The sequence below is a fragment of the Ricinus communis genome, chromosome 8 (genome assembly GCF_019578655.1).
Source record: "Ricinus communis isolate WT05 ecotype wild-type chromosome 8, ASM1957865v1, whole genome shotgun sequence".
NCBI classification, from domain to species: Eukaryota; Viridiplantae; Streptophyta; class Magnoliopsida; order Malpighiales; family Euphorbiaceae; genus Ricinus; species Ricinus communis.
In genome coordinates, this window is record NC_063263.1 from 6,394,922 (window position 1) to 6,510,767 (window position 115,846).

At 28.1% G+C, this 115,846-nt stretch overlaps 13 protein-coding genes and 1 pseudogene across 16 annotated transcripts; 12 read left to right on the forward strand and 2 right to left on the reverse strand.

Annotated features, from left to right (window-relative positions):
- The first annotated feature begins 1,729 nt into the window (after positions 1 to 1,729).
- LOC8270723 (NDR1/HIN1-like protein 13) lies at positions 1,730 to 4,084 on the forward strand. The gene is made up of 3 exons (XM_015727828.3): positions 1,730 to 3,637; positions 3,742 to 3,834; positions 3,913 to 4,084. The coding sequence occupies exons 1-3, from the start codon at positions 3,080 to 3,082 to the stop codon at positions 3,973 to 3,975; spliced, it is 714 nt and encodes a 237-aa protein (XP_015583314.1). The 5' UTR covers positions 1,730 to 3,079; the 3' UTR covers positions 3,976 to 4,084.
- A 3,694-nt stretch (positions 4,085 to 7,778) lies between these two features.
- Positions 7,779 to 11,868, forward strand: LOC8270724 (GDSL esterase/lipase 5). Of its 2 annotated transcripts, XM_025159802.2 has the most exons (6): positions 7,779 to 8,218; positions 8,369 to 8,490; positions 9,354 to 9,587; positions 9,706 to 9,961; positions 10,310 to 10,557; positions 11,733 to 11,868. In XM_025159802.2, the coding sequence occupies exons 1-5, from the start codon at positions 7,948 to 7,950 to the stop codon at positions 10,549 to 10,551; spliced, it is 1,125 nt and encodes a 374-aa protein (XP_025015570.1). In that variant the 5' UTR covers positions 7,779 to 7,947; the 3' UTR covers positions 10,552 to 10,557; positions 11,733 to 11,868. The 2 variants fall into 2 exon arrangements, 1 of the variants encoding a protein (XP_025015570.1); XR_001536251.3 differs by lacking the exon at positions 11,733 to 11,868 and having other exon boundaries at positions 9,706 to 10,165; positions 10,310 to 10,375.
- LOC8270725 (GDSL esterase/lipase 1) lies at positions 11,592 to 13,502 on the forward strand. Of its 2 annotated transcripts, none has more exons than XM_025159803.2 (5): positions 11,592 to 12,043; positions 12,167 to 12,288; positions 12,496 to 12,714; positions 12,805 to 12,844; positions 13,164 to 13,502. In XM_025159803.2, exons 1-5 carry the CDS (start codon positions 11,776 to 11,778, stop codon positions 13,391 to 13,393), a joined length of 879 nt encoding a protein of 292 aa, XP_025015571.1. In that variant the 5' UTR covers positions 11,592 to 11,775; the 3' UTR covers positions 13,394 to 13,502. The 2 variants fall into 2 exon arrangements, with proteins under 2 accessions (XP_025015571.1, XP_002533242.1); XM_002533196.4 differs by having other exon boundaries at positions 11,621 to 12,043; positions 12,805 to 13,057.
- Positions 13,503 to 14,681: 1,179 nt separating this feature from the next.
- On the reverse strand, positions 14,682 to 16,600 carry LOC107262380. Its single transcript, XM_015727830.3, has 3 exons — positions 15,958 to 16,600; positions 15,496 to 15,560; positions 14,682 to 14,733 (listed from the first exon to the last, which is right to left on the reverse strand). Exons 1-3 carry the CDS (start codon positions 16,285 to 16,287, stop codon positions 14,697 to 14,699), a joined length of 432 nt encoding a protein of 143 aa, XP_015583316.1. The 5' UTR covers positions 16,288 to 16,600; the 3' UTR covers positions 14,682 to 14,696.
- A 10,813-nt stretch (positions 16,601 to 27,413) lies between these two features.
- Positions 27,414 to 29,952, forward strand: LOC8270726 (GDSL esterase/lipase 2). Its single transcript, XM_048378039.1, has 5 exons — positions 27,414 to 27,813; positions 27,917 to 28,047; positions 28,906 to 29,124; positions 29,227 to 29,479; positions 29,630 to 29,952. The coding sequence occupies exons 1-5, from the start codon at positions 27,549 to 27,551 to the stop codon at positions 29,854 to 29,856; spliced, it is 1,095 nt and encodes a 364-aa protein (XP_048233996.1). The 5' UTR covers positions 27,414 to 27,548; the 3' UTR covers positions 29,857 to 29,952.
- A 2,085-nt stretch (positions 29,953 to 32,037) lies between these two features.
- LOC8270727 (GDSL esterase/lipase 2) lies at positions 32,038 to 33,718 on the forward strand. The gene is made up of 5 exons (XM_002533198.4): positions 32,038 to 32,450; positions 32,536 to 32,657; positions 32,736 to 32,960; positions 33,051 to 33,312; positions 33,402 to 33,718. The coding sequence occupies exons 1-5, from the start codon at positions 32,165 to 32,167 to the stop codon at positions 33,635 to 33,637; spliced, it is 1,131 nt and encodes a 376-aa protein (XP_002533244.2). The 5' UTR covers positions 32,038 to 32,164; the 3' UTR covers positions 33,638 to 33,718.
- Positions 33,719 to 39,073: 5,355 nt separating this feature from the next.
- LOC8270728 (GDSL esterase/lipase 1) lies at positions 39,074 to 41,005 on the forward strand. The gene is made up of 5 exons (XM_002533199.3): positions 39,074 to 39,334; positions 39,456 to 39,577; positions 39,688 to 39,918; positions 40,007 to 40,256; positions 40,648 to 41,005. Exons 1-5 carry the CDS (start codon positions 39,076 to 39,078, stop codon positions 40,881 to 40,883), a joined length of 1,098 nt encoding a protein of 365 aa, XP_002533245.1. The 5' UTR covers positions 39,074 to 39,075; the 3' UTR covers positions 40,884 to 41,005.
- A 5,231-nt stretch (positions 41,006 to 46,236) lies between these two features.
- LOC8263580 lies at positions 46,237 to 48,314 on the forward strand (annotated as a pseudogene).
- Positions 48,315 to 53,593: 5,279 nt separating this feature from the next.
- LOC8263574 (GDSL esterase/lipase 1) lies at positions 53,594 to 55,414 on the forward strand. Of its 2 annotated transcripts, none has more exons than XM_048378038.1 (5): positions 53,594 to 53,973; positions 54,102 to 54,223; positions 54,375 to 54,605; positions 54,706 to 54,802; positions 55,047 to 55,414. In XM_048378038.1, exons 1-5 carry the CDS (start codon positions 53,715 to 53,717, stop codon positions 55,301 to 55,303), a joined length of 966 nt encoding a protein of 321 aa, XP_048233995.1. In that variant the 5' UTR covers positions 53,594 to 53,714; the 3' UTR covers positions 55,304 to 55,414. The 2 variants fall into 2 exon arrangements, with proteins under 2 accessions (XP_048233995.1, XP_002533919.1); XM_002533873.3 differs by having other exon boundaries at positions 53,616 to 53,973; positions 54,706 to 54,961.
- A 1,642-nt stretch (positions 55,415 to 57,056) lies between these two features.
- Positions 57,057 to 69,954, forward strand: LOC8263575 (GDSL esterase/lipase 1). Its single transcript, XM_048378341.1, has 11 exons — positions 57,057 to 57,331; positions 62,370 to 62,581; positions 62,728 to 62,852; positions 63,256 to 63,480; positions 65,021 to 65,276; positions 65,410 to 65,659; positions 67,658 to 68,043; positions 68,171 to 68,295; positions 68,640 to 68,864; positions 69,068 to 69,323; positions 69,446 to 69,954. The coding sequence occupies exons 3-11, from the start codon at positions 62,730 to 62,732 to the stop codon at positions 69,715 to 69,717; spliced, it is 2,118 nt and encodes a 705-aa protein (XP_048234298.1). The 5' UTR covers positions 57,057 to 57,331; positions 62,370 to 62,581; positions 62,728 to 62,729; the 3' UTR covers positions 69,718 to 69,954.
- A 1,720-nt stretch (positions 69,955 to 71,674) lies between these two features.
- On the forward strand, positions 71,675 to 74,898 carry LOC8263576 (GDSL lipase). Its single transcript, XM_002533876.4, has 5 exons — positions 71,675 to 72,005; positions 72,129 to 72,250; positions 73,831 to 74,055; positions 74,162 to 74,417; positions 74,514 to 74,898. The coding sequence occupies exons 1-5, from the start codon at positions 71,741 to 71,743 to the stop codon at positions 74,777 to 74,779; spliced, it is 1,134 nt and encodes a 377-aa protein (XP_002533922.2). The 5' UTR covers positions 71,675 to 71,740; the 3' UTR covers positions 74,780 to 74,898.
- Positions 74,899 to 77,329: 2,431 nt separating this feature from the next.
- LOC8263577 (GDSL lipase) lies at positions 77,330 to 79,995 on the forward strand. Its single transcript, XM_015728214.3, has 5 exons — positions 77,330 to 77,679; positions 77,799 to 77,923; positions 78,201 to 78,425; positions 78,537 to 78,792; positions 79,502 to 79,995. The coding sequence occupies exons 1-5, from the start codon at positions 77,415 to 77,417 to the stop codon at positions 79,765 to 79,767; spliced, it is 1,137 nt and encodes a 378-aa protein (XP_015583700.1). The 5' UTR covers positions 77,330 to 77,414; the 3' UTR covers positions 79,768 to 79,995.
- A 12,001-nt stretch (positions 79,996 to 91,996) lies between these two features.
- On the reverse strand, positions 91,997 to 94,111 carry LOC8263578 (reticuline oxidase). The gene has a single exon (XM_002533878.3). It carries the CDS (start codon positions 93,825 to 93,827, stop codon positions 92,187 to 92,189), a length of 1,641 nt encoding a protein of 546 aa, XP_002533924.1. The 5' UTR covers positions 93,828 to 94,111; the 3' UTR covers positions 91,997 to 92,186.
- An 11,693-nt stretch (positions 94,112 to 105,804) lies between these two features.
- LOC8280849 (GDSL esterase/lipase 1) lies at positions 105,805 to 108,274 on the forward strand. The gene is made up of 6 exons (XM_048378689.1): positions 105,805 to 106,201; positions 106,481 to 106,686; positions 106,821 to 106,936; positions 107,110 to 107,334; positions 107,569 to 107,824; positions 107,937 to 108,274. Exons 1-6 carry the CDS (start codon positions 106,104 to 106,106, stop codon positions 108,158 to 108,160), a joined length of 1,125 nt encoding a protein of 374 aa, XP_048234646.1. The 5' UTR covers positions 105,805 to 106,103; the 3' UTR covers positions 108,161 to 108,274.
- Positions 108,275 to 115,846: the final 7,572 nt, after the last annotated feature.

A 115,846-nucleotide genomic window follows, 5' to 3' on the forward strand; every position in this document is an offset into this window, starting at 1 on the left:
GACTCGGATGACACCGAGATCCCAATCTTGATGATTAGTCTCTCTTTAAGGGAAGAAAAAGAAGAAGATATCTTGAGAGATGTAATGCAGTACCCTTTCTCTCCATATCCACTCCTTCAGTTATCCCAGCTTGCTACCAAAATTCCTCCAATCCCCTATGTTCCTATACAAGTTTTTCCCTCAAAATATGCAAAACTTGTTCCGGTTATAGCTTTCTTTGACACTGGAGCTCAAAGAAGCATGATGAATCCCGAAGTCCTTCCATCTAAATACTGGAAGCCTCATGATCAGTTTTTCAGAGCAGCAAATGGTCAAACCTTCAAGACTACTCTGATCACAAAGCAGAAAATTGGGATACAGTTTTTTCCTGATTGTGTGGTATGGATGCACATCATTGGCTCAAATCTTCCAAGCAAAGACATCCTGATAGGGTTTGATATTTATCATCAGGCTCAGAAGCTCCAGATTCTTCGCAATGGTATAAAATTCAAGAGACAATTTCGACCATACACAACGACCTCCAATCTGTTCACTATAGCAGATACAGGTCCACCATTCTTACAATACATAGAAAAATTCCTTCTCTTTTGTCCAGAATCCCATTCACATTTCCAACACCCTCTTCCCCTATGAAAAAGTCCCCAGTTCTATATCAGCCTCCCTTTCAAGCTCAATGAAGATATTAACCCAACAAAGGCCACACATCTGGGAATGTCTCCTACAGATCTAGCCCTTGCCAGATCAGAATGCTTAACCCTGTTACAGCAAGGCCTCATTGAGCATACAACCTCACAATGGGCCTGTCAAGCCTTTTATGTGGAGAAAAGGTCTGAAAAGATACGAGAAAAAAAGAGACTTGTTATAGACTACAAACCCTTAAACCATTTCTTGCAAGATAACAAATTTCCTCTCCCTCGAAGCTTGAACCTTAAAGTCCATATCCAAAAGGCCCAGTTCTATTCCAAATTTGACCTCAAGGCGAGTTTTTGGCAGTTGGGTATCCAGCCCTCAGAAAGATACAAAACAACCTTTTGTATCCCAAATGCCCGGTATCAATGGACAGTCATGCCTTTTGGGCTCAAAACTGCTCCTTCACAATTTCAAAAGACCATGATAAAAATCTTTGGGCCTATCCTTTACTCCTCCTTGATCTATATTGATGACATTCTCCTATTTTCGGAAACAGCTGAAGAACACCACCAACTCCTAAAACAGTTCCTCGCTATTATTCAAAAATATGGCATCATACTGTCAGAGAAAAAGAGTCTTATTGGCCGACAAGAGATAGAGTTTCTTGGTATGCATTTCAAAAACGGCCAATACACGTATGGTCCGCATCTGACAAAGGAACTTGATCACTTTCCAGAAGAGAATCTCTCAGTAAGACAAATTCAACAGTTTCTTGGAATTCTCAATTATGTCAGAGAAGCCATACCATACCTGTCCAGCTACACATACCATCTTTCTAAGATGCTAAAAAAGGACCCTCCTCCTTGGGGAACAGAGCAGACTACAGCTCTCCGAAAACTAAAAGAGTTGGCTCACAATCCTCCACCTCTCCATATCCCATCCATAGGAGATCTTATTCTTCAGACAGATGCGTCTGATTATGCGTGGGGGGCCATCCTCCTTGAGAAGCTCAACGGCAAAGAACAACTGTGTGGTTACGCATCAGGACAATTTTCTTCTTCAGAAAAATATTACCACACAACCTACAAGGAGATTTTGGCAGTCAAAAACGGGATAAAAAAGTTCGAGTTTTTCCTGATTGGACAGCACTTCCTGGTTCGGATGGATAATTCTTCTTTCCCAAAAATCCTTGAATCCAACCAAAAGGCCTTACCAGAACCTCAATTATTGAGGTTAAAATCATGGTTCAGCAGGTATGATTTTGAAGTCCAGCATATAAAAGGGACGAGAAATCTCATCCCAGATTTCTTATCCAGACTCTCAAAACCACAAAATCAACCTAGTCCTCCTCACCTCCACAGTCAATCTCCCTATAATCTTCATGGCCTCTTCGTCTTCAAAAACCACTCTGCAACCTCCCTCACCACCAGATCTTTCCACCAACCTCACAACCAAACAAGTCACTGATTTTGCTAGAAATATGATGTTTCATTATTTGACAACTTTCCAACAAACTTTCTCAATGCCCATTCAACCCAACTTCTTTTTTCCAGATTACCCTTGGTATATGATTTATCACCTTTCTCCTACCCATCCTCAGATTGAAAGTGAATTATGGTTCTTATGGTGTCTTTCTACAATTTGCTATGATGCTCCGAAGTGTTTGAGGAAGAATCAGAATCATAAGGACTGATGAGTGATTGTTCTAGTAGTTTGGAAAGAGACCAGTGGAGGAGTTTGAGTTATGCTAAAAGCCAAATGAATATGTGTCTTGGGATTCTTTTCATCTACGTGAAATGGCTTACAAAAAATTGGCAGATGAAATGTGGAGTGGGCTTAGCCACTTCCTTAATATTGTTGCCCCTTACCAGTCAAAGCAACTCTGGACTTTCAGCCTGATAAAGAAAAATGCCTGATATGTTTTCATTTATTAATATTATCATTGTAAAACTAACAGGGTCATTCTGGTACCCTGCTATTTAATAAACCTGATTGGACTGATATGCATAATAATAAGGGATTTTTATACAAGTAAGGGAAAGCGGCGGCCATATTTTATTCTTGACTAGTGTTTATGAAGTTGTGAGTGACCCTGCAACAAGTCCTTTTTAACAGGGATTATGGATGAAGAAAGTTAAGTTTCTCTATATAAATGAATAAATGATAACAAGGCAAGGGAATGAGATGTTGGAATTGTTGAACCTCCAAGAACTAAGGTTGAAGAATAAAGAACTCAAGAAAAGTATGATCCTTTGGCTTCGGAGATACATTATGAAAATTAAATAAAGTATCCCTTAAGGAAAGAATAAAAGAAATGGTATCACTTGAAGAAGTAAAAACATCAAATTCCTCCTTTGGAATCAGAACCAATAAACTACCTCAAAATCACATAACAGTTCAATCTATTTTTCCTTACTTTAGCTGAACTCACCAGAATGCAAAAATCCAAATGAACTTTCCCATAGAAAATTCAACGTCTCATGAGTGTTGCCATCACCTTTACAATGCTTATTCTTTCAAGGGTTGCTGTTTGTTTTCCATCATTTTCTGTCTCTTCATAGTCATAGTCATTGGAATCCTTGCCTTGGCTTTTTTCTTGATCTTAAAGCCTCAAGAACCCAAATTCTCTCTATCAACAATAGAGGTTGATTCCTACAGGCTAAGTGTCTATTCAGGTTCAAGCCTGTTTATTTCCTCTAATGTTTCTTTAATCCTGAATGCAATAAATCACAACAAAGTCGGCATCAGATACAGTCCTTCATGCCTTAATCTTTATTACCATGGAATTCAAATAGGAGTGGTTAAAATTCCAGGTTTTTATCAACCAGCTAACAGTGACAATGTCGGAGTTATTACAAAGATTTCTCTCCATTGTATCAATGTGAGCCAGATTATTAATGAAGGGTTTTTACAAAAAAAAGCAAGCAAGAAGGTTGTTCAAATGAAATTAATAGGTGACATTAGAGTACAACTGCGACTACTTCACCTAACCATGCCAAAAATGAAGGTTTGTTCTGCATTAAACATTATCAACTATGACATAAACATGCTCTTTGATGACCAATTGTATGTTAAAGACTTGGAAAATTTTAATTTCATCCTACGTTGTAGGTTGCATTGGAATGTGACATAGGCATCAATTATGCAGAACTACCGTTCGAGAATTATGAACTCTTCAATAAGGAAGTTGTTCAAGAACATCTCGTAAGTATAATTTTACTTCTTTTACTTTCATCTTTTTGTCACCATTTTCCCTGATTTTCTTGATTTCTTGATTTTCAGGCATCTCTTCCTGTTAACTCTGGTTCCTTCTCCAAGAATTGTACATTAGCTTTGTATATATGAAGAATACCCACTCCAAATATATTTGTCTTATCAATGTAAAAATTCAATTTTCAATTCATCATAATTCCACTTCACACTAAGATCAAAAGAATATATTTATAATCTTTCATATTCAAGTACATATATTGTTTGTTTCTATTCCAATCCATCCAAAATGCAAACCTGATGATGAAACAGAAGACTTAAAATCTTACCAATCTTCTCTTACTGCACATGGAAGAGAGAAAAGAAAAGGTGATGTGAATGAGGACAAGGGTAATTGGTCAAATCATCGACAAGCTCATAATGCTGAATGTTCATATCTGATATGAAAGATGTGCGCACTTGCTTGCTCAGGCACACAACAAGACAGCGGCGAAAAAGTCAGTGGGATTAGACGGTCTCTGATAAAGATACTTGGTTAGTAAAATTAATCCTTATGATAATATTAGGGCGATGTAGAGAATGGATTTCTAATTTGGAGATGTAATTAGTATAAACGTCCTGATATAATTAATCTGAAAGGGAAAAGTCATGTTTCAGGAATTTTTTGGGCTGTCCTGCTATAATCAGTGCTAGTTAGAGGTATCCTGTGGACAGGATGGTTTAAGGAAATCTCAGCAATGAAAACCTGTAATTTCTTTAATAGGTTTATCAGGTTTGTATCTGGTAATAGATTTATGCAGGCCCTATGTCAACGCGGTCGTGATAATTGGGCAATGGCAATGATAGCACGTTTACTTGGCTCATTGAAATTGTTCCTTAGCATAATAGCAATTACTATGCCCGACAAGGCATATTATAAACCACTTGTAAATTGTTCCTCTGAGATCCAACATGAGAGAATTAAAATAATAGTTATGCAATAAAATGTTTGTCGAGCTTTAAACAAGAAATTTAGAAGAAAGTTTGTCTTGCTCATGTTATATGATGCAGAATTCATCATGATTTCAGGCCCTATGATATCTATATTGGTATGCTAATCCAAAAACTTAAAGCTGTCGGGCAGTGAGGATTTCACCAATAAAATCTAACACTTCTTTTTATTATGTACCAAACTCATTCACTACTACGTGATATATAAAAGAAAGTAAACTGATTCAGGTAACAAGATGTAGAGTTGGCTTCAATATTGAATATGATTCTTTTTTTTCTTTTTATCAATTTAAAAGCTTAAACTGTTAAATATAATATAAAGTTTTGATTTTTTGTTTTAAAAACAGAAAACCAAGTTGGAATCTTTTAACAAACAAATATAAAAACTCATACTGTTTGGTAGAATTACACTTTGGTCGGCCGAGAAATTTGACATCCATTTGCGCCTATCTTAGCCTACTTTTGTGGCATATTCAAAGATAAATATGATGGCTGTGGGGCGAATGAAAATAACCCAAATGGATATGTGCGCACCTTTGCTGAGATATACGACATGCCTAAATCTGTATTTGACTTATGCATGTATTGAAGACAGAAAAACAAAAGGAAAAAGAAATACTGCACTATTGATTCAATACCATTTTAACATTTTTGGTTAAGTATAATGGCTCTAAATTAACTACTGAATTATAATTAATAATTTCTTTTATTAAATGTTGCCCCTTTGAAATTGGATATGAGATTAGTCGTGTCTAGATTATACTTGTAAATAGTAAAAAAATTTCAATAAATTCAACTCAAAAGATTCAAATTGATTAGTTTATAATCTACCTATTATGTGGCTGAACCTATATCACTTTTTCTTTTCTTAAATTTTCTTTCCCTCTAAGTCAATACTCCCTTTTCTTTTTTCTACAAACTTAAGTCAATATGGAATAGCTGATGTGTTTGTGTTCATAATTCATCCGGCCAATGTCAGATGCCAAATTCAATATTTAATTAGTGGTTTCTCAATCGTTATGTGGTTGTTTTTATTCTAAATATTTTTAATTCAAAAAAATTTAAATTAAACTTTTTTAAAAAATATTTCTATAAATGAAACTTAACTAATACTAAATTAAATATATATAAACATAATAATTCAATGAAAATCATAATTGTCAATATATAGTATATGATATAAAAATTGTTATTAATATATTAATATTATCTATATAAATTAATATTAATATAATTAATATTTTATAGAATTAAGAATTATTATCTAATTAGAAACATAATTTATTTGATGTTATATTTTTAGGATAAAATTATTAATTAATCAAAAAATAACATATTAGTTATTTTATAATATAATAATTCAAATAAGAAAATACTAATTCAAAAGAATGTATAAATTATTTATGGATATAATGTCTATGTTCTAAAAGTAAATACACATATTAATATTTCTTTTTTATTTATCAAAACTTCTTTGTCTATGTATATATGGATCAATCACAATACATATTTTTTTTTTTTCTTTCTAAGTAAATAAATTTGATGTTATAATATTTAATTATGTTTGATTGAGGGATTTTGATAGGAAATATTATAATTATTTTGATATAATTTATCGTTAAGTAAGAAAATAAAATGATGAAATTTATAAATTCTTTTGTTAAAAATATTTAACATCTAAATTTCATCAAAATGATGAATTTTAAAAATCCACCGTTCTTAGAATTCACCAAAAAGTAGAAGATGAGTTTTCGTTAAATTCTTATGAATTAAAGTTTCTTTCTAATTTTGAAGATTTTACACATCTTGTATGCATAGTAAATAGATTAAAATCCGAAATTCATCAATTCAATAATTTCACTAAAACATATTTTTTTTTTATATTTACAAATTTTGATAAATACATACATCGTAAAATCTTAATTAAAATAAGATCACAGAGGAGACCGAAGACTTAAAAAACTAAAAAAAAAAAATAAAAAAAAAGAATACACGTGTTTATTAATTTAATATAAGACTGCACAGCATGTTTACATATATAACTATTTAAAAATTGCTGTTCCTTTCTTGAGAAAGATATTTTAAAATTGCTGTTGATGTCAAAGAAATCTTTTACTTTTCTATAAAATGCTTTCTGAAAATAATATTTACCTGATTTGCTTGAAAGATAATTTCCAAATTCTCTATTCTTTTTCCTTTTGAAATAAGTTGAACGGTCGCAGTCCCAAATGGAACTTAGTTTTATCCTGCAAAATAAAAGCCAATTATATGCAGTCACGATTTCCTTTTTCCGGTCACATTTAAATTTTTATTTTCATGTATCTAAAATTTATTTAAAAATTTCAGATGAAAAAATACTATTTTAAAAATTTTAACACAGTTATATATTTAAAATTTTATTCTAAAATTTTAATTAAATTAAAAAAAACCCATATACGTGCTTTTAAATTTTTAATTTGCTTCTTTCAAACTTGAATAAAATATGGTTGATTTTAGGAAGAATATCGATGCATAGACTTTGTCTATCCTTGAAGCCAATAAATACGACTTGTGAAACTTTACTTTCTCGATTAATTATTTTATGTTTGCGTTTTCATCATGCAAGTTTTATAAACAAAGGATTAGAAGTGCTAACATTTAAATAATAATTTTTTTACTTTGCATATAAATATTTAATGATACAAACGTTAAATATTTTCCACTGCAACTTTTTCAGATTTTTTTTAAAATTATTGTCAGTAAGTTCTACATTATTGTTGAATGAACAATAAATATATAATAATTAAAGAATTTAAATTACGTATCATTTTACAGTCTAAATACGAGACAACATTTCATCCAATGATTGAGTATAATACACCATGAAAGTGCCAATAGTTTTTCAATTTTCTTTTCTGTCAAAACTTCAAAAGAGACCAAATTTATTTACATTCAAATATCATGACCTCTTTAACTCCAAAAAGGGCTTGGCATTGCATTTAACTGAAGTGCATAATCTCTTCATACAAATAGCAAATAATGACATTTACTGATTTATAGTCACACTATATATATATAGTCATGCACTACAAGAAAGAGAGATGTCTGTAACTAATACTTTGAAAGCAAGAGTCAGCCATGGCAAGAAGGGCAAGCTCTCTCTCCTTTTCTTTCTTTCTTCTTATTCTTCATCTACTCCTCATTTCAGCAACTAGCAAAGCAACACCTGAACACCCAATAAAACGTGTTCCCTTCTTCATCTTTGGCGACTCATTTTCAGATGCTGGAAACAACAATTACATCAATACAACAACTCTTGACCAAGCAAATTTCTGGCCTTATGGAGAGACATATTTCAACTTCCCCACCGGACGTTTCTCCGACGGTCGTTTGATGCCAGACTTTATTGGTGAGATACGAAAATCTTTGTCTATGTCTTTCTTGTTTGTACAATTCCCATTTTACCTAACCAAACTAATATTTAAATTTGGTAGATATATGTATATATAATTATCTTGTAATTGTCTAATGAATCTTGGTATGTTAATTATTTTTGTAGCTGAGTATGCAAATCTTCCATTAATCCCACCTTTTCTACAACCTGGAATTGATCAATTCTTCTTGGGAGTGAATTTTGCTTCAGCTGGAGCAGGTGCTCTGGTAGAAACTTTTAAAGGAGATGTAAGTATATACTATATACTAATACAATGACAATATATTTACACACTGCAAGAATTGTTTTTCCTTTTATTTTTTCTTTCTGGGTTCTGGCATACACACTATTCTTAGCATGTTATTTAGGGGAACCTTTTCACTCATAGAATACAAGACTGAGTGCTACTTTATGTATAATCAACTAATTGTCTGATTTTGAACACCTTTGTCTTTTGATCACATCTTTTTATTTTCTCCTTTCCGTTATCTTTACCTTAAACTTATATCTCCCATGTGGGCAAGAAAAAGAACTTTGAAACTCTTCATATATTTGATTGTGAAAAGAACAAAAGTATAAAAAGGTCAATTAAAGATCAGATATCAAGGCATTAATGGTGTATACATGTTATGTTAAAATTTGAAGAGGTACTATTGACCCAATTCTTGAGGATGATGTAAGCTTAGTTGAGACAGTTTTTCTTTTATTGGCTGGATGTACCTACCGTTTTGGGTCCACTTTCTTCTTCCAAGGGGCATAAGTAGCATGCTTGACATGTCAAAATCAGAAGAGGAGAAGGACCCAGAAGCCATTACCGTTCTCCTACTCAAAATTCTCACATTTAAAATCAAAGATAAGAAACGAATTTTGAACGGATGTGCAAATCAATTTTTAAAGCGACCAAGAAAAATTAATAATAGTCAAAGTTGTGCATATTATTATGATAAATGTTCAAATTTTAGTTCCGGTTAGAATTTTTGCATATTAATATTAGAATCGTTTTTCAATAGTATGGAATTAAGTTTTAAAAAAAAGAAAATATTGCATTTAGTATTTTGGAGAATATTGGCACCAAATAGTCATATCATTGCTATTGTTTTTCCTCTTTTAGGTGATTGACCTTAAAACACAATTGAGCAACTACAAGAAGGTGGAGAATTGGTTGAGACATAAGTTAGGGTATAATGAGGCGAAGATGACAATATCTAGAGCTGTTTACTTGTTTAGCATTGGAAGCAATGATTACATGAGCCCTTTCTTGACCAATTCCACTGCTACACTGAAGTCAAATTCCAATTCCAAATATGTTGGGATGGTCATTGGCAACTTGACTACAGTCATTAAAGTAAGTATTTGGTCTTACCTTTTCTTTTTTTTCTTTTTTTCAATCTTTAGCTATGATTACATAAAATGGAGACAAAACTTGCAATCTAAATGCTTTGATTGTTTTTCTAATTTGGCAGGAGATTTATAAGATAGGAGGTCGGAAATTTGCATTTGTTAATTTGCCCGCATTAGGGTGTCTTCCTGCTATAAGAATAATTAAACCAGATAGTAATGGTAGATGCTTAGAAGAAACTTCATTGCTAGCAGCATTGCACAACAAAGCTCTCTCCAAGCTTCTTTTTGTAATGGAGAGGAAATTGCAGGGGTTCAAATATTCACTGTTTAATCTCAGAAGCAGTCTTCAACAAAGAATGAAGCATCCTTCCAAATTTGGTATGTGCTACAGTCCTCCCATCAGGAACTATCATCTCATTCATGTAGGCAATTTTTGGGCTCTAGGCCTGTAAATCTGTGGATTATGAATTCTTCTCTCATGAGGAAAGCTATTCTATGGCTTCATGCTGATCTTTGTTAGTAGAAAGACCCGGCCTATAAGGCATATCTATCACCATTTCTCAGTGGGTCTGGCCCATGGAGGTAAATCTTGATAATATCTAATATTTATTTTTGATGGTACTTGCAAAAGCTGAACACATTTCACATAACCTCTAATCTACACTATAGACAAATTAAATATTCTGGTAATATTTTTTCCTGAAATGGAAATTTTGGGCGGTGAAGGTTTCAAGCAAGGGAACACAGCATGCTGTGGTACAGGAAAGTTTAGAGGAGTTTATAGCTGTGGAGGAAAGAGACCAGTGAAGGAGTTTGAGTTGTGTGAGAACCCAAATGAATATGTGTTCTGGGATTCTTTTCATCTCACAGAAAGGGCTTACAAGCAATTGGCAGACGAAATGTGGAGTGGGCTTAACGGCTCTAAAATTGTTGGACCTTCCAATTTGAAGCAACTATTCCAGAATTGAAGCTAGGTTAGGCTGGATCGATCAATTATCTTCAAGTACATAGCTTCTATCTACTTCTATTTTTGGTAAAATTTAGTGATATAAATTATATAAACTGCTGCTTTGATTCTTTTGTATGTTGAACAAATAGTCTCTTCTTTTTCAAATACTTTATTGACATTATTTGTATAAACAAACTGTTTCTATAATGTAGAAGAAAGCTATTCACAGGAAACATACATATTTTGTTCAACATCTTAATAATTTCGACGTGTAAATTATTATTAATTTAAAATTATTGAAAGACCAAAGAGCAACTCTTATTGCGTAATAAGAAAAAAAAAATGGAATTAAAAATTCATTAAGACTATCTTATAAAGATTTCTAGATGAAATAAACAAAAGAATTATATATGAAAAGAAAATCCCCAATCATAGTAGTAGTTGTGATAGTATCGGCATTGCTGTCATGGATAGGAAGGAGTCCAGATGATAACTGTACAAGGGACAACAGCATCCAGAACTAAAGTTATGGCAACTTGACTAAAATAATGGTGAATGAGAGATTGAGACCATAGACTTTATTTGTTTGTTTCTTGTTTTTATATCCTTTTATTGATGAGATCTTGCTTTTCATTCATTCAATAATTGTGTGCTGGGCCTCGCAATCTAAATTCAGGAAAAACGACCTCAATTATGAGCATATCTTATGCTTGTATTTCAAGTATTAACAAATATTACCAAAAAAAAAAAAGAAATTACAGTTTGAAACAGTTGAAATACTGTTAATTATAAGGTGATCTTGACTTAATGATAAATAAACTAAACCATGATTCCAAGAAGGATCAAATCTTTTTCTCATTAATGGTCTTTTTCTTTGTTTATTTTTTAATTTCCTTTTATATTCATAGAGTTTGTTATTTAGTTAGTTTCAATTGGGATTCAAACTCTAAACTTTTAAGTTCTAGAAATTACTGAAGTACCAATTGAATGACACCCGATTTCTATATTAGTGATATTCAATTATTAATCAAGGGTATTTGGTATGAAATATTTATTTTGTTGTTTACTCTATTCAGTTACTCTGATTTTGTGCAGGTTTTGTGTAGAATATGCAAAAAAATATATGATTTTTTTTTTTTTTGTATTGTTTTTGTTTTGATCTCTGCCACCATATAACACCAAGAACCTTATAAATAACAGAGGCCAAAATGGATAGTAACGGGGTAGAGAGCTAGAAGAAGACATGTCAAGTATAAGATTCCAAGTTTATTTTTTGTTGGCTCTGTGTGCCGTACTCGTCATCCCAAAGAGCACCAAGGCTCATCCTCATCCAGAAGAGTTTCAGAATCATGTTGCCTTATTTGTGTTTGGGGATTCACTGTTTGATGTTGGCAACAATAACTACCTCAAAAACCCAATTGGTCTGGCTAATTTCTGGCCTTATGGTGAAACATTCTTCAACCATCCTACTGGCAGGTTTTGTGATGGTAGACTAATTTCAGATTTTCTAGGTAAATTTTTCTTTTTTATCTTTATTCTCTTTAATTTCCTTTTCTTTATTCTTTTTTGATTAATTTGTGCCTAACTTTATTGACTTACTGTAACATTTTATTCCCTTCTGTTTTATCTTGTAGCCGAGTATTTAAAGTTGCCGTTGATTCTACCATATCTTCAGCCTGGTGTTCATCAATTTACAAATGGAGTGAACTTTGCTTCAGGAGGAGCTGGTGCTTTAGTTGAAACTCATGAAGGAAGGGTATGCGATTTTTTCAATCCTTAGGCTTTTTTTTATTCTTATAAAGCTGATCACAGCATTTATGTATAAAAAGAGTGAAACACACTGCATTTAATTCCCTAATTTTGTTCAAGATTGAACCTTTTGGATTTGCTGATCATTTTTCTATTAAAACTTCCATATGATTTGATAAACTGCTTACTCTGACTCCATCCTTCATTCATATAGGTGGTAGACCTTAAAACTCAAGTTCTATATTTGAAGAATGTGAAGAAACAGATAAGCAAGCAAATAGGTGATGAAGAAACTAAGACATTATTGTCCAAAGCAATTTACTTAATTAGCATTGGAGGCAATGAATATTTAGCACCTTCACATGTGTTTAAATCCTTCTCCAGAGAAGACTATGTAAGGATGGTAATTGGCAACCTGACATCTGTTATCAAAGTAAGGTGTACTAGTTGAGCTTATTTAATTATTTCTTGTTGTCCCTTCATATGTCATCATATAGCTAATGTTTATAACTTGTTGTTTCAGGATATCTACAAAATTGGTGGAAGGAAATTTGTATTTGTAGGTATGGGATCTTTTGATTGTTCACCAAACATAAAATTACTTAATCAGGAAAAAGGCAGTTGCAATAAAGAAATGACAGCTCTGCTAAAAATACACAACACAGAGCTTCCTAATACCCTGGAAGAGATACAGGATCAACTGAAGGAGTTTCAATATGTATTTTTCGATTTCTACAATACATTACTTGAAAGAATTAATAACCCTTCAAAATTTGGTATGCACATAAACTTGTGATAGCTTTTCTTTTACTAATTAGGTTGACGAATTTCTTTCTTCTCCTGAAGTGGATTGACATTCATGTTTGTGATCAACTTGTGAAGGTTTCAAGGAGGCAAATGTAGCATGTTGTGGAGCTGGTTTATATAGAGGAATTCTATCAAGCTGTGGATTGGTAAAAGGGTATGAAGTATGTGATGATGTGAGTGATTATGTCTTCTTTGATTCTGTTCACTCTACTGAGAAGACATATAAACAACTTGCTAAGCTAATATGGACTGGAGGTCATAATGTCAGCAAGCCTTGCAATCTTAAAACAATGGTTGAGGCATAGTTGAAACTAGCTTTTGTAAACCAATGGGTAGTATTCCAATTTGTAAGTATACAACAAGTGGAAGCTTATACGCTATAATGATAACATAAATGATCATTGAGTTCTGCAATTCATTTTGTTTTGGTTACAAAGATTTTGTTTCATTTGGATCATTTAATTTTAATTTTAGTTATATTTTGATCACCTTACCAATAAGATATTGACATGTCATGTTTCTTTTTTATTAATTGTTCTTTTTTCATTGGTTGTTTTTGCCATGTGTAATCTTTATTAAAAATTTACTAAGTTAAAATAAAATAAAAGTAGAATGATTAAAATAAAATAAATTAAGGAGGAGTTTGGTTTAGCTATTAGCTGATTTATACCCAACAACTGAACAAAACTCGTTCAGTGAAATTTTAATATCAGCTACTAGTAGTTAATTTAAACTCAAACAACAGCTGAATGGATCAGCTCCTCTTAAGAGCTTTTCACTTACGGATGATGATATACTTTTACACAAGACAAAATTACCTATCCTATTTAAATTTTATACTTCAGGCTGCCTTTGTTTTTATTCATATTACACTAAAATTCCCTTTCAAATCTCTCTCAAGGTCTGATATCTCTTGCAATTTCTTTGTCTCAGTATGTAATATCTCAAACCTTTCATTGATTGATTCTTCTATCTATAGTCTATGCTTATATGATTAAGATCATCATGTGTTTAATTTGCATTTTTTGTTATAATTAACAAAAGATAATTAGTGTTTGTCATGAATTAAAAATTATCAATAAATAAAAATATATACTTATATGTGATTGTGTTAATGATTTTCTACATGGGTTAGAGTCATTCACACTAATGCAGTTTTTGTGTATCAAATATCTCCTTAGACATAGAGTTTTGGTATAAAGGAAGCAAATGCTTAGAATGCTCGGCTTGCGGAAATTTTACCGGTAGCTAGTTTACTTTTACTCTAAATATTAACTATCATTGACTTTCTAATGTTTTATGTTACGACCTGATCTGTGGATCCGTGACCGGCACTAGAGAATGGGTAGGCGTAAGGCCACCGATTTCCGTAGTAAGCCTGACATTCATTAACTTAATTAAATCTCATATGATATTACTGATGTCAGAATTTATCTTAACTATTATATTCTACATGATTAATTCGATCTGCCAAAAGAATTAGGCGAGACCCGAAACTACATAAAATTACAACTAACAAGTCTATTATTTCTACTGCAGAGAATCTAAGATTTTATAATTTAATCTACCAAATCAATTACATCACCTGATGATGAAGGAGTCGGGTTGTTAGATAAGAGCCGCAGGAAGACTAACAATCAGGGATCTGAAAAACAGTAAAATTGAGACTATCAGTCTCGAGAGTGAGTTAAAATCATATATCCAAAAATATTTACAACACTTCCATAACACATTTATTTAATTTGAAATAACTAATAAATCATGCAGAAATCAATTATCATATCTTGCTTAAATAAAATAATTTTCACACAGTACGGAACGGAGTAACTCAGTAGAACCTTAATCCCAACACTGAACATCTCGACTCTCTCTCTTATTTTAACAGAACTGGCGCCCAGAGAGCGAGGCTCGACCAGGGTCCTTAAATCCAGTTCAGACACTTAATTATCACTAACACTCTTAGCCTTTCGACTCTCTTACTCCAATAAGACCGGCGCCCAGAGAGCGAAGCTCGACCAGGATCCTTAACTCTAGTCCGGTCACTTAGGTTTCCAAATAAGTCGGCGCCCAGAGAGGAATGCTCGACTAGGGACCTTTACTCCGGCAACACACTCTACTAAGCCCAGAGAGCGATGCTCGACCAGGGCAAGTCCTAAACTTTCCTTTTTAAATTTACCATTTTACCATTTTTCAATCACTCACAAATTTATACCAGTGCACTCATCAAAATACATGTTTATTGTCGTCCTGTCCCGAGTCAACACAAAATCAATAAAATCGTAATGCGGAGAAATGAAACATATATAAACAGTATATACTAAATAATCAAAATATTAATCATTTAATCAGAGATATCGCGTAAAATATTAGCATGACACACGTAAGCAGATATATGACTTTAACTTACAGCTTTGACGACCTCCTAACTCTGCTCCGATGCCTCGAGTGGAGCAAGCCGAACTGACATATTATCTAATCACGGAAAATAATTAATCAATAACACTGAAACAGTTGACAAGTAACCCTAGGTCTAGATCCCTAGGACTGACTGTCAAAAAGATCTCGACTCGTGTAAATTCTACCGGAAATTCGGCAAAACCTCCTCTAGAATACGGACATTTACCCCCCGTAAAATGGGTCCAGGACCTCCCAGAAAACACTTCAAATAATTAATATTTTATTTTATCGGGAGTCGGGTCCCAAGTCTTCACTATTTTCCCGACTCTGCCACACATCATAAAACACGACCCAAGGCAGGCAGTCCGATAAATAATTATTTTGACTCACAAAATTTTCTAATATTCAACACAATTCAATAAACATATAATTTACTAAAGAATTCTAAAATTAACAAGCCAGAGAAAATTACCGAGACGCTTGATCGCTTGGTCAACTCGCCTCCAGCCGCCGGAGTCCGATCGACGATCCGAATATACCAAGGGACTCGAAACGATGCGCTGATGACGATCTCAGCCTCCGATTTTTCAATCCGACCCTCGATCATCCGGAGGGATTTACGAACGATCTCAGTCGTCGATTTGTAAACGGAGTCCGATCGCCACGAAACCGGTGCCATTGCGAAGCTTGAACTTAGAAGAGTCTGGATATGTCCTCCAATATCCAAAGCTCGTCGGAGCTCGCCGGAAAATCCTGAAAACACGGCCGCCACCCACTTGCTCTCTCCACTGCGAACTTCCATCTCCGGACACCATTCGCGTCGCCGCTGCCGCCAAAAGAAAGCTCACGCCGAGGGGAGTCGATCGCCACCAGAATTAGTGGCTACCGAAGCCGGCAACGCCACGATCGGCGTCCAAAAAGGCTGCAACTTTCCTTCCACTTCGCCGCCTACCGACACCGTCCACTGCCGCCGCCGCCGCCACTAGTTTCCTCGCTGATGCCAGCAGCTCCTTCAGCCGGCTCAAGCCCCAGACGGACGCCTCCCCCGCCAGCTCCAGAAGCCCGATGCCTTCTCATTCTCCTTCTCCTTCTTCTTCCTTCTTTCTTTTCTTCTATATCGACAATTGGTCCCCAAACTTTCTTCCTTACCATTTGATCCCTCAACTTTTTTAATTACAACAATTTCATTCTAAAAAATTTCTAATTAACCCTTAAACTTTTCTTTACCTTTTCAATTAAACCCCCAACTATTTAATTTTGGGCAAATTAGAATTATTGAAAATATACAATTTCATATTTACCCTTACTTTTAAATGTAAAATTACTAAAAAGTCATTGCCGACATATTTAATTACAAAAACACCAAACATACAAATTTCCATTAAAACCCCATATTAATAAAATTATACTTTTAATCCTTATCCCAAAATAAATTTCCAATTTAATCCTAGCACACAATTAATTTAATTAATCAATTTGCTAAATATTTCCAACTTAAAATTTAATATCACTAGCTAATTAAAATGCATTTTTTCCCAATAACTCTTTTATAGAATATCCATTAAAAATTCTTCCATAATTCTCAAATATAGAATTTAATTTATATATATTCATTTAGGGAAAAAATTTGAATAACCAAAAATATTATTTATTTTTCAAGTAATTTACTTAATTAACTCCTTAAAAATCAAACTAATTGGATATAGCCATTTAAATCATTCCAATTTAAACTAAATAAAAATAAGGTAAATTTAATTTAAATAAAAACTCATTGATTAATTATTATTAATATTATCTTTATTAAAGAAAAAAATTCCGGGTATTACATTCTCCACCCCTTAAGAAAAATTTGTCCTCGAATTTAAAAGAAAAAAGGGTTCACACTAAGACAGAAAACTAATATGAGAATAGAAACCTCTCATCTCTAGCTCGGCTTCTTGGGTACTTTCCTCGGCAGAAATATTCAACCACAAGACCCATTGATAAAACTCTTGAGCAAAACTGGCGAACCTGAGAATCTGCGATCCTGACTTACTGCTCCTCAGAAGTCGAATCTTCACTTACTTCTATACATTGAGGGTCCAACACGAGCAAAAGATCGAAAATACACTTCCTCAACATAGTAATGCGGAGAAATGAAACATATATAAATAGTATATAACTAAATAATCAAAATATTAATCATTATATTCCCATTACTACCTAGTTATTGCTTGTATACTTGAACATAAAGTATATATTCCCACTTTTATTTGTTTTATAATTTTGTATTGAGTACTCTCATAATGATGATTTGTAATGTTCTTATGCGTTTCATAAGAGTTTTATCATTCATGTGATTAAAATACATTGGTTAAAACTGAAAGAGACTAGTTTGTTATTTCATTGATAATATACATATATTATCTTATATCTATATCTATATATATGAAAGCAATGTTCTAAACATGCTTTCTCTTTCTTACTTGGCAACCTATATTGATTTTGATTTCAATACTATTTTTCTCAATTGTTAGAGTTTTAGTCTTTTAATGCATTTTATTTTATGAGAAAAATATTCTCACCTACTTGATGATAAGTGTATTAAAAGTATCATTAAGGTAGTAAGGTGGTGTATTAAGAAGATTTATTTATTTATTTTTTAATTTTTTGTGTCATTACCTATTCCTCTTTCCATCAAATATATCAAGGATAAGGCTTGTGACTTCATTCTCAATTGAGCTATGACTATTCATCTTCTTTACAAATATAAGGAATGCATACGATTGATAAGTTGTCTTTGCTCTACTTGAACTATATTGTTACACTATTGATATCAAATTAATTAATCAGGTTCTTCCCTTTTAAAATTCTTTGATATGTTCATAGCAAACAATTTGAAAAATAAACAAGATTTGCCATTCAATTCCTCAACTCTTGCGCTGCAACTAACACCGGTTGCTAAGGTAGTATCCAAATTTATAAATATTCTAGTTGTTAATTTGAGTTAAGTCATGTTCGTAAACTCTGATTATTGCTTTTTGACTTCCTTAAAATGCAAATCATTTTCATATTTTTTCCTCTTATTTTCAGGTTATTCTTTGAATTTGGTAGCCCTTACATCTATAGTTGAGTATGATCCCTGTAATAATTAATAACCTATTAGTGCTTCCATTTTGAGGACATATTTATATCACATTCAATTATAAGCATATTAAGTAAAGTATATTCTTCATATTTTCTATGGCTTTGTTTGTTACATATTCTCTATGTTTGTATAATTACGTCTATCTTATTTCTTTATTTATTCTTTTCTTTCTCGATCTCTTTTGCTGCTCACGTGGAATGTGACTTTCCACCAGATATACGATTTTACAAATTAGAATGATGCTAAAGCATTATAGTAACTAGATGTTTCTATTGTCACCATTCGTATACTTAACCAACCATGGAGTATCGATCTCTTTTATTCTTGAAAAATCAATTAGTATGACTAGAATGAATGAATATGAGTTCATATCTGCGAGAGAAAAGTAATATTGAATTGTGAGAAAAATATATAACAGAATATGCATAAAGTGAAAAGTTCAGACTCAACATTAGAGGCATGTCTGCTTTGAAAACTTCCTTACATGTTCATCTCTATAAGCTGTTAACGTGTATTAATATATTGTAATTGAAAGGACTCGATTGATGGAATCTTAAATTGAAAAATAATATCACTAAGTTTTCAATCTAGATCTTTTTGTTTTGAATTTTATCAGTATTTTAACATTTAATTTATTTTCAATGCTAGAATATGGATGAGACTAGACATGGGATGTAGTAATAAGTCTGGAAGGCCTACAACGTTCCTTTCTTTATAGTTTCCTTAATATTCAGTAGTAAAATATTTGATAAAACTCAATTAATCAATGGAAATATTTAACATCTTGAACTCATTTTATGACATTTAATATATATAGTGATTTTTTTTCTATAACTCAGAATAAAACATATTATAGGGTTAGGATTGGAAATATTTTAGATTAGCAATTTGAGGAACATTAAATTGTTGGTTTCATTTTTATATTGATAAAGCCTCTTGTACCATCATAAGAGCAACAATGGAATAACTTGATTCTTAAATTTGTTTCAATAGTTTATTATCGATTACTTTTTGCATATAAACTAAGATAATAAAAGTTATCTTGATTGCAACATTATACTAGAAGATATCTTTAAGAATTATTATGGTAAGTGAGTTTTATTTATCAGTTAGTTTTTAATGTTTTGTGAATGCATAGATTATATTTTCTTTGATTACTTTTTTGTAATACTTGTGATGTGTGTGTTGGTCCCTTTTTTTCTTCAATTTTATTAGAATTATACTTAAATGATAATTTTCATGATTTGATTAAATGCTCTATAGGTAAAAGTGGGAACATAAGCATTTTTTTATTTCATATTCTATTACATGTAAATTATCTTTATTTATTTTTTACTATTACGATCTAGAGATGAGATTAATTACAAAGAGGTCATATAAATAAAAAGGTATATATATGATTTAGTAGATTACATTTTCTTATTACAAATTATGAACAATTACATAGTCAATTTTAATTAAAAACTCTCTAATTTTTTAGGCTCTTGGTTGTCTATTCTATAGCGTGTTATTTTAAAAATAAATATGATGGATAATCACAACTACATATATTAAATGGGATTTTAATTATTACATGTTCAACTAGCCTACATATAGTTTTCCATAAATAAAAATAATAAGGGACCTGCTTTGTATTTTACTAGAAATTGTAATACCTATAGCAAGGTTAGGCACACAAGATTAATTTTTCTATTTTTTTTAAATTGATATCGGAATTTTCTATTTTCTAAATTTTACATTTAAGTTTTTAATAAAATTTCAATCATTTGATTAAAATTAAAGATAGAGATTACAAACATAATTATCTTTTTTATCAAAAAAAAAAATTCCATAATTATCTTTTAGTATACTCTCTTTTTATATAAGTTTCAAAATTCTAAATTCACGATTGATCATATTTTGTATCGTTAATTTTTATATAAGAAAAAAACTCTTTCAAAACAGTTCATTATATAGTGATTGTTGTCACCTTTTGTGATTAAAATAATTGACAGTTTTATAATGTTAGTCTCAATGACATGAAAAGTATCTCCAATTTTAGGTAGGATATATTCACCTATATGTCTTAGAGTAAAAGTATGCTACAAAGAGAATCATATAGTTCACATTGTTTTATTTACATTGATGATTAACTTATTATAAAGTCACTAAAAATTGTCATAACATAACTTATTACTGAACAATCTTTGGGATTATTAATTGTGCCATTAACAAGACTTTTGAAACTTAGATTTTGAGAATTTATAAAATTATTAAAGTGAATATTATATTGTTATAGTGATAGAGCGAGCAATCGGAAAATTAAGACAATAAACACTAAGCAGTTCAAGTAAAAAATATCACTCAAATAAGAAGATATCATTGGCAGAAATAAAAATATTCTTGCAATTTTAAACAATTTTATGCTTTATTAGAAGTATTAAAATATAATAAAAATGCATATACTTTTCTATTTATATTTTAGTTATATTTGACTGTCAAGTTTATTTTACAAATAAATATTTACAATCACTTTATTAAAAGTATTATCATAAGAGTGTAAATAGTACAAATTTGTAAAGAAATAACAAATGAGAATTAGATTAGACATAGAATGATAATTTCAAAATATTAATATAATAGTTTTTATTAAAAATCTTTTGATTCTATAAAATAATAAAATATTATTTATTTTAATTTTAAATATTGTCTAATTTAAAAGTTAGATATTCCCGCCTATGAGAGAGGCAAACATCTAATTTATATATATATATATAAGGGAGACAATAATATAGTGGCTCAACTCCGAATAAATTAGAAAACAAAAGAAATAAATAGGATATCAATAACGTAACAATATTAGCCTTATACCGAATGAACAGTACTTTTTCAATTGATTCTTTCTTTTGTAGGATGTTTTCAATTGATTTTGGAAAGTTGATTTACCTATTCATCTCCCTCGCCAGTCCCTAGCTTACGAAAACGACGCCGGTTTGGTGGTGTTTCTGTCATTTGTAATAGAGATGGATAGCAAAGTGCAGCTGTAGTGGGACCTGGTGAGCAGGCCGAAATGACTTATATGACCCTAATTTACACGCACGGTAAAGTTAATTAAGAAGGACGATGGTGTCTTCTTACACTTCTCAAGAATAAAAACTACTATGGAACCCACTGCTCTCATATGGAAATTATTGACCAATGCTTTGGCTTCTCGTTTTAAAATCTGATAGCTGCAATTCGATTATTTATAAATTATGGTATTATAATAAATTTTGATTTTTTAAAGTTTAGAATAGAAATACTATACTAAATATAAATAACACTATACCGTATTGAACTAATTTTTTTAATTTAATATTATTTGATTTGACGTTATTTTCAATTTTAACATTTAAAAAAATATAACTAATTTAATATATAATTTAATACTAAGATATAAACTATTAAAATATATACTATTAAAATAAAAAATTACAAATTTTATATAGCATTAAAATATAAGTCTAAATTTAAGTGCGACATATACGGTTGGCAGAGGGTTTATAAATCGAGAATTTAAGTGTGAGAGAGTAAGCCTATAAAATTGAGATTTGAGAAATGCAACTGGCTGTTGTAGTAAATAGTATTAATGAAAAAAATTAAAGCTTAAATATATATTAAATTAGTAATGTAGTCTAAAGTATATAACAAATATTATATATATGTCATATATTTTTATAAAATACAAAGTATATTGTAATATAGTTAAGGTATTATTTATATAATATAAATAATTATTAATAAATATATATAAAAAATACAATTCGGTTTTGATCTGGATCAATACAAAATAGTTCAGTTCTGGTACGGTAATTATTAAAGAACCAGTACCATACTGTAATAGTAAAATATTTTCAAATCAGTTCAGTTCAATTATAAAAACTTTTAGTTATTTTGATTCTAGTACTTTTCGATACACTCATTCAATTCAGGCGAGAATCACCAATATCCATGCTCCACCTAGCTTCAACAAAACTTCCGAGTCCTTTTCTATAACAACATGCAGAAAAAGAAAACGTTGATCTCATTATAATTTCTATAGACTTTATATCACATGGCTTTTAGATGAAAAGACCATTAAGCCGTAAAATTAGATCGTTACTTATATATTTTTTCACTTATGAAGTCTCGTATAATAGTAATGAATGTGCATTCAAGTTCTTAGTTTACAACTTTCTAAAGCAGAAGTTTTTATTTTACAAAGAGACTCTAATCGTTTTTAAATAAATATTTATATTTAATATTTAAAAAGTGAATAAAATTATTCATTCACAAAAAATAAATAAGTTAGAATTTGATTTACGATCTTTAGAATTTGATTTACAAAAGATTGCTTTTATAAATTTAAGAATATCAAATTTCAATATACTTTTAATAATGTGTTTGATATAAATAAACTCTTAATTTTTTTTGAAGTTAGTTTTAAATTCAGATTTAGTATATTTAGTATTACTAAAATTTCATATTCGTCTCATTAAATTTATAGAATTAATTAGTTATAATTATACCAAATTTTCTCAAATTTGACGAAAGAAATTTTCAAAGGGTTTTACATTTATGATCTTCTTTTTCCTTATTATGACAAAAATACACCTAATTCAAATATATTTTTTTGTAGCCTATGAAGATTTTGCTATATAATATTCTATGTATAAACTTTCTTGGAAAAACATTATTTTTGAGAATGTGCTTAATTATTAATTGTTATGATTGTATTATAGTTTTAAGTGTAATTTATTACGTAATCATGTTAATAGATTTATTCCATAGCATCACGTGGGTGATCAATCTAGTCTTGAATAATATAAGATGGACTCCTATTTGATTATATGTTAAAGCAATTTGAAATAAAATAGATTGAAATTAACCAATTTTTTTTGTCTTAACTTAGTAATTTAAATTAATTATAATCTAGATAAATATTTGTATAATTTAATTTAATTATATCTATATTGGTGATTTTATATATTAACATCTACAATTAAAATATAGTTACTAAACACTTATATGAATCAACTACTTAATATTAGTTATTCACAAACATGCTCTAAAATTTTGTAATTAACCTGAAACTAAAAACAAACTTTAATGACCATTACTATATTCTTATATATTCATATCCAAATCTTAAATGACTTGAACAGGATGCATAATCAATCTAATAAAATGCAAGTCAGAGACGATTGAAAATAAAATTATACATACATTTATTTACATATTATGAAGTCTAGCAAAATTTAAATCCTAACATTAGAAAAGTAACATTAATTAATTAATTAATTTATTTATTTTTTGTTTGGTGAAGATTTTAGCATAGCTATTCTGGATTATCAAGTTAAAATAATTGTGAAAGAACGTGTCAAAAGCCAAAATTATATGATTATCATTTCTATAATGGAGGCCTTGTATAGATGTTGAGGCTGAGCCTGATAGAAAGTCCATCGATATCATTCCTATAAATAAGAAAAAAAAAAAATAAGACTGATATTTTAGATGTTGTTAGTATTAAGTGTTAATTGGACATTTTATAAAATTTAATCGGTTTAATTAAGCTAAATAAAAAAGATAGGAACTTAATTGGACCTTTTATAAAAGTTAATGGGTTTAATGAGCAAAAAAGAAGAAGATGAGAACTTAATTAGATTTTTCTAATAAGTACAAGGGCGTTTTTATATCTCTTGCCATAAATAAAAAGATCTAAGAAGTATTTTTCTAATTTAAAGATTTAGAAACATATTGGAAATATCAATATTTAAAAAATTAGATAAATTGTTACAAGATAAAAAAGATACATGTTCAGTATATATTAAAAAAAAAATGTCTGGTATAGTTTTGACGTAAATAATAGCAAAAATTACATATTTAACTTAAAATAGTATATATTAAGTATCTCAATCTTTTCCAAATAAAATAAAATACAAACTTAAAAAGAATTAAATGAAAAAAGATGTATGTTCATCAAATAATAATATATTTTGAGTATTTAAAACTTTTTAAAATAAAATAAAATTCAACTCAAATGTTCAACATAAAATACTATACGTTTACTAAAATATGGTATACGTTAGATATCTTTAAAGTATTTAAAACTAATTTTTTTTAAAAAGTGAAGAATTAGTATTTCTAAAATCAACATGAGGTATTTTTGGAAAAAATGGGAGTATTTTTGTAATTATTTAAGAAGAAGTGTAAATGGTGAGATTTCTTAAAAAAAAATATAACATTATCAGGATTTGGGTTTTTGGACCTAATTTGTACTTCTTCTTTTTTATTTGGTTTTAGACCCCTTTTTTTTTCTCATAAGTTTTTTCTTTTTGTTCTTTGTGTTTTTATTTTGCTAATTGAACAATTATTAAAATAGATTAAAGAAATTTCGAGATTAGTCTAAATTATTTAAACTAATCCACTTATACTAAATTAATTGAGTTTTTTTAAATTATGATATAATTAAATAAGTTGGTAAATGTAAAATAAAATAAAATAGAGTAGGTTTAGGATGATTTATTTTAAAACTAATGTTCATCGCTGCTATTATTTATGTTTGTCATATGTATACTTAATTTACGTATAATGTTGTGCATCAATTAATTAATTAAAATTTTTAAGAATCTATATATATAATATTATTTTATTCATTATTAGTTAAATGTTTTATTATAATTTTATATTCATCTCCTATAGTTGTAATATTCATTTACATGTACGTTGAATATCAAGTAATGTCGTTATAATATTCATCATTTGTGGCTATAATGTTCATTATGCATATGTTTAATGTTAATGTAATGTCGTTATAATGTTTATTACTTGTAGTTGTAATATTCATCACATATATATTTAATGTACATATAATGTCGTTATAATATTTATTACGTTTATTTTAATGTTAATTATTTGTACAATTTGATTGTCATGTAATATCAATTATAATATTCATTACTTTTATTTTTTAACAATTAATTCTCAAAATTGTTCTTTTATTTATTTAGAATTGTTTATGAAATCTGTTAATGAATTTTATGGTCTGTATAATAATTTTATATTATATTTATTAGTTTGTTAATGAATATTTATTAATTGCTTTAAATGGATATATATAACATAGACATAACCTAAATCATTTTTAAAGTTAGTAAAAGAAAAATATCAAATTAAAGTTATACTAAAAATATTTATATTATGATATAAATATTTTTTTTAATAAAATTAAACTAGGAAATAATGAATATTTAATATTTAAATAATAAATATTTAATGTATATTTAATGAATATATATTAATATATATAGTAAAAATATAATAAATATAAACTTTTTCAAAAAGAAAAAAACCGTGCATCAATGTATGATGCACATTAGCATTCGGTGCATGTGTAATACCCAAACCGGACCAGGTGATCGGGGTCTATAATATCAGAATTGAATGATAAAGTGAAAGGCCATTAGCTTGGGAAACTAGATGGTAAAAGGGTGAGTCCGAGCTTAATCCCAAAGCTGATTAGAGCCGAACTAGTTAAATATGAAAATTGCTCTTAGTTAGTGGTATGGTTTATGAGTTGGTCTAAAACTTTAAGGGCGCTGGCCCGTTAAAGTTCTAACATCTTATTAAACTTGAATTGATTTTATATTAAAACGGTCCGTCTCGACTGTTTTAATTTTTAATATAATAAATAAATAATATATTATTTTAGAGAATTGGATTTTCATATTTAATTTTATTTTATTTTACTAATAATATATATATATATATATATATATATATTACTTGATATTGTTTAAATATTTAATTAAGTGCTTGAAAATATAACTAGATTCAATCGTGATTCTAAAAAGTCATGATACAATTTATTATTAATAATAAATATTATAAAAATATAAAATTAAAAAATAAAGCTATAATGAATTTAATTTCTGATTTTAAAAAATATAGTTTTCATAATTTTTTTTAATTTAAAATTATTATTATTTTTTTGCTATCTAACCAAAACCAAATTAGAACAAAACAGAACTTATACTGTAATAAATTTAAATTAGATATTGATTTTAAACTGTTCGACCTCTAACTATGAATGTAACTTTTTATATGCCGGTCGGTTCAGTTCAAGACTGAATTTCTAAATGAAGCATGAAATATCGGATGAGAGGCCACTTTAAGCCTTTGGACAAGTTCGACCTATGGTTCTATTTCTAGCAGCATAGGTAAAGAATTTACCAAGAGAAACAAGTTTAGGAGAATTCCATCACTCTCCCTTAAAGGAATGGGAAATAAACTTGCATCATTGAAGAGGTCATGTACTTTGTATACTTTTTCAATTTTCATCCTTAAAAAGGCTTCCACAACAAAATTAATCTCCTTTAATGACAACAATCCTGTCACTGGAACATCTCGCGAAGACGTCTCCCTTGATAGTTTCGTCGCTAAAACTGCAATTAGTGTCTATTGGTAAATAGTGAGAACTATCTCAAAAGGAATCTCCAACTACTTAAGCGGATTTGGACAAAAACATGCCTAACAAAAAGAACTTAAGGAAATAGAAAAAGCCAAAGAATATGAAAGTCGAGGTGGTAACGCATAAACTTTGTACATAAAGGGTATAAGTGAAATTACTTTTGATGTAAACTTGTCCTGGTTAGTAGACTTTCCATAGTTGCTTGTTAGTTTCTTTATTTGGTATTCTTACTTGGTGCAAGTTATTCAATTATAACGGCAAATAAAGAATATTTTTATCCGGATATTTCCATGTCTTATTCAATATTGTCATCCCTATAAATGTAACAATTGTTTATAAAATTTTAAATATATGTAGCTCTCTCAATCTTCACATTTAAAACATTCATGTTAGGTTTCATGTCAATGTATATCTGCCACCATAACAAAGGATAGTGATAGTAAAATATAAGTGAGCAAGAAACAACACAATGGCAAATTCAAGATTCCATAACTACTTGTTGGTTTTGTGGGCAAGCCTTCTTCTTCACCCAAGCAGCCAATCTCAACCTAATTTACACTCTCATAGGAACCATGTTGCCTTATTTATTTTTGGGGATTCACTATTTGATGTTGGCAACAATAACTACCTCAAAAGCCCAATTGGCTCGGCCAATTTCTGGCCATATGGCGAGACATTCTTTAAGCATCCTACTGGCAGGGTTTCTGATGGTCGACTAATCATTGATTTTATTGGTAACTTTCTTTCCTGTAATTATCCTTTAATCCTTTAATTTTTGTCTTCTTGCCAACTGCAAATTCACGTCTTGTTAACTCTAAATTTTTTTCTTTTTGCTAGCTGAATATTTAAAGTTGCCATTAATTTTTCCATATCTCCAGCCCGGAAATCATCAATTTACAGATGGGGTGAACTTTGCTTCAGGTGGGGCTGGTGCTTTAGTCGAAACCCATCAGGGAGATGAAGGAAGAGTATGATTCTCTTTTATGCGATATTTGGATCATAAAAAGAAAAAAATAAAGTTTTCCAAACTCGTATATTTTATCTAAATCAATCGAATTTATCAAAATCTAAAGTTTCTATTCTAATTCCATAGATTTGTCGATCCCCTCTTATTTAGTATCATATTAAATCCATAAAAGTGTGCATTCCTGAAAACAAATTAATTGCAATGATGTTCTGTGATTTGTTTACTTTTATGTAGGGACTTTAGTTCTCAAGGATATTATTTAAATAGTATTTTACTAAACCCCGTAACTGTGTTTACAATCTAACAATTTCAGAAAAATAATTTAACTTTCATTTTATTTAATCAACTAGTAAAATTTTCCAATCCCATAATTGAAACTCCTTTGACCAAAAATTTCATTTTATTTAAATTTATTGGTACTTGTCATATTAAAGAAAAATTAATAACTGCATGTAATTTTTTCAATGGATTTTGTTTGGTTATTTTTCTCTATATTACATTCACTCATTGGTTAAAATAATTATAAAATTTAAATTCTGTCACTATGTATTCTTAGAGTACATATTACTTATCCAACGACTAGATGCAATACAATAGATTTTTCTAGTTTTGATTGTTCAAAAACTACATGTAGAAACAATGGTATTCATCAAACAATTGGATGCAATACACCAGGCTGTACCATCTTTAATTATTTAAGAACTGCCATGCAAAAACATGATCTTTGCTTATAAAGTTGATTTTTCGCAAATGTGCTAATTCTTTTTGGATATGTTAATCATCGATATTTTTAATTCTCACGTCACATTTTTCTTTCAAATATTATTTAGTCTTTTTACCATTTTCCCTCGTATAATAGGTGATAGACCTTAAAAAACAAGTTAGTTACTTGAAGAATGTGAAGCACCAGATAAAGAAGCAAATAGGTGGTGAAGAAACTAAGACATTGTTGTCCAAAGCAATTTACATAATTAGCATTGGAGGCAACGATTATGCAGCACCTTCTATCGAGTTTGAATCCTTCCCTAAGGAAGATTATGTGGAGATGGTCATCGGCAACCTGACCTCTGTGATCAAAGTTATGTGTACTAATTGGGCTAATCCTGTGTGACCAGTTTAATTTAATTATTTCACCTTTTATAAGTGATCATATAGCTAACTTTAGAAATTGGTGTTTCAGGATATTTATAAAATTGGTGGAAGGAAATTTGTGTTTGTAGGTGTGGGATCATTTGATTGTGCACCAATCATGAGATCACTTGAAGAACACAGAGGCAGTTGCAACAAAGAAATTAAAGCTATGATAGAGCTACATAATTTAAAGCTTTCTAATACACTTAAAGAGATTCAGGGTCGCCTCAAGGAGTTTCATTATGTGTTTTTTGATTTCTATACAACTTTAAGTGAAAGAATAAGTAACCCTTCAAAATTTGGTATGTGCATTTTTCTTTTTCGATTCAGGCAAACTTCTTTCTTAAGCTTAGCGAATAGATGTTAACTTTAATTCCGGGCTGCACCCAGCTAGGACTTTAGACCATCGATTTTAATTTTTGTGATACTTATTTGTGATTAACTTGTGAAAGGTTTCAAGGAGGCCAAAGTGGCATGTTGTGGAGCTGGTCCATACAGAGGAGATTCAAACTGTGGATTAGCAAAAGGTTTTGAAGTATGTCATGATGTGAGTGAATATATCTTCTTTGATTCTATTCATCCTACTGAGAAGGTATATAAGCAACTTGCTAATTTAATATGGAATGGAAGTCATAATGTGAGTAGGCCCTGTAATCTTAAGGAAATGCTTGAGGCATAGCTCAGGCTAGCTTTTCTATTAACCAATGGATAGTCAAGGAGAAGGCCAAGTGCTATTGATTATAAATATTATGATACTAAAGAACAAAATGCATTACCAGTGGCTCTTTTATTTAATGCAAATCTTGTTTTGAAGTGGTCAGGTTGCAGACATCGCTCTCACACTCCCGAAAAATGAAAACTTTATAGTCTAATGGCTTAATTATGTTAATTTTCTCACGATTCGATCTATGGGTCCGTCACTGATGCTAGAAAATGGGTAGACATAAGGCCGCTAACACCTGTAGCAAGCCTAATTAATCACTAACTCAATCAAACATTATTTCATTACTAATTTTAACCACCCAAATACTATATATTTAAATTAGTTTGTCAGCACAATTAGGCAATACCTTATCGGTTACTTTAACATATGCCAAAATAAAACTATAAATTTTATAATCACTACTGCGGAGAATCTAGAATTCTAATAATCAAACATACAAATAAAATTAGTTACATTAAATCCAAAAATGAAGAAAGTCGGGCTGCCAAAAGAGAAGAACTGCAGGAAACCTAACAGACACTCGAAAAATAAAATTTGAGACTGTGAACTTGTCAAGAAATGATAATCGAGTGGTTAAATTTTTAAAACTAACAAATGAGTGCGGTAACCTATAAAAGAAAATAAAATAGTATTTTTAGCAAGTAGCTTCTAGATTTCTCTTAAATTTTTACAGGTATAAATGAAAGAGCAAAAATTATTGAATACATCAAAAATTAAAATGAATTCATTAGTGATATAGTCTTAGATAGTGTGTGGTTGAAATCCATAAAGTTTTTATGGAATTTATTTGTGAATTTAAAATTTATATATTTTAAAGTTAATTAAGTATTCTCCATAATTAAATTTTTATGGAATTGGTTATAGCTAAACTAAATTCTAACAAAATATGTAGAATTTCAAAATGAATTCCACGTTAATAAGTAAATATATTTCATAACACTAAAATATCTCTTTCAACTTTATCATTTCTAATTTATCTTCTCTCTCATGTCTTGTTTTTTTTTTTTATTAATGAAATAAATTCTTTTATGGATTTAAACCAAATAAAACTCTAAAATGAATTCTTTTTAACTTAAATAATTCCCTTTCTCTAATATCTATTAATCTTCAATTTAGTAGTCTTAATCCCTTATCTTCAATTTATAAATCCTAATATTTATTGTTCTATATAACTCTAATTACTTGATAAAAGCACGTTTGTATATAATAGATAAATTTATCATTTAACTATTTTTATAATTTTATGACATATTTCTTATTTTTTCATCTCATTTAATATAAAAGAATCCACATTGGTATTTATAATGTATGACTTGCTATTTGTTATCTTTTTATAGGTTATCACATTTAATTATTAATTTTAAAAGTTGAACCACACAATTGTCATTTTTTGACAAATTTGGAAACCAAAAGTATCATTATCCCGGACCTGATAAAATACAAAGACCTATAACTTATTTTCAGGGCATAATCAACCGTAAAGTGAAAATGGAATAATAATATAAATAGTACTGAATTTTATACTTAGTTTTATTTTAGTTACAAAATTTTAATTTATTTCATTTCAGTATCAAATTTTAATTTTATTTCAATTTAGTCACTTTGCAAATAAAAAATTAATATGTGGGAAAAAAAACAATAAAAAAGAGTAATTAAAAAAGAATATGATATCAATTTTCTATTGGTAAAGTGACTAAATTGCAACTAAAATTAAAGTTGAATGGCTGAAACGAAATAAATTAAAGTTTTAAGATTAAAATAAAACTACATACAAAGTTTATTGTAAGAAAGTAAAGTTAAAGCATTTTCTTTCCCTTGTTTTGATCAGCATAAACAAGGACTCGAAAAAATATTTATAAAAGATGTTGATTTTCGAAGATTTTTGTTTCTCAATTCTTGTTGCCCAAGCTTCAAATATATCCCATAGACTGTCCAACTAGCTGCTATAGTCCTTTTCTTATCATAAAAAATCTAAACTAAATAGTTCACGAACCAACTTTCTTTTATTCAAATGTCAATGTCAAATAATTCAGCCGATATAATTACGTCACTGAAGAGATTATTCTGATCACGTATTATCATTCATTCATCCAATAGAAATACTGTAAAAAGTATTCGACTGAATTTTAAAGCCTGCCATATTTGAATAAAAAAATCTATTAATCTAGCATAACACACTGGATTTTTCTCTGGTTCTTACCTTTTTCCTTTAAGCCTCTTCCATCACAAGTTCACTATAAAGGAAGCCATTGAAATTAAGGTGATGCCCAAGTTAAAATTTATTAACATGGCAAGTTTAAGATCTCATTTGTATTTCTTCATTTTCTTTGCAAGTCTTTCCGTTCCATCTAGCAGTACTCAAAGCAATTCCTGGTCTCAAAAGAATCAGGTTGCCTTATTCATCTTTGGAGATTCACTATTTGATGCCGGTAATAATAACGACATCAATAATGCTACTGGCCGAGCAAATTTCTGGCCGTACGGAGAAACATTCTTTAAGTATCCTACAGGGAGGTTCTCCGATGGCAGAATAATTCCAGATTTTATTGGTAGGACACCTTACAATTCTTGTTTTCACATTCTTAGTAATTAATGCATTATGACCAAAGTTGAGTCTTTGCAAATTTCTTATAGCTGAGTACTTGAATTTACCATTCATTTCACCATATCTCCAGCCTAGTAATGATCAGTATACAAATGGAGTAAATTTTGCTTCAGCTGGAGCTGGTGCTCTAGTTGAAACTTATCCTGGAATGGTATATCTTCTTTCTCCTTATGCACTTCTTAACTGTTTAACCTTTTCTGTTCTTTAATTTCCTTTGTACCTTTTTTAGGTGATAAACCTTAAAACTCAGCTTAGTTATTTCAAGAATGTGGAGAAGCAACTAAATCAGGAACTAGGAGATAAAGAGACTAAGAAATTATTGTCCAAAGCCACTTACTTAATCGGCATTGGTAGCAATGATTATATATCAGCTTTCGCTACAAATTCCACTTTGCTTCAACACAGTAAAGAATACGTCGGGATGGTCATCGGTAACTTGACAATTGTGCTCAAAGTAATAACAAACATATATCTTTTCCATTTTCCTTATTTTACTTCTTTAATTAATATTTTTCCAGGTTCATCTAATTAGACTTTTTTTCAGGAAATATATAGAAATGGGGGAAGGAAATTTGGAGTTGTAAGCTTGGGTTCATTGGGTTGTATACCAGCATTGAGAGCAATTAATAAACAGATCAATAACTCAGGTGGATGCATGGAAGAAGTTACGGTTCTAGCGAAATCACACAATAAAGCACTTTCTAAAGCACTTGAGAAGTTAGAAAAAGAGCTAAAAGGATTTAAGTATTCATATTTTGATTTCTATACTTCAACAAATGATAGAGCCAATAACCCTTCAAAATATGGCAAGTATAATCCACTTCTATAACAGATTTTTCCAATCTCAGGCCGAACCCATCTCTGTTCTGAGTTTATGTTTACTTGTTGTAAACAGGCTTTAAGGAAGGGAAAGAGGCATGCTGTGGCAGTGGTCCATATAAAGGAATTCTAAGCTGTGGAAGGAATGCAGCAATAAAAGAGTATGAATTATGTGAAAATCCAAGTGAATATTTGTTCTTTGATAGTAGTCATCCTACTGAGAAATTCAACAATCAACTTGCAAAACTGATGTGGAGTGGAAATCCTGATATCACAATCCCTTGCAATCTTAAAGAACTATGTGAGGCATAAACATATGCAAGTGATAAGGCTATATGTATGATAAATAAGGTCATGTGTTTGGTTTATAATATAAAAATTATGCTTTTTGCATACTGGAACAACTTAGACAAAGTTATCGGTGACAAAAGTTAAGACCCTAATACTGTTATTTTTTTAGCTTAATTGATAATCGAACAAACTATACCGAGCAGATTAGACGATCACGTAATAATAGCCAAGCAAAATATATCGAGCACATAACAGTAGCGAAGCACATAATGATATCGAGCATACAATAATAGCCGATAGTAATAAATTAAATAAAATATATTGAAAATTCAAATTCTATTAGAATTACAAGTCTCGTGAAAGACTTATCATATCTAAATTCTAACTAAATTATCCAAACAAGATATATAAACATTCTAAGATTATGGTAAGGTAAGGAAGATCAATTCTAAAATAATTGAAAGTTCTCTGCATAGATTGTGCTACACCGAATAGGACAAGAAGACCTCAAAACTCTATATTAGGGATTAAGTACAATATATGAGGTGTACAATATATTTATAATTCGAATACACACAACTTTTATAATTTTTTTTACTGATTTAGCCATCAGAGTGAGTGGATGGATGGAATAAAAAATCTTTCTCTGCTAATATTTTTTACAGATAATTAAGAGTTTAAGTCATTCTGGAAATTATGGAAGGGACAATCTCGTTCGATCTCTGCTAATACTTCTTACAGATAATTAAGAGTTTAAGTCATTCTGAAAATTACTGTTGATAGCTGATTTTTGTTAACTAATTATTAATTACAAAAATGAATTTTTCTGTGAGGCACTGTGCTAATATTGTCATGTGCAGGAACATCAATCTTCTTCGTAAGTGTTCGGTCCTTTCAAGGAATTAGCTTTGAGTAAATATTTCTTTCTAGATCTACTATGCTCTCTCGTTCTTCTGCCATAAAAGAGATCAGGCGGGCTTGATGGCCTGTGTGTAATTCCAAACTACAGGGATAGTTGAATTGAATCTATAACACTTATATGCCATTATCAATTTCTTATTTATTACAAATTTTAAGGCTGGTTATTATTAGTCTTAAGGATAGAGTTCTGTTCATTTTGACTCCCAAATCCGTCGACTTCCAATTTAATTACTTTTCTTAAATCAAATTGTCTATTTGAACACGTCTTTGCTTATTTGGCCCCGCACCTTTCTTATTTTTGACAACTCTCTTGCACTTTTATTTATCAATATTGAGTCTTTATATTTTTATTTTTTTAGATATTAGGTACTTTTTGTCAAAAAGTTAGCGACTGTATCACACACCCGCCCTAATGAGAATGCAAATGAGTTTTTAATTTTCTATATTAAATTTTTTTAAACATTTGTCCCCTGTACTTTTATTCTTTTGACATTAAGTCATGGTACGTTTATTTTTAGTAATATATTGAAATTTATTATTTAAAATTTAATAATATATATTGTAAAATAGTTATTATACTCTAATTTAATTTATTATTTTAATTAAGAATATTTTAGAATTAGTCGAACCATAAATCAATTAATAGAATATACAATGCTAATGATAATTATGTTTATTAAAAAATATATTACATATATATTATGGAAGTTGAATATCTATTTAACTATTTCTTTATATAATCTTAATAATTACATAATTTTTGATTATTAGTACTATATTAAGAATAATTATCTATGTACTAATAAAAATTCGGAGGGAAATATCGCTAAACATAAAAGTATAAGAACTTAATTTTAAAATATAGAAGTATAGGGGTAAATGTATAAGAAAATTTAATACATAAAACTCAAATAAGATTATTATTTTATTAATAAAATATGTATTACATGCACTAATTTACCACTACAAAAGGACCAATATTAATAAATAAAAATACAAGGACTAAATGTGTATAAATAAAAATGCAGGAAGTAATTGTTAAAAAATATAAAAATGCAAGAGGCAAAATATGTATTTTTCTTATGAAAAGTTACAAGTTCTGCAAATGCTTACATGAATCAGTAGGAATAACAAAATTGAGTTAGCATTGACTGTAAATATTAATATATACATAAACATGAGTAATCCAAAATAATATATAAATAACATTGTTAACATTCTTTTTGGTCTTTTGAGTGACATATTAGTTTTATTAATTTTTAATACTATAAAAGAATGTGATATTAGTTTTATTAATTTTTGATACTATAAAAGAATGTGCTTTAATTTTCTTATATACAATTCCACAATTGTTTAAGAAAAAAATTACTAAAGGTTTAAGAAAACATTGACGCCAAAAATCTTGTGATTAGAATTAGAAAAATAATAATGAAAATCAAAACTTAAAGAGAACAAATCAAATTAAAAGTTAAGACCAATTACATCGGCTTAAGTATAAAAAAAATGACTTTTACTGTTTTTCTCAAATTAATTACGTCTTTCTAATTATAGATGTTATATATCACTTTTATTGTTTTTTATAATTCGATACACCAAAAAGAATTTTTGTAAAATTAATCGTATAACCCACTTGGGATCCACATAAAAAATTAATGGTGTGTTTCACTATTTACTTTAGGGGTTTTATCAAATAAAATCAGCAAATACATAATGTTCTTATTTTCGGGGTAAGAGTATAAAATTAAACCTAATTGAGAAAAAAGAAAAAGGAGACTTCATTTTGCGTTAATTCTATTGAAGTCTCTTTCTAGTAATGACAAGTCTTTTTATTTCTAAGCTGTTGGTGAAAGCAAGTAGGTATTCATGTGGTCCTGTGCAACGAAATGTGCTGCCTTTTGTATTATTTGTGTAGAAAAACGATCCCAGATACCGGATCTTTGAGCATTTTCGCGAATCTACCATCGCCTTTAAAACTTATCAATTTGGTCCACCATATTTGCATATTATATCATATCTATCCACAAGCGTTTTGACATGTGCCACTCATAACATGACATTCACACGTGGCAAGAAATGTTTGCCTACATGGCTAAGGACTTGAAAAACCTCAAAACTCACCGTTTCTTCCCAATTTTTTTCCAATCTTTTCCCCAATTCTAGTTTCTATAGGGAATTATAACCTAGGGTTTTACAATAGAAAGGAATAGCAAACTGTGGTTGGAATGTGGAGTTGTAGGCTAATGGCAGTTAGGCTCTTCTTTTCCAGTTTTTGTAAATTCAATTTCACTAGAAATCAATGGCTTATAGGTTGTTTTATTGAAGTCATGTTCTATTAAAGTGTCGACCCATATGAGTCTTTCTTAGTGGAGTATAATCGAGTTGATTGGAGTTAGGTTTTTTTTTTATACCAACTCAATATTGCGGTCTTAGAATCATACGAGGAGAACAAAAGGAGGACGCTCCAAAAGAATGATATTGCTGCGATAATTAATTAGAAGGACTGCTATTTTTTATTTTCTAGTTCATATTGTACTAAGGGAGGATTTGAAAGATGAGGTGCTAGCATCAGTCCCAAGTGAGAGTCTTCCAATTGGAGGCGCAGCTGAAGCTATTCCTTTCTATTGTAAAACCCTAGGTTTTAATTCCCCTTAGAAATTAGCATTGGGAAAAAAATGGAAAAAATTTAGGAAGAAACGGTGAGTTTTGAGGTTCTTCAAGTCTTGAGACATGTACGCAAACATTTCTTGTCACGTATGGACGCCATGTCATATAAGTGGCACACGCCAAAATGCTTGTGGGTAGATATGATACAATACGCAAATATGGTGGACCAAATTGATAAGTTTTAAAGGTGAGGGTAGATTCTCGAAAATGCTCAAAGGTCGGAGTATCTGGGATCGTTTTCCCTATTTGTGTGGGGTTGAACATAAATTAGTTTTTAATTTAGGGTTATGATTAGTTCTATTTTTAGTTAGGATTTTCAGTTAAGAATTAATTTTTAGGGGTTTAGGATTTTGTATTAAACATTATTTTATATAGTCAATGATCCAAATAAAATCATGGAAATATAATTTTTTATGTTGTTATTTATGGTTTATATACACATTTTGGTTCATTTTATTGCATACTAAATAGGCTCTTTTTCTATGTACATCAATTATGGTGTTCGATTTGCCTTAGTTGGAAGTAATGTAGTTTATGTAGGAAGGGATATTAAACATAAACATGGTATAGATCCATATAGGATATAGTTTCTATACCTAAAGGATAAAGTTGAGAAACTAGGATTCTCTAGGGCTAAATCGAGCTACAAAGTACTTAATTTAAACTTAAATGATGGTTCGAGAACCATGGTGTTCGCAGTTAATGGAAATGTTGCACTGTATTGGTGACGGGGTTATACAATTATATGTGGATCAACACCTAACACTAGTAAGGGTGATAAAGTCTTAGGTAGTAGGAACATTAATTTAGGCAGAGTGAGTATTATGAGTAAAAACACTAACGTGTATGGAATTAACTTAGTTAGATCTGAATCTGAAAATTAGGGTGATAAATATATGAACAATGTTTTAAGTGTAAGTGTTGAACATAAAATACAAGTACAAAATGTTGTTGTAGATGTTAGTGAGGATGAGGAAGATCTTAACTATCAATTAGTTGATAAGAATGCATTGTTCTTTATATGGATTCCACGTGGGTCCTAAATGTTTAAGTCACTAGTCCTTTGATTGCTGCATAGGATCAATTTTACAAGAATTTTTTTTAGTCGAATTATAAAAATAATAAAAATAGTATATAACATTATTACAATTAAAAAAATATCACTAAATTGAAAAAGCGATAAAAGTTGTATAATTTCTTTTAATTAAGTCAGTTATATCTAATTAATATTATCTTAATTAAAAGTTTAGACGAAATCAAATTAAAGAAACAAGCTATAGACATAAATTTAATCTAATCTAAAGTCTATTATTTAACTCAGCTATTTTGAAACAAAACTAATGGCAATGAGCCATCGAACTAAATTAGTTAAGTCCCTTTTTGTGCATTCGGCAAAATGCTCTTTTAAAAAAGATTAATTTTTTTGAGTATTAAAAAATACTTTCAAGAAAAGCAAAACTAGGTTTAATAAAAGTTATTTATAAAAAATTAAAAGCCATTTTTTCTCAAAAAATAAAAAGAAATTAACAAGAAAATCCCAAATGGACCCTTACTAGAAACATAAAAAGATTTTGAATGCTGGCGGGGCATACCTACCTAGAAACATAAAATATTTTCAATGTTAGCGGGGCATACCGAAATACGGTTAAATTCTTCTCTTTATTTTTTCCTGTCTTTCTTTTAATCACATTATTTAAAGGTTTTGATAGTTTTGGAGGCACTCTAGCTTTTTCTTCTGTTTCACTTTTATTATTATTATTATGGCAATGACAACTTTGTCAAAAGAAAAAAGAAACAAAAGATTAAGTAAAACCAACAACTCTTCTCCTCCATTATAAATAGACATAGAACTCTGATTTTAGTAAAGAAATTAGATGGCAAGTTTGAACTTTCATGTTTGTTTCTTGGTTTTCTTTGCAAGTCTTCTCATTCCAACCAGCAGCCAAAGTCGTCTTTGGTCTGCAAAGAATCATGCTGCCTTATTCATCTTTGGAGATTCATTATTCGATGCTGGCAATAATAATTACCTACAAAATGCTGCTTTTCGGGCATATTTTTGGCCCTATGGTGAAACATTCTTTAAGTTTCCTACTGGGAGATTTTCTGATGGTCGATTAATTCCAGATTTTATTGGTATAATCATACTTGATCTCTTACTGTAATATAGAGTTCCATTTTTTTTCCTCGTCTTGATAATAATTTGCAAATATTTTTTGTTGAAACTAAGGAAGTGTATATTCTAATTAATATGCAGCTGAGAATATAAAATTACCATTTATTCCACCCTATCTCCAGCCTGGTAATCATTATTATACATTTGGAGTGAACTTTGCATCTGCTGGGGCTGGTGCTCTAGTTGAAACGCGTCAAGGAATGGTATGCATGTCATCAGAGTTATCAGTTAGATCAATACATACATACATGTGTAATTCCATGCATGTGTTAATTTATATGCTTAATCTTACTCTGCTTTGCCTGATGTACAGGTGATAGACCTGAAAACTCAGCTTGAATATTTCAAGGATGTGGAGCAGCAGATCAGGCAGAAACTAGGTGATGCTGAAGCCAACACATTAATATCAGAAGCTATTTACTTATTTAGCATTGGAGGCAACGATTACATTGAACTTTTCATCTCAAATTCCAGTGTGTTTCAGTCCTACTCCAGAGAGGAGTACGTTGGGATTGTTATGGGCAACCTGACAACTGTCATCAAAGTAAATATTTGATACTAATCCTTTCATTGTCTTCCTAAATCTGATATGATACGATAGCTTATGCTTATGGTTAATCGGCGTGTTTCAGGAAATTTATAAGAGTGGAGGAAGGAGATTTGGATTTGTAAATATAGGGCCTTATGGTTGTGCACCTTTCTCAAGGACACTAAACGCCAGCGGTGGCTGCCTGGATGAAGCCACAATTCTAATAGAACTACACAATATAGCACTTTCTAATGTCCTTAAAGATCTACAAGAAGAGCTAAAAGGGTTTCAATATTCAATTCTTGATTTCTTTACTACTTTGAGTGAAAGAATGAACAATCCTTTAAAATATGGTATGATTATATATCTGGCTTTACCATTTTTCTTTTCTAGAAATGGAATCAAAGGTCAAATTTATGCAATTTTTTTTATTAATTTTTATTTTTGAAAAAGATTACAGGACACATTCAAAACTTGAATTCTATATTTAGAAATTATCTATCAAGTTATGGTCATGGGAATAGAACATAAAATAATAAATTGAGATCAGATTGCACTATTATTCCAAATGGTTAACGATTGCAAACTCTTTTTAAATTATTGATTTATTTTTTATTAAATAATTTTAAAAAAATATCTAATAATTTTTTTACAAATGATAAACTACTATTTTAAAATTTTTAATTATTAATTTTTATTTGTAACAATATAATTTACTTATCGTGATTAACTTGTGATTTGAAGGATTTAAGGAGGGGAAAGTGGCATGTTGTGGGTCAGGGCCATTCAGAGGAATTCTGAACTGTGGAGGAATGGGAGGGTTACAAGAGTATGAATTGTGTGATAATCCCAACGATTATGTATTCTTTGATGGTGGTCATCTTACTGAGAAGGCCTACAATCAACTTGCAAACTTAATGTGGAGTGGAAGTCCCAATGCTACCCAGCCCTACAATCTCAAGACTATCCTCCAAGCTTAAACATGAATCTAAGGCTTTTATTTTATCCCAAAATGTATAGTCAATAAAAACTGAAGAAAACATATACACTTGATGTGTATTCATCTAAAAAGATAATAATATTATTATCATGTTTAAAAAATATGTATCTCTTCTTATTTGTTTTTGGAGACTCACTGCATTATTTCATGCGGGCAACATTAACTATTGCAATATTTAGATTTATCTATTAGCAGGATTTTAGTCAAACTAATAGTTATTTTCTATAATTATGTATATTTTTATTATTAATTGATAGAGAAAGATTTTAAAATATATATAGGAGGAAAGATTTGACTTTAATATTAGTAATTATGCTATTGATTTGATTTTTATCATTTATATTAAATTTATTATTTATTGAATCTTATTAATATAATTTTTTTAAACAGAGAAATATAATTTATCTTTTAAAATTAATAATTAAAATAATAATACTAATAATTAATAATAATTTAATATCATGTTGCCCAAGCATCAAATGACAGTCTACTCCTTCATATCTAAATGTTAGTACAAAGTCAGCCGAGTAAATAATCCAAGTCTGTCTTCCTTATATTATACAATGCAATTATACAACACAAGTATTGTTGCCTTGTACCTTTCAGCCTTTCAATAATTCAAATTCTTGCAATATTTTGAACACTCTGCATTACGACCAGTTTTTATTTTAATATTTCTTTTTATTTTATTTTGACATTTGTATTTAAATTTTAAATTATAATATTATATTTAAATTTATTAGTTAACATATGAAAAGCCTGTAGTTTATAATTTAATTTTTTTTTATTTTCTACTTGTAAATTTATAATTTTCATATGAATTTCTGAATTAATAAATCTCAAATATAAATAGAAATATATAATTCATAATTTATCAATATATTATCTTTAATTTATGAACCTATAATTTTATGGTTGATGTTTATAATTTTAATTGATAAATTAGTGTTTATAGTTTATATCTGTGTTTTGTAATTTATATTTTTGAATATGGAATTATTAACTTAATGTATTATTATTATTACTATTAAATTTAAAAAATTAATAAAGTATTAAAATTTAAATTTAAAAATATAAGATGTAATGTAATTTAAGATATATATATATATATAATATTGAAGTGTTTTTTATAGAGGAATTAAATAGTTAATAAAGTTTTATTTACACATAAAGTTTGATTTTGGTATCTGTAATTTTATATATAAAAATACTAGCATGTTGTTAAAAGAATTTAGTATTAAAGAGTAAATATAAAATACATTGAAAATATAAAGATTAAACCAAAATAAAGAATAAATTAGTAAAATTAATAAAGATAATGGATAAAAGAAGGATAAGAAAAACATTCAAGAAAAGAATAAGGAAAAGTTAAAAACAAGAAGTTAAAATATAAGGTAAGAGAACACATTGAAATTAGAAGGACAAAGAAGTGTAAAATAACTCAGGTTCTTAATGTTACATGAACCCACATCTGGAATATAACGACTCGTCCCAACATGTCTATAAAACACGTAATACATATTATACGCATATAGAACACGTGTAGGAAACGTGTTCAACAAGAAATATTTTCGTCCTTTAAAAATGTCGGTGCCATCTGGAGCACTTTTTTTCAATAATTTTTATATTCATATTTTGAAGATTTTTTTGTTTAAGTTTAATATATATACTAATTACATGATGATTTTTAAATTATATAATATATATAAACAGAAATAGAAAGAGATAGACGAGAAACAACATCTTTTATAGCAATGACACTAAAAAGATATTAAATAAAAAAATTAAAAAATAGATGAAATATAATAAAATTGAGTCATTTTGAGGTTTCATGTGAAATGAGGCATGAAACAAAAAAGAAGTTCTTGGAATTAAGAAAGAAAACTTTAAATTTATATTATTCATGGGTTGAGAATAGGAATAAAAGCAGTCTAGATCTATGTACAAGGGATGTTGCGCGAATATCTACACGGCCTAAATCATCAATAAGTTCTTCAAGCATGTTGAAAATTAGTCCTAGAATCGTCCTCCCAACTAGAACACTAAAAGGACCTCTCATGTCAATCATTAGACCGTCTTTGGTACTCATATTTAGAGCTTGAAATCGATTATTTCCTAATAATTATGGTACTTCAAAAGTCAAATGTGTAAAAAAATCTATCCATATATATATATATATATATATAGAAAGAGAGAGTGAAATATATATTATACTCACAACTATATTTTTATATATTTTATAATTTTTATAGGACTAATTACAAAAACAATTATGACTTTTAGTGTTTTTATAAATTTAATATAATTTTTATAATTTTTATAAAAAATTTATAATTTTTTTATAATTTAAAATACCAATTAAAAATTTGATATAATTTTACTGGCGTAGAATTGAAATTAACTGAGCTACTCACATATGTAGACGACACATCAAGAATTTATTTTGATTTTTCATGAAATTTTTAATGTAGCACCTATATAAAGTAGTTCAGCCAACTTTGAATTTTCAATTAATACTTTAAATTGTAAAAATATATATTAGAAATTATATAAACTAAAAATCATATGAAATTTACAATAAAAGCTAAAAATTGCAATTATTTTTATAATTAGCCATTTTTATAAAATCAGACATTATTAGTGTGGATTCCACGCCAAAACTCCCAAAGAATTAACTCAGTATTAAAAGGGGAAAGTCCTCACAAATTGCAGCCTCAATGAGTTTCAAGTGCATTCCAATTAAATTAGATGCTTGCCCGCCTTATAGATGCAACTACCCTAACTTTTGAATTAGATAATATTTAAATTAAAATAAATAATACTTATTATTTTATAAAATCAGAAGATCTTAAAAAAAACTATAACACTAGTATTTTGAAATTTAATCTAATTCTCATCTGTTATTTTTTTACAAATTTGCACTAGATGTATTCTTATGACAATAAATTCTAATAAAACAATCATAAATATTTACTTATAAAATAAAGTTTTGGTGGTCAAATATGACTAAAATATAAATAAAAAAGTATATGTATTTTTATCGCGTTTTAATGCTTCTAATGAAGCATATAATTGTTTAAAATTGCAAGAGTATTTTCATTTCTGCCAACTCATATGGGCATGCTTGAAAGTGTGATCGCTTTTACTTGAATCGAAAAAATTGTGAAAGCTTAGCATAGGATCACACATGGGCGTGTTCCAAGTAGTGCAGTAAAATAAAGGACGTGACATGACCATGTTCAAAAACCATTCCTTTCAAAAGAAATTCAAAAATTTAAGGCAATATAAAGTTTCATTTAAATCTAGGATATAAAAAGGAGATAAATAGCTATTTTTTATCATCATCGTTTTAGAGACAAAACTTTAAAAGACACATATAAGGAGATCAAGAAAATTTGTGTAAAGATGCAAGAGTTTAAATTAATTTTTTCTCTAATTTTTTAATGATATTTTTGTGTATTACCGTAAATATGTGCAGGTAAACTCCTTTTAAGATTTGAATTTGTACAGCTAGTCTATTACTTATTTGGATTTTAATTTATTTTTAATAATTTAATTTTCAGTCAATTTTATGAATTGGTTTTAATTATTCTTATATTTAATTTTAGGCCTAATTAAATAAATACTCTTAAGCATATTTCATTAGTTGCATAATTTATTATAGACTTGTAAAACTTAAGAACTTTGATCATGAAAATAAATGTATCCTTCGAAAAGTAATAAATTGCTAAGGAATTTAATAGATCCTAGTTAATTGATGTGAACATAAAAATAGATTATAATTAACTTTGGTATTCTTAAATGAGCTGTAAAGAAACTCTAAGTAATTTGAGTGATTTATCCTTAACTAAGTTAAGAATTTAAATTGTAAAAATATTTTATAATTCGAGTAATAGATAGTGAACAAATACGGCTCTAGTTTTTAATAATTAGATTTTTAAAAGAAATTAGTCTAGTTTTAAATTATCTTTTCTTGTAAGTTATTTATTCAATTTCAATTATTCGATCTCGTTAGATTCTGGAAATATAATTAGGGTTGATACTTGATATCAATCTTCTCATGAGAATGATATTTATATTAACTCTTTATTATTTATTGCGATATGTGTACTTGTTGAATTTATCTACCACAAGACTTTACTTAGAATCTCGATGAAAAATATTTAAAAATATAATTAAAATATTATTTTTAGAATTAAGATTATTATTTAAATAGAAATGTAAACTTATAAATTAATAGATTAATAAAATATTATTAATTATATGTAAATTTAAATTCTATATGTCAAAAATAAATATATATATTATAATAGAAATCTTATATGCCATCAAAATAGTGACACATGTCAAAAGGTGTTTGTCTTATAATTTAATACTCTTTTTATCCAATTTTGATAGGTCATTTTCAATTTGAACAAGAATTAAAAAAATTAGCATTTTTCAATTAATACTATTATTTTTTTATTAAAGTATTTTTAATAGACTTTTTAATGCATGTATAATAATTTAAATATTGGTAGAGTTATCAACCTATTTATAATTTTTGAGATTAAATAAATTTTTTTTTACATTGAACTTAAAAAGTTATATAGTAATTTGTAATTTTAAAGTTAAATAAATAGAAATTAATTATAAGTGTTGATATTTATATTAATTAATAAAAGATATTTTACACATTTTACTATTAAATTAATAACTAAAAAAAAAGTGACCTATATTTTTTGGATAGATTAAAATGAAAAAAATAGTCTATCAAAATTAAGGAAATATATATATAATCAGAATTCAACCAGTGGTTGTCTTTGAACAAATTTAAAGAGGAAAAGGAAAAAAAAATCAAAGCATATAGATATTCAATTCTGAAAAGCATCCGGAATCCGAATAACCGAAAGAAAAATATTACATAGGTAAAAGAATCTCGGGCAGATAAGGTGAATAAGGAGTATGTGATAAATCAATACCCCTTCCATAAAAAATAGATAATTTTCAATTTATATAGGAATTAAAAAATTTAGTATTTTCCTATTAATACCATTATTTTTAACTATTTTCTTATTAATATACTTAGATAGATCTTTTCATGCATATACAATAATCTAAAATCAATGCTTTTTGAGATTTAAATAAAAAAGTTTATATTAGAATTGATTATAATTTTAAAATCATATAAATAGAAATTGATTATAGATATTGATATTTATATCAATTAAAAAAGATATTTTAGACATTTAATTAATAATTAAAAAAGAAAGTGGGTTACACATTTTAACAGATTGAAAAGGAAAAAATGACCTATCAATATTGGTCGGAACGATATATAGATATGGATAAGATTGTCTTTGAACAGACTTAAAGAGGAAAAATAGAAAATCAAACCATATCAATATTCAATTCCGAAGAGCATCCAGAACCTGAATAACCAAAAGAAAAAATATTACATAGGTAGAAGAATCTCCTAAATAAGAGTGGAAGATAAGGTGAATAAAGAGTATGTGATAAACCAACATACAGATGGCAAGTTTATTTTATCTCTTGTTTCTCAGTTCATGTCTTTTTATCACAAGCAGCAGATCACAAAGTCATCTGATCCCATCACCCAACAACCGTTCTGCTGCCTTATTCATCTTCGGTGATTCACTGTTCGATGCCGGAAACAATAACTACCTTAAAAATGCAGCAGGCCGTGCAAATTTCTTCCCCTACGGGGAAACATTCTTTAAGTATCCGACAGGAAGGTTCTCTGATGGTCGAATAATTCCAGATTTTATTGGTTAGTTATCCTGCAATTCTTTGCTTCTATCATTTTACATCATCTTTTAGCTAGTACTGAATTACCAGAGAAAGTACATATAATAATGATAATAATTCTTCCGCAAATTTGCCCCAGCTGAGTATTTGGAACTTCCATTGATTCCGCCTTATCTTCAGCCCGGAAACCATCAGTTCACAAATGGAGTAAATTTTGCATCAGGGGGAGCTGGTGCTCTTGTTGGTACTTACCAAGGAATGGTAAATGACCTGACTCCTTAATTAGGCTTCTTATATGCATTTCTCTTGGCGGTAGCGAATTAAGAATCTTGAGGAGCTATAATTAAAATTTGATGCTTCCCTGCTGCATGCTGTCTAATGCTTTCCACTATTGAGCATTTTATGAGTGAACATGGGTTCCACTCTTGGACTTCGTTTCTTTGGTAGGTGATAGACCTCAATAGTCAGCTCAGTTACTTCAAGAATTTAGAAAAGCAGCTAAAGCAGAAACTAGGCAGTACAAAGACCAAGGCATTATATTCCAAAGCCATTTATATATTCAGCATTGGCAGCAATGATTACGCAGAACCTTTCCTCACAACTCCATTATACTTCAGCACTACACCAGAAAACAGTACGTTGGGATGGTTATTGGTAACCTGACCACTTTAATCAAAGTAATTACATGCTTAGTTCCCTTCTTCCTCTACTCTGTTTTGCCTCCCCGATTTGATCTTATATCTTAATTATGATTTGCAATTACATGTATCAGGAAGTATATAAGATTGGCGGAAGAAAATTTGGAATTTTGAGCTTGCAGGACTTGGGTTTTCTACCTTCATTGAGAGCACTTGAACATACAAATACCTTAATTGGCTTCAGGGAACAAGTTTTAGTTCTAGTAAAATTACACAATAAGGCACTTGCTAAGGTGCTTAGGGAGCTAAAGAAGCAGCTAAAAGGATTTAAGTATTCAAATTTTGATGTCTATAGTTCAGCGAGTGAAAGAGTTAACAACCCTTCAAAGTATGGTAAGTGAGACTAGGATTTTCCAAATTTTGGGACACCATTAACAGACCATGATATTTATTCTAATTTACATGCTTGCATTGCATCTTGAAAGGTTTCAAGGAAGGGAAAGCGGCCTGCTGTGGCTTTGGACCATATAGAGGAGCGGGAGGATGTGGTGGGATGGGAGCGATAAAAGAGTATGAATTATGTGATAATCCAAGTGAATATTTGTTCTTTGATGGTGGTCATCCAACAGAGAAGTTCAATAATCAACTTGCTGAGCTCATGTGGAGTGGAAATCCTAAGATCATAAGTCCTTACAATATTAAAACACTAGTCGATGCATAGGAAGAAATTCATAATTAACTAAGGCTTTTGGTGACCAAATAGTTATCTTTGTGGAGCTTTTCTGTTCAATGTATATGAAGCTTCTCAAGATTTTATGATTATGAATTTCTTTCTTGGCTATGCCTATTGTATGCAGCTAAACAAATAAGTGTAGGGAAAATTCAGGTTTCTGTTACCCTCACTTCACATGATTTGCATCTGTAAAATTAAGTACTTGTAAGGACTCATTTGTTCTGTCATTGAGACAGAAAAATTGCCATCTTGTATTTGTTGCTTAAATAGATCAATTAAGACGATTCTAAGATGAAAGGGGTAAAAGAAGGCAGAAAGAGCTTACACATGCCAGCGATATCATTCAAATAATATCCTTTTAAATCCTCATAATCTTTATAAAATGTCTTTTTGATTCTTCTAAAAGTTTTTAACATTTCAAGATTTGAGTACAATATCTTTTTAGCCCCTATAAATATATTTTTCTTACATTTAATAGAATATCATTTTATCCTTGTTTTTTGAAGAGTATATTAATTTAGATGTATAAATAATATGTGTTTATAATGAAACTGAGACGGACACCTCACGTAACAAATTTATTAGTAATTTTTAGATTAATATGTAGAAAGTATAAAATATTACATCATCAATATTGTCATTATCATCATTATCATAAATTATCATATATTTGTTCTTATCATATAATATTTGAAATATATTGTAAGATAATATATTTATTGTATATATAAGAATTTTTACTATGTATTCTACATTCTCATAAAAATTCAAAAATGAATAGTAAAATAACTAGTAATGTATATATAGGATAAGGATCAAGTTAATTATAAACCTGAATTATCCAACTTTCTACATTTTAAAAAAACATTTTATTTTTCCCCTCAACTTGGAGTCAATGGCCAATTTAGTCAAATTTTAATTTTTTAGCTGGTTTCACCCACTAACTTGGCAAAAACGGCCAATTATAACCAAATTCCCACAAAATTAAGAAATTGAATTCCATTCATCATGCGAATGAAGGACCTAATGAATAAGTAAAGTTTATTTTGAGCCTTAAACTTTATATTATGTATTAAATTTAATAAAATAATTTGTATGATAAATTTTTTTTATTTTAATATAATCTAATAATATTATCTAACAAAAGATAATTAAATTTTTTATTTTTAATAAAAAATTTAAATTAAATAATAAATTTAAACTCATGCAAATTTAAATTTTTACTAAAATTAGAAAAAATTTAGTTTTAAAAAATAATTAATCTTGATTTCTAATAATTTCAGTATAATTTAGTCAAATGGATAAGAAAATTAGTAATTAATTACTGTTATTTAATTTAAATTATTTACTAACTTCATCTTAATTGAGTTTGACATTTAAGGTAAAGTTTTAAGTATTAAATTGAATATTACTTATTTATTAGGTCCTTTAATTAAATTTTTATTTGTTTTTCATGATGCGTGGAATTCAATCTCTTAATTTTGGAGAATTTGGACTGAATTGGCCGTTTTCGCCAAATTGTAGGTGAAATTCCAAAAATTTATATTCCAAGTAAATTGGCCATTGACTCCAAATTGAAGAGGCAAATTGACCTTTAAATCTTTTAGAAAATATAAATTTCAAAAGGTCAAAAAGATACTTTATAATATTTATCAAATACAAAGGCCTAATTGCAAAAATAATTGCGAACTTTAGCGCTCTTGGTGAATTTAACATAGTTTTTTGATTTTGGCAATTTCAACACGAATTTTAAAATTTTTTACAATTCAAAACACCGATTAAAAAATCTGACATAATTTTATTAACATCATGTCGGACTTGGCTGAACTACTCTATGTAGATGTTATGACAAAAATTTCACTTTTGCTTAATTACAAAAAAAATCACGAACTTTTTCTTTTTAATTTTATCATATGACTTTTAAATTTTAAAAAACAATACACAAATATTTATCTCAATTAAAATTAGTAAATAGAAAATTTAATTACAATAGAAGAATTAAAATTAAAATCTTTAGTAATTGAACATACAATTTAATTCCAATAAGAAAGTTGTGCATTTAATTAAAATAAAGTACAAATAAATAAATAAAAAGGATAAAATTGTGATAATTTTTTATAATTTTTAAATTACTAAAATTGTAAAAACAAATCATAAATGTGATTTTAATATTAATATTAATTAATTTTAAATTATAATGCATGAGTAGGTTCTAAAATATTTTTTTATGATTTTTAATAATCAATATTTATGTGAAGATTTTGCATGACCAATACTTAATTGCTATATATAATTTAATTTTTTTTCTCTTTATAAGATATGAGTAAATACTTGTTATAAATTTATCTCAATCTTATTCAAAAATAAGGTTAATGATCGTTACTTATTAGTGTTAATAAGGTATGAATTTTTTTAGATGAGTTCCTATGGGGTTTCACACTTTGTCTAATTAAATACATAACTTTTTTATTGCAATTAAATTTTATATTAACTACTAAATATTTTATTTTTATTTTTCTATTATTTTAATTAAACTTATTAGTTACTTATTCTAATTGAATCAAATTTTAAATATTAAATGTTTAAATTTATATACTAATTTTTTAATATTAAAAAACCGTAATAAAATTATAAAAATAAATAAATTAAAGTTTGTGATTTGATTTGTAATTAGATTCTTGACGTGGCGTCTACGTGGAATAGCTGGACCAATTTTGGCTCCATGTCAACAAGATTATACTGAATTTTCAATCAATTTTTTGAATTGTAAAAAATTATAAAATTCATACTAAAATTGTCAAAATTAGAAAGCCATATTAAATTCGCAAAAAGTACTAAAAGTCATTATTACTTTTGCAATTAGTCCAAATACAAAAAAAAACTATAGGAGTAATTAATATTTTATAAAAAATATAATTTAAAAATAGAAGAAAAGTTATTTTACAAATATTAGGATGATTTAAAAGATTATTTAAAATTAAAAAAAATGACATAGAACTACAATTTCTAGAATTTTTAATAGATATACATTATATGTGTGGCATATAATTAAATAAATATTTATATACAAATAGAGGTGTATGATAGATAAATCATATAAGATGCTACTTGATTACTTTATACAAATATAGATGTCTAATGATTACTCCCAATATCATTTATTTTTTTATCATAATCGAATTTTCGAAAGATTATAACTCATCTATTTATTGATTTCTCGCTATAAAATAACTTATCATAGCAAAAGTAAATTGTCACGTGAGTTTTATTTTTACACTACTCTAGAGTATTCTGAAAAATTCCACACTACTTTAATATTCTCGACAAAAAATTTTGAATTTGAGCTCCACCGCGTGACAAAATGGAAACTCTTGCTAGAGAGAATCTTTATACTCACTGCACTTTTCAACAGTATAAGAAAATCAATTAAGCATGTAGCAGGTAAAGTAAAATCAAGAACTTGCAGATTAATTGAAGCATCTCAAAAATGTTAGAAACAGCTGTCCATTCACTGATGTTACCATCCATCAATTCTGAAGATAATAACTGCACAATCATCCACAGGAACCTTCACGAGTCTAGAGTTAGACCAGTATTGTTAGGAAAAAGACAAGCATAGCTAGAAGCACATTATTTGAATATACAAGGAAAAATCAAAATTCTATAGCTAGGAAGCTTTTGAATATAGTAAGTGCAATCCTGCTCATCTTGGTCACATGTGTCAAACTATTAATACATTTTGAGTATAGGATTTTATAATTATGGCATTTATTGTGATGTAATGACTGGAAGCTATCGTCATATATAAATCAACTTGCTTCTACCTCATAAATTCTCTAATTTGAGAATATCAAATTTGATTCCTTTTGATGATTAAGTCCTTAAGAACTAAAAAAATATAATATAATATATAAAGAATTCTGAGTTTATTTCGCACCTCTTGAACTTATACTTTCATGCTTTAATATAAATTTTATTGGTTTTGGACTATCCTGGCTTACTGGACACAACTTTCAGTTCTAATTAGACTGTTATTTCCTGTTCTTGACATAATATTTACTTCCAGTAAACCTTGTATTCATTCCGATATTAATTAATCCTACGATTTTGGAATCTTTCTTATTCTACTTGAATTCTTGTAATTAATTATAATAAAACACAACTTTATTTAGTTATTCAGTAGTGAGTGCTCGATTATCACTGTTTATCACCACCAAAAACTAAAATTGGATGGATCGGTCAGTTTCTAATGGGCTAGCTAGGTTAATTGTTTCGATGGTTACAGATAAAGAACAAAAGAAAAGGAACAATAGCACCGAAAGCTTGTGAAATAGTCCTGATCGAGTGTTGACAAGAATAGGTAAATGATAAATGTAATCCATCCAATGTGGTAAAAATGAAATGCAATTGAGAATGAAAACGCCCTTTAGACAAAATAATTTATTCCTTTCAATTTGAGGTTTTAAGAATAGAAGGAGCAGACAATGTGGTTGGGGATGAGGTAAATAAGCAGTTCTAGTAGTCAATAACAGTAGGAAGGAAATGAGAATTAGTCATGTGTTTCTATTAGACATCTCATATCACTGAAAAGAATAAGAGATATAAATAATTTGTGAGGATTAAGGTCCAACTAAATCAAGATGCTAGTTCTAATTAATTTAGTATTGGTTGGATATAAATCTAATTCTATTTATTGGGGCCTACACTTTTTTTATTTATTTAAATCCTACCTTAATTAATTGATAAATCTTTTTTTTTTTGAAATGTGACGAACTTTATGTATATGATGACATGTAAGGCAATTAGGATTTGCTAAATACATATATATGTCTTTTAACTTGTATCGATTAGTCAGTTTAATATTTAATATTTTATTTAACCTAACAAACATTCAAGTTTTACTGCTTTTAATATCTAAACATCTTTAACTTTCAATTTAACTTAATATATGCTTGAAGTTTATGCTTTTAGCAATATTTAAATAACTTTATGTAATACATGTAGACGTATTGAATAAATACATATGTTAAAAAGTAATAATAAAATATCATAAAAAAAATAAATTCAGATGTCTATTAGGTTATATCATAAGTTAGAGTATTAAACTAATTAAATGACTAAAATTTAGAGGCATATATATGCATTTAGCCTTTGGAAATAAAATAATTAGTTTCATAACGAATAATGGAAATAGATGAAAGAATCTGATATTGAAAAATTGACATTTTTAGCTTATACTAAGCTACTGCCGTGTTGGCAATCTAAGCTGGCTTGTTACTTATTAGAGAAACAAAGCTGGAAGACTCTGATTCTGAAAGATTGACATTTGCAATTTATACTATACCTTGTACCAAAACAAAGTTTGTTTCAAATGACCCACTTTCTTAATAAGGTATTTCAATTATATCACTTGAAAAGATCAAGTGGTTGGCGTCCCTTTCATCATTTGTTATTATGTTGAAGGATTTAACCCAGGCGGCAAAGCTAACTCCAGCATTTTTAACTTTGATTTCTTCATGCATATTTTACATGAAATTAGAAAGAAAAAAAATACCCTTTTGCTTTTTTTCTTTTGGGTCACTTACAAATTTTGAAGGAAACGACTATGCTAAGAGCGCTTATAAATAATGCGTAGAAATTGTGAATTATATTGAATGATGTGAAATTAAGTACGAGACATTAAGGTTAAAACATGGTGATTTTAAGGTCCCATTTCTATCTTTTGGTTTTCTTTGCAAGTCTTCTCATTTCAACTTGCAGCCAAGGCCATCTCTGTTATCCAGACAGCCATGTTGCCTTATTCATCTTTGGAGATTCGCTTTTTGATGCTGGCAATAATAATTACCTCAAAGATCCTGTTGGCCGAGCAAATTTCTGGCCGTACGGCAAAACATTCTTTAAGCATCCTACAGGGAGGTGCTGTGATGGTCGAATAATTCCAGACTTTATTGGTAACGAAACCTTATAATTAATGCCCTTTGTTTTTACCCCTTTCCCTTCTATTTGATTAACTCTTACAAAATTTGCAAGTATTGGAATTTAAAGATATTTAATGGGTTCCTTACAAATTGTGTTGTAGCTGAGTATCTGAAGTTGCCCTTTATTCGGCCATATCTTGAGCCTGGGAATCATCAATTTACAGATGGAGTGAATTTTGCATCAGGAGGAGCTGGCGTTCTGCTTGAAACTCATCAAGGAAAGGTATATAATCTTTCTCCTTAATTAGGCATCTTATTCACAAGTTAAAATATGACAAAGTTTTGTATTTCTTTCAATGTTGTTCTCCAATTGGACTTTGCATTCTTCTGAACATCTCTGTGCTTGCATTTCTTTTTCTTTTTCTTTCTAGTAGACAATAGACCTCAAAACTCAGCTAAGTTATTTCAAGCACGTGAAGAAGCAGCTAAAGCAGAAAGTTGGTGATACAGAAACCAAAAGACTGTTGTCGACCGCCCTTTACTTAATCAGCATTGGAACCAACGACTACTTATCACCTATTACCGCAAATTCAAGTTTGTTTCATCTCTACTCCAAACAAGAATATGTTGGGATGGTTATCGGCAACCTGACAACTGTGCTTCAAGTAATGGCCTGTAATTTAGGCTTTCTTACATTTTTCTTCTGTAATTCCCTCTCTTTTCTTGTCCTCTCTGAAGCTGATAATGACTGATTTGGTTTGGCAGGAAATATATAAAACTGGTGGAAGGAAATTTGGATTTCTAAGCTTGGGAGCAGTAGATTGTCTACCAGGCATTAGAGCATTAAACATGAAAAACTCAGGTGGCTGTATGAAACAAGTTACAGATCTAATTAAACTACATAATAAAGAACTTTCTGTAGTTCTGAAACAGCTAGAGTCTCAGCTACAGGGATTTAAGTATTCTAATTTTGATTTCTACAAATCGTTTAGTGAAAGAATTAACAATCCAATTAAATATGGTAAGTCACTTTATCTTATTCTCAAAGTTTCACTATCTAATTAGGGCAAAAATCATGGTCTTCATTCTAAAGTTATATGTTTCAGGATTCAAGGAAGCGAAATCAGCATGTTGTGGCACAGGTGCATTCAGAGGAATGGGAAAATGTGGAGGGACGGAAGAAAGAACAGTGTACGAATTGTGTGATAATCCTGATGAATATTTGTTCTTTGATTCTCATCCTTCGGAGAAGGCGAACTATCAATTTGCAAAGCTGCTGTGGAGTGGAAGTACTATGGTTACAAGGCCTTGCAATCTTAAAGAAATATTGAAATTTACAGATGCAGGGGAAATAGAGTTTTAGGTTGATGGGTGATCCTCTTTGTGAAGAGTTTTGACTATGATATAAGAATAAAACTGCATCACATGTTGCTAGTTAAAATCTCAATTCTACATTCAGATTTTTATGTGTCTAGTATGCGATTAATTGTTTAGAAGAGCGAGAGGCTGATTAACTTAAATAATTACTATGGATGCAATAAATATAAAATGTGCCATCATTTGACTTCTAACTTAGACAATTGCATAGGTAATAAAGAAACCTAAATCACCTTGGATTCTTAGCTGATACAGTTTTGTCAAATCAACACGCATAGCTAATTAATGAACTACATATTAAACTAATAATGAGCTAAAGATTAAGCTAATAATGAGCCAAGGATGTAAAATTGAGCCATGAATATGCAAATATGAGCTATGAACATGTAATAAATGAGTTTAAGGAATAAAGCTAAGAGCTAAATTAATGTAAGCTAAGAATGATGATATGAAATGTAAGATAAGGAATTAAATTGCAAAAAATATGACACTAAAACAATAACTAAAAAGCTTCAAGAATTTATTTGCATAAAGTAATCAACTTACAAATGTAATTGAATACTCATAAACACTTAAACATTTTGATCGTACTGTAAACTAAAGCTGAAAATTGCTTGATTATACTAAGGATTATTTTCCTAATCTAAGGATTTTTGTTATAATCTAAGGATAAAAGATAAATTTTGTAGATTTTGAGTCCGTTTTCATTTTGTATTTGATTGTTTGGGGTTTGCTTACTATAGGGTTCTTTCCTATTTATAGACTTCCATGGCTTGAAAGATGCTCTAGCATATTCTTTATCCTTGGTTTGGTCATATTGTTGTTTTTTTTTTTATATTTTGCATATGTTGATGATGATGTAACTTCCTTACTTACTTTTTTACTCTTTTTAACTTCATGTTCTCTTTTCACTCCACTTCTTACTTCTATTCAACTTTTTTGTTCAAATATTATAAATATATTTTTCCTTTTTTGGATATGTTTCACTTCCAACCATTTTGTTGGCTAACACTTGTATTCTTTCGTACTTATGTCACAAGAACGTGCTTTAAGCTTCTAGAAAACTCTAGAACTAACTTTCACCTTATTATTTTCTTATTTTTCACATGGTAATAATCTTTAAAGATTATCAAATAAAACCCTCATCAGTAGGCCAATGATTTACTCAGGTCAGAAATTCAGATATGGGTCAAAATCCATTAGCTTCAGGATTTGGATCAACATTAAATGAGTTTTTTCTATTAAGCTTATACTAGTGCTAAATTTGAATATAAATAATTACCCTTCATATAAAATAAGATTGAAAACTTTATCTATATGGATAGATCCTCCAAAAATATCTTTAGCCTCTATTATGAATAACTTAGGCAAAAAATAATAGAGAAAGAAGTAGTTAATGATGGAATAATGTAATATCTAGAAAAAAAATTAATTTTTAAATTTCAAATATCCTATGAAATATTCTATAAAAAAGTAATTCTAAAACCATCTAATTTTCTTCAAAATATTGAAAGAAAAAATTTTATTCTAATAAAAAAAATCCAATTAAAATAAAAAATTCCTCTATTTTTTAACCAAACACTCCTTATATCTCCTACAAATTAATTTTTATTCAAACTCTCTAAAGAATATATCCTATTTTAATTAGAATTTATTTAAGAAAACAAATCTAATTAAAATAATGATAAAACCCCTTATTTATTTTCTCCCACCAAACACCCCCTTCTCAAATCTTATACTTACGATGATTTTTTCATATTTACAGCTTTGCCACCTTACAAATTTCTTCCTCTCATCATATTTATAAATCTGCCATTTTCTTCTTTTTTGTTTTCTCTTCTTTTCTTAGCAACCAAACACCACTAAAACTCTTCTCTACATCGGCTGCCACCTCATCTCCGACCACCACAGTGCCGCCGGCCACCACCAACGCCGACCAACCATCATCGCCGGCAGTCCAAAAGATCAGCCCCTCCATTGATAATCTTTTGTGCAATTTTCTTGAAGAAAATAGGTATTTTATAAAAAGAAATTCTTTGATTTAAATTTTTATTTTCTTGTATATAAATTTGATGTATTTGATGATAAATATGTGATGAACTTGGTTGATTTTATAGAAATATTTAATTTTAACTTATTTATATTTAGCAATTTATATAATTTTAGCTAAAATAGAGATTTAGGCCAAAATTAAATCACTAAAAATAATTAAAATTGCTGTTATGATGACGGATAAGTGATGCGTTTGTGAAATTTGTGAAATTTTGGAAATAATGGTGAATTGATTTTAATTATTTACTATTTTTGGCAACTTTTGATTTTTAGCTTAGAAGTAAGAATTAGGCCAAAATAAAATAATAAAATAATCAAAATTAACTCAGGAGTTGGTTATTTTGGGATTTCTGAAAATTTTAGAACTTTTTGGAATTTTAGGTGAATCAATTCTAATTAACTTATTATTTCTAGCAATTAATTGTATTTAGCCTAAAAATAGAAATTTAGCCGAAATAAAATTACTAAAAATAATAAAATAATTAAAATCAATATGGAAAATGCTTTTCTTGTAGTTCTTGGGTTTCTTGAGGCTTGGCTGATAGCTTTTAGATACTGTCTAATTTTAACGCTAATATGACAACAAATAAAAAATTAAACAAGAATTTAATTTTAAAATTTTCCAATCATGAAATTAGATTGAATTAGGTAGAATATGAAATGTAAATGGCTAGACTTGATGATTTTGTTGTTTAGAAATGGTTGAAATCAATATCTAACACTTAGAGTTTCAGCCTGAAATTTACTAAGTGATTTTGGCATGTGCTGAAATATTAATTAGAAATGGATTTTGATGAGAATGGTTAAGGAATGGTTCTATAGAATGATTTTTGGTTCAAAAAGTGTCTATGGATGTGCTTGTAGTTGTTAAATTGACTTATTATGCTGGATACTAAAATTTTGGTCAGAACTAACAGTAGGTATGAAATGTGTGTAGAATATGAAAATAGGTATGAAATGTGTTTAGAAAATGTATGGAATGAGTGTTTCTTGGCATGAGTAATATTTTACACTTAAAGAATTATAATTAGTTAATTTATTTCGGCAAGTAGTGATATGTCTAAAATTTCTTAATTGAAAATGAGACTTTAAGAATGTCTAAAATATGAATGACAGACAAGAACTTTGGCAAATTTATATGTACGGAATGAAAATGCCAAAATTAGAAATGGCACCAGACTTTCCTTTCATTGATAAGGCATGTTATCTCAAGCTCCGATCGAGATTTCTTTATGTTTCTGCTCTAGATTCTTTAGGCGCCAGTACTATAAATATGGTAATTCCTTGTTTCTTTCGACTTAATATTTCTATACTACACTTCTTCTTGTCTTGATGTCTTAAAACTCTTCTTTACAAGATAATCCTGGCTTTCATTCCTGAAGCATCAATGTTACTGCCACCACTATCACTACAAGCACTTCTCCTACCGTTTCTATTGCCACATCTTTATATCCTCAAGTAGTATTTTCTACTTTTATGCCTTTGAAATTGTTCTTGAAAGCCAATGACTTATCCATAAATTTCTTTATTTGATCTTGTTTCCTTCTCATTCCTTGTGATTGATCCACTATTGTTTCTTCCCAACCTCTCTACCGAGGAGCTCTTACTAGGTTAGGAATAGAATGCCTAGCAGAACTTATAGAAAATTGGTCCTTAGGCCAACCTTCCTTCATGGATCACAAATAGTTAACTTAGGATACTAAATCTAGTCGTTGAATCGGTCTGCTTAGGATGCCAAATCTAGTGATAGAATCGACATATCACTCCTTCAATACCAAATCATAGCTATTAGTAACTTAATTTCGTGGCCAGGTATCGACCTTCGATCTTAATCTTACTCCTTCCTTTGATCCTCGCTTATAAATCAAATAGGCTCAAAATCCACACTATAGTGATAGACTTTCCTTTCATGATGATTTAAACCCATCCTTTTTATAGTAAGATATATTAATTGACAGTAATGTTAATACTAAAGAAAATACATAGTAAAAACTTACAATCAATTTCGATCTCAATGTGTGGGCTCTCCAAACTTTATTACCTCCTCGTTGAGTACAAAAATTGAATCTTCCATGGAAATAGATTCTTTTGTTGAATTCTCTTATGACATAATTTTCAAAGGCTTGTGAATTCTCACCTTCTTAAGATCACTAAGACTAGCAAATTGATTAGTGAATCCTTAACAAAAATATTTATCTTTTATTGGGGTTTACTCACTAGAGGATTTTTGCCTATTTATATACTTACATGGCTTGAGAGATGCTTTGGCATATTCTTCATCCTTAGCTTGGTCCTCAATTAACTCTCCACCTTGAGAGTATGTACTATTGCTTTTCGTATTCCGTACATATTGATAAGGAAGTATCTCTACTTACTTCCTTACTCTTCTCAACTTCTTGTCCTCATTTCATTCCACTTCCTACTTCTACTCAATTTCCTTGTTCACACATTATAAACGTGTTTTTTCTTTATTGAATATGCTTTATTTCCACATCATCTCTTCACTGGTTGAAACTTATATTCCTTCTTGCTCACTCACAAAAACTTTAACTGACTTTCACTTTCATGCTTTCTCATTTTTCACATATCAATAATCCTTTAGGATTATCAAATCAACTTTTGGCCGGTGGACATATGATTCACTCATGGGTTAGAAATCTAGATATAGGCCAAAACTTATGGGCTTCAAGATTTGAATGAAAAATAAATGAACTTTCTCTATAGACCTGGCCAAATTTACTAGAATTAAGCAAATGTTGAATTTGGGTGTATGATATAAGCATTTATATGAATCTTATCATACTTTTGTTTGAACAATTAGGCATACAATTTTACCACGCACATGCATCCAACATCTTGATGCCCGTTCTATAAATTATGAAACCATATGGCAAATAGGTTGCTCTTTTGGGCTATTGAGTCTCGAAATGAGTAATATAAATTAAAAAAGGTCTGGTCTTTGTTTTCAAACTAATGGCAACATCACCATGTATTGAAAACTGAGAGTTTAATGATTTCGTTAATTTCATATTTTAAATTTTAATTTTAAATTTAATTTAATCACAAAAACATTTAAATTTTATATATTTAATTTTCAATTTAACCTAAAGAATATATGAACTCTGTTTTCTATTATATTTAAACAAGTATTACATGAAGTCACATATAAAAAAATATTTAAATACCATAAAAATAAATTGAAGTGTTTATCATAAAATTATTTACTGTTGCTATCTAGAATATCTTTTTTAATACCTATGTTAACAGACTTCTCAAAAAGTGAATCACCCCCATCTAACACGTCACAGTCACTATCAATTAGTTCTTCATGGGGTGATTCATCTTTTAAGAAGTACATTGACATAAATATGGAGAGAAATATTTTAAATAGCAATAGTAATGGCAAAATAATTTTAAATGAGAGTGTTGAGCAAAATGAGGGACATAATAAATATGAAGAAAATTATGTGAATCGGAAAGTAAAAATCAGGTACCTAATTTTAATGCTGATGAGAACATGAAATAAATTGAAACCCAAACTAAAATGACCATTATACAACTCAAATTAAAATTAAGTGATCACAATATAATTCAAATTAAAAATTAAGTGACTTTTATAAAATAAATTGAAATTAAATGATAAAATTGAAACTAAGTATATAATTAGATGACCATTAATATATTATTTCTACGTCCTTTAAGCAAAGAAAAATAAATATAAATATCCTAATTTCTTATCAAATCATTATTTAGAAATTAATTTTGACGAGTGTAACTTTTCCTTTTTCTTATTAATGGCGTTTAGATAAAAAAAAAAAAAAACAAAAAGCAGTTAATGACAAAACAATTTCACTAACTATTTTTTATATAGCGATTGTTGCCTACTGCTGACCACTAGAATTAATACTCAGCTCATATATATATAAAAGGCTTAAATTTTTTTTAACATATATGCTTAATTTTTGATATATAAAATTTTTGTTTTAACATGTGTACTTATTTGTTTTGACATGTATACTTATTTTAGATATATGGAATTCAAAGTTGTATGTAACTTTATAGTTTTTTCTATTAATTTATAAATTAATAGATTGTATTTTTAATTAAATACTGACTCTAATTTAAAAAAATAATATATTAATTATATTTTAATATTATATTAACTAATAAATAGTTTTCTAATCAAACAATAATACTAATATAATTTTAAAAAATAGCATACTAATTATATGTTAATATTTTATTAACTAATAGATTAATTTTCTAATTATATAATAATTCTAATTCTAGAAAAGAACAATTTAAATTCTATTTTTAATATTATATTCAATAAAATATTAATTTCTAATTATATAATAAATTTCTAATTCTAAAAAATAGTAATATCAATTATATTAATAGTATTAATTTATACAATACTAAAATTAATTAATAAAAATTTTTAAAACAATTTTTATATCATTGCACTAATAATATTTTAAATTTTAAAAAAATTAAAAAAAACATTTAAGTGAATATGCTATTTTTTTAATACTATAAATTAATATTAAATATTAAAAAATTTATTAAATTAAATTTATAATAGTCAAAATAATAATAACGGTCGTACAACGTGCGAGTAAACAATTAGTTATCAATAGTCTTTATAAACCAAAACATTTTCTTTTTATTTATATATATGTAATAGCTGTACATCACATACATTATACAATAGAAGATTGTATTTATAAATTAAGTATAGTCTTTAACAACATTAATTCAACATTTAACAAGTTATTTGCTTATTAAATTATCTATTTGTACACGTCTTTATGCCATCACAAGGAAATGTAGGCGCATTATTCAAACCTAAACCAACATTATTTTTTCTTCTTATTACGAATGTAACTATGATACTTATTTATATAAATATCCACCTAAACACAGATGAGATTCAAAATGGTAATAGCAATGTCTAACTTGATAAGCTTGCGTTTTCCTGTCTTGATTCTTTTGCTCAGCCTTCTTGTAGCTAGCTCCAACGTGGATTATAGACTCTCTAACAAACTCCCTGCCCTATTCGTTTTTGGAGATTCGGTCTTTGATCCAGGAAACAATAACTTCCGCAATGTCACAATTGATTTCAAGGCAGATTTCTGGCCATTTGGTGAGACTTTCTTCAATTTATCTACCGGAAGATTCACTGATGGTCGTATCGTTCCTGATTTCTTATGTGAGTATTTTTCTCAAGTAATCAAGTTACCGATAGCTGCTCTCTCCTTTATATCAATTCTAGTGGAATTTGAACCTAACACTGCTTCATTCGAGACCTATATTTAGTACTCTTTTTTACCAAAATTAGTGGTATGTCTGTTGCAGCCATGTACCTTAACGTACCATTGTGGAAACCATATTTAGCGCCTGGCACGCAAAACCTCCTTCACGGAGCCAACTTTGCTGGCGGAGGTGCAGCTGCGCTTGATGAATATAGCTACTCTGGAACGGTAATTCTTTTTCTTTTAGTTTTCTTATAACGAGCCTTACTATTTTCATAAGGTAATGGAAGGAAAGGTTATTAAATTTTTAAAATTATGATATATACGAAATATCAGAAATACATTAATGGGTTTGAATCCATGCTATGTCAGAAATACTTTATCGAGGAATTAGGATTGTCAGAATTTGAATTTCTTATTCCTTCAGTGGAAATAGAATTTTCTCAGGGTTTGAATACCTAAATATCTAATTTCCTCTATTATGGACCAGACACTCAACTATTGAATGGAGTATTGGCTCCAATAACAAGCTTAGATTTTGGTTATATGACATATTTGTAGATTCCTGTAATGAAATCAATTAAACATTGATGTAGATCGTATATGCTTCATAATTTTCTCGGCCTTCCAGATTCCCTTCAGTGAGCAACTACGATTTTTTGAGGAGGTGGCTAGTTTCCTAAAGCAACAGCTGAGTGATGAGGAGGCAATGAAGATTCTGAAGGAAGCAGTTTATCTATCTAGCCTTGGGGGCATCGACTACTTGACATTTACTGGAACTTACCTTAATGCTACTGAAGCAGAAATAGAAGAATTCATAAATATGGTGGTCGGTAACATCACAGACGGAGTCAAGGTAAAATTATAAGCTACTCTTCTTATCACAACTTGAAGGTTAGTTTTAACTTCTATTTTTCTTTTTTCATCTTTTTGGTTTGACTGTTAGTTTTGATTTCTATATACAACAAGTTGTAACTATGATTTAACTCATCATAATAATATAAAATGGTTATTAAATTTTACAAGTTTTGGCTATAATATTTCAATTTATTTCATTTTAATTATAAAATCTTAATTTTAATTATAATTTAGTTATATTATAAATAAAAAATTAATACGTCACATTTTAAATTTTTAATTACTCTTTTCATGTTAACTATTAATATAGTCAATTTAGTGACTATTCTTTCTCTATCCCTTTAGTTGTATTGATTTTGTTGAGAATTTCTCACATATATAGATTTTATCTCTCACTTAATTCATAAACACATCCGATAAAAGTTAGCCACATCAATTAATGATACAATATCACCTGAGTAATTGATTTTAAGTACTTTTTTTTTCTAAATTAATATCAATAGCTGTGTGTATCCGTAGCGTGTATCATTATTGTTTATTGTGGCCCATTTTTAGTGGGTGCAGATGATATGATAAATAGTTATGATTTTTTTTAGTCAAATATATATTTATATGTTTAAATTTAATTATTTAGTCAGTTTAATATTCTAACTTTTAATGTAATTTAATAAAAAATTTATTTTATTTTTATAATATTTTAATACTTTTTGACATATAGTTTCATTTAACACCTACATGTATATTTTGCATAGGCAGTTAAATATTTTTTCAGAAAAATAAAAATTAAGTCTATATTATATTAAAAGCCTAACTACATTAAGAATCCAAACATTTGTGTTTTTTTACAAATTTGATCTATTTTTCAAATTTTTACTTAAATGGCTTAATTTAACTAATTGATTGAAATTATAGTCAAACTAAAATTTCAGTTAAAATTGGATATTACCCTTTTTAACCCTAGATACTAATCTCTTTTTACTTTAACAATATCATTTACTTTTTAAAAAAAAATGCATAAAAATTACGATAAAAGTGAGAAGAGAAAAGACTTCATTCTTCATTCTTTTTCTTAATTCATTATTTTACTTGTTATTCACTTTCTTGTTCATATGTAACTTCACTTTGGCAACTCATGTGTGATGTGTAAATATATATGACAGTGAATGTAAGTTGTTAATAATAACTAATAACATGTCACCCTATTTGACTAAAATCTTAATTCGGCTATAATTACAATCTATTAGATAAATCAGATCATTTAAATAAAAAATTAAAAGATTGACCATATTTGCAATAGGTCGTAAATATTTAGATTTTTAGTGTCATTAGGTTTAGATTAAATTGAAAATTACAGGTAATTTAAATTTTAATAAAAATTAGTTCTTAAGTATTTATTAGATTAAATTAAAAATTAAAATATTAAATAGACTAATCGATAGAAATTTAGAGACATAAATATGTATTTAGATATTTTATTTATAAGTAGTGCATAAATTGAAGTAATACTAAACAATATCATTTTGATTTTTCAATTACAGAAAATATACGCGATAGGGGGAAGGAAATTTGCATTTCAAAATGTAGGACCGTTGGGTTGCATGCCAATAGTAAGAAAGTTATTTGGGCTAACCAATGATTCGTGCTATGAGGATCTACTGTATATAGCAAGCCTGCACAATGATGCTCTTGCCAACGCCACAAAGGAGTTAGAGAGCCAATTGCCAGGGTTCAAGTACCTAATCTATGATTACTACAGTTTACTTCTTCAAAGGATTGAGAACCCATCAGACTATGGTACTTTCATTAATTAATCAACTATTTAGTTTGACAATGGGCTAGCATCCATTATTTGATCTTCCGAAAAAAAAAAATCACTATTATATTTTGATTATTACTTTGATATTTTGTGATTATATACATTGTGCAGGCTTCATAGAAGGTGTTAGTGCTTGTTGTGGCAATGGGACATATCTCGGATCTGGGTGTGGAATAGAGCCATATGAATTATGTAGTGACCCAAGTGAGTTTGTTTGGTTTGATGGTGGCCATCCTACTGAGCAAACCAATGCCCAGTTAGCCAGGCTGGTTTGGGAGGGAGGTCCGGATGCTTCGACGCCCTATAACTTGAAGCAATTATATGACCTTGAAGTTAGTGACGAGATTTCCTCATCAGAATGATTCGTCCATTGATTGATATATAATAAATATAATTGCTTAAAACTTAAATATCACATATTGCTAGAATAATATATGCTAATACTTTTTCTTTTTACATCTCATACATTTGATACATAAATAAAAAGATATTAATTAGAATTAGTAAATGTTGGTTGCAGATATCCTACCTACTTGTCTATTCGTTGGAGCTTAATTAAAAATGGATTAAGACTAAATAAATTATCCATTTTCTCTTATAAGTTAACAAAATTTATCGAATTTGGTATACATCATCTTCATATACTAAATCCAAACAATATTTGAAATATAATAAACTATTAAGAAGATAAAAGTTGATGTTGAAATACATACGTGACTTTTTGATTTTTTAATAATAGTCATTTCGTCATTTAAATTTTTGTTTGATGTTTATGGCCACACGAACCAATTTTTTTAGGTCATATAAATTTTATCTTGCTGTTATTAAGGACGCGTATAAGGAAAATACTCTAACATGGAATTAATTTGTATAAGTATTAAAAGAATACGACTGAATGCATACGTGGCCCTTAAACTTTTTGATAATAATTACTTGGCCACTTGAATTTTAGTTTTTTAGAATCCTAATCACCATACCTCTTTGTGCCATCGGCTTTCGTTTATATGAATTTAAATATAGTTGATTAAGATCATTGTTTGATGAAATTTCTTAAAGAAATACTGTAACTTGGAGAGTAGATATATTCAAAATAATAGTAAGATTTTATAAATATTATAAAAAAATATAAGTTTATAAAATTTGGGTTAGGATTTTAAAAAATAGTATTTTACTATCCTAGTTTATTTTTCAGTTCTTTTAACACGTGTCAGAGTGGTTGTTTTACATGCATTATTAAAAATAGCAACAGAAGATTATATGGTCCAAAAGAACTAGTTCATGTAGCTATAAGGACCGAACAAAAGCTTAAGTAGCCAAATAACTATTCTCAAAAAATTTAAAAGACCACATATGTATCTGTCTTAAATATTTATATCATACTAATTTACTTCTACTTATCTTTATTTGTATTAATACATATGTATAAATAAGACCGCAAAATATAATTTATGTAATCTAAAAGAACTAGTTTAAGTGGTTATAAAGACCAAACAAAAATTTAAATAGCCAAATGACTATTCTCAAAAAGTTTAAGAGATCAAATATGCATTCCGTCAAAATTGATTATTTCATTATGTATCGAATAGTGATTGATTTCTGTGATAAAGGAACGTACACCAGCACTGTTAGAGATATATAATTATTTTTACAGTCTCATCTAATTGCTTAAGTTTTAAAGTATCATTTTTTTGATATACAATGAGAATTTTTGCGATTGAAATTAGATTATTAAAAAATTTAAAGTTGGGTTTTTCTTTATTACAAAGAGGAAAGACTACAAACTACATGGCCACTTATCAGGGTAAGCCACTCCTGTCTCCTCGTCGAGAGAGGAGGATTGTCAAACTGATGGACTCCCATTTAATTGAAGAGAATCTACAAGATTTGCAAGGCAATCGGCGGCAGAATGCCAGTAAGATTTCTTTCTTGAACAAAAGTTCACTTTTTGATTTATTTCATCTATTCCATTCGTGATAAGCATGCTTGATCAAGACGTTAGGTGGAACGTTCTTTGACAGAAACTAGGCAAGTATTTTCCAACTATAACCGAGATTCAATCATGTTGATGAAAGTTAGGTAATTCACAACCCAATGAAAGCAACAAAATTGCGAACGTCCAAGTGGAAAACAAAAGTCACTAATATATGTATCTTGCAAAATGAAAACTAAATCATTTGAACAATTGGTAGCATTGACAAAGAAAGGACCCGAAGAAAGATAACTGATATTCAACTCATCTCATCTTCCAAATTGGCTGATCCCCTGAAGAGTGTTTTCTTAGAGGAACTGCAAAACGACAAGGGAAAAGAATTTAAAAGACAGATTCGAACTAATTGTATTCTACCTGTATTTCAAGAAGTTATGCTAGGTTGAAATTTTCACCGGAAAGTGGGAAAAAGATGACAAATGACTTTGATATTGTGAACTTTATATTTATGTTCAGACGGTGGAAGAACTATGAAATAAAAGAAACCAACATGTCAAACCTAACAAGCTTTCACTTGAGTTTCTTGTTTATCTTTGCTTGCCTTCTCATGGCAGGAAAGTCTCATGCTGACCATTCTAGGCAGGCTGCAACTAATGTTGTTATGTTTGTTTTTGGAGATTCACTGTTTGATCCAGGCAACAATAACGACCTCAATGTGAGCATTATTGATAAGGCAAATCGTTGGCCATATGGGGAATCCTTCTTCAATGTACCAACTGGGAGATTCTGTGATGGCCGTCTTATCCCTGACTTCATTGGTATAATTACTTGCATTTCCTTTATCACTTACCCTGACCAGTGATATAAATTACCAATTATTTTTAATTCTTTAATTTCCTAGAAATCTGCCAGCCGACTAAGTAAAAGTTCCATTGTTGGTTGCAGCTGAGTATGCAAACATACCCTTGTGGACACCTTATATGCAAACTGAAGGCAGTCAACAATTTATTAATGGAGCCAATTTTGCAGCTGGTGGATCTGGCGTTCTTTCTGAAACTGATCCAGGATCGGTACATCACCGTTCGTCGTGTTTTGGATTATTTATGACCAAGTAGGCCAATAGCAATTAATATCAAACATGCACACCCTTAACCATCCAACTATTTCAAATGATCACCCATATTATTGATACATACTTCAATTCTTTTAATAATAATAGACTTATGTTAATATATCAGTCGATTCCGTGAATAAGCAGAAACATACATATTTTCTTAAGTAGATAAATATTTTTTGTATTAATTCTAGTTGTTCCTCATTTAGACCAGGATGTTATACAAATTCATAAGAATTAAGTAGTTCAAGTAAGAAAGATGAGCTTACATGTTGCTGTGCTTCAAATTTCTTTCCCTAGCTTGACCTCAAAACACAAGTAAAATTCTTCAAGACAGTAGTTAATCAATTGAGGCAAGAGCTAGGCGCAGAAGAGGTAAAGAAGATGTTGACAGAAGCAGTCTACTTATCAAGCACTGGAGGAAATGACTATATTGGCTACACTGAAGACTACCCAAACGCTGCAGAATCAGAGCAAGAAGAATTTGTGAAAATGGTTGTTGGCAACTTAACAGGTGTGATCAAGGTATACAATTAATACTTATCTTTTCAAAATGTGAATAATATATGGATTCTATAATGTGGAAAATTATTTGATACCTCTCGTATATTGTTAGTCCAATTGCTTATAAATATTAACTAGAGAACAATATCTTACAAATTATCCAAGTAACAATTTATAGCATAGAGGGATTGGTTGATAAATTTTATTTTCCTTGTTTATGTCAGGAAATTTATGAAATGGGGGGACGGAAATTTGCTTTCCAGAATGTAGGACCTATTGGCTGCACCCCAATCTCAAAACAAATGAATGGACTCATCGGTGATGAGTGCGATGAAGAATCCTTAGAGCTGGCAAGACTACATAACAATGCTTTACTTGAAGCAATTGTATCGTTACAGAGCCAGTTACAAGGATTCAAATACTTAGTATTTGATTATTACACTTTGCTTTATAATATCACAAGAAACCCTTCAAAATATGGTACGTCGAGGCCATGCTTTCCCTCTATATACACATCTTCATTTGTACTTCAGTTACAGTACTGTTTATGGCCATTTCTCATATACATAATATTTTCGCCCTCAAATGTATTCTGTGCGTAGGTTTTCAAGTAGCGGATGTTGCGTGTTGTGGCAGTGGGACCAATAATGCAATAGATTGTGGAATACCACCTTATGAGTTATGTAGTAATGTAAGTGATTATGTGTTTTTTGATGGTGCCCATCCTTCAGAAAAGGTTAACGAAGAATTGGCCAAGCTACTATGGGACGGGGAACCACCATTTACAAAACCTAGTAACATGAAACACCTACTAAAGCTGGAGACTGAATCTCATCTATTGTCAGAAAATCACAGTTTACTCATTGATGAATAAATTTCTATTGGCTTGAGCTCATGGGGATATATATAAGTAAAACTGTACCTGGTAAATGAGAACAAGAAATATGTAAAAGTGGTGATTAACATGTGTAGAGTTATAGTTTATGATACTTCAATATACTTTTTTATTCTTTAAATATAAAATAGAGAGTTAATTTTGTTCTTTACATATGTAAAGTCAAACTTCACTCTCTATTCTATATCTAATAAATAAACTATAAGTCTCTATACATTTGATTGAGTTGATATTTATTATTCTTATTTTTCTATTAATAAAAAATTTTGAAAAAAGAAAAATAAATTAAGATTATTAATACTATGAAAATAAAAATAGAATAAGTATAGAATCTATTGAACTTAAATATAAAATTTTACTCTTTATATTTGAATATTCTTTAAGATATTCTTTATTATAGATTATATATTATTTAAAATAATGACATTATACTATTTAAAATAAAGAGTGTCATTAAGAATGTTCTAAAAATATAAAGCCACATGAATGCAGTGACTAGTGTGGGTGTGGAGACAATGGTAGAGCTAAAAGTTCAAGAAAAGAGGGGCTGAAAAGTTCCTTTTAGAAATAAGAATTATTAAAATAAATAAATAAAATTCTAAAATTTTTGAGAGATAAACTTTTGACCGAGAGTCCGGTGCTGTAAAAGTTTTTAGGAAGGGCCAACCTAATGTTTGGCCGAATCCTTTATTAATCATTTAAATAATTAGCTTAATTAAATTATTCATAATTTAATTATTACAATAATATTAATAATTTATTAAATACGTATCTAACTGTAGAAATTTAATTCTATTAAAATTTTTAATATTGATTATAAAATAAAATTTTCAAACTAATAAAAGTGTTAAAATTTTGAAAAAAAAATATATGTAGAACATAACCTATTTTGTGGTCCAATTGCAAATTGATTGTGGGTTTTGTTTGTAATACTCATGAACCACGGCTATCTGTGAGATTCTTGATATTTAAGAACTTGTAATTTAGATTTTGTTTTAGAAGCATAAGCAATGTGTATAGATTATTGGTTTGTTTGTGGATGTTTTTACTATTTTGATGACTTTGGTATGTATTATACACAATCCAAAAGAGAGCCAAACTGTACATAAAAACTTAATTCTAAATTATTACTTTTGGTCTAAATAACTACATTAATTGTGTGCTATATCTTAATCAATAAAAGTATTTATTGTTTTAAATTTAATAAGAGTTTCTTTTTCTTATTATGTGAATGTTAGGAGTTTAATTATTAATATTTATGTACAAATTACATAAATAGAAAATTTAGTATATCTAAATGGATGGAGGAAGCCTAATTAGCTGCCTAATTAACCACATGGACCATCAATTGGACAAAAGTTTTGTTATCTTTGGGACGCACCATATTGGATCACCATCAATAAATTAACCCCATTTGTAGATTTGTTGAAAAAACAAAAGCAGATAACTTCCAAAAATGTCAAAACTTGCAGTTAGATAATATTATAAAATTGATATTTGTGACAGACTAATAAAGAATTTATTTCATAGCTTAAGTAGGGGAAGAAAACAGAAACGAAATTGAGTGAATTCATTTTTTCTTACTGTTAAGGATTTATATAAAAGCGATGGTGTTAATAAATTGCCTGTATTCAAGAAGTAGACATTTGGTTTATTTTTTCAGAATTTATCTATCTGGTAGTTGAGCCACGTGCTTAAAAAGGCTGTTAGATTCTATCAAATGATGCTCTTAAAAAAAATTAAAAAAAAAAAAAAACACGAAGAAAGATCAAGATTTTTTTTGTTTGTTTTAAACCTACAACTCCTGATAACACATGTTTTTGGAAATTTTTTGCTAGTTTAACTCAGAATGTCAGGAAAAGAATGTCAAGTAAAAGAAATAAAGAGTTTGGCAATTGCCAACGTAATTGGGGGAATATTAATCTAAATTGCCTGTATATATATATATATACATCAATCTTCAGAAAAGGGTTCGGGGTTGATATTAAATAAAAGAACTATCATGTCAAGTCTAGGATTTCTCTCAGGCTTCTTGGTTGTCGTTGCTTCCCTTCTCTTCCCAGTGAACTCTCATGAAGATAATTCAAAGCAGACCCAAAAACATGCAGCTATGTTTGTTTTTGGTGATTCACTCTACGATCCAGGCAACAATAATTTTATTAATGTAGACATTCATTTTAAGGCAAATCGTTGGCCGTATGGAGAGGCCTACTTCAAGTTTCCAACTGGGAGATTTTGTGATGGTCGCATAATTCCTGACTTCATTGGTAAGATAATTTCCATTTTTAGTTTTGCCATACTTGTGCTAACTATTAAACTCTTTCCTCTCTTTTTATTAATTATATTCTGGACGGCTAATAAGTCTAGTGGCCTTAATTGTTGGTTTGCAGCCATTAAGGCAAACTTACCGTTGTGGACACCTTATCTGGCACCTGGTAAGCATCAGTTCACTAATGGTGCAAATTTTGCATCTGCTGCGTCTGGAGTTCTTTCTGAAACTAATCCTGGAACGGTACGTCTGTTCTGTTTACGAATAGCAAATCAGCTGCATTTCATTCAGCCTCGTCTTGTCTTGAACTAAGTTAAAACATTTTGGTTTACGCTAAGTTTAAATATGTTGATTGGTATAGGATTTGACGTGGTCTAATTGAATACATGCAAAACTTACTTTTGAATACATTCGGTTTTAGCTCTGAAATTCTATAAATTGCTTTTGAAACATATTGTAAATCTGTTATATTCTTATTTTTAATACAGTATTAGAAGGGGACAGGTAATGAAGGTAGTGACAGGATTTCAGCCTAGTGGGTGCAAACCCTGATCTTCCATCTCTTACAAATTCATATTAACAAAAAAACATTTAGAGATATTTATCATGGACATCTACAATAATAATTAAGACTGAGCACGGATTAGTACAATTCGGTTATTTATAAATTATTAGTACCGTACCAAACTTTGATTTTTTAAAATTTAATATATTAGTACTGTACTAAACATAAATGACACCATACCAAATTAAATTAATTTTTTTGATTCGATATAATTCGGTTCGATACTATTTTCGGTTCTAATATTTAGAAAAAACACAACCTTAAATTTTACCTGTAATCAAATACATTATAAAGTACGATTGACATCCGAATGAAACTAGTATGAGAATTAGAATTAGATAGAATTACAATCACATTCTTGAACAATTTGCTTTGCAATTTAGTCCACTTGTAAATATAATAATTTAATGTTTAAATATAAATTATTAAAATATATGTTATTGCTAGCATAATAATATTTTGCAGATAGCTAGCATTAAAATAAAAAATTACAAACTTTATATAGCGATAAAATATAATTCCAATTTTAAGCACTAAAAATGCAACTGGCTTAAGGTCTATAAATAAGAGCTTAAGTGTATGAGAATAAATCTATAAATTGATATTTGAGACATGCAGGTGGCTTTTGTAGTAGATGGTATTAGTGAAAAAGAAATTAAAATTTAAGTATATAGTAAATTATTAATATAGTGGACACTATACAACAAATATTATATATATATATATATATATATATATATATATATATAATGTAAGTATATTAAAATATAGTTAATATTTTATAGGTATTATTTATATAATATATATAATTATTAATAAATATATGTAAAAAAAATTTAGTTCTATGGTTGGTCCAGATCAGTACAAAACGGTTCAGTTTTAGTACAGTTATTACTAAAAAATAGTATTAGTGCAATTCAGTTATAAAAATTTTCGGCTATTTCGATTCTGGTACTTTTCGATATTGTTGTTCAGTTCAAATGGAAATCACCGAGATCCATGCTTAACCCTAAGAGTAATACAAAAATGACCCTCATTGCTTCACTTATTCTACTTCCCAAAAAGAATTACCAATTGCCAAGTTTTATTTCCATCACTATACTTGTTTTTATATTTTTATGGGTCACTTTAATTATAGGTCTTCAAGCAGATAATATTTTTATTCATACACTGTTACAGTTCAAATTATAGCGAAGTTCTTCACTACTCATTTGTATCTTTCTGAATCTAAATCCGTGAGAAAATTTATTGTCCCCAGATTAGCCTGGGAATGCAGGTAAATTACTTCAAAAATGTGACCAGCCAGTTGAGGCAAGAGCTAGGCCAAGAAAAGGCAAAGAAGTTGTTCATGGAAGCAGTCTACTTATATAGCACTGGAGGAAATGACTATCAATGCTTTTATGAAAACAAAACAAGATATCTAGCACCAGATCCAGAAAAATACGCTCAACTAGTGATTGGAAATTTAACAAATATGATCAGGGTAATATCTTTAATTCAACGTGCCGGGATGAATAACTATATATCTGTTAATTTTAGATACAGATTCCTATTTCATTTTATATTTGTTTCATGCTTGTTCATTTCAGGAAATTTATGAAATGGGAGGAAGGAAGTTTGCTTTCCAAAACATAGGACCCATGGGTTGCCTACCATTATTTAAGGGACACTATGGACTCCCTATGAATGAATGTCTTGAAGAACTCTCAGGGTTGGCTACATTACATAATAATGCTTTCCTTAAAGCAATTAAAGAGTTAGAGAGCAAGTTACGAGGATTCAAATATTCAGTTTTTGATTTCTACAATTCATTGCTCAACGTTACAAAAGACCCTTCAAAATACGGTATGCAGTAGCCAGTTTTTTCCTATTGTTTACTGTATCATCGTCTCTATCAATCTCTAATCCTTACTGATCTTTCATCTACGTACTTTTATGTAGGTTTCCTGTTTGCAGATGTTGCTTGTTGTGGTTATGGGAAATACAATGGAGAGAATTGTGGAATAGCACCCTATAACTTGTGTAGAAATGCAAGTGAATATGTTTACTTTGATGGCGCCCATCCTACAGAACGTGCCAATCCACATTTTGCAGAGCTCTTTTGGAGTGGCGAACCACCAATCACAGCACCTCATAACCTTAAAAAACTATTTAAGCTCACTTCTGATTTCTCGTCTGAAAAATATGAACTATTCAATGATGAATGAATAAACTTTGATCCGAGACAACTGGTCGCCTATTTGGTCCATGAAGGCTTTTTTTTTTCCCCTTATAATTAATAAAATAAAAAAAATTACAATTAAAGAAAACAAAATTTCAAGATAAATTGGTGCGCATTTTTTTCTTTTTGTTGAAAGTCCTATTGTGCTCTTATTACCATTCCTTTTAATTTCATTTTTGTTCTTTGCTGTGTTGATTAGCTAATAACATTAATTGTCTTTAACATTGTGCTTAGTTTGATTTCAAAAAGAATTCATTTTATTTATAAATATAAATTCTTAACAGGATTTTACGAATTATTATTTTTTGTTTCGTGTGATATACAATAAATATAGGATTTATTTGAAAATTAATTTAAATTGAATAAGAGAAGCAAAATAAAATTAAATGAGAAATGAATATTAAAGAAATTAAATGAGAGAGAAAGAATATATTTAAAATAATAGTTTTGTTATGACAAAAACTAACCTCATGAGTTTTCGAATTCATTTGTAAACCCTATTAGATTTGATAAAACTTGGTTTAGTTATAATTCATTTCAAGAATTTAATAAAATAAAACTCATGCAAGGAATTATAACATAGTAGTAGAGTAAGGGTGGCAGTTAAAGTGAAATCTAGCCCTTGAATTTGGTCGTAATATTTAATCTGCTCCAACTCTAAACTTCTAGACCAAATTACAGCACAACTTTTATATTGTGTCTAATGAAGTTTAAATCCTAAAATTTAAAATTAATTCCTAAAAGCAAAATGTTCTTACCGCTTTAATTAACTCTCAAGTGTTGCCTTTAAATAGGTGATTAACCATAATATATCTATAGTATAAAATTTATGTACATAGATGGTGGCCTTAGAAATTATTATTCTAAACATTTCGTTAAGTATAAAATTCGAATATGTGTCTTGGGTTTTCTAGGTTATTTCAAAAGCATTACATCTTACTATTGGATAAGTAATATGTATAAATTATAGCAATTAACAATTTAAAAATATAGATTACTTTTTCTTTGTCTAAGCATAAAACATTAGGGCTATGTTAGTCAACGAAATAGCCAAAGAATAGAATAACTATTCTAAAATTAGTTAAAAATTAAACAGTTTCATAAAATTATTATTTCTTCAATTTAAAAAATGTATATTCATGATTAACTGAAAATAATTGTTTACTTAATTACATATCTTAAATACTCACTTCATATCATTTTTTATTATTCACCACCATCTCATCCTTCACCCACCACTATCACCACTCAATATCACATTCCACGATCATATATATACTATTAATGAAAAATATAGATCCATTGAGAATAAAAATTACGTATGTAGGGTTATTGCTATTTTCTCCAATAACGAATTATTGATTTAACTGAATAATTAAATGAATAACTAAATAAAATAAATAGACCCCTCTTTTAGAAATTCTATTATCTTCCATATATATATATATATATATATATATATATATATATATATATATATATATATGACAAAAATTATCAAAAATAATTATTTTTTTTATATAACTGCTTTTTGAATAGAAACTGGTTAAAATATCTTTAGGAATTCTATTTTCTTCCATATATATTTCATGTCATGGATTAATTGTGGCTCAAATATACGTTAATTCATCTAATATATAATTATGCAATGCAACAACCAAGACTTTAAATTTCTGATAGAATGGTAAGTAGTGATGACAAAACAAACTTTTGAGTTAGAAGATTATCAGTCATTTCTTAGGATATGGAAGTGTTCTAAACACAAGAACCCGGCAGGAAGGGAAATATTGCCATTAGGACATTGTTTCTCGTATGAATAAGGCAGCCCATATTCGCGGCAGGAGCTGATCCATTGGGCGTCAACAGGCAAAATGAGGTTCTTTTCCCAAGATTATTCAATGGTCAGTCTTCTTCGAATTGTATTAGGAACGTTAGGAATTTCGTATTTTCAAACCTTTCACTGTGAGCAAAAGAAATATAAATGTAACATATAAGCAAACATCATTGCAGCTGCAAGAAAAATCATTGCAAATGCGTATTTAAAAATAAAATGATAATTAAAACTTATTTAAAGACTATGCTAACCGTTACATGTGAATTAGACTTTAGAACAACATAAAGAAAAATTGAAATAGAACTTATAAGATAAAGCTATAGAAAGGTCTCAGCTCTCATAGTATGTCTGTCCTAATGGCCAATCGTACTTAACATGCCTATGCGCAATTGACCAAGCCTGTCTTGAATGGAGGAGGCTATAGTTTTATTAATGGGAGATTTTATAGTACCCTTTTTATTCTTTTCAAAGTAAATCTTATTTGGCCAAAATCCAAGCTTTCACATTCTGTTTTCCCAAAATAATCCAAGCATTCACTTTCTGTTTCCAATATGGAACTTTCTTTAAAGTCTAACAACAATCGGTTGGTATGACTCAAAATGAGGGCGGATGAATGTCAAGTATGTGACCAGCAAAATTAAGTAAATAAAGGAAAGAATCTAAAAAGTTTTATCCAATTGTCAAAATAACTGGGGAATCACTAGTAAGCCAAATGCCTATGAATATCTCTGCCATCAAACAGAATATGATGACAAAAAAAAAAAAGAAAAACTAAATAAGAAGCATCATGTCAACCCTAAGTTTTCTCTTGAGCTTCATGTATGTCTTTGCATGCATGTTCATCTCAATAAACTCTCACGTAGACCATTCAAGGCAGGATAAGATGAATGTAGCCCTGTTTGTTTTTGGTGATTCACTCTACGATCCTGGCAACAATAACTACATCAATGTGTCTTATCATCTTAAGGCAAATCGCTGGCCCTATGGAGAAACCTTCTTCAAGTTCCCAACTGGGAGATTTTGTGACGGTCGCACTCTCCCTGACTTCATTGGTAAGATTATTTCCATTTTCTTTGCCATCTTCGGCGTGCAATTAAGCTTTTTCTTTTGTATTTGCAAATAAATATCGTTTTTTCGGTCAACTAATAAGTGATATTGTCACCTTTCGCAGCCATGAAGGCAAATTTACCCTTATTGAGACCTTATCTGCAACCTAGTAGTAGTTGGTCTCGATTCACTAATGGAACCAATTTTGCATCTGCCGGGGCTGGTGTGTTTCCTGAAATTCCAGGAGTGGTATGCTGTCCTCTCTCAACAGATTGTATATCGGTTAAAAACTTGAAATTCAGCATTAGTGTTCTCTTTCTTTCCTTTTCTTTCTCCTTAATTATGACAAAATTTAATTTATTTACTTATTCTTTCTAAAATGGATAAAAGTTAATTTATAAGTTTTAGTTGTCTGATCGTCTCCACCGACTGGAAGATTAAACCCGGCTGGAGGCTAATTAACCATTAAAGAAAAAAGAAACAATTAAAAAGAATAGCTAACCTTGCTTCATATTTGGCATTCCAGATTAACCTAAAATTGCAGCTAAGTTACTTTAAAGAAGTGACCCACCTGTTGAGGCAAGAGCTTGGGGAGAAGGAAGCAAAGAAGCTGCTGAGGGAAGCAGTCTATTTATCTAGCATTGGAGGAAATGACTATAATAACTTTTATGATAAGCGCCCAAACGGTACCAAAACAGAGCAAGACATTTATGTTAAAGCAGTGATTGGAAACTTAAAAAATGCGGTCAAGGTGATACTTTTAATTCCAGATACAGTTTTTGAAATCTTCCTGATTTATCTTTCCATTAACTTTCTTCTTTTATTCTGTCGTTAATTACAACTTATATATATGCCATGACAGGAAATCTATGAATTGGGAGGAAGAAAATTTGCCTTCCAAAATGTAGGACCCACGGGTTGCCTACCAGCAATAAGACAAAACCATGAACTGGCTCCCAATGAGTGCGCCGAAGAACTCTTGACGTTGGAAAGACTTCATAACAGTGCATTACTTGAAGCAGCTGAAGAGTTGGAGATCCACTTACAAGGATTCAGATATTCCGTTTTTGATGTCTACACTCCGCTTTATGACATTATTAAAAACCCTTCAAAATATGGTACCTATCGCGGTGGCCCTTTATTTTCTTTAAAAAAAAAAAAAACAATTATAGACGTCCATATATTTTTCAGAAATTCTCTTTTAAAAAATTATGCATCTATTTCAACTTTAAATATTTATTTATTTAAAAAAATTAAATTGACTTACTCTATTACGTTATTTTTTGTATCTTAAATCAATTGCATAATGACATTCTATATTAAATATTATATTTACATTAATTAGTTTATTTATTACTATTAATCTCACAATTAAAAACTAATCATACAACATTTAACAAAGAAATGTGCTATATTATTATGGAATTGATATGGTGTATAGATAATAATTTTCTCTAATTTCAATGTTTTCAACTTCAAATACATGATATTTTTTCTTAACAAATTAGTGGATATGATTCACTTTAGGATGTGTCAAGTATTTCTCTGACATGACATTTTTTTTCCTGATTTGGTATTATTTTTATGACACTTATTTTTTATCATGTAAATACTACATCAGCGAATCAGCAAAGTGACAATGTTGTAGCAATATATCATAATTGTGTTAACGACTTACACTAATTTGTTAAGAAATATCATACATTTACAAGAACTAAACCATAAGAGTGATTTTCTTTTTCTTTTTTTTTGTATTTTTCTTCTATATTTTAGTTATATTATAGTTTTCTTTCATCTCTAAAGGCTTTCAATCTATTTTTTACGTAGGTTATCTGACAGCAAATTTTGCATGTTGTGGTTCTGGGGTATATAATGCATCTGATTGTGGAATAGCACCCTATGAGTTATGCAGAAATCCAAATGAATATGTCTTTTTTGATGGCTCCCATCCTACCGAACGTGTCAACTCACAATTGATAGAGCTCTTTTGGAATGGTGAACCCAAGTTCGCAAAACCTTTGAACCTGAAACAACTATTTGAAGTCGATTCTGATATTACATTAGACAACTACAATCTTGTTGATGATGAATAAAACCTTAAAGCAAGGTTTCAAGATGCGATAAAATATTATATGTCTGGAAGGACAAGTGTTCAATAACTTGTCCACAAACTATTCGTTTGATTAGGTTAATCCCTCCTGTGTAACCAGAAAAAGAAAATAACGTTGTCTAGAAAGGTGATGTGTGAACAATCATATTTCTCTTTCAGTTTTATATTATAGTAATAACACATGACTTATCATGTTGTCTTTAGAAGAAAATGAAATTCAAATCTGACAAAAATCTTATATTATATATGGTACCTCTAACTAGAGTTAGTGGTTACTATTTACTTTTGCACTCTAAGAAAATTAAAGAAACAAGTCTTCAAAAATTTCATCCCTTCTTTCTTTTTCGGTTGAATTTATTCTCATGTTTGTCAATCTTTTCTTCATTACGTAAATATTAATAACTGGATTCGTTATTATTTATATAATAAAAATTAAAATCATTAATAAATTTAGAATCATAAATACTTTCATTATTAAAAAACTTAACCCACACTTTGTTTGTAATTTATTTATTTAGATTTTACTTTTTATAACAAATTTATTTGTCTGCGGGCCATATAGAACAATCATACCGTAATTATATCTCTAATATTATCTATTCAAATCAGGTAGTTTTATTATACTTCTAACATTTCTTAACAGTAAAATTATTTTTATTTTATTTATTTATTTAAAAATTGAACTCATCATTAATTCTCTTAATAATAGAATTATTATTAATTTTTATTTCACTCTTACTTACATAGCGGTTTTTTTATTTTTTTACATAAACTCAATTTATATATCTTATAAAATATATTTTATTTAACGGTTGACCCATTTATAATGTATAATTATCACTAAAAATTGACTCATCTAAGACATTAAAGTTGTATTAACATATACATTCCAAAATCTTTTCTTAGAAGACGAAGATACACATTTCATGAATATAAATATATATTATACTACCAAACAACAGTTTATAAAAAAGAAGTCTATTAGCTAATATTGAAATTCTAAACATGCAAGTGAAATTACTCGAGATGGAACAATTACTTCATAAGCATTGAGAAAAGGAAGGAACATCAACAGCTAATTATGCAATTTTTTTTAAAAAAAGAACTGTATGCAATTTAATTTTATAATACGTTGAGGTAGAATTTGTACAAGAGAATAAGTAATTTTGCTCTTGTAAGTTATAGTTGAGGACTTAATATCAGTACTTCTATGTTGTAACTCAAAATCAACTATCAAAAAATTTCTAAGGACTAAGTTAAGTGATCTAGATTTTTTTTTCGTTCTAAGAAGAAATGTAACATCCGTACCATAATAATAATAATAATAATAAAGTAGAAGTCTTAAAATTTAATATATCTTATTAGAATAAAGAATTATTATCTTAAATGGGATAATTTAAAATATATTATTATTGAGAACCTTATTTTCTAAAGGATTTTTTTTAAGTGCAAGATAAAAATAAAAAGGATCTATTAAACTATATCTAATTGGTTTGATTTTTAAATAATTAATTAAGTGAATTATATAAAGAGTAAATTACTTTTTATAAATACACACTCAGATTTTTTCTCAATGCGAATATATGAGTTAAATATTATAATTAGAAGCTATAAGAATAATAATTAAGGAAATTTATTGGTAAATTATAATTAGCAAATGGAATTGGATATAATTGAAAATAGTAAATAAATTGATTAATTAAGTGAATTAAGTGATAGGATTTATTTGATATTTATTATTTGAGAAAGGGGCTAAATGCAAAGTTGATTTAATATGAAATTTAAGTGGGAAATACAATTGATGGTATTTTTGCAAATAGCTATGTTAGTAGGGGTATTATGGTAATATTAAAATTAAAAGTAAGGTTAAATTAGTAATTTTATATTTAAATTATTTTAATTTGGCCTAAAAGTAGTGATTAAGGATTTAATTAAAATAATGTTTATAAGCTTAAGGACTAAACAGACATAAATCAAGACCACATATATTAAGAAGATAAAATGAGGGACCAAAAATAGATATAGAATAGGAAAAAGAAAGGAAAAGAAAGAAGGAGAAAGAAAGAAAAGAAGAAGAAGAACAAGGAGAAGGAGAGAGAGTGAAGCTGCCATTAACAACAGAAGATGGGAGGAGGCAGTCTGAGATGTGGTGGTGACAGATGGTGGAAGTGTAGACGCCAACGAGTGCAGTAGTAGCGACGGCAACAGCATCCGGCAGCGTCAGATGGCAGAAAACGACAAGGACAGCAGCTCTTCAACACCGTTCATAACGTTTCCGGCGATGACAATAGCTTTTTCTAGTGTCGACCAACTTTTCTGAGTGTGGGTTTCATTTTGGGGGCAATAGCAGCGGTATTGGTGGTCGGAGGAAGGAGATCCGACGAGGTGAAAATTATAGGGCAATTGGCTTTTTTTCAATTTTCAGTAAGTGTCGTTGAGTTTTAAATAATCAAAGACCATATTCGGGACCTACGCGTTATAACATTTTCGATGACACCAATTTCGCAGCGATTGGATCCCATCAGAAAAGCGATTGTTGAAACCTTCTAGGATGTTTCAGGATGATCAGAGGCTGGATTGGAGAATCTAGTGCTAGATTCATCATCTCCGCATTATTTTGAGTTTGTAGATGCGCTCGGATTGTTTATCGAACTCCGATAACCGAAGATGAGTCGACTGAATTAAGACATGTCTGAGTAAATTTTTTAGCCTGTTGATTTTAGAATTTTTAATTAAAAATTATATTGGTATTAATTGGAAAAAGATAACTTAATGTATAATGTATGCATCTTTGAAAAATAAAAATATATGTTAATGAAATGGAGTAAAATTGAGCAAAGTGATGATTTTATAAGACTCTATATTTAGTTTCTCCATAAATATTAATAAGGTGAAGCTAGTTAATTAGAATGTATTATTTGGTGGAACCTAAAGCAATAGCTAGAAATTTTAAAAATTAATTAAATATGTATAATTGAGATTTTTTAATTAAGTTATTAGTCTATAATTAAATTTGAGTGTATTATTATTAAATAATCGATATAATGTTAGAAGAATTTTATATTTGTTAGAATAAATTTAAAAGTTTACATATAAATGATTAGAGAAAATAAGTAAAATTAATATTAGCTATACAATAACTAATATTGTTAGCATAAATAATTACTTTGGGTATGATACTTAATTTGTGAGGTAAATTAGCTATTATTGTAAATACTCATGGTTAATTATAATAACTAGTAAATAAATATTAATATTGAAAAATAAATTAACAGAAATAATTATTATTAATCTAATTATTGATTGTCATAGAGAGAAATAAATATAATGGAGATTCACTAGAAAATATTTAGACAGAGTAAAAATAATTATGACAATTATGAATGATAAATTGTCGATCAGAGGGAGAGTAAATTTAATAAGAATTTATTTTTGAGGTCTCTAATGAAAATTTTTGGATGTGTTTTGTGAATTTTCTTGCAGGTCTTGGACCTTTGACGGAAAAATTAGTCAATTTTATAGGGGACGTGCTACCGAATTTTCAGTTGAATTAATTAATTAGAATATAAGGAAATAAATAGAATTATGCTAAAATAATATTATAATTTAAAGAGTTAGAATTTTATTTTAGAGATTCAAAAACGAATGTTGTTTAAGATTATTAGAGACACGTTTAAGATTTGTTTCATTATGCATGGATAAGGTTGTGCATTCGAATAGCTGTCCAGAGAAAATTAGCTAGAAATTAAGTGAAGGTACACTCGGTTGAGTCATGCATACTAGGTGCGTGGATAAACCTATAACATTGTATTTTTTTCAGTAATATGTTATTTATATTTATATTCCTATAAATTGTTGAAATGTTTATAGAAAAGTTAGTTATTTTAAATATATTTTAGAACTTTATTATTTTCTATAGAAATTAAAAATAGAGAATGGTATTTTTGATTTTATTTTATATGCAATTATGATTTCACATAGCTGGATAAATGAGTATATACTCATTTATGTGACCTATGAGATCACACATTGGACGTTGAGTGTCATCAGAATATACTATCATTGGGACAATACTTATACACATTGCCTTTTGGGCATATGCTAGGTGGTGCATTTTAAGGGTTTATTGTCTACGTGCGTTGACTAGGATTTGCACTTTGGGCTGGTAGGTAAGACGTCTTTGCGCTCAAAGTTGCCAGGGATCAGTAGGGTACATCTATAAATGTATTTTGGCTTCTACTGAATTATTTATTTTGATTACTACTCTTTTCTTTATTATGCTATTAAAATTTAATTTAGTATAGATATTCTCCAAATTGGTTTTGAGCTTATGCAGATAGTTGATTTCATATCAGAAAAAAAGGATTTGGAGAACATATATATATATATATTGAAGTGCTTCTTTCTTTAATTAGTTTTATAAAACCTCGTTTGTCCAACTAGAATATTTTTTTATTAAATATTTATGTTCAGAATAATATTAATATTTTTCTCCAGTAGAAAAGTATTCAAAGATGGCATAGTATTGTATGAGTTTTATTTAAATTCTTGTATGTTCCCTTTTATTATTTGTTTATACTCTCACTGAGTTTTACTCACTTATATTTTTCCTCCACCAGTGTTATGCAGGATGTCTAAGAGGTGGATCTGAATAGAAGCAGTAGCAATTAGACTTTCAAGTTGCTAGACTCCACAGTCTCGGAAAATAAAGATAGAAAAATTAGCTAATAGTGCGAGTTTGGCTAGGACGTTACAAAAAATATGATATTCTATTAATGAAAATTAACAAGTAAATTTTGATATAAAAGATAAAAATAAATGTCATACATTAAGAGATACATATAAAGAAATTTATTCTTAACAATCATCAATCGCCTTGATGGAGCAATAGATTGTAATTCTGCGGGAAGAACACTCCACTCAGTGACACTAAACCACATATCAACTTTATAGGTGTTTTTTGACGAGTCCAATTGTTTGAATGTCGAATTAAATTTTTCTTTCTCTTCGCCACTTCCGTAGAAGGAGAACTTAACACCTCCATGATAGAGTACCATAAAACTCCATTCAAATGAGAATCAAATACTCCCATAATAGAGGATTAAAAAACTCCTTAAAAATTACACTAATATTTATTAATTAAAATTTTTTAATATAAAATAAAAAGAAAAGAAATTATCGTCGATTTAGAAGGGATTGGCGATAGGTCAAAAATTGAGATTTTAATAAAAGATAAAAAAAAAATAGGAAAAGCAGCTAGAATTTTTAAGTGTACATATTTAATACATGGAAGCATGCATTAAAAAAAAAGTTGTTATTTAAAATTAATAGAAGTATGCATATAATTCTATTTGGAGAAAAAGAAATCTCATAAATTGTATCTTAATTGTAGATATCAATAATTGTTGAGTCACCATGATCCTCTTTACCCTCTTTACTCATCGTATAGGAAAGCAAAAATTTCAAAATATTTGGTGAATGTATTTACATTTAGCAAGTTATTAGGTTAAGTAGAAATTCTTATAAGATTAACTCAAAAAAAAAAAATTCTTATAAGATTAGCATTAAACAAGCAAAACATAATTAACAATCAAAATCGCAGACTATTAGGGAATAATTGAATTCAATATGCAAGTTGTAATATATTATTTGTATTGAATTTATTTATTTAGTATTTTGACTTTTATTCCTCTTTTTCTCTTTTTTTTTTATAGAATTTTCAATTTTTTTATTATAATTTTTTAATGTCTAATCTCTACATAAATTTTATTTTTATCCTATTATTATTTATTATTTTTCTTATGAAATCATATTAAATCAATAAATGACTGAATCCACCAATCTTTACAGAATTAATTATAAGATTATTTGAAAAACATTATTGGGATAATAGTATAACTGGTGACTAAACTTTATATTTAGTTTCATTTTAGTTATAAAATAATAATTTTTATTCCAATTATTCAACTTTAATTTTGGTTGCAGTTTAGTCATTTTTCTAATAAAAAATTGACATGTCAAATTTTTCTTACTTAAATTTTTTATTAATTGTTCTTGCCACATGTTAATTTCTTATTTGTGAAGTGACTAAATTGAAATAAGAATAAAGTTGGATGACTGAAATAAAATAAATTAAAATTTTATGAATAAAATAAAACTAAATATAAAATTCAGTAACTATTTATATCATTATTTCAAATTTATCCGTCTTTTCTTTTTTTATAATTTTATACTATAATGTAACTTAAAATATTTATTTTTGTTTCTTTATTGATTAGTTTTGTCAGTTAAGACCTTCCAATCATTATAAAGTATATTTATTATGAGAAGAAAAATAAAATAGAGTGGATATAGTCCGATATATTAGATTTTTTAAAATAAAAAATTTACTATAGGATATACCTAAAGTTTCTTTTTTCTCCTTTGAGTGAGCTTTTGGATTTTAATTCTTGGTGATTGTTACAGTGAGACCTAATGAATAACAAAGACAATGAAAATGATATTGAAAGGGTTAGTTTAAAGAAACAAGTGAACACATCTTTGTGCCACTTTTATGTAATACATCTTTTAAGTCCATTCGATATTATTGATTATAAATTCAAATAAAAAGCATGTCAAGTAGAATTTTTATGGATGGCACACTCCCTCAATTTATTTTAATTATTTAATTTCATAAGAACTCTCTTAATATAGATTATTAACTTTCAAATAATCTATTTAATTCCATAAGAACTCTCTTAATATATATATATATATATATATATATATATATATATATATATATTTCTAAAACTAAATGTATCTTTTTATATGTGTGCTTAATTTTTAATATATAAGATTTTTATTTTGACATGTGTATTTATTTTTGACAAATAAGATTTAAATTTATATATAATTTTATAATTTTTTATTAATTTATTGATTAATAAGTTATATTTTTAATTAAATTAAACATTACCTCTAATTCTAAAAAAATAATATAGTAATTATATATTAATATTCTATTAACTAATAAATAATTTTCTAATCAGATATTAATACTAATTTTATCTTAAGAAATAATATATTAATTAACAAATAAATTAATAATTTTAAAAAATAACATCTTAAATTATATTTTTAGCATTATACTCAATAATAAATTATTTTCTTAATTATATAATAAAATTTTAATCTTAAAAAAATAATATAATTGATAATATTAATTTATGTAATATAAAATTAATTAATAAATAATTTTTATATTATTTTATTATAAAATTTTTGGATTTTTAAAAATTAAGAACCATATTTAAAAATTATTAATTTATACTAATCAATTCAGAATCTATATCCGTTGGGCTACTTCATTATCCTCTTAACAAATGGAAAACATTGAACCCCAATATGGCTTGGAAAAAGCCGGATATCCTTAATCAGCATGTCACCAAATGTTTCACAAATTTGTTTGCCTTTACTATTGTAATAATCCGGAATCAGATTACACCAGATATTATCCAATTTACTTCACTGGCTTTACGGTTTTGTCCATTTGGCGGGTTCGAGAACTTTCCAGGATGAGGTCACTCATTGTGAAATTTTTCTAAACCAAGCACGTTTAATTTTAGAGTTTTTACAACTCCACGGTCAAATAACCAAAAAGCGTCTTATGTGATTAATTCTAACTCTTTACATATATGTTATTAACCATTCTCCGTCCTATTTTACTGTGCAATTCGATTCATTTATATATCATCATACCTTAGAGTGTTGTCATCCTAAAAGCCTGCCAGAAATCGCCCATTGTCCAGGCATCATTTCCTTACCCCGGCGTCCATTTCCCGCCCTCGTCAGACCGCTTCTCTAGGCCAAGCTGTCACAAATACCATCAATAAGCACTTTGCTACCGCTGCCACATTCCCTATTCCACTGCCAAACAAAATATACCCTAAAGCCATATCCTCAACTATTATACTACTGCCAATCGTGCGATCCCTTTTTGCTCTAACTAGTGAAATGTCCCCTCTAGCATCACGAAGCACAAATCCAAAACCAGTAGAACCATCCTCACAACAGTTGCATATGTATTTATCTTCCTTATTCCTTGTGTAGGCAATTTCTATTTGTGGTGTTGATACAAAAAACAAAGTGTTGAACTCAATACTGATGATACAAAAAAGCTAGAGACTTCACCACATACAACAAGCTTTCAATCCAATAGATGCCAATAAAATTTTGGGTTATAAGACAAACAATCGACTTATCAATTTTAATTCAAAATATAAAAATTTCTTTTAAATTACTATAAAATATTTATAACGGAATCGATTTATGAATTTTAACTCAAAATTGATCAAATCACATAAAGATCTAATAAGACAAAGAATTTAATTATTTATAATTAAGATCTATTCCCAAATAATTAAAACAAACTTTGTAGTTTTACTTTTTTTTTATTTAGTAGTCGATTTTACTTTCAACTATTTTTGTGAAACTAATATGAGATTGAAGATTATATGCACAAAAGGATTTTATATTTATTCTTTCTAAAGAAATTTGCTTAACGATTTAGATAGATTTGAAGATTATGTACACAAAAGGTATAAATTTAAAAGTAAAAGGCTGAAAAGCATTTGTGTAAATTTCTTGAAAGAAGGTATAAATCCAAAAAAAAATTAAATTTGATGTAGTTGTGTAAATTTCCCATTGGTTTTATGTGCATTCTTGTTTCCTCTTCATGAATTATAATCTATACGAAATAAATAATGGTGCTTTCTGGGTGACTTTGCTTTACTTTGTTTTAAATACTATTAATTTTTAATTAACTTAAATCTTATCTCTTAAATTTTATAAGTAAAGATGATTTGCAATCTGTTGAACCCTTTATAATTTTATAATTACAAATATGATTAATATTTTACAAAAAATGATAATACTTTTCATATTTTTTTAAATTATACTAATTTTTTTATAAATATAATTAATTGCGAAAAAATGAATGATATTACGAAAAGATAAATATTTTTATAAAATTTAATGATGTATAAAAAATTAACAAATTTACAAAAAATATTCAATTTTTCGTAATTGCAAAATATATTACTAAATTATGAAAAATGACAATATTCTTCATATTTTTCACAAATTATATTAATTTTTCGTAAGTGTTACTAATTGCAAATAAATGAATGATATTACGAAAAGATAAATACTTTTGCGAAGTTTAATGATTTACTAAAAAAATTGATAAAATTTACAAAAAATACTAAATTTTTTTGTAATTGTGAAATATATTGCTAAATTACGAAAAATGACAATCTTTTTCATATTTTTTCACAAATTATACTATTTTTCCTTAAATGTTACTAGTTGCGAAAAAATAAATGATATTACAAAAAATGATAAATTTTACGAAATTTAATGATTTACAAAAAAATTGGTAAATTTATAAAAAATATTAAATTTTTCGTAATCGTGAAATATATTGCTAAATTACAAAAAATGATAATCATCTTTATTTTTTTCGCAAATTACTCTAATTTTTCATAAGTTAAACTAGTTGCAAAAAAATGATAAATTTTACAAAATTTGATAATTTACGAAAAATATTAAATATTTTTGTAATCGCAAAATTTATTGTTGAATTACAGAAAATGACAATCATCTTCATATTTTTTGAAAATTAAACTAATCTTTTCATATATATTAAGGGTGTATGGATTTTAAAACTACTTTATGCTACTTTAACAAACTCTATTTTAATTGGTAACCACTCAGGTTACCAATTTTGTTTTAAAAAAAAAAAAAACTACGTAAGTTGTTATTATCTTATTGGTGAATTAAAACAAAGTATGGTTACTTTATTTTAGAACAAAGTGACCATAGAATTTACCTTAAATAATTAGATTGTGCTTACGTGTAACATCTGACCCTACACTAATAGGTGGAGGCAACGGGAACTAACACCGTAGTTACGCAGAGTAATTAACTGACCTACATAATTCTATAAAATGTATCACATTAGGTAACTAATACATAAGGGTAACCTCCAATAAAACTAAGTTTCGAATAAGTGAAAACGAGGACAACGCACAAAAGGGGATCTACTACGGCAGAAAAATCTGAAATTATTATAAAAATAAAAGGGTGAATAAAGAACTCAGTGAGAGAATAAACAAATAACAAAAATTATCCATGATGCTAAATATTAAAAGAAACTGCAAATATCAACCTAGCTGAATAACCCTTTCAAGAGATGAAATCCGGTAATAATCCACTAGCTATTTGATTCCATTCATATTGGTAGTGACAATTATAATAATAATAATAATAATAATAATAATAATAACACTATTAACATCGAGAACAATAGTGTAAATAATTAGAATTGTAGTAAAACATTATGAACTCACAAATGTCTCCTACTTATTCTTGGCAGTTTTGGGCGCAACTGATGTCTAACCTGGCAGCACCAAAACGCAATTCCCTGTCATACGCGCTTAGACAAAACCTCCAAAGGGTAACCACCCAATACATGCCCCAAAAGTATATGTATACTGAGTGCGGTCCCAAAGACAATATTACAAATGATGTTAGACATCCAAGGTATGATCACATAAGTGTGTACACTAATCCAATTTCAACATAATCCTTTAATAATAAAAATGAAATCAATTTAAAATAATTTTCATCATTCTAATTCGAATCTTTCTTATTCAAAGAAAAGTTCATAAGATAAGCATTCAATATATAAAATAAATAAGGGTACCTATAATTTCATATTTATATACATGTAGATATAAATAATATATATATATATATATATAAGTTAAAGAAAACTACAATGTTATAAGCTTATCCACTCATCTAAACCGTAACAGAGAAAGATGCTTCTAATTAGCAGGTGGACTGCTAGGACCTACAGCCGACTCGGAATTTTTACCTAGTATAGCAATGAGAATTTAAATAGGATAAGAATTCAAACCAACTAGGTTGAGATCGAAAAGTGATAGACATGTTTAAAATGCAACAATTTTTCCTTAAAAATCCTACTGAAAATCCGACAGCCTAGCTCCTATAATTGGACTAATTCCCCTGTAACTTGCAAAAAATCACTTCTATATAATTCCAAAAATTTACTTGGGCCTCCAGACTTCATTTTATGCCTACATAGTCCAATTCATAACCAAATAAAATTATCAGCCTCAACGGCTCCCAAACAATTTTTATAATAATCTCAGATTAGAATAATTTATATTTACAATCTAATACCACGTCAATAATTTCTTGGTATACATAAAGTTTCCCGCAACACACCGATAATATTACAATATTATTTCTAGCATTTAAACAATTTAATGCCTACAAACATATCGATAATCCATAATTCATTCAATAATTTAACAAACTAAATAATAATAATAAGTAATCTTAATTAAAGTCCAAAATCGTCATAAATTCCAAAATTAATCGTTCGAATTAAATTTGAACGAACCAATACCAAAAAAAATTCCCTATGTTTCACCACGAAAATTCTACCTCTAGGAACGCTCAACGGAGCGCCACCGCATATGCTGTGGCCAAGATTCCCAACTATCGTAGGAATTGAGATTTGATGACACCAAAATGAAGCCCGCGATGAGGAGAGTCCGGCTGCACCAATTTCGTTGCAAGAAGCCTCACCGTCATCGGAGATCGAGCCTCCAAAGTAACGGCTTTGGCGAGGCTACTCCACCATACGTTATTAATTTTTGAAAGAAAATGTGTTTTAGTCCCTAGATTTATAGGTTATATATATTAGACATAGTTTAATCTTTTCTTGTATATTTAGGTAGGTTGGAGAGTTTATGAAAAAGAAATTAGGGAATTCTTTATTTTAAATCTTTTTTTATTAAAATTATTCAAAGATATATATATTTATATTTATATGTGTGTATAAATGACATCCTATATAAATAATCCAAATTATTAATGTAAAAATTTAAAAATTAAGTTAAAATGATAATAAAGAAGAAAAGAAAAATGCAGGTGTTACATTACAGACTCCGGCTCTAAAAGGCTTGGCCCATCGATTGTCAATATTTCACGGCCCTACATTAATCAGTTCATAAATTGATCCAGATATGGAAAAGAAAATTAGAACTTGGTCTAATGAACTTGTATGGTGGATAAGCTGCTGTTATTTTCGCAAATCATTTTCTTACTGAAATATCTGAAAGGAGATGCAAATGTCATGATCTGATAGACTAATATTTCAATCATTCAAATATCAAAAAGAAAATAAATTACGTGTGTGCATCCACTTTCAAGTGATGAAATATACAAGTAAAATATATAAATAAAGTAAAAACAACCTCCTCATGTTCACCTCATTCTGTGGTGGCTAAGGCACTTGGATCAAATAATAAGTTGTTCATTTGCCTTTTAAATTTCAGCTCTGGAACCTACTGACTCCAATGGCAATGGAGGAATGCTTTGTTCATTATTGAAAACGTTGTCCGGATCAATAAGTGTCTTTGCCCTTACCAACCTATCAAAATTTCTCAAGAAATATTTTTCACCCCAAACCCTAGCAATCTCCACCGCATCCTCAGATGGGACACTCTTCTTGATCATTCCCATTGCTCCGATATCAAAGTCCATGTAATTGATATAAGCTGCCCTTGGACCCCGTGACACAAAAGGTGTCATCAAATAATAAAATTCTCTTATCCAATCTATATATACATTGCTTTTGTTCTTGTCCTTTTCTTTCCATTCCACTAGATACTGGATCGTAAAAAGGTTACCATTTCTATGAGGAAAGGCAATAGCTTCACTGCTTATGTTGTGCATTACCCCCCCATAAGGGTCTAATATGACGTACCCTTTTGGCTCTTTTTGAAGAATATCAAGGGCAATTTTTATACCGGCAGAAGAGATCTCACTCTTGACGTAATCTGATTTGGCTTTGAAATAGCTCTTTCCTTGCAAATGCCTATTTTTCAAGTCAGACACCGTGCTCCCATTACTAAGGCCAGAAAAGAATAGGACGGACTCAATCCAGCTCATTTCTTTGCAATCCTCTTCTACAATTCCCAATTCAGGGAAATTCTTATTCAAGATGGACACAGCTTCAGATCTTGGACCTAGATAAAACCCTTTAAACGTAGCTGAAATTCCTGTAGTTTTAGCCTCAGGCAAACCAGCGCCAACGAAGCATGACAAATAGAAATCATCATCCAGTCCAGGTGCAACATGTTGCCATTTATTTACTAATTTGGCTACATGGCCTTTTGTGCCAGGTCTAGAGACTATAAAACCTGTCACTACTCTTGGAACTTTCAACAACTTGATCTTCCAAGCATACAGAATACCCCAAACACCTCCACCACCGCCTCTGATTGCCCAAAACACATCCTCCCCCATTTCTTTTCGATCTAATAATCGTCCATTCGCATCGACAAGAAGTGCATCGACTACATTATCAGCTGCAAGTCCATATTTTCTTGACAATAGCCCGAAACCACCTCCTCCAATATGTCCACCAACTCCAACAGTTGGGCATGATCCAGCTGAGAATCCATGAACACCGCTTGCTTCAGCGATTGCTGCGTATGTCTCACCAAGCGTTGCACCTCCTTCGACTACCGCCATTTTAGCTTCCAAATCAACTGAAACTTTGTTCAAATTCATCATGTCTATAACTACAAAAGTAGCTCCATCACTGGCTACATATGAAGTGCCTTCATAGCTGTGACCGCCACATCTTACCCTAATCTCCAAAAACGCTTCCCTACAGCATGTTACAGTCTTCACTAGTTCCTCTACTGTTTCTGGTATAACAATAGCTAATGGCTTAGGCATCTCTAGGTCAGCAAAGCGAAGATTTTGAATAGAAAATTCAAGGAGATTATAGTAATCCGTAGAATCATTTTTACTGCTAGGAAATGTGGTGAAATTGCTAATAAGATTTTGAGTTAAGCAAGAAGTGAATTGGTTTGCAATAACACTTAAAGAAGGAGCAAGAAGAAAAGACAGAAAGATGGGTGTAGAAGATAGGATTCTTGCAGGAAAGTTAACCATGATTAAGGTTCTTTAATTGGGAGGCCTTGAGAAAGATGTAGTGGAGAAGAAACGGTTTAAATTGAAGTTGAAGAGAATCAAAGTCATAAACTGAAGACAAGAGGATGGAGATATCAAGATTACAGAGGAAATATACGTGGCCGGCCATTCTTTTATTATGATTTGCTAGTTTAGCTAAGTGAAACTCCTTATATTTAATGCCATCAAACTACCATTGGAAGGTGACAAAAGTCCCACAACATGTTGCATGAGATCGAAAGCTTAGGTTCAGAGACAGAGAGAGAGAGAGCAGGTATATATATATATATATAAAGAGCAACATGATAAAGATAAGTATACAATTATGTAGTGGCAGCCAAACAGAAAATCCAAGGCCTACCGATGTTTGGCTGATTGTTCTTTGAGACTTGGCTAGAATTCAAATTCATAACCTTCTAATTTTTAAAAGGTTGATTTCTGTGCAATGAATTAAAGTAATTCCTGAAAATGACAATGAGCAAAGTTGATTGAATGACTTTTTTTAATTCATATATGAAATTGAATCTCTTATGCAATATATATGACCAAATTGAGTGTCCATGTCTATATGGGTTTCAAAGGGCCATCCTTTATATCATACAATATGCAAATAAAATACTAATATATAAACGTCATTTTTCTACTCGTCTAATGTACCCTCACGATGTAAGTAAAAGTTAATTTTAATAAATTACTATCTTTGGCAGGAAATATACAAAATGGGTGGGTGGATATTTAAGTTTTAAGATATCAGAAAAAAAAAAATATTAAAGTTCTTATATATACATATACTACGCTGTTACTTAAGTTTAAATTTCACCAAACTTGTAAATAAAAATAATTAAAAAAGAAAGTGATGAAGAGGGCTCTCTGGGACGGCAAAACTACAGGACATTAGTGGTTGACTCAAATAACACATAGCCTAAATTAATAACATTTTTATATACCAGTAACATTTATAATAAATGAAGAAAAGTTGTATTTATAATGAACGCAATGCATTAAGTGTAATTCTGATTATGATCAAGAATATATTGTATCAATGTCGCCTGCAATACTATTGATTTAAGGCTTTAATGTAAAGGAAAAATGATTAGGATAATAACTTGTTACCTAGACAGTGTTAGAATAATTAATTAAAAATTTATAACTTAAAAAATAATATAAAATAATAGCACACGACATAAAATAATAATTATTTAATTGGTTATTCTAAAACTATTTATATATTAAATTAATAGACCTGTTTTTACAATCTAGGCAATAAATCTAAGCAAGTAATACTCAAATGTCGAGTTAGCTAAGGCCTTTTCTTCATATGCATGCGTTAGCTAAGGCTAGGAAGGACTCATTGTAAGCCACCTAAAATAGTTATACTATAGATTTAAAGAAATCAAGCTTTGAACACTATCCATTTGGTTTATTCTTTTAGTTACGAATAAGGATATGTTGGTCCATTTTGGTTTATTTTTTTAGTTACAAATAAGAGTACGTTGGTCCAATTTGATTTATTTTTTTAATTACGAATAAGGATAGAAGAATTCAAATATCCACCTACAACTATTAAATTAGTATTCCGGTCTAATTTGGTTATTAAATTAAAATATAATGGATAGTGCAGTTTCACTTATAGTTCAGGTACATATCAAAGTTGATGGAAGTTCTTATTCATTATTAGGGATGATAACAAACAATTTATCTTGATTTTGGAAAATAAAAAAAAACAATAACTTATCTATTTACTTGTCCAGTCAATTTCAAATTAGTTGGTGCATCAGCTCTTATCTAATCTCATCTTAGAAATTTTATCCTGAAATTTTGATGATAAAATAATGCATCTAAGTGTCTCTTCTCATCGTTCACTTTGGAAAAACAAAAAGAAGAAGACATTTTCCTCAGTTGCAACCAACAAAAATGAAAAGGACAATTAAGTAATTAGAGTTTTATAAATTTATTTTAAGTTGGTTGGTTTAATCGAATCAACTCATTCATAAGTTTATCAATGTATATATGTAAATGTATATATGAGTGTATAAAAATACTTTTTTAATCCCTTTATTTATCCCAATTAATGTGAATGCTAAGGTTATTTTTTGTTTTAATCCGTGTAAATTGGTCATTAATGGTGTATTTGAATTGTGCATAACAATAACATTCAAGAGTTAGATATAGGACAGTTCTCAAAAGGGTCTTTTAACTTTGTTCCTGGAGCTAAGTGTGCTTTTCTTTCTATTTTTCCTGAGATTGTTTGTGTGGGGAGGTCCCTTTCTCCATTTGTTCAGTTTGTTTTGGATGATCTTTCTGGTTAATGAAACTTTTCTTATTTCTTGGAGGACAAAAGAAGAAAACTTTATTCCTAGAGCTGCTAATATTTTTGAAACTCAGTTTATTTTTGAAACCGAGATTATTTGGATCAAGTCCATTCCTTTGTTTATTTTGTCCACTTTTGGACATGATTCATCCATAATAGAAGTCTTCCTTATTCTCAAGAAAGAGTTCATACTTTCTGAATGTGGCTAAATAGACCCTTTTCACCTTTTACTTTATTTCAACTCAAAACTTATAATATTTCAGGCTGAACTGAGGTGCGGTTGCTATGACGAGTACATGAATAAAAAGAATAATAAATACTTCTTTTAAAACTAATTCAATGAAAATTAATTATTAACATCATGAAAAAGTCTAAATCTTTCTATCACAAACACACTATCATCAAACAACACAAGTATCACCATTCATTTCTAATAACAACACCCAACAATTTTATCATCAAATTCACCCAAGAATAAGAACATCAGCAACAACAACTACTCCCATCAAGAAAGAAAAGAAAACTGCCTTTATACTACTGTTAGTAATCAAAAGAATTGAAATTTCTTATCAAACACCTTACTTGTATTATTGATGTTATTCTCTCTTCAAAAGCTACACTTTTGTTCGATTGAAAGAAAAAGGAAAGGCAAAGTGAGAAGTAATTGGTGGCAAGAGTGGATTCGACTCTTCTCAAATTCGTTTTCTTTCTTTTAGACCATCACAAAATCATAATAAAAATATCAACATCTAAAACCCCAGTAAATAAATCAATCAATACAATAATGAAAGGAATATAAGCAATTGTAAGAAGACGAATTCTGGTGTTCTCTATTTTATTTAGGGATGCAATCAAGGCAAGCTGAGTCGACCTTTTTAATGTTTAAGCTCGGCTCGCAAAAATTTAACTAAGCTTGAGCTCGATAATTTTTTATGTTTTAGAGCTCAAGCTCGATTTATTGTAATTTTGCATGTTCGAGCTCAACTCGTAATTAGCTCGATAGTATATATAAACAAGTTGAACTCGAACTTGGCTTGTTATTAGCTCGACACTTATATAGATGAGCTTAGCTCAGGATCAGCTCAACTTCAAGCTCATTAAACAAGCTCGATTTCATCAAATATGTAGCTGTAAATTTTATAATTATAAATAAATTATACACAAAAGTAAAATACGCATATAAATTCAAAAATTAAAATAATTAAATCAAGTTCTTTATAAAAAAAAAGAATTCAACAACATCTATAAAATTTTATCTCAAGCTCATTCCAAAACTATTTATAATTCGATCAGGACTAGGGATGCAAACGAGTCAAGCCTAGCTTCATAAGCTTCACATTAAGCATATTACAAAAATATTTACTCATATTAATTTAGAAGAGTTCTTATTCCAATGTCATTCCTTTATCAATTAGACTATAAAATATGTTATGTTAATTTATGAAGTTTTTACTCTATTTACAAGCTTCACATTAAGCATATTGTAAAAATATTTACTCATGCTTTATTAATTTACAAATACATAGACTATAATTTTTGAATATCTTTAAGTAATTATATAATATATTTTTATTTATTCAACGCTAAAACTATATAGTTTTATAGTAATATCTTTAAGTATTTATATAATATATGTTTGTTTATTCAACACTAGCTATGTAATTTTATAGTAAAGATAACGTAATTTATGTTGATTTAAGTTAATTATATTATACACAAAACTATATTGTTTTCATGCATAGCTTTTATTTTATGATTCTACTTAAATTAATTTATGATAAAAAAATAAATTAATAAGATATTAATAATAATTAAATGCCAACTTAATTAACAATGTTATTAAACTAGCACTTGCTTAAATAACATTAAAATTATTCAATTAGAATATTTAAAATTAAGACCTAATTTCTTGGTATATATTGTTGCTTTAATGTAATAAAAGTTAAATTCTTATTTATTTTTTTCAATTAGAATATATTATTTATTTATTTATTGACTTAATACATGAGCTAGCTTGTGAGTTCCTACACAAGCTAGTTCTCGAGCTCTACATGAGCCAGCTAGTGAGCTCCTTAATGAGCTAGCTCGCGAGCTCAAACGAGTCGAGCACTACCAAGCTCAAGCTTGACTCGTTTAATAAGCAAGTTCGAAAATGAAGCTCGAGCTTGGCTCATTTATTCTGACGAACAAACTCAAATGAGTTTTTACCGAACCAAACTTCGAGTAGATTGAAACTTCTATGTTTCTTATTTATTTTAGAGAAAAAAAGATATTAAATTTAGTAGAGAAAGAGAGAGTTTAATGTAATTATATTAAAAAAAATAATTCCATTTGGTAATTAATAGAAAATGTATAACTCACGCTCCATATTTATAATATATTAATTTTTTACTCATTTGTGTTGCATGTGAATATTAATTACTTGATTCGTTATAATTTTAAAATAAAATTATATATATTTTTAAATTTATCATCATAAATATTTCTAATTTTAAGATAACAACAAAATCTTTTTTTATAATAAATTCATCTTTAAATGTACATATTTATAATTTATAAAATTTATACTAATGATTTATATAATTATCAATAAATAAATTCGATATATTGTTAAAGAAAAATCAAGATTCACGTTGTAAAAGCATATTAATATAATTAAATAATTATATAGTAATAATATATTTTATTCTAATAAAATAAAACATAGTAAACACTTTCTAGTATGAGCTATTCTTTTCTTTTTTTATTTTAAAAATATAAAATTAAATATTTCAATTCTAACATATATATATATATATCATTATTTCTGTTTAGGATAAGTATAATTAAATAGATGCTTGATAGTTTACTTTTTAAGAATTTTTAAAATGTAAAAAAAGAATCCAAATTATTATAGAAATTTTACAAAACTTATATGTTTAAATCATGTCAATTACTTTAAAATTATTGTTAAAGCTTAATGGTTAATTAATAATTTATTATTTTAAATGACATGCATTGTTCATGGCAATAAATTTTAAGTGTTTTTTTTTATTCTTCAAATATTTTATTTTATTATATATTATTACGAAATTAAATAAATAAATGAATAACTTTTTATACACATGCGATGCATATGAATATTAATAATTGAACTCGTTACTGCACTCTTTTATCAGGCTAATCTAATATATATATTATATTTTTATTTTGGTTTAAGATCCAAGTGAAGATAATATATTTTATAATTTTCTTATAGAACTGAAATTATATTTTAAAGTATTTATATTTTTATATTTTAAGGAAGTATTCTATTAGTAAAATTTATCAAAATTATATAATATTTTAACTAAGAGATTACTAATTATATAAATATTTCTAAATAATAAATAATTAGGAAGTAATGAATTATTTTTAAAATTAATAAAAGTTTTGATAGAAATAGAAATTCAATTAAAAGGTTCACAATAAATAGTACTTAATATTAAAAGAAAAAATACGTATACTTATTTAGGACTTTTAGTAAAATGATTTAAAAGAGTTTACAGTACTACTAAATGATTTGTTATCTAACACTTTATATATATCATTTATATTTTATATATATAACATAAGTGAAATCAATGGATAAAGAATTTATTTTCATCTCATTCGTAACTTAATTTAGCTAAATATAGTTTTATTTTATTATGTTGTTTAGTAGGATTAATAATAAAATTATAATATGTTAATAATTAAAATTAGTTATAAAATAATTTATATTGTGTTTGTATTTTGAAATTATTTTTGATAATTAATTTTCATATTTATATAGAAAATCATGATTATAATTATTTAATTTTATTTAAGTAGCCAGACTTTTACTTTCACTGTACAAAATATTTCTAATCCACTAAAAAGTGTCAAATCTTGTCCAACTTGACAAATTTATATAACAATTGAAAAAATAGAAATATGTTAATAATAGTTAATAATATCTTTATTAAAATAGTGACCGCCATTCAACAATTAACTTTATTATTTCTATTCAACTTTTCGTATAATTCATATATGAAACCTAATATAATCGTCGAAGTGGATATGAGACTCAAAGTCTAATATTCTTTTTTGACCTTTCTTTCTTTGATTTGAGGTTAAATTTTAGACTTCTATTCACCATTTTCGTGTAAGACATCAAGATATAGAATAATAATTTAAAATTTAAAAATAAGCTTTTACCTATAAGGACTCTAATAGAATCTTATAATAGTGATCATTTTAACACTAGTTTATCAAATAGTATTCTTATCAAATAATATTTTAAGGTCACTACAATTATAATTTATGAAATATGTTAAGGCATCCACTTAATTGATCTTTTCTTAAGTTTAGAGTTCAAATTTTAGACGTTAAAACATTATTACAATCAAAACTTTGATGCTAATAATGCACTAAGAACAAAATAACGATTATTATTACAACAAGAATGTTAGATATGATTTTAATTAAAGTCGATGAAATATTTGTATAACCGCTCCCGTTTCAATTTGTAGAGTGCAATGAATTATTATGAATGAAAAGATTATGTAAAAGGGGCTCAATATTTTTTTTTCTTTTTTAAAAGAACATATTCAAGATTAATATTCATATGATGAGAAGAAAAAATATAAAACCATAAACATTGGTCCATTTTGATTTTATAATCGTATTAGTAAAATTTAATCGATCAAATTCTTTTTTTAATTTAAATTTGTTATCCTCTTAAAATTCTACTTTCTAACAAACATTAAAACTCCTAATAGAATTAACTTGTAGAATTATTAATTATTAATATCAATTTTAATAAATAACTAAATTAATCCGATTAATTAAATAATCACTAAAGCTATTTTAATAAATTTTTCAATCCTCTTGAAATTGTACTTTATAACCAACATTAAAACTCCTAATAGAGTTGAATTTCTAAAATTATTAATTATTAATATCAATTTTGATAAATGATTAAATTAATCTAATTAATTAAACAACCAATAAGGCTCTTTTAGTAAATTTATTTGTCTCCCCTTCATTCGCACTGGTATATATGTTATGATTATGATTATGATATAGAAGCACCAAAGAAAAAATATTTTTGAACTTAATAAAATATTCTTAGAATTAATCAATATTTGTAATTGATTTAATTACAAATTCTAATAGAATTAATTAGTGATTAATCTAATTCAATTTAATCCTATCATAATTTTATATACATTTCTAATTCTATAAGGGATTGATAAATTACTATTTCATACTATATATATATATATATATACCTATGATGGAGTATTCACAGTGAAGCTAATGTAACATATCAAGTAGCATAGAAAAATATTATTTACATTTTTTAATGTTTATTTACTATATAATGTTATTTTGTTAATGTTTTGTTGCTTTTTATTATGAGGATCTATCTTTTTTATATTTTTTTATTATTTTTTTGAAAATAGAATTATATTTGTATTTAATTCTAATGATATTAGAAATTAATTATTAAATTAATTTTAAGAAAATAAATAAAAATAATTATTCAATTGAAATAAATTAATTTTCATAAATAATAGCTTTAATAGTAATGTTATTATATAAAACAAACATATATAACTAATATAAATAGTGAATCATTATATAGATTTAATTGAAGTCTAATAATTTCTTAAATTTGTAAAACAAATTCGAATTTAAATAGCTCAAAAAGTTCAAGAATCTTATTTGTCTCTACTTGAAAAGCTGAATAGCTAAATTCAACCTTATTTCTCAAATGCCAGTGCTGTAGTTATCAATTCTTTTGTCTGACTTCTTTAGTTTTCACACCTTTTTTAAATCTATTTCACACACAAATACTTGACTCTCTTGAAATTGACTTACATCTTATGCTGTATAATGTCAGCAGCTGCGTCACCAGAAATTGACTTATATCTTATGCTTTAGGATTAATTATTATGACATCCCTCAGGTTTGATAAATACGGATACTTATTATGGCTTGCCAGGAAATTGTAATTCTATTTTATAAATAAATGACAATGAACTGTAATTTAGACACAATTCAACTTCCTACATGTAAAAATGAATACTCAAGATTGACAATCCTTCCTTGTAAACGACCAAATAGGGATAATTCATTTAAAATTGACATTTAGCCCTGATAATTTAATAGAAGGGTTAAAGCATCACGTGTTTTATGAAATATTAAAAGTTAAAAGTATTTAATTTCAAATTAGTAAGGATGTGAATGCCCTGTAATTAAAGCATACCTGACCAATGTCATAGCAATTATCTTTTTCTTTAAATTGAATGTATGCATACAAAATTTGATTGACATTTGAGCTTGAGATATTGTCTTTACCTATTAAAAATTTAACTTTTTTAGTTTTGTTAATTAATTAATTAAGAAATAATTATAAAAAATAGTGTAAATTTATTACACTACTCTTATTATCACTATAATTACACTGTTCTCGCTATATCTTTATTAATTTTTATTAATCTCATTATTATAAATATCTAAAATAAAATTGATCATTATTAATGATGATAAATTTAACTATAATATTAGTTACTAATACATTTTCTTGTGACATGTGTAGTATTTATTTATATATTTTTTCTATTTTTATAGTTTTTATTATTTACATAAAAGATTTACCCATATCATATTCGCAACAAATTATAAGTAAACAAGTAAACCAGTAATATATTAATTAATTAATTTTCAATAGTGTTTAAATTTGAGGTCTCATAATTTTAAAGACAATTCCGCTTGAAGTTTTTTTTTTTCTTTGAAAGATACATTGAAGTTTATTAATATACTAATTTCAATGTACTCGAAAGGAATTGAAAATTAATTTATTAAAAAGTTAGATATGTCAATTGGCGACCGGTCAACTGGAGTTTTGACGTTTTGGTTTTGACGTAATCTATGTACCCAACCTTTCAAAAATATACTAACTTCGTCAACAACAAAAAAAAAAACATTTTTACTATATAAGTTTTTAAAAATATAATTTATTTGATATTTTAAATTCAATTGTAAAAATAATCATAATTTTTAGTATTTTTTTTCAGATTTAACATGACTTCTTAATTTTATCAATTGTAACACAGATTTTATAATTTTGAAATTTAAAATACTCATTGAAAAATTCAATAGAATCTTATTGATGTAGTGCTGGAGTTGGCAGCTACTCCACATAGATGCCATTCTCATCCCAGCTTCTGCAGTCACTTGATGGAATAAATGCTCTTGACAGGGCTAATTATCAATTCATCCAATTGTTGATTTCTTGTTTTTTCTAGCCAACTTTATGTATTTTTCTTTTCTCTTCTATATTAGTTAATCGAACCAATTTTGTAATTTGTAGGTTGATATAAACTAAATCAAACCATTACTCAATAGAAATCATGATTTATAATTAAGTTTAATTCAGTTAGATTCAATTTGAACAACGTTTGACATTCTATACGTAAGAATATAAATTCTTCATAAATTTTCTTTTGTTTTTTGGTAAATATCAACTTAATTTGCCGGTAAAAGGGTGTGTAATTTTGGCCGAAAGGCGAACGACTGGGTACACTATTGCATGGCTTTACTTTGAGACTTGCTGAATCTTATGAATGCATTATATTCTGAAGGTAGGGACAAGATCCTTAAAACTGGGACAACATTTTCAAGTTAGATTAAGAAAAAACTATTATGTGTCCTTAGAATAAATATCCTACAGCAACAAAATTTTGGCCCATGTAAAAGTTATTCTATTTCTTTAGCTTGGGACACATGGGTAAATTGTTAGCCACATATATGATATATTGCTTCTTTCGCGAAATCCCCTGAACTCTAAAAACATACACCTAATTCACAATCTGAAATCTAAAAATATACACCCGCATATTATTTATATTATCAAAGTATAAATAAAATATGTAATTGAGATAATAATTTTTTTTTACTTTAATTAAAGTCTTGAGTTTAAATTTTAAATATATAGCTGTGCTAAAATTTTTGAGATATATTTTATTATTTATAAAAATTATATTTGACGGATTCTAAATTAATTTTATATATTAAAAAAATTAATATAAAAAATAAATTATAATCTCAACACCCTCAAGAAATTTGGGATAAAATTGACAATAAGAAATATGGTCAAAATTTACATAAGCATTTGTGGAATATATAGATGAGTTGGCGAAATATTATGTGACCTTCGTAGGATTGACAGGTATACACTAATATTATGTCAGGAGTTGCGTCACTCACTTAGAGTTGAACATGAGAAATTTTCAATCTGTTTAATCATTTCGGCAAGAATGCCTTTTTTTATATTTTTTATTTCTTTTGACACTCCAGAAAAACTTTAAAACTAACCCTGTAATTCTTTTTAATCATATGCGTCTGATCTAATGGTGTTGTGTAATTCCTTATTCACCATAATAATAATAATAATAATCTTTTTATGTACTTTTGTTACTACAGTTAATATGATTTAATTAACGAATTATTAGATTAATATCAGATTTAAGTCAGTTTTTGCCATTTTGATCATATATTTCAGATTTTAGTATTAAAGATGAAGAGATTAAATTTAAAAGTCAAATAAAAATATATCTATAAAATTAATATACGTGTTGGTACTACTAATTGTAATATATTATTTTATTAAATATAATTTAAAATTATTACAAGTATATATATATATATATATTTAAACTAAAATATATTATTTTTATTAATAAAGTACCTATATATCTTCTGAAAAAATACAGAAAATGAATGTACGAATGCAATTAACGGTGATGGGCAATGAGAGTAGAAAGATCCGAGGCGTGTGGGGACCAAATGTTACCTAGTCAATAAGAGTGACTTAATTGCCATTTTCATTGGGGAATCGAAGAAATTTTGAGTCTGTTTACTTACCATTCACTAATATTCATAAGAGATTATTATTTTTATTGTGACTATAAATAATTTTTAAATTCGGTTTGACGAAGTTATATTAATTTAAAATATTTTAAACGAGTTAAAAAGCAAAACCAAACTCATATTACATATAAAAAAATTCAACTTTTTATTTATTTTTATCATAAATCAGAATAAATAAAATTCAAAATAAATTTTATCAATATTAAAATAAATTGAGAAAAAACTCATAAATTAATGAAGTTCAAAGTAATGAAAACTAGATGGACAACTATATAAAAAATACCTTAGTTTTGCTAAAAATAAAATAAAAATATTTTCTAATAAAAAATCTTTAAAACTGCTATTATATTTAAACATATAAAAATAAAAAAAAATTGTTTAATTTTATCTTTATTTTTAATAAATAATTTTTTTTGTAAAAACGTCGAATATTATTATTATAAACAATATATATTATTTAATAAATTTAAAAATTTATAAATATTACGGAATTGAGTATTTATATTTTTAAATTTAGTTTGAATTTTTGACAAAATTATAAATAAAATTACCGTTCGAACGAATTAAAAATAATAAACGAGTTAAACTCTACATTATTTTGCACCCTTACCTTTAACATGTAGCTCAATGTTATTTGGATTTCGAATGAAAAATATAAATAAATAAAAAATTACTTAGAACATGATGAAATTGCTGTCATCCCTGCCAAGACCTGCGAGAATCCAAAGAAATAGGAGAATAAAATCAGCCAAAAAAAGAAAAAGAACTGAAGAAGAAAACCAAGTAAAATGCGATTCAACTACTAGTCTCAAACTGACTTAATTTTTGTAATATCTTAAATTTGTCCAATTGGTTATTGTTTAAGCACATGGCTGTTATCTTCGAAAACCGTGTGAGATGGGTCGTGAGAGAAAATTGCAATGACAGATTCGCCGACATCATTAAGAAAAGCAAGGTGTTCAGATTATAAATAGCCATTGAATCTTGCTACAACAAAGTAAAGATAAGCCTTCCTCATAGCTAGCTCAATGGCAATTTCTACTCATCATCTGTTCTTGACACTGTTATTTGCAGCCATTATCAGCCCAGTTGTCTGCAATGGCGACGCTTCTGATATGCAGAGAAGGTACGTATAATTCAATTCTCAAAAACTGAGTACATTCATGATTATGATTATCATTTACACGGCCTGATGTTCTTTGATCTACTGCTTAAATTTATTATTGCTCCCATCAATTAGTTTATTAGAGACCTGTATGTAATTAACTTTGCTGATATCAGCAAGTCATGGACACTGCGAGCTTCTAGTATATATATTATACAGTTAGATAGCTGTCGCAGCAGCAGTTAGTTTTGCAACTCTTCTTTTGTTTTTTTTTTTTTAAATTTGCATCAATCATTTCAGAGTTCTTTCCTCAATGGATTCCAAGGAAGAGAAAGATCAACACAAGCTTTTGTTTGTGTTTGGGGACTCACTTTTTGATCCAGGCAACAATCAGTACCTTAGCAGCAGCCATCAAGCCCCTGCAACTTCTTGGCCTTATGGCATGAACAATCACAACCATTCTACAGGAAGATTATCCGATGGCCTAATAGTCCCTGATTTTATTGGTAAGGTTTGCATGCTTAAACTTTTTTTTTTTTCTTCTCTTTCTTTAATTCAGCTGTAGTGGGGTTTGAACACTTAATATCTTGATCCTGAAGACCAAAGAACTAAGAACTAACTGATGGCGTCTTGACTGCAGCATTATATGCAAGGATGAATATTCCTCCACCATACTTGAAACCAGGAGCTAATTTCACTTATGGAGTCAATTTTGCTTCAGCTGGAGGAGCAGTTCTTGGTGTTGATAATGGATTTGTAAGTCTTGGATTATACTGATTCTGATATTTTTCTGTCTGTTTTTTCTTTCCCTCCAAGTCTCACTAGTCCTTCTTCCTCTTTCTTAAGCCATGGAGTTGTAGTTGTTTAAGTGGTGAAACCCCATTTTCTTATATTATACTTAATCGGTTAACTGTTCTTTTGCATTTCAGATGAATCTTAAAACACAATTAAGCAATTTCAAGAAGGTGGTAAATCAAATGGTGCAAAAAGTAGGTGAGGCAGAAGCAAAGAAGGTTTTGATGAGATCTGTTTACCTGTTTAGCCTTGGTGGTAATGATTACTTTGGCTTTAACTCAAAGTACCCCAATGCTACTGCAATTGAGAGAAGGCAATACATGCATACGGTGATTGCCAACTTAACCCTTGGACTCAAGGTAAAATCACTTCTGAAATTGACACAGCCAAACATGCTTTAACCTTGTACAATAATCTGTGCCAAGTGACTAGTTTTTTATGATGTAAGATTGTTTTTTCTTCCCTTCTGAAAAATAAATGAAAAATGACTGAGACTGGAAATCAGACTTGTAATCCTGACAAGTCTGGATAAAACCATAGCCCCATTAGGCAGAAGTTCGTTGATCATTTTGTTTCAATTGCTCTGTTTGCAGGAGTTATATGGAATTGGATTAAGAAAACTTGCAGTGCAAAATGTTGGACCCTTGGGTTGCTATCCAACAGTTAAAGCAATGTACCCTCAACTCAATGGTAGCTGTGTCGGGACCTTCTTAACAAATGCAAATATGCACAACAAAGCTCTATCTAACACCTTAAAGAAAATGGAAGGACAGTTACCGGGACTCAAATATGCAATCTTTGATTACTATCATGCACTTGCTGATAGAATAAAGAATCCAACAAAATATGGTATTGTTATAAACTTGATGACAAGATTCTGCAAACATTGTCCCCTTCAGTTCATTAAGCAAAATCTTGATAATAATTCATCGATTTTTCTTTTTCTTTTAATGTTATGCAGGATTCAAAGTAGGACAAGTTGCATGCTGTGGAAGTGGGTTGTATAATGCGAAAAGCTGTGGAAAAAAGCCCTTCAATCTTTGTAGCAATCCTAATGAATATGTACTCTTTGATGGTGCCCATCATACTCAAAGGACAAACCAACAGTTTGCTCAACTGTTATGGAATGGAGCACCAAATGTCACTGGACCTTATACTGTGAAGCAATTGTTTGAATTTCCTTAGTTCTGATCTTGTATTGACAGTTGCCGCTGGTGTATGAGTACTCTTATTAGCTTTCAGCCTTTGATATAGATTTTTAGCATAGAATTTAAATAAAAAGTTAGATATCTTTTTTGAGTTGCTGGATTTAGCAGTCCTGTTTTTAATGCATGCAGAGTCAGGTTCATGAATAGGTACTAGTATTTTTTCTGAGTTTGTAGGGACACAAAAAATAAAATAAAAAAGAAGTCCTGTCCTAGATGATTTTTTTTTTTTTTGTCTTTATCCATTAAGAGAAGAGCTAGCATTAAGGGTCCTTAAACCCAAAATAATACAAAGCACCCCAAATCAACAAAATAAATATCGTAACAAAGTTGCCCATAATCTGTTGAATTTTTTACAATTTTATTTTTACTATATTATTGCAATTACAAACTTCAGTATTTAAATACGGACTTCAGTTATCTAAATATAATACAATTACGGTTTATTTATAATCTACAATATATATATATTAAAGCTAAAATAAAGATAATAGTTTAACTATGGTTTTCCACGATAGGATTCGTAAAATATGATATTTGTGACTTATTTTATAAATAATATTTTTTTAATCTATAATTGTATAACAACTTTTTAAATTTCAATTCTTATATAATTTATAAATTTACTCTATTTTACTTATATATAGTATTCTTTTTTGCTATACTATAAATCTTACTTTAAACTTAATTATTCATTTAATATGTTATTTTTTATTTTTCTTTATTTACTAATTTGAATTTATTAATGACTTTTATGTTATTTTCTTTTATAGTTCAATTACTCTCTTTTTTTTTACTTTTACTCATTTAAAATTAAGATTTGCATTTATCTATAGTTTTTTTCTTAATAATTTTTTATTTATTAAATGTAGAAAAAAATCTAAATATTTTATAATTTTATAGTATTTTATGATTTCTACCTGCAAACACTATAAAGAAAAAAAGAAAAAAAAATATTTTAATAAGAAAATATTGAAGCCATTTAAATTTTTGCTTAAATCGTATAAAACTGTTTATCTTTTCTTTATGCTTCTATACTTCAATTTTATTTTTTATTTTTATTTTATTTTATTATTATTAAAATTTAATTAGTAATAATTAATTAATTGTATTTGTTCATGCATATTTTTATATTATCAATAAGATTAGAGCTCAAATATAATTTTTATTTCTTTTTTACATTTCATAGATTCTCAAAATATTTGTTTTAGTTTTTAATATTCAAGTCAATAATTTAGAAATTAGGTAACTAGGATCGGATTAGTCAAAACGGGTTGGAATCAGCTCAGAACTATAAGACCGATTCAAGATTGGTTTCCCTTTAGAATCGGAACTATCAGTTCCAATTCCAACTCGTAAAATAAAATAATTCATTTTGATTAATTTTTTAATTTTCTAAAAAATTGGTTGAAACCACCTAGAATCGAAACTGTGAATGGGATGACTGCTATGGATGGTCCGATACTGAATAAACGAGTATCCCCCCTAGAGGGAAAAAGATTCTCTTTAAAAAGTAGTTTTGTGCCATCCGCTAGAGCTTGAAGAATTCCTAAAGGACCGGCATATTCAGGTCCAATTAGTTGTTGTATCCCTGCAGATATTTCTCTTTCTAACCATACAATTACCAGTATGCCTGTCGTGCCGACTCTATTGCCACAGTGTCTACTTTTATATATATTTGATATACAAACTAGTATCAATATGAAATATGTAACATATATATTCTATTAATTATGTAGTTTATAATAGAATTATAATAATTTAAACAAAAATTGACTAATATAATTATTTATAAGGTATAATAAATTTAACTATAAAATATGAACATAAAATTAATTTATAAATAAAATTTATATAATTTACCAATAAAGTATTTGATTAAGTTTTGCGCAAAGTGTGCATATTAAACTAGTTTTCATATTCATTCTAAACTTTCTTCCTCAAAATTCTGTTAAATTTTCGATAAATTTGCTTTCTTTTTCCTAACTTTTTGTTGGCAAATCAAATCTGAAATTTGCTCAATTCAAACTTCTATCATGTACGCGGAAAAAAATCTTGTATGCGATAAAAATGAATGACATATGGAAAAATGATTATTTTTTTAAAATTTAATAATTTATAAAAAAAATATAAATTTTTTGTAATTACAAAATATATTATTAAATTATGAAAAGTTATAATATTTTTCATATTTTTCACAAATTATACTAATTTCTTGTAAATGTTACTAGTTACAAAGTCATGAAAGATATTACGAAAAAATCATAAAATTTAATGATTGTTAAATTATGAAAAATGACAATCTTTTTTATTTTTTTCAAAAATTATACTAACTTTTTATAAGTGTTATTAGTTGTGAAAAATGAATGATATTAATTACTTCCGGGACATTTAATGATTTGTAGAAAATTGAAAAATTTATGAGAAATTTTAAATTTTCTCAGAATCGCGAAATTTATTGCTAAATTACGAAAAATGAAAATCTTTATATTTTTATAAATTATACTAATTTTTAATAAGTGTTACTAGTTACGAAAAACTGAATGATATTATGAAAGAAATGATTACTTTTGTGAAATTTAATAATTTACAAACAAATTAGTAAATTTACAAAAAAAAGATACTAAATTTTTTAATAATCACAAAACTATTGCTGAATTATGAAAAATGATAAAAAAAATTATAATTTTTTACCAATTATACTAATTTTTTATAAATTTTAAGAATGTATAAATTTTTAAAATTATCTTATATTACTTTAGCAAATCTCATTGTAATTGGTAACATGTAATTACAATTAACTAAATTTATTTTTTAAGATGATAAAAAAAATAATTTTAAAATCTTATTGGTTGTTTAAAATAAATTATAATTATTTTATCTTATTGGTCCACTACTTTCAAATAGTGTCGTCGCTGTCCATAACATTCACCGCCTCCAGCACGACAAGAGCATGAATTCTCAAGTCTGAAAGATTATTGACCAAAATGCAAACGCCATATTTATTTCGGCTTATCAATGCAACTGGTAATTGATAGTTGATAGCTGATAAATTTAACAGTTTGATAAAATTTTATTAGTTATTATTGTTAATATGTTAAATAACCACTAATGTTATAATTTATTTATATATATATATTATTTTAATAAGATTATCTTCAATGATAAATATTAATTAAAAATATTATAATTAATTTTATTTACTTCAATTGTTCATATTGTTAAAAATAAGTTAAATCTAAAAATAAGAATTAAACTTTGAATACGGCTAATAAAAGAATTTCTAATTTCAAATGCAATAATTATAAATATTTAGCTTTTAAGCATGACTTTAAAATAATAATTATTTACTATGATTGTAAAAGGCTATTTGTACGAAATCAACTTAAAATAAATTATTATTAATAATTTTGACAAAGAATAATATTATTTAAATAAATAAATAAATAAAATTAGCTATTAGAGAGAAGCTTATAACTTAAGAGTTAAGTCATTAGAGGAATAATGAAATAAATAGTCATTGAACTTTACATTTGGTTTTATTTAGTCGCAAGATTTTTTTTTTGTTTCGTTGCAGTCATTTAACTTTAATTTTATTTCAATTTAGTGTCTTTGCAAATAAAAGAATGACACGTGGCAAAAATAACTAATAAAAAAGAATAATTAAAAAAGAAAAATATGACATGTTGATTTCCTATCGGCAAGTTGACAAATTGCAACCAAATTTAAAATTAAATGATTGAAATAAAATAGATTAAAATTTTGTGACTAAAAGGAAATTAAGAACAAAATTCAGTGACCATTTAGATTATTATTCCAGTCATTAGACGAAGAAGATATGTTTTATATTGAATTTTTATATAGGTGAAAGAGAAAGACCAAAGACAGGAAAGAAAAAAAAAAGATGGAGCATGTAGTTTATACCCCTATATTATTTCATATCATATTACTTACTTTTTAACATTTAAAAATTATATATATATATTTTTATATTTTATAATTTTATACTAAAAATTATGTCAGAATGTCTATTAAATAATTATTAACTAGATTTCTTTTATACTATTTGTCCGTTGATTTTCTATGAAATGTATAAGTTTTCTCGTATTATTTTATTTATTATACTAAAATTTTCTTATATTTTAAAAGTCAATACAATTAAAGAATTAAATTAATAAAAATATAATTTAATTATTAAATTTTTTATCAAGATTACAGTTTTATTGTAATAATATTAATAATAAAAATAATATTTATTTTATTTTAATAATTTAAGTTAAATTATATGAATTTTTATGTTTTATTAAATATAAGTACTTTGAAACTATTTAAATTTTACTAGGATTTAATTATACTGAAAATTAGAGCAGGAAAAAATATATTAGTTAATTATTTATTTATAAACACTAAAATTGATTTTTACTAAAATAAAATAATTATAGACAAACTAAAAATTTAATAATAAATTTAATTATTAAGTTAAATTGTTTCTCATCCATTTAATTATTTAACTGTCTTGACTTTTAATAAAAGAGATAATAGTTATTTTATTAGAAGCTAAAGAAATTTTAATATAATAAATAAATTATAAGTTATAATTTATGTAAATTATAAAATAAATAATATAAAATCAAATTTTGTATAATGAAATTTTGATAAATTGACTTTTATTATGAAATTATAAAATAAAACAGTCTTAAATATTAAAAAATTATTAATATATAATATAAAAAAATACGAGAGATGTAATAATTAGCCAGAAAAAATTATGAATTATAGACGGTGTCATTGGACAAATTATTGGCAATATACCCCACTGAAAGGATAAAGGGAGTTATTACTTTTGGCCTTTTTCGATATTGAATTACTACTACCACGTGAGAAGTTAAGAAATGCAAAGAAGAAAAGTTTTTCCTGCCAAACTGAGAGCCTGGAGGAAGACTATTAGTTAGCTTTTTCTTAGTTAAAGTGGAATGTTTGGAGGCTATACAACACTCGTTATATTATATAATTATAAGTAAGACAAAACTGAACTCAAAACTTCTATTCTTAGCAAACATTCTTATTTTTTTGAATTATATTATTAAACTCTAATAAACCTTATTTATCAAACACTAACGACCTGATAATGATCGCTAATCGAAATAAAAATAATTAAATTTTTACAAATTAATGTTTTTTAACTGTAAAATATTTTTTTATCATGATTTGTAACCACATATTTCTCTCTATTTGAAAAAATATATATATTAAAAATTATAAAATAATAAAATCAGATTGTATTCTTTTTACTCTATAATTTATTGCTTTCATAGTAACAAGTACCTGTTAGTAATGGTTCCAAAAAAAAAAAAAGTAGTCAGAAATGAGCTGGCTAGCTGGATTTTAGTGAAATTTAATGTGGCTGTTGTCTAGATATAATAGCCCGGGGAACTTAGCCAATGTTTAGGAAGATGAAAAACAAATGAAAGAAAAAGAAAATTATTATTTCCCTCTTTAGGTTTGTCATATTATACCAATTGGTACCTTATTTCTAAAATTAATACTAAATTCCCCCTTTAGTTTGTCATGTTATATTAAAACCTCTTTTTGTTAGTGTTTCTATTAATATAGTCTCGAATTCGGCTAAAATGACAAATCTATCATTACTAATTTACTCATTAATTAATTGTTTAAGATAAAGTTTATTCTTAAACAACTCTCTAAACACTAATACCTTCATACAGGCACACAATTTATGTGTATCATTATATTTTATCTATATCTCTAATTTGATAATGATTGAATCTTTTTATCCTCAAACAATTTGTTTGATGATTCATTTTCACATTTTTCTTTTCACTAAATGTAGCAAAGTCTTTACTTCTTGCTTAGTAAAGTATTTAGCACATCTATGTAAAGAAAGCTGCAGTAAATTGTCAAGGTAAGTCTGAGTTCACGAGTTCTGAGTCAATTGGTCCAATTTGCATTCCCTTCCTTTAGTTTTAAAGTTTTATATATTCAGACAAGATGTAGTTATTAGTCTCTGTTTCAATTCGTCAAATTCCTAGAGAACCCATAAAACTATGCATGAAATTACCTTGATTCTTGATTCTTGATTCTTACATTCACTGAGTTATTTGCCATGAAATGAATATTGTTCTTATTGATGATAGAAAGTGGTTGAAAAATGAGAGGAGAAGAAGAACAGTTGAGAGTGATAATTTAAAGTTGAAGAACATTAAGATTTGGTTCTGATAATTGGAAGAAGAGGACGGGAAAAAAAAAAGAGATCAATTTTGTGTCATAGTTGTTAATATGTAGAAGACGAAGAAGTCATCAACTACTATTAGCATATCAAGGTTGTACACTAAATTCTTAAATACACTAGATGTATACATCATAATGAATAAGTAAGTAATACATATATTTATATTTTATACTTTGACATTAATGATTGACACATACTTTATTATTTATAACTCATTAATATGTGTCAGAAGTGATCAAGCAATATTCTTCATATGATTCCAATTCAGAATATGCTCCTATCCACTAAATACAAAAATAACTATCATGAATGAAATAATTTGACTTATGTGGCAATAATTTTTTCCTTCAAAAAATGAGAAAAAAAAAAAGAGAGAAACGAGATCATGGAGAAGTGAAAGAGTGAAAGAGACTGAAGTAATTTTTTTTTTTTAAAGAGCGAGAGATAAGATTTGTATTTTTATTTAGTTAGACCGTTCTTTTTTGTGTTTAATTTAGTGTTTAATCCAATTTAGTGCGAAACATAACAAAAAAAATTAATAAAAGGACTTATTAATTTATTATTATAAAATAAAGAAAGAGATTTAGTAGAATTTTTTAAAATGAGAATCAACTCAATTAGTGAAATATGACAAACATCAAAGAATATATAATTACTTCAACTATTCTTTTTCCTCAATATTTTACACAAAGTAAGCTAAATTATTTTATGGGAGAGGATTACAGCTATACATGTGAATAGCTAATAAAATAAAGTAAATCAAAACTTAGTCAATTACTCTAAATTAAATCTGCATAGTCAAATCAAATATTTTTTGATTTTGATGTTAGAAATCTCCATGATTTAAATAAAACGTGGGCGGGCAATATAAAGAAACACCACTGTACTGACCTTGCAAGAAAGATGGGGTACCGAAGTTAACAATTCTAATTACTAGTTTGATTTTTTTTTTACCTAACAAAAGGGACCCACCATCCTCATTTTTATCGTTTTATATTCAACTCGATCTATTGGTCCTACTTTTCTTTTCTTTTTTCTGTTGTTCTTTTAATTGCAAAGTGTAACTTTCATCAAGGCACAGGCCAAATCACCATATTATATCTCCTACAGTTTCTGAGGAGGACACACGTTACAAGAATAATATCTTCAAATTTGAATAAAAAAGAATATAAATAAATTAATAAAAGTCTTTTTTTTATATAATAATATCTTCAATTTAATTCTTATAAGTTCAATTATATTAAAGTTTTTAAAATAATATTTTATTATCCGTGTGATTTTATTCAACGTGCTTTCCAGAAGGAAAAAAATTAAAAATTACCCGTTTGTTTTTAAACCCCAACCCTAGTTTTTATTAGAGAGTATTCATCTTGTCCTTGTTATTTCGAAAGCAAAACATTGTCATTAAATAATAAG

Bases quoted from the DNA above. Each gene is read 5' to 3' on its own strand.
- LOC8270723 (XM_015727828.3), top strand. From the start codon at position 3,080: ATGAACTTTCCCATAGAAAATTCAACGTCTCATGAGTGTTGCCATCAC. The intron at 3,638-3,741 runs GTTTGTTCTGCA...CCTACGTTGTAG, and splicing joins TAACCATGCCAAAAATGAAG to GTTGCATTGGAATGTGACAT. The intron at 3,835-3,912 runs GTAAGTATAATT...CTTGATTTTCAG, and splicing joins AAGTTGTTCAAGAACATCTC to GCATCTCTTCCTGTTAACTC.
- LOC8270724 (XM_025159802.2), top strand. From the start codon at position 7,948: ATGGCAAGAAGGGCAAGCTCTCTCTCCTTTTCTTTCTTTCTTCTTATT. The intron at 8,219-8,368 runs GTGAGATACGAA...TTATTTTTGTAG, and splicing joins TTTGATGCCAGACTTTATTG to CTGAGTATGCAAATCTTCCA. The intron at 9,588-9,705 runs GTAAGTATTTGG...CTAATTTGGCAG, and splicing joins ACTTGACTACAGTCATTAAA to GAGATTTATAAGATAGGAGG.
- LOC8270725 (XM_002533196.4), top strand. From the start codon at position 11,776: ATGTCAAGTATAAGATTCCAAGTTTATTTTTTGTTGGCTCTGTGTGCC. The intron at 12,044-12,166 runs GTAAATTTTTCT...TTTATCTTGTAG, and splicing joins ACTAATTTCAGATTTTCTAG to CCGAGTATTTAAAGTTGCCG. The intron at 13,058-13,163 runs GTATGCACATAA...CAACTTGTGAAG, and splicing joins TAATAACCCTTCAAAATTTG to GTTTCAAGGAGGCAAATGTA.
- LOC107262380 (XM_015727830.3), bottom strand. From the start codon at position 16,287: ATGGAAGTTCGCAGTGGAGAGAGCAAGTGGGTGGCGGCCGTGTTTTCA. The intron at 15,561-15,957 runs GTAATTTTCTCT...TTCCGTGATTAG, and splicing joins CCAAGCGATCAAGCGTCTCG to ATAATATGTCAGTTCGGCTT. The intron at 14,734-15,495 runs GTAAGTTAAAGT...ACTGTTTTTCAG, and splicing joins GTTAGGAGGTCGTCAAAGCT to ATCCCTGATTGTTAGTCTTC.
- LOC8270726 (XM_048378039.1), top strand. From the start codon at position 27,549: ATGGCAAATTCAAGATTCCATAACTACTTGTTGGTTTTGTGGGCAAGC. The intron at 29,125-29,226 runs GTTATGTGTACT...TTGGTGTTTCAG, and splicing joins ACCTGACCTCTGTGATCAAA to GATATTTATAAAATTGGTGG. The intron at 29,480-29,629 runs GTATGTGCATTT...AACTTGTGAAAG, and splicing joins AAGTAACCCTTCAAAATTTG to GTTTCAAGGAGGCCAAAGTG.
- LOC8270727 (XM_002533198.4), top strand. From the start codon at position 32,165: ATGCCCAAGTTAAAATTTATTAACATGGCAAGTTTAAGATCTCATTTG. The intron at 32,658-32,735 runs GTATATCTTCTT...TACCTTTTTTAG, and splicing joins TTGAAACTTATCCTGGAATG to GTGATAAACCTTAAAACTCA. The intron at 33,313-33,401 runs GCAAGTATAATC...TGTTGTAAACAG, and splicing joins CAATAACCCTTCAAAATATG to GCTTTAAGGAAGGGAAAGAG.
- LOC8270728 (XM_002533199.3), top strand. From the start codon at position 39,076: ATGGCAAGTTTGAACTTTCATGTTTGTTTCTTGGTTTTCTTTGCAAGT. The intron at 39,578-39,687 runs GTATGCATGTCA...CCTGATGTACAG, and splicing joins TTGAAACGCGTCAAGGAATG to GTGATAGACCTGAAAACTCA. The intron at 39,919-40,006 runs GTAAATATTTGA...GGCGTGTTTCAG, and splicing joins ACCTGACAACTGTCATCAAA to GAAATTTATAAGAGTGGAGG.
- LOC8263574 (XM_002533873.3), top strand. From the start codon at position 53,715: ATGGTGATTTTAAGGTCCCATTTCTATCTTTTGGTTTTCTTTGCAAGT. The intron at 53,974-54,101 runs GTAACGAAACCT...ATTGTGTTGTAG, and splicing joins AATAATTCCAGACTTTATTG to CTGAGTATCTGAAGTTGCCC. The intron at 54,224-54,374 runs GTATATAATCTT...TCTTTCTAGTAG, and splicing joins TTGAAACTCATCAAGGAAAG to ACAATAGACCTCAAAACTCA.
- LOC8263575 (XM_048378341.1), top strand. From the start codon at position 62,730: ATGTACCTTAACGTACCATTGTGGAAACCATATTTAGCGCCTGGCACG. The intron at 68,296-68,639 runs GTACATCACCGT...TTCTTTCCCTAG, and splicing joins CTGAAACTGATCCAGGATCG to CTTGACCTCAAAACACAAGT. The intron at 68,865-69,067 runs GTATACAATTAA...TGTTTATGTCAG, and splicing joins ACTTAACAGGTGTGATCAAG to GAAATTTATGAAATGGGGGG.
- LOC8263576 (XM_002533876.4), top strand. From the start codon at position 71,741: ATGTCAAGTCTAGGATTTCTCTCAGGCTTCTTGGTTGTCGTTGCTTCC. The intron at 72,251-73,830 runs GTACGTCTGTTC...TATTGTCCCCAG, and splicing joins CTGAAACTAATCCTGGAACG to ATTAGCCTGGGAATGCAGGT. The intron at 74,418-74,513 runs GTATGCAGTAGC...ACTTTTATGTAG, and splicing joins AAAAGACCCTTCAAAATACG to GTTTCCTGTTTGCAGATGTT.
- LOC8263577 (XM_015728214.3), top strand. From the start codon at position 77,415: ATGTCAACCCTAAGTTTTCTCTTGAGCTTCATGTATGTCTTTGCATGC. The intron at 77,924-78,200 runs GTATGCTGTCCT...TTGGCATTCCAG, and splicing joins TTCCTGAAATTCCAGGAGTG to ATTAACCTAAAATTGCAGCT. The intron at 78,793-79,501 runs GTACCTATCGCG...TTTTTTACGTAG, and splicing joins TAAAAACCCTTCAAAATATG to GTTATCTGACAGCAAATTTT.
- LOC8263578 (XM_002533878.3), bottom strand. From the start codon at position 93,827: ATGGTTAACTTTCCTGCAAGAATCCTATCTTCTACACCCATCTTTCTG.
- LOC8280849 (XM_048378689.1), top strand. From the start codon at position 106,104: ATGGCAATTTCTACTCATCATCTGTTCTTGACACTGTTATTTGCAGCC. The intron at 106,687-106,820 runs GTAAGGTTTGCA...TCTTGACTGCAG, and splicing joins AATAGTCCCTGATTTTATTG to CATTATATGCAAGGATGAAT. The intron at 107,335-107,568 runs GTAAAATCACTT...CTCTGTTTGCAG, and splicing joins ACTTAACCCTTGGACTCAAG to GAGTTATATGGAATTGGATT.